Genomic DNA, 144,179 nt, shown 5'->3' with positions numbered 1-144,179 from the left:
TGAGAGCAATGCAGGCCATGCCAAGTCGATCTGGGCCAGAACTGGTGGTGCTGCAGGAGGAAGATCCCATTATCGGTGCAGTCCTTAAATATTGGCGCCAAGGGCGAGGTCCAGGGCCTCAGGAGCGACAATTACTGCCTAAGCTCGGGTTGGTTTTGCTTCGGCAGTGGGACCGGCTGGAGGAACGGGAGGGGTTGCTATATCGAAGGGTCTGTCGTCCCGATGGGGGCGAGGGGGTGTTACAGCTGGTGCTGCCTGCGGTTTTGCAGCCTGAGATGCTGACCCAATTGCATCAGTACCATGGGCATCAAGGCACTGAACGCACCCTGGAGTTGGTGCGACAACGGTGCTACTGGCCAGGGATGTAAGCCAATGTAGCCCATTGGGTACAGCAATGTGAGCGGTGCCAGCAGGCTAAGGGGGCTGCACCAGTTGCTCGAAGTTATATGGCTCATCTACTGGCCTCTCGCCCGAATGAGATAGTGGCCATTGACTTTACAATCTTGGAGCCTTCTCATTCTGGGCAAGAAAATGTGCTGGTAATGACAGATGTCTTTAGTAAATTCACTGTGGCAATCCCTACTCGGGACCAACAGGCAGAAACGGTAGCCCGTGTCTTAGTAGAAGAGTGGTTCTTTAAGTTTGGGGTCCCTGGACGGATTCACTCCGACCAGGGCCGTAACTTCGAATCTCGTCTCATTCAGCAGTTGTGTAGCCTTTACCAGGTGGGCAAATCCCGCACCACTCCGTACCATCCAGCCGGTAATGGCCAGTGCGAGCGATTTAACCAGACCTTGCACAATTTGCTGCGGACATTGCCCACTGGGAGGAAGAGGGACTGGGCCTCTTGTTTGTCTCAGGTGTTATTTTGCTATAACACTACCCCTCATCAAGCCACCGGGGAAGCCCCTTATTACTTGATGTTTGGGCAAGAACCTAGGCTGCCAGTGGATTTCCTGCTTGGTCGGGTGCAGGAGCCAGTGGCTGGTAGAATCCATCACTGGATGGAAGAGCATCAAGCTTGGCTCCAAGTGGCTTTTGAGGGTGCCCGGGAGCGGCTGCAGGCAGCAGCCCAATATCGAAAGGCCAAACATGATCAACGGGTAAGGGAAAAGCCCCTACTGAGGGCCAATTGGTCTACCTGCGAGAACATGGGTTTGTGGGACGACATAAGATCCAAGACCTATGGAGCTCCACGGTATACCAGGTAGTTCGGGCTCCGCAAAATGGCAGGTCGGTGTACACTGTGGCACCAGTACATGACCTGGGGAAGGTCCGTCAAGTGCATCGGACATCCATAAAACCCCGTATTCAAGATAATACGGTACTAACGGAGTCTTATGGGGGTCAGGCTGAGCGGCCACCACCACTGGTGATGGAGGATGAGATTGAGGAAGGGGACTTAGCCTATGTGGTGGTAGAGGGCCCCCAGGCCCAGCAAGGAGGTGCAGAGGGGAGTAGACCCCCTTCAGAGGCAAGGGCTAGTCCGGCTTCGGGATTTGTAGGGTCGGCCAGTAGGTTCTTAGCGAGAGGGAGTAGGGATGGTACGAGCTCACAGGCAGGGCCGGGATTAGTCGGTTTTGAATCACACACTCGATCTGAAAGGGCCCCCAGGCGAACTGGACGGGTCGGGGCAGGTCAGCATTCCAACAGACATCACTTACCACGAACCATAGGCGGTACGGCTAATCAAAATTCCGTGTCTATCGCAGGGCCCAACTCGGTGGTGCCCTGGTTTAGGCCTTGGGATCAGTAGAATGTCCATCGTCGGGACTACGATGATCAATGGGGGGGTGTGTTGTGGTGATGCGCTCCATCATGATAATGATTAGGGGCGGACCGGGTATGCGCGGCAGTGTTTACGTTCGGGAGTGCGACTGAGGAGGACTGTAAACTTATTGATAACGTATCCGTTACGGCAAGCCTGTAATTTGCACCCTATTGAGTGTACTGAGCGGTGTGATTCACCATTTACCGTGATCGATCCTATAATTCGCACCCTATTGAGTGCACTGAGCGGTGTGATTCACTATTTACCGTAATACAGGGGTGGTGTTACAGCAGGCTTGGTGGGAGTAGCTGGGCTTAGTGACGACCGATTGGATTGTCTCTCCCCTTGCCAGAAACTCCTCGACCATTTCTCAGTGACTATTACTGGAACAGCGTATTTGTTGTGATCATCTGACTAATACTTTCTCTTATCTCTCATCCGTCTTGAGACGGCCGGAACAATAGCGCATTTTCGGCCGTAGTGACGCATTCCAAATCTAGCAAATTCAGTGCTGATCTTTGGGCTGGAGTACAGCGGTGAATAACTGGTTTGTCATTTCTACTTGCTCTTTTAGCAGAAACATTGTCATTTAAAGTATTTACGTTTGTAAAATTGTTATTGTCTGTTTTTGAATGTCTTACATGTATTTCTAAATCCGACCTGAGAAGGGTATACTTTTAAAATACTGTAATCATCAGGCGACGCAGTGTTGGAAAGCTATTAATGAGCGTTGGCCAGTGAGTGGTTGCTTTTATTTTTTGTGTAAACAACTGATTCCATCTGTCCACATGTGATAAGGGTTCAACCAAAAGACTATTACGTGGAAAGTGCGTTGTGTGTGTGTGTATGTGTATGGTTGCTTATGTCTCAATTTGTCCTCTCTTCCCTTTATCCAGAGTAGGGGTGCCAGCTCAACGCCCAAGTCCTCTGGTGTGGTGGTGGTGTGCTTATCGCTTGCAGTGTTCACAGAGGGTGATTGGGTGCTGTGTGGTGAGAGCACTAATAGTTGCAGTGTTTACCGGGCAGGCGAACTGAATCCCCAATTCTGAAATGGATAAGTGCTATGGTTGACATATTTATTCTAATGTGTGTTTGTATTATGCCTTTTGGTATTTTTCTTATCTGTATTTAATAAACGATTCGAAACGTTTCCTTGTTGTCTGTTATCTGACCCAGTCACCGCGTATCTGTGTGCTTTGCACTTGATGTACAAGCGGGTCCCCGGCCCATTTCCCGGGGTGGCGTAGTCTATATTGTGCCATAATTGGTATTGTATTGCGCTTAAGAGAGCAAACTGCCACATATACTTTATAGGCGCTTTTCCACTACACAGTACCAGCTCGACTCGACTCGCCTTTGTTTGGTTTTCCACTGTGTAAGAGTTGTACCTGTACCTGCTTCCAGGTACTTTTTTTCGTATCACCTCCGGCGAGGTTCTGAGCGAGCTGAGGCGATCCTAAAAAGTGACGTGAAAACACAGACTGCTGATTGGTCAGAGAATCAGTGTAGTGACGCGTAGAAGATTACGTCACGGCAGTTTCCTGCGGCGTCGCTATGACGACCAGGTACTATTGTGGAGGTACTATCTGCAATGGAAAACGGAGCGAAAAGCGAGTCGAGTCGAGTCGAGTTGAGCTGGTACTGGTAATGGAAAAGCGCCATATGTGCGCGTCGCAGAGCCGCACAAGGCAGCTTCTCGGGAATTACGTCTCGCAACAAAGTAGGCCTACCGTATTGTGTGCAAAGGCAAGCGCCAGTCAATTTAAAATACACGCTTAATGGTCCCATGAAAAACAGTTTATAAAACCCCCGGACGCCTCGGACAGTACGTCAAAAGTGGACATGTCCAGGCAAAAGAGGACGTTTGGTTACCCGAATCTACTCATCCCGTCTGAATAGGGCTTTATAAATATATTTTATAACTAATTCAAATGTAACCATAACCACCATCTGTAATGTAGTCCACTGAAGGCAAGTTTGTAGAGAACCCAAGTGCAGTTTATTTACAAAATGTGATCAAACATAAAAGGCATGGCATGGCATGGCATGGCATGGCAACATAAACGTGGACATGACACTTACCTACATTAGTAACAGGAAACAATACTTGACAAAGACACATGGCAAACATGAGGGCTAAATACACACACGTCTAATGACTAGACAAGGTACATGAATGACATGAAACATGACTGGCATGAAACAAAAACAAAACCAGACATGACATGACACCATCATCGTTTTACACCATCATGCTGATAATGATTCTTTAGTCATTCGTCAATCCTGTAGCCTGAAAAACTGTTGTGAAACCACCCTTACATTATATGAAAAACTGATGTATATTTTAGAGTCATTACAATATGCGTTTTTATTTCCCTAAGGATAGTAAATACACATTTACAATCAAAATTATTTTAATTTAATAACTTTGTATTTTTATTGTATTTATAATTATTTATGTATTATTTTAACATATTATTTTTAATGTAACTTCAAATCTCTTTCAAAATACAAGTGTACATTTCAGTAAAAATCAGTAAATAAAGTTAGAAGATCATTAAAACACCACAATAAAAAGTAGGCTTTTTATATGTGTCCAACATACCTAACACCATATATATGTCAAACACACATGGGTTTCTTATATGTTTGTGAATAATCTTATCTTATTAAAAGAATCAGATAAAGAAAGAAGCCAGTGGAAATAAGAATATTTTTGGAAAACATGCCAACATTACTATATCCATATCTCATCAGATAAGACTGAAGCAGATACTGAGAAGGCAAATTGCTGCTGTAAGTCAACAAGAAAAGAGAGTTATTTGAACGGTATGCATTGAGAAAAGAACAAATGTTATTGTTGAATAAATTGTGATTTAACACATCATTGTAGAACTTTTGAGAAATATATTTACCATGACTCAGTAGGCTGGTGAGTGAGATGCTGGCATTTGATTTAGCTGTAGTGCCAGCTGTGGTGTTAGCTGTAGTGCCAGCTGTGGTGCCAGCTGTGGTACTTACAACATTAGTAGAAATGACATTAGCTAGATTAACCAGAACAGGGGACTCAAGTACACTTGTTGGTGCTCCCAGCACAGTTCCTTCAAAACAAATGGCAAAATGGCAGTATAATCAGCTCAGAGATTATGCATTACAGTTGGGATCAAAAGTCTGAGGCCACAATAAAAAATTTAGCATTTTTTCATATGTATTATACATTTTCCCCACTACATTTTATATTATATAAAAACAATTTAAGTGAAAGTCGAATAGAAACATTTACATATTTCATAATTATTAGCATTCGGTATGTCCACCTTTTGCTTTAATGACAGCAGCACTTATGCTGACATAGATTCCTTAAGCAAAACTTAATGATCCATGCAAAAAAAAAAAACACCAAAAAAAAAACATGTATGTGGGGTTCATAAGGTATGTTAAATTTGTTTATTTGATTCGTGTCCTAGAGCTAAATATGCGATATTTGGTCAATTTTTAATAGATTGTTTTACAAAAATAAGGAAATGTTATTTCTACATTTTTTAAACACAGCTTACATTACCAAAGTTCTACAAAAGGGACATAAAACCCCATTAATGTTAAGTGTCACCCCCCTTTTTTTGAGTAGACATGAAAATGCACATTTCGAACTTAAATGGTTGTAATTAAAGAATGTATAGACGTACAATTGGTCTTGTTTTAAAGAAGACATCCAGATTTTTGTAGAAGTGAAATAAATTAAGAAAGTGAAACAGAAAAAAAGTTATAGAAGTTTGAGTTTATGGAAATGTACAATGTAAAAAAAAAATATTATTCATATTTTTTATAAAATATATATTTTTTATAAAGGGTGACTCTAAAACTGAAAAAAATAAAAAAATAAAATCAAAGTAAAAAATCTGAACAAGTTGTGTTTCAAAATTTAGGTTGATATCTCAAAAAATTAGCTTTCAGTAAGATTTTGTTTGGCACAGTACCAACTAGGTGACAACCAGACTCCATTACTGCCCATATAAGGGCGCCTCCATTTCCATATGTGGTTTGAGTGATCTGAACCATTATTTCCACAATTTTCATACAATTTATGAAGTAGACATTCTATTCAGAAGTAATATGGGAAGTTTGGCAGATTTTGATATGAATTCAACCTCTAAGAAACACATAAAAAGAACACGTATGTGTGCTCTAGCTCGCTGCCACATCACAAATTGGTGAATCTGTTATTTTTTTCTTTATATTTAAAACATTTTCAGACCCTTTTTTCTAAAATAATTGAATGGATGCTATCTTTTGAACTCTTGGCATGAAAACAAACTGAGGTTTCTACCATTCTTTCATGATTTTTCATGTTCATTGCTATTTCAAAATAAAGGTCTGAACACGCCTTAGGAATATGAAAATATTCTTGTTGCAAATTGATAAATTACAGCTCCTCTGTAATTTATTTTGAAAATCAGTCACCAAGAAAGATTGTAAGCTTTCAAATGATATATAGTTTGTCAAGATTAGTTTAGGTTTAGTATAGGATATTACTGTTTTAAATATGTAATGGCTTTGGGCCCACCGGTGGGCCAGTGACACTTTAGAGGTTTTTAAACAGTTAGTAGAAGATTAAACTGAATTCTAAAATGGACAGGGAGCCAATGAAACAAGTCCAGAATTGAAGTAATATGATTCCCTTTTTTAGTACCAGTCAACAGTCTTGCACTATCTACAAGCGTGTTAGGACTGTGGAAAAGAAGCGCACCCAGTAATAAATAACACCCAGATTTTTTCATTTGGCATTGCATATGGCCCAACTTGCTAGCGAGATAGCTTCTGGACTTTAAAGGACCTAAGAAGATTTATTTATCTTTGTGATTATTGAAAATTATTTTTCAATGCCAGATTTTCAGTCTTAGACATTTGGACCCCACTGTATTTGTATTACAGATCTTTTTATTAAAATATATTTCTTTCAGCATTTGCTGCATATCCTATAGCAACTAGTAATGTGTTTGAAATATGGAAAAACTCACCATTTGTTGAACCCTTCAAGATGTCAATGAACATGAGAATTTTGGAATAAGCAATGTTGCTGATGTTGAAATGTGTGCCGTTGCCACTGCTTAGGAAGGATGTGACGTTTACATCAATGGGGATGCTGAAAACACACTGAATCAAGCTTGACTGTATTGAACCCTGGTAAGTGCTTACAGTAAGCTGAAAAAAAAAAGATATTGATTTATACATCAAAATCTGATTATTTAATAAAAAATGTACACAAACAATATGCTCAAAAATATTATCCTTACTAATAAAACATTGCAGTTTGAAAGACAAAACTGCCATTATTATTGCCACAGACAAAGATGACATGACGGTCCTGCAAAAAAAAAAAAAAAAAGAGATGGAGAAAAGGGACATAGCACAAAGCAGACTGCCTCTGTAATGTATAAGCAGGATTAGGTGGTTAGTTTCCATCTAGTCATGACATTTCTGCATATGATACACCAAAAAAAAAAAAGTAGAAGATCTAGAGTAGAAAAAGTAAAAAAAAAAAAACATCATTTGTTTTTTATTTAAATGTATAATAGTTGTTTCATAACTGGGTTGGAAAAAAACAAACAAACAGACAAACGTGTTTTATTCACATGAGAATTTCCCCACCACCTCAGTGTAAACTAGTTCTGTTTCAATAGGTCTAAAGAAGTGACCGGATTACGATCTTATAACTTCCCCTGTTACAAATATAAGATCAAAAGAAGGAAACTTCACACTGTTACAGTTTACACTTTAGTCTAGGTAACTTTTATGACAGAAACATGTTCATGTACTGTATATTTTGTATGTAGAAATTGACAGAGTTCTTTATCAAATTCTTATAAGACAAAATAATTACAGAAATAATTGATTCTAAACCTCAAATAAATGCCACAATCAAGACCTCGAAGCAGATATGAGGGAGAAACACCCAGAAACACCTCATATGTGCCACTCACAAGTATAATTAGGGTCGTTCCTTACCATTAACAGTATTTGCCATTATTTGTTTTGTTAAATATTTTGGTAATATTGTATGTAAACATTTTAATAAGCTACATAAAATTTTTATCAAATTCACACACACACACTCATAAGACAAATGTACCAGACAGACAGTGTAATCACAACACTACTGTTCAAAAGTTTGGGGTCAGTAAGATTTTTAAAAATGTTTTTAAAAGAAGTATCTTCTGCTCACCAAGGCTATATTTGTTTGATAAAAAACAATAAAAAAAAAACTGTAAAATTGTGAAATATTATGACAATTTAAAATGACTGTTTTCTATTTTAATATATTTTAAACTGTAATTTATTCCTGTGATCAAAGCTGAATTTTCAGCATCATTACTCCAGTCTTCAGTGTCACATGATCATTCAGAAATCATTCTAATATGATGATTTGATGCTCAAGAAACATTTTATTATTATCAATGTTGAAAACAGTTGTGTACAATTCTTTTTCAAAATTCTTTGATGAATAGAAAGTTCAAAAGAACAGCATTTATTTAAAATAGAATATTGTCTAACATTATAAATGTCTTTACTGTAACTTTTGATCAGTTTAACTCATCCTTGATGAATAAAAGTATTGATTTATTTGATTTATTTCCCCCAAAAATAAAATTAAAATTCTTACTGACCCCAAACTTTTGAACGGTAGTGTTTAATGTTACAAAAGCTTTAGATTTCAGATAAATGCTGTTCTTTTGAACTTTCGATTCATCATAGCATCATGAAATAAAAATGTAAATAACTGTTTTCAACATTGATAATAATCATAAAGTTTCTTGAGCATCAAATCATCATATTAGAATGATTTCTGAAGGATCATGTGACACTGAAGACTGGAGTAATGATGCTGAAAATTCAGCTTTGATCACAGGAATAAATTACAGTTTAAAATATATTAAAATAGAAAACAGTCATTTTAAATTGTCATAATATTTCACAATATTACTGGGGTTTTTTTTATAGTTTTTTATCAAATAAATGCAGCCTTGGTGAGCAGAAGATACTTCTTTTAAAAACATAAAAAAATCTTACTGACCCCAAACTTTTGAACGGTAGTGTGTATATTTCTTTTTATTGCAGAAAGTGTCAAAAAGCAGTAACAAAGTAGTCCAAATGATGACGTGTAGCATCTGATTTCCGTCACAGACCAGCGCCCTTCTTTCCTGAGGTTCACAACGAACTCACTAAGTCATGGCGTGCCCCCTATTCAGCACGCACGAGCGCTTCCACTTCCATTACACTCTCATCCGTTGACGGCGCATCGGATAAAGGATATGAGAAGCTGCCGCCTCTCGCAGCTCTCTGTTCAGCTCAGGCGGCTGGAGATTTCTGTACTGTAGACAATGGGCCCACTGCACTCCGCACGCCCCTACAAACAAACACTGTTAAAGCACGCAAAGAGTATGTTTCAAACACACAACACCCGGGTAACCGGTCCCTCTTCACTAGGCGGCCCTTCCCCAGTTGTCACTCTATCTCTGTCCAGCGCTCAGGCCTGTCAAGCCAACCCCAAAGAGAATATGTGCACAAAACACAACGCAAGGTTTTTAGGTCCCCCTATGTTAGGCGGCCCAAACCCAAAATTCATTTAAACCCTAGCCACAAGGGCCCAGGCCAGGCAAGCCATCCCCGATGTGTTGAGTTGGGTTATGAACACTATAAAGTGAGGTTACTCGCTCCAATTCGCTCGCAGACCCCCACAATTTCAAGCGGTCATCAAGACTTCAGTGAGAAGCAGCATTCACATCACATGCTTCACACCGAAATACAAAATCTACTAGCAATAGAGTTTATCTCCCCCGCACTGAGTCACCAGGGTTTTACAGCCGCTACTTCCTTGTACCAAAAAAGGATGGCGGCACCAGGCCCATCTTAGACTTGAGACATTTGAACAAAGCCCTCATTTGGGCTTTCACTGACGGCCATTCAGAATGCCAACTACCAAACAAATCCTCGCGCAGGTTCGCCCGGGGGATTATTTTTTACAGTGGATCTGAAAGACGCTTACTTTCACATTCCGATAACGCCCCATCACAGGCCATTCTTGAGATTCGCCTTCGAGGGGCAGGCTTATCAATACACGGTCCTACCGTTCGGTCTGTCCGCACCCCGTACATTTATGAAGTGCATGGACTCATCGCTTTCTCCCCTGAGGCAACAGGGAGTGCGCGTGCTGAATTATCTCGACGACTGGCTCATTCTGGCTCAGTCTCTGCAAATCTTGTTTTGATTGCCTGAAATGATAAGAATGCAAAGAATATATTATACTATTTGTCTATATCCACACACACACACATACACACACGCGCACACACACACACACACACACACACACACACACACACAGAGAGACACAGACACACACACAGACACACACACACACAGAGAGAGAGCATCATGTATTATTATGACTTAAAAATTATATTTGTGTATGACTAGCCTGTACTATTTCTTTACAACAAAACACTTTACAGGTCCATCATCTTTAGTCACAGATTACAACTGTAAAGCCTAGAATATAAAGCTATTCATTTTCCATCCATCCAAACTGGTGACTGGTTAAAGATATGTAAATAGTTTTTTTTATTCGCTTTGGTACTATTTTCACAAGTAAAACCGAGTTCAGACTGCACGATTTACAAAGTAATCGGGTCACTGTTCTTTTCACACTGCGTGACTATCTGGGGTAACATTCAGTTGCTGGTGTGTTCACACTGCACGATGCATCGGCGACAGGAGGTTTCACACTGCATGACTTTCAGGAGGAAGAATCGCCGACAACTTCTGTCTGGTCCGCAAACTACGTTTCGCAACCAAACACACGCGAGAAGTGATAAGGAAATAGCGCAAAATCCCGCGTGCGTAAGACCGCAGTTCTCGAGCGGGACTGAAATTGTTATTAAAAATGATAGCCTGCAAGAAGCTTGCAATCCAAATTGTCTGTGCACTGATTTGCAGCGGAAAGGAGAAAAAGAAAAACATATTATGCATTAGGAAATGGCTGGGAAGACAAGGGGAGCAAGGACTGTGTGTTCTGCAAAGAGAGTTGGGGGTAAATAAATAATTTTGCTGTTGCTGCTGGTCAGGCAAATGTTTGTGCTTTGTTTCTGTTTGATATAATTGTAAATATATCTATTAAAATACTGATATTGTGGCCTATAACTCTTCCCCGAACTCCCCGCTGCTCTGTATCTTGCTCTCTCATTGGCTGTCGGTCATCGCCGATGTAGTTTTCAGTCAGAACACTTTTCACACAGCAGGATTTTAAATCGTCGGCGATTCTCTCAGATCGCGTCTTTGCTCATTCATACTGCGTGATTAGGCTTGTTTGAGATGAGCAAAATCTGCGCAGAATCGATCACCGGTGATCAGCGCGAGATGCATGCCGGTTAGAAATGTGTCCGAGTGCGGTCCGCTTTGCTCTGATGTCATGCTGACGTATGTCAAAAATCTCTCGCGAGCGCAAGGCGCACGTGTCGGATTCTGCAGTCGAGCGCAGTTGCTCTCCACCGACTGCGCTGATCAAAAGCATGATGGGAAACGACTTACTGACGACACAGCTTAATGCTCATTGGTTTAAACAACTGTGATGTATTGTTGTCTTTTAAAATGTTTGATTTTAAAACTCTAATATCATGTTTTATGTGTATAGCCTATGTTATGTATGAATATTCCCAAACTATCTGACAGTGCGATCTCTTTGGGTTATGCAATTAATTTTTTTATAAAAAAAATAAAAACACATATGTCTGTATTAAAGAAAAAAATATTGATAAACATGTATTTGGAATGGAATTAAATAACAAGTGCTTTGTGTGTCTTGTTCATTTTATTTATTTTCATATAGAAGCAACGTACAGAACTTAAATTCCATCCAGTTTATTGGCAACACTGTGCACGAGCGTGAATCCCGTGAATCCCGCGTTATCCATCTTTGATCTCACAGGTGTCAGATCCACTGCGTGAAGAGAGAACTGTCCGGCTTGCCTGAAGAATTTATTTCTCTCCATATACCCAAATCAGTCAACATGGAGAATCACAACAAAACATGTCCCAGTTTTCATGCTACTACAGTAGTGTGCATAACACTTAGCTCAGCAAACAACAGACAAACATAAAATACTGTATCTAGTACAGGTTACAATTACAGTAAATAACAACAACAAACATAAAAAATAATCTAAAAAAAAAAAAAAAAAAAAACTGACAATATTGTACAGAAAATACTACAGTAAACATACTATACATTACCTCTTCGCCTAGCTGGATCTGTCCAGAGAATTTCATCAACACCACAAGCAATATCCTCATTAGCAAGACAACGCGGGAAGAACCGTCTTGAATGTCGAATCCATCCTTGCACAGCTATGGCGTCGACTTGGTCACAGGCGTCCTCCATGGCCTGAATGAGGGGTACCTGAGCCTGGGGCTGCTGAAGATCGTAAACCTTCCACCGCCATGCAGAGAAACTCTTCGATAGGGTTTAGAAACGGAGAGTATGGTGGAAGGTATAGTACTGTCAACTGTGGATGGTGTTGAAACCAGTTCTGGACCAAAGCAGAGCGGTGGAATGACACATTGTCCCAGATGACAGTGTATTGCATCTGGTGCATTTCATTAACTGCTGTGACGATGTGGTGCAATTGGTCCAAAAATATGAGAATGTGAGGTGTGTTGTAAGAGCCCATTTTGGCATGACGGAGGAGAACCCCATGCTGTGAAATGGCAGCGCAATGGGTAATGTTACCCCCACGTTGCCCTGGGACATTGATTATAGCCCTGTGGCCAATGATATTTCTGCCTCTCCTTCTTGCTTTTGTGAGGTTGAACCCTGCCTCATCAATATGAATTCATGCAGGATTTCCTCAGCATCCATCTGCAAAACTCTCTGAAATACGGTGAAAGACAAGATTGTGTAGTTCAGGATAGGTCTAGTATACAGTCAATGTAAAAAAGTCATGTGTGCAGTATGCAACATCACAGTGCTAAAGTGAACAATACAAACCTCCACATACTCATGCCGCAGCCGTTTGACCCTCTCTGAATTCCGCTCAAAAGGCACTCGATAAAGTTGTTTCATTTGAACCTGATGTCTTTTCAGGATGCGTGCCAGTGTTGACTGAGAGACCTGATGGACATTATTGAAAATGGCATGGTCACCGATAATGTTTGCTTGTAGTTCTCTGAGCCTGATAGCATCTTTGGCCAAAACCATGTTTATTATCTCTCTCTCTTGTTCTTGCTTGAATATTACCCTTCCTCCTTGTCGTTCCCGACCCTCAATCCGATGTAGAGAATAATACATGTAACTTACTGTACAATGTCACAGGAAGGGGTATCACAAGTGCTGATATAGTGCATACAATAAGCGGCTGATTACTGTAACTGTAGACAAATCTTCTTTTACCTGTTTTCTTGTCGAAAAGTCCTTATGACAGATGCCACTGTATATCTGCTAAGATTTGGCTGAACTCTCAGTCCAGCCAACCTCACCGTCAATCCGTGGTTCACAACATGGTCCACTATTGTTGCACAAATGTAATTTGATAAGTTTGGTCCTCTTCTTTCTTCACATTCTCCTCCTGCTTCAGGTCTTCCTCAACCTCTGGCTCGGCCTCTGCCTCTGCCTCAGCCTCTGCCTCTCACCCTCACTCTTCTTCTGACTCCTTCCCTCACTCTTCTTCTGACTCCTTCCATTTTGGTTGAAGGCAGGTGAACCTACCTGCTGCATTTTTATAGTGCTTAAACCTGATTGGTGTGTCTACAATTTAGCAATCATGTGTTTGTGCACCTGATGGCTGTGTTTAAAGGAGTCATAATGTAGAAATTTCACTTTTCCACGAGAATCAATGTATGTTATGATTGCATAATGATTGTACACTGGCCGGGAAGCCGATATTTAAAAGTGAAGCGTTTGTTTACCTCAGGGTTTGTAAAAAAGGCCACGTGCACGCGCACGAAAAAACGAGATTTTGATTTCTTCCCCCTCTTGACGTCAAGACGGGGGAGGATATACCAAATATGGACACCGCAAACCTATGCCGCGGGAAGCCCGCCCCTCTCCCCCTCAGATTCAGTTTAGTCGACTCGAGAAAGATGGAGAAACCGAGTGCACACCTGAGATGCTCTGTGGTTGACTGCCACAAACAACATGCAAATGTGTTTTATCTACCAAAAACGGACGAAACTATCAGGGAACAGTGGAGGAAATTCATTTTTAATGACGCTGTCCCAACAACTCTTTCAAGTGGCGTATCGTTAGGTGTGTGCGCTAAACATTTTACACCGGAATCATTTACAAATTTGGGGCAATATCAGGCGAACTTGGCCTCGAAGCTCCGTTTGGGAAAAGGTGCCATCCCAACCATCAGGGACTTGCCAGAAATTGAAAAGGTAAGACTGTGTTTTTATTGCTCTACTGTGGTTAACAAATAGCAGCTAACTGCTAATGCGGCTATTGTATGTAACGTTACCTTCGAGGTAAACACGGGGAATGGACTCTACGAATGCTAGCCACATCTTTCCACTTTGTTTTACACTAGCAGCTACAGTAGTGACGGTACAGGAGTCCATGCTCAGTGGCTAAAACTGTTTAAATGCAAGTATGAAAACAATATACCACTAAACATTATTAGCCAAACTCATGCAAAACATGCAGTTTGAAAATAGCTTTCAGTTAGTGGGGCTTCTGTAAGAATGTATCTGGAAATGGTGTATTTTTTCTACGACCAATCAACGCGCCCCTCATTTGCATTATTATAATGACCGTCCACGACAGCCAAAACATCGCATCAGATCTCGCGAGACAATAATGCCTTTAGAAATAAGGGTCTGAGGGGCTCTGTGTTGATTTTTTTTCCACTTTTCTTTTTTAGAAGTGCCTGAAAGACTATAATAGAGCATTGGGTATCCAAGGTAACACAACATTATGACTCCTTTAACAGATTGGCTCATAGGTGTGGTAATTTGACAGTCAGTGCTTTGGAATTGCAAGGAAGTGACATCATGATAGACTTCTGTGTCTGATGTATACAAATGTGTTTAGTGTTTTGCAAATCACTGTGTGTAATGTTTTGCAAATAGTGTGAAGCTGACAATGTGCCTACAGTTGTGCAAATCTAGCCTTGTGTTTTGCTCCTTGAGTGTAAGGTTTTGCTAATTGTGGGAAAAGTTTAATTTTAGTGTGTAAGCAATCGTAAAAAACTGTAATTTGGATCAAGCCTGTCTTGAGCATTTGGCCATAGATTCTCGTCCACATCACAATGAATGTTATCATTGTTCATGCACCTTGGAAAAAACCTTTTGGCGTGACGAATCCATGCTTGACATTTGTCTACACTGATGTCATCACATGCATCATCCATGGCCTGAAGGAGGGTGGCACGCTCAAGGGGTTGGCAATTATAGACCTTCCACCTCCATGCTGAAAAAAATTCCTCAATAGGGTTGAGGAAAGGAGAGTATGGAGGCAGGTAGAGGGTCATGAATCGGGGATGGGCCTGAAACCATGCTTGAACTATCTCTGCGTGGTGGAACCTGACATTGTCCCACACAATTACATAGGTGACCCCTTCACCTTTACAGGCCGGCTCAATTTCATTGAGAAACTCAATAAGATGTGCAGCATTATAGGAGCCAAGTAATGGCCTACGTCCTACGACACCATCTTCAGAGATAGCTGCGCACATGGAGATGTTTCCTCCACGTTGTCCAGGCACTTGGACAGTGGCCCGTTGGCCGATGATCTTCCATCCACGGCGACGAGTTTTGGCCAGGTTAAAGCCCGCTTCATCAACAAAAATGTACTTGTGATGGTTCACATCAGCGTCAAGCACCATAACCCTTAAATATATTTTGGTTAGTTCTTTTTACAGTGTTGTTCCAATGTTCCATGACGTAAGAGATGCATCAAATAGTAACAGTAATACAATATAGTGCTGTACCTGAAAATACTCAGCCCTTAGTTGTTTCACCCGGTCATTGTTTCTCTCAAAAGGCACCAGGTAAACGTGTTTCATTGATACCTGGTGCCTCTTTAAAGGGATAGGCTAGTTCACTTTAAAATGAAAATTCTGTCATCATTTACTCACCCTCAAGTTGTTTCAAACCTGTATGAATTTCTTTCTTCTGCTGAACACAAAGGAAGATATTTTGAAGAATGTCAGTAACCAAAGAGTTAACTGGAACCATTGACTTCCATATGGAAGATCATCCAACATTACATACATACGCTTCTTTTCCTCAGAACAACCATCAGGGTAAACATTGACTAAGCAAATTTTTTAGCATGATTTTCCTTGTAACCCTGTTCCACATATTTCTGTGCAGACGGTTGTGGTCACTGTGGAGGTTGGTTCGTCTTGCTCCCCGCCTTGAGCCTCTGTTGGTGTGGCGGGTCCCTTTTCGAGCCATGGAGCCGGACCATCATGAAGAGCAGAGACATGGTCATGGCTATTGCATTCTGAACAATGGATAGTCACCCTGCAGTCTTTGGCCCTGTGGTCTAAGGAAACACAGCACTTGTAGCAGATAGAGTTCTCCTTATGAAACCTCTTCCTTTCAGCTAAAGACCTCTGCATTTCAATAGTGAATGGTTCCTTTTATGGAGGGGACATTGTCTTGTCAGGTCAACTGAACTGGTGTTGTAACTTACAGACAAGTTCGATTCAACCTCTGTTTTGCTGGCAAAGATAGAAGGTCTGAATCTTGACTGCTTCATTTGGACTGTTTCAACTTTAAGAGGCGATGTATTAGAAGATTGAAAAGAGAAGCTGGGATCTGTTCTCATTTCAGCATTTTCATTGACAAACTCAACACAGTATGAAAAAGGTGGATAATGAAGTAGATATTCTTTCTTGTATTTTGTTCCCTCAACTATCCATGCTTCCTGAAGACTGTGAGGCAGTTTTTCGACGATAGAGTTTATTCCCTTTGATGTGTCAAGGAATCCAAGACCAGGTAGACTGCCTTCCTCTTTCACTGCTTGCACTTCCAGGAGCAGATCTGCAGATCTTGTCAAATACTTTGAAGCTACAAGTGAGAAGATCACGGCGTGCAAGAAACACTGCAAGATCAGACACCTCACTGGATTGAGGTACTGGTTCGCTTGGTGAGCAGGGGTTTCTCACATGAGAGGGAAAGCTATTCGGCTGTCTTGTATGCTGATACCCCAATTGGTCATGTCTGCTTATTGCATTTACAGCGTTAGGAGTAGACTGGCTGATTCCAGGAATGTCTTTTTCTTTCTTCATACTCTGGTTCTGAGAAAAGTGTGTCCTAATGAATTCTTCTGTGCATTCAGCGGCCAAAGAACTACCCCTTTCAATTTCGTCATTTGAACAAATTGCGGCAGATTCCAACACCCTTGCTGCTGCGAGAGCTGCTTCAGCTTCACCCTCCTCTTTCAGAGCATTCAGCGTTGCTTCAATCCTAGCCTTTTCGATCTCCATATCTATCTGACGCTTTGCAAACTCAGCTCTTGTGCGTGCAGCCTCTGCCTTTGCTTCCGTGCTTCAGCTGCAGCTTGGCTTGCTTTAGATTTATGAGAGCGACGTGTGGATGAAGTGTTGCTGGCTGAAGATCTAGCCTCTGACCTGGTTTCCTGCTTGGAAGCTTGGCTGCGTTTCGACGAGTGCGACATTCTGGTTCTTTGTGTAGATAGAGCGCATGTAGTCCAGTGTTAAGCTCTCAATGTGAAGTCAATCTTTTCACTCTTCTGCCTTCAGCTTATGTTTGCTTTTGCAGCGAGCTAAACAAAGGCTTAGTAAAAGTCGTAGACAGTTGTCAGGGTCAAACTTGCTTTACTGAAGCCCAATTTGTGAAACTGTAACACAAATGAACAATGATATTTTAAAAAATATCTCTTAAATGTTACATTCAGTTCACATAAATCAAAACATTATTTAAGATGCACATAAATCACCCTTACATAACTTAGAAGATAGCTGTGTTAAGAAGAACAATCAAGCATCACAATTATGTGCTTCAGGCTACATTTAACATGTCACATGCAAATTGTTCTCAAACATATGTATATATGTGACCGAATTAAGGTATCAGCTCACTAATAAGACACCAAATTTTCAAGCCTCCTCAATAACAGGCTTTCAAATAAATGAAAAGGACAAGCAGAGACAATACCACAGTCTATAATTTTATTTATCAATTAAACACTAAAAGAGCTGAGCTCAACATTCATGATAAAAAGACACTTTAATAAGTCAGCCCAATGGGCTTCGTTCTAGTCAATTTGCAGGGGGGCCATACGCTGGTCAAGCACACAAAACAAAAACAAACAATAAAATTTCACACAAAAAATAAAATACAAATTGAACAAGGTGGTTTCTTTCCTTGCTAAAAGATTTTGCTGCTCAAACTAAACCAAAACTAGATACAAATCACAAGCACTTCAAACCAACCAAACCAGAAATCAAATAATTTAAACCCACTCAACACCAATCAAATAAACCAAATTAACAGATCTGCATTCAAGCAGTATCAATGTAGAGCAAGAAAAAAACTAATACATACAAACAAAATAAACAAATTAAATAAGTTTGGTAATAATCAAAACCCAATAACAAAAATCATAACAATACAATAAAGAAATGAAGCACACCAAAAGGAACAACAATTTCAATTAAACATTACACACACACACTTACACAAAATACACAATGCATTGATACAACTCACTGTACTTTCACCAGCGAAAACCAGGTGGCGCCAGAAACAAGGCCATGGATGTACAGCGCGTTACAACGTGAGCGTTGTGCAGACGAGGATCTTCAATGCAATCGCGAGAGTTGTAATGGGAATAAAGGCTGAAGACGTTCAATGAAACCACGCGGGCATGGTATAGGTAATAGCGAACTGACGATGCTAGCTCATGTGTTCAATGTAACCACGTAAGCGCGGCACGGGCACGAGCAACTGAAGACATTCCGTGCAATCACCTGCACAAATGCAAATCCCGCGTCCCAAACTGGACACGCTATTTAAGCAGCAGCAAAGCAGCAGCTGGCAACTTCTGCAAGACAAATAAATATTTTTGTTTGGTCTTTTCTCCCTCCCCACTCCTCACATTTAAGTCACACAAATAGGGTAAGGGAAAAATAAAATTACCTTTCCTGTGCACACTCACATGCTCACTAACAATGCCTGGACACACCCGACTAATCTAAAATTATACCAAACAAGCAAATTAATCAAAAAAGTGAATTAAATGAAATCCCCACAAACACCCATATTCTAAATTTATAATTCCCTCCCATCTTTGATCCTTCAATTTAACAGAACATACCTTTCTTGAGGAGTGAAGGAGATACAAGACCTACACCAGCAGGCCACATCAGCATATGGTCATGAAGAAACCAAATCTCACCTGTGTTTATATAGCTACATGATTACCTGACGTACCCACCCACTTTAGGCAATCTGGGCACTATTTTTAAAGGGGCCATGCAACTATCCTTAAAAGGGCAATCCCACTACATATATATCAGAATACATGTAATCATATTTTACCGTTTAGATTAGTCTTTTAAACTTACAGATTGTGCCGTTTCAAGAGCAAAACAAGAAGGATGGACGTGGATGCACCTCTATACTCCAGCGTTCTACTCCGGTGAGCCCCAGTTATGTCGCTCGTTTTTAGCCAAATGTTCTCTGTACATCTCTCTTCAACCTTCGTCATTTCCTACTGAGGAGTCTAAGGTGGCCTTTGTTATAACCCTGCTCTCGGGTCGAGCGTTTGAAACATTCTCCCGGGAGCTCAGAAAAGTCTTTGATCGCGCTGTTTCCGGTAGAGCCGCGGCGCAACTTCTCGCGAAGCTGCGTCAGGGAGATTGTACTGTAACGGACTATTCGATTGAATTTCGCACATTGGCTGCTGAGTGTGGCTGGAATTCGGAGGCTCAATGGGACATGTTTTTATATGGGCTTTCTGAGTCCATAAAAGATGAAATTTACTATTTGGATTTACCCGCGGGGGTGGATAAACTCATAGATCTAGCTATTCAGGTGGATACGAGACTACGGCGACGGGGTCCACGGACACAGCGAGAGTGGTCTGCCAGTGCACAGAGTAAGGTATCTTTTTCTCCTGGTGAAACTATGTCTTTTCCAGATCCTGAACCCATGCAAATGGGCAGGTCCCGTCTATGGCAGCAGGAGAAGCAGAGAAGAAGAGACAGGGGACTATGTCTGTATTGTGGAGCCGCTGGTCACATCGCACTGCAGTGTCCAGTAAAAGCCAGCACCCGCCAGTAGGTAAGAGGTTACTGACGGGTGGAACTACACTGACTAAATCCTCTTTTTCAGCTACTCATCTTCCTGTCAGTTTGAAATTACCTTCTCAGAGTTTTGATTGTGAGGCTCTTGTTGACTCGGGAGCGGAGGGTAATTTTTTAGACATTAACCTGGCTCGTAAGCTCATGATACCGGTGATGACACTCTCTCAACCCATCTCGGTAGTTGCACTTAATGGTCAACTATTACCCTCAGTCACACATTCCACTGCCTCCTTAAGACTCATCACCTCAGGCAATCATTCTGAGGATATTGACTTTCTTTTGATTGACTCTCCTTCTGCTCCTGTGGTTCTGGGACACCCCTGGCTGGTGCTCCATAACCCTCATATAAACTGGCGTATGAATTCTGTTTTCGCTTGGAGTGAATTTTGTCATGCCAATTGTTTGTTGTCTGCGTGTTCTTCTGTGTCTTGTTCTGTGTTTCAGGATGAACACATGGATTTGTCTAACGTGCCTTCGGAGTATCTGGACCTGAAGGGAGTGTTCAGTAAGTCTCGGGCTGCTTCTCTACCTCCGCATCGTCCCTATGACTGTGCTATAGATTTACTGCCAGGTATGTCTCTGCCTAAGGGCAAGTTATATTCACTTTCTGCCCCAGAAAGGGAGGCCATGGAGAAATTTATTTCTGATTCTCTGACAGCTGGGTTCATCCGCCCTTCCTCTTCTCCAGTGGGGGCAGGGTTCTTTTTTGTGTGGAAGAAGGATGGTTATAGACTACCGAGGGCTGAACAACATCACGGTAAAGAATACCTATCCTTTGCCATTGATGTCTTCAGTCTTCGAGCGATTGCAGGGAGCATCCATCTTCACAAAACTGGACTTGCGTAATGCTTATCATTTGGTTTGCATAAGGAAGGGGGATGAATGGAAGACTGCCTTTAACACCCCCAGGGGGCATTTTGAATATTTGGTCATGCCTTTCGGTCTGTCTAACTCCCCTGCGGTTTTCCAGGCACTCGTGAATGACGTGCTGAGAGATATGGTAGATCAGTTCATATATGTCTACCTGGATGACATATTGATATTTTCTTCTTCTCTCCAGGAACACGTTCAGCACGTCAGGCGAGTGCTCTAGGGGCTGTAGTGCTCAAGGCGGAGAAATGCTCGTTCCATGCACAGTCGGTTCCATTTCTGGGTTATATCATCTCCTCCGAGGGGGTGCACATGGATCCCGACAAGGTTAAGGCTGTGGTGGATTGGCCAACTCCAGATTCCCGTAAGGCCCTACAGAGGTTTCTGGGGTTCGCCAATTTTTACCGGCGTTTCATTCGCAATTTCAGCCAACTTGCCGCTCCACTGACTGCCTTGACCTCCACCAAGGTGACGTTCAGGTGGTCTGGTACCCCTTTTCCACCAACAAGAACCAGGTGCTGGTTCGGAACTAGAGCTAGTGCCAGTTCGGAGTTGGTTCGACTGACGAACCTCCAAAGAACCGGTTTGCTTTTCCACAGGCTAAAAGAGCCAACGCAGAGCCAGGTCTTACGTCACAGCTACGTCTCATCTTTCTCAGCAACGTTAGCGCGGCGGCGCCAAACACAAACACATCATCAACAATGGCGCACGTTGCTTTGCTATTGATGTTCATGGCTTTGCGTACCTACATCGGCATCCAAACACGGCGGATCCAACGTGTTCGCGCGGCCCACCATTATTTGTACAGACGGAGATTACAAGCGAGAGTAACGGCATGTACATAACATTTATTTTTAACAATAAGATGCCGACTTTAGCCTTAGATTTATATTTTAGATCGCATCCATCGTGTTTAGCTGCTGTTAGCTCGATTAGCTGCTATTTGAAAATGGCGGTCACAAGTTTCTCTTCAGTCTTGTTGGCCACGGTAACCCCGCCCCCAGCCTCTGACGCAAGCGGTTCTTTCTTGGCTCCGTTCTAGACCCTGCAATGATTTGGTGCTACTTAAGAACCAGTTTTACTGGTTCGGAGCTGGTGCTTTGGCGGTGGAAAAACAAAGAACCGATTTGAAACTAGGCTCTGGCTCCGAACCAGCACCAGCTCTGCCTTGGTGGAAAAGGGGTATGGTGCATTTACCAACCTCAAGAGCTGCTTCGTTTCAGCTCCCATTCTTATCACCCCTGATCCTTCACATCAGTTTGTGGTGGAGGTCGACGCATCAGAGGTGGGGGTAGGAGCGGTTCTCTCCCAGCGTTCACCCACGGATGATAAGATGCACTCTTGCGCGTTTTTTTCTCATCGTTTATCACCTGCTGAGTGTATTTATGACATTGGTACCAGAGAGTTACTGGCAGTCAAGCTAGCGTTGGAGGAATGGCGTCATTGGCTAGAGGGTTCGGGGGTACCTTTTATCATCTGGACCGATCATAAGAACCTCGAATATATCAGATCTGCTAAACAACTCAACTCCAGGCAGGCTCGGTCGGTTTGAGTTTTCTCTTTCATATCGTCCGGGTTCTAAGAACATCAAGCCCGATGCTTTATCTCGTATTTTTGACCGTTCCGATCGCCTGTCCACTCCCGAGTGCATTCTTCCCGAGAGACTCATTGTCTCCACACTCATATGGGAGATCGAGTCGAAGGTCTGCTCGGCCTTAGAAGAGGTAACGCCTCCGCCCGAGTGTCCACCGAGTCGTTTATTCATGCCGGAGGGATTACGGTCCGACGTTATTTGGTGGGGTCATTGCTCCAACGCAGCGTGTCATCCAGGAGTCAGTCGCACCAGTTTTTTGGTCAAGCAACGATTCTGGTGGCCCTCCATGGCTCGCGACGTTCGAAGTTTTGTTTTGGCATGTTTGGTCTGTGCTCGTGGTAAGACTTCCAATCACCCACCGGATGGGTTACTCCAACCACTGTCTGTCCCTTCAAGACCCTGGTCTCACATTGCGCTAGATTTTATCACTGCCCTCCCAGGGCAATACGGTCGTTTTGACCATAGTGGACCGGTTCTCGAAGGCGGCTCATTTCATTCCCTTGCCCAAATTACCGTCTGCCAAGGAGACAGCGGTTGCCGTCATAAATCATGTCTTTCGTTTACATGGCCTCCTGATGGATGTGGTTTCTGACAGGGGTCCCCACTTTATTTCCAAATTTTGGAGACAGTTTTGTCGTTTACTGGGGGCGAGTGTCAGTCTTTCTTCTGGTTTTCATCCTCAGAGCAACGGCCAGACTGAGCGTGCCAACCAAGATTTAGAAAGAGTGTTGCGATGTTTGGTTTCTCAGAATCCTTCCTCCTGGAGCCAGAAACTCTCATGGGTTGAGTACGCACATAACTCATTACCAGTGTCATCCACGGGCCTATCTCCATTTGAGTGTACCGTAGGGTACCAGCCACCTATTTTTCCCAGTCTGGAATCCGAAGTCGCAGTCCCCTCTGCAGAGATAAACTTTTTCCAAAAATTGACAAGGCTTGCACCTTGGAACCTGTTTCAAGGTTTGCGTTCTCGAGCCACCAGGCACTGTTTTGTACGAGTGAACGGGCCGGAGCGCATTGAGGGTTTTCTGTTAGAACGGTGTTGTGTCAGCGGCCCCTGAGTTAATAACTAATGATCTTTGCAACAGAAGTGAATCAACACTAACTTTAGCTGTACAATTTCTTTATTCTAGAGCTGCTGTAAAGCCAAAACAATCTCTTTTACTTTAATTTCCTATTATCACTGTAAAGCTGCTTTGAAACAATATGTATTGTTAAAAGTACTGTATAAATGAAGGTGACTTGACTTGACAAACACCTGTGTCTTGTTTCAGTAATTGGCATGAAGAGACCGTATAAAGCCACCTGGGAATAGAAGCTCAGGAGAAAGGGACTCACTGTCCCTTGGTGTTGAATTGTTTTCATGAAGCTCAGGAGAGCGTGACTTACTAAAAGAAAAGGACTGAGTTACAGGGAGCTCACAAAGCACTGATTTATGTTTTGTTTGGATTATTGTTATGGAATAAAAACCCTGAGTCTCAGTTAAAGCTGACCCTTTCTTCTTCTTTCATTTTATTTGAACGTTGTGACAGCGTGAGCTTGCAGTTCTCAGAGCAGAAACTAAAGCTGCTGGCTGCTCTTCGTATGTGCGATATTCAAGATAGAGACAAAGCTTTTCAATTGAATGCACTGTTATCTCTGGTGGAGCTGTTCAGAGAAGAACAGGTATGTGAGCTTGATCAGGGTTGGAGCTAATCAAGTAGATCTGCATGTAACATTCTGTTGGTGTTAGATAAGTTTTGAGCAGTCAAGCAGCAGGATGGCAGCTTTTCAACAGGTGCTACCTCAGTGTGATAAGCCTGCAGCTTCATCAACTAGATTGTGCTCATCTTTACCAGAGTAGCTCAGAAACCAGCGAATTTGAGTTTGGCTCCGAGACATTCCGAGACATCGTTGACATCTTCTCAGCGTACCCGACCAATCAATGTTCTGGTCTTGCATTAATCGCGACATGAGCCTCCTTGCCACAGACTTCTTTTTGTTTTCCCACTCCACATTGGAGTGTAGGAGACAGTGTAGGAGACTGAACTATGTCTATTCCAAAGTACAACTCAGCCTCCCCTTGCAAAAAAAATAAGTATACTTCAAGTTCATTTATACTTATGTCACGGTTGAGCTGCACACAAAGGCACAAAGATGAAGATGAACGGTTCAAATAGTATTTAATAATATCCATAGCTTAAATCCACATGAAGAACAGTAAGCAAAACAATCAATTGATGAACAACACAGTGATGATGAATCAAATTAGTGACTATGATGACAGACTAGTGGCTAGAAATGGTGCAAAACAGGAAACAAAGTCCAAACAGGGTGAGATCGCGACATAACCCCAAGCGGGAAGGAAGTCGACCGGAAGTTGAAGCCGGCCGCGTGCCACCATCTTGTAGCAGAACTTCACCTGCTGTTAGCATTCCATTGACTCCCATTCATTTTGGCGTCACTTTGACAGCGAATAACTTTACTTCTGAGGCGTTTGAAGACTCCATTTGTCCATTATTTATTTCTAAAGAAACACGACAATGTATAAAATGCTCCATTACCTTGTATCATACGTTACGGCCCCGTAGAAGCAGTTTTTGTAAAAGTAGGCTAACGATTGCGTCATAACCACGCGACTCTCTGTCGCACAGTAGAGAGATTACCGTATGGACAGGAGGAGAAGCTCGCGGGCAATCGGGGGGACGTGAAGGCAAAATGACAAAATAATTAATCAGAATACCTAGCAAAAGTTTCTCCTGCTCCAAGCTCATGGACAGCTCCTACTCACACTCTCCGTCTCTGCAAGTTTCGGAAGGGAATGATTCAGATTTCTCATGCCACAGCCACTAGAAGACAGACGGTTGCTCACGTCACATCTACGTCGTCAAGCTCTGTTTGAGTCTGCGCGTCAGGAACGGAAGTCCTAAAAAATCGCTAAAAATGGGCTTCACTTGTCTCAGTTGAGTTCCAATGAGATGGCTCTGTCCACTTCTTATACTGTCTATGCATAACCCCCCCACAATGTGGAAGGCGCATCCTCGTTTGGAGGATGAGGAGATTGCAAAGGGATGGTGAAGGGGGCTGGCAAAGGGATGGTACAAACAGGTAGGAGGAGGCTCTGGAGGTGGACGAACAACCAGGAGAAGGATGAACAAAAAAGTCCAAGGTGATGATGGAGGTGGAGAGAGCCATTGGATGAACTTGAGTCATGGCAAATTCGTGAATACCGATTTTGGATGTACCACGTGTCCGCCATTTTGAATTTTGTCATAAATTGTCATATCTTTTAAACTATTTGACATATCTTCACAAAATGGAAGGAATGGATCATCAACAGCATGTCCTGAAGGTACATGAGAAATTTGAACAGAGCGCCACCTAGTGTTCCAGAGATATAATGTTTTTTGCAAATGCTTATAACTTTTGAAAACAGTGTTCAAAATTTGATAGATTTGATGTCATTATGTTCCTTGGTTTATGCCATTTCTGACGATATCTCATTTGTCATTTTCCAACAATGTGACTGTCCGCCATATTGAAGCAAATGAAAAACAGTTTTTTCGCTACTCCTCCTTCAAATTTTGCTCAATTGTGTCCAAAATTTGATCAGGTGATCTTTGAACTGATCCGCACAGAAATGACTGAACGGATTTGTGATATTCACTACCGTTCCCGAGATATTCTTCTCCAAATATGACCTAGCCTGTATTTGTAGCCTTATGCTAGTTAGCTTAGCATATCATTTGTTAGCATGCGAACCAGATGCAATTCTTTCTAATGTGGCTCTTCAGCTATCAGGCTAACCATAAGATACATTAGCATTAAGCTAGCTTAGCATGCTAATCTTGTAAACATAATTTTGTGTTCTCATTCTTACACTGAAGCCTCTCCTCTGCAGCTTTGTAATTCAACGTCCTCTGAGTGGTGCAAGCTGCTAAACCACATGCCACGAATCCTGAACCATTCTGGTCGTGTGTTTGAATCCTGTGTGGCACATGCCCAGACCACAAGAGGTACTGTGGCCAGAAGTGGTGCAAAAGTTGTTTTAGTTCCAGACATGGTGTCTATCTGAGAAAGGAACTCAATAAATATAACATGCAGCAAATAATATAAAAATTCTTCATTTTCAGATTCTAGGGGTGCACCGAAAACTCTGGATCCATGGAAATTACTTTTTTTGTTAAAAATAATTACTCGTTTTAAATTATTTTTGCATAATTGTATTATTATTAAACTTTTTAATTAAATTCAATAATTTAATGAATCTGAATTAAAAACAATTAAGCCAATACGATAAAATAACCACACTTTTAATTCAAGTAACACAAAAATTGGACAGAAAATAGGCCTATATTAAAATAATATTAAATGTTCATTCATATCAATATGTTATTCTTCATCCAGTTCTATGTAGCAGAATCAGATTTATTTTTTGACCTATTATCAAAATAAAGAAGTCCTACAAAGCTATTATTATCAGAGCATGTGAGCAGATAGCAGAGAGAGGACCAGTGAACAAGAGGATAGCGTCATTTTACCAGCGTTGCCCAGCACGGCTATACACACCATGTTACAGCTCAGTAGGGCTATTGCAAACAGAAACAAGTCCAGAGAAATTTCATGTCGGCACTTTTTTTAGCGGACTTTGCCTTTCAGGTGAGCATGAACGGTACATGCATTTGGGCCGTGAGCGACTGAGCAGAGCGTGCAACACACAGCGGAACACGCTGCGAACACGGAAAGGAGAGCACAGCGCACACACACAGCTTAACACGCTGCGAACACGGAGTGGAGAGCACAGCGCACACACACATCGGAACACGCTTCGAAGTTGTGCATCTTCGGAAGTGGAGCGGCTCGCAAGAGCGGAGGTCTAACCTGATCGCTGAACCAGAGGGGAGGGCCGGGGAGAGTTCATTCTGAACCAGCTGTTTTTTCATGTATGTTCAATTTATGATGTTTTTACTCTTCCTGCTCTTCACTGCTGTTGCTGCTGCTTCAGGGGCTTGTCCCTGTATCACTGCTTGCAGCTATATTTTTTGTATTGTTTTTGATAGTTTCACTCTCATTTGAATATTGGAGTAAACATCAGGAGGTTTGGAAACTAGACCCTGGCTTAATTTGAATGGAGTTTAGCTTGCTTCTGAATTGTGTTCATACATATGGAAACCCACAAGGAGAGCAGTACAGTGAAATGACATAAACTCAGCTGGATGAACATCCTGGCAGAAGCATACAGCAGCAAGTAGCGTGCATCATGGCTGAAAGGTCTCCAAAAGACACCACACCAGGAAAGATACAAAGTAAAAGTAACAGAACATCTGACACATCCTCTAAAAGTTCCATAATTACTTCAAGATCTTCAAGATCTTCAGTTGGTGTTGCTGCAGCACTTGCTAGAGATAAGGCAGAGACTGCACGAGCACAAACTACTTTTGCAGAGAGAGAAATTGCAATTAAGGTGGACAAAGCCAGACTAGAAGCTAACTTGGAAGACCTGCATCTAGAAAAAGAGGCTGCAGCTGCTAACACAGAAGCAGATATACAGACCCTTTCCAAAAAATTAGAATATCACATGAAATCACACAGTAATTACACAGTGATACCATGGTCATTGAACCAGGTTTTGGTTATTTTGGCAGTGTGGGCAGGTGCAAATCCTGCTGGAAAATGAAGTCAGCATCTCCATAAAGCTTGTCTGCTGAAGGAAGCATGAAGTGCTCTGAAAATGTCCTGGTAGACGGCTGTGTTGAGTGGACAGCACAGTGGACCAACACCAGCCGATGACATGGCTCCCCAAACCAACACAGACTGTGGAAACTTCACACTGGACTTCAAGCATCTTGGATTGTGTGCCTCTCCATTCTTCCTCCAGACTCTGGGACCTTGGTTTCCAAATGAGATGCAAAATTTGCTCTCATCAGAAAAGAGGACTTTGGTCCACTGTGCTTTATTAAATCCAGAGTCAACGCAGCCGTCTACCAGGACATTTTCAGAGCACTTCATGCTTCCTTCATTTTCCAGCAAGATTTGCACCTGCCCACACTGCCAAAATAACCAAAACCTGGTTCAATGACCATGGTATCACTGTGTAATTACTGTGTGATTTCATGTAATATTCAAATTTTTTTGAAATCCTGTTTTCGTGGGTTTTATGAGCTGGAAGCCCAAATTATGTACAAATAAACAACTAAATACTTGAAATCGTTTAAGTTGTGGGCCCTGAATCTATAATCTATGGAAGTTTAACGTTTTGAATGGAATTATGGAAATAAATAAACTTTTCCATGATATTCACATTTTTTGGAAAGGGTCTGTATTAGAAGCAGCAGCAGAGCCATTGCAAAGATTAAAAAGGTAAAAGGTAAAAAAAAAAAAAAAAAAAAGGAAGCTGCAGCAGAGCTTGCGGACACCGGATCAGAAAAAAACAGATCTTCTTTAGACAATGCCAACAAAAAGTTATGGAACTTAAGTCGATTCATCAAACTGTTCTTGAATACCGTGTACAAATGTCGAATACAATTTTCCCATATCGGCCATTTTCATGCTAAACCACGTGCCATGAATCCTAAACCATTCTGGTCGTGGGTTCGAATCTTCGAATTAGAGTCTATCTGAGAAGGAACTCAATAAATAAGATATCAACTAGAAATATACTTGTAATTGTAATGTTTCAATACTACTTGGGACTAAATTGACAAACTTTTTAGTTTATAAAAGTATAGTTTTAGGTATACTTTAAGTGTAAAAGTAGTAAACTATTACTACTAAGGAGTACACAACAAGTTTGCAACTAAGTCATTTACTGCCGCTATACTACAATTCCACTTATAAGTATACTGATAGATTACTAAAATACTTATAGGCTAGCACATTTTTTAGTTTATGAAAGTATACTTTTAAGTATACTCTAAATAAACTAGCTTAGTAGTTTTAAACTGCAACTATACTTGTAATTTTTCTTTAAGTGAACATTACATCATTATCATATTTCACTATTTATGTATTATTTTTGCCCTTTTAGTAGCAGAAACTTATTTCGCCAAGTACAACATGTTCCTGGAACAACATTCCAATCAGATTTGAGGATCACGTTTACAGTTTATGTCAAGTTTAGGCTTACAAACAGGGTTAGGTGCTTCTACATCAGTATTATTCACCTTTCATTTACCTCTAATTTTAGGCATAAGTTATGGTTAGGGTTAGATTTAGGGGTAGGGTTAAGATTACATTTTTGGTCAGGAATGTTGTTCCAGGATCAACAAAACATGTTGACACAGGAACACGTTTAACTTGGCAAAATGGAAGGGGAAAAGGGATGGTGTTGGCGGCCAGGAGACTCAGAGTGGGGGCGTCATCTCAGTTAAATGTAGGCCAAGTGATTAGGAGCCCCAGATACAACCTGGAAGGGAAGAGAAGAGGTGATGATATGGTTGAATGATTGAGAGAGGGTTGAGAAGGGAGGGTTCGAGAGAACGAGCCAAACAGCACCATAAGGGGTGGCCCAATATAAGAAGGTTTTGAGAAGTCAGGCGGGGCCCCGCTCTCAAACCTTAGTTAACTAGTCAACTCCATATATGCAACTATAAGACAGGAAGAGCTAAATAAAATAAAACGACGACATGATTATTAGATCCCACTAAATTACTGAAAGAGTTGTTACCTGTAGCAGAAGAGCCTCTTCTCAATATTAAAAAAAAGAAAAAAAGAGGGGAAAACAGAAAAAAAGATATCTATGAAAAATGTCAATCAGGATTCAGACCCCATCAAAGCACATAAACTGTGCTTGTTAAAATTACAAATTAATTAATAGTTTCTGACTTAGGCTGAACCATACTAGAAAACTCACAGGGGAAAAAAAACAAAACACAACATACATGTTACATAATCCAAGTTAACTTCAGTAAATTATCGTAAGGGTCGTCTGTTTTAGGCCCTCTGCTATTTTCAATATATGCTGCCCCTTGGTAATATTATTAGAAAACATGGAATTAGTTTCCACTATTATGGTGATAATACTAATAGTTCTATATTTAGGCTAATGAATCCCGACCAGATGTTCACCAGCCTCTATAAATTCATATAACAAACCTTGTTTTATTATGGGCACCAGAATATTGGCACTGTTCACAACCTAGTTTAAACATATTTTTCCTAATACGACGTGATTGACATTATTCAGTGGCATGGAGGTTAAATCCATATGCAACCAATGTTGCTTCAGTCCTATAAAAAAACATCTCCTAACAACATCTATACATTACCTGCAGGTTGACTTCCACAACCCCTCTCATGGCACAGTGGACAGTGATGGAGCAATTGAACTTCTTTGATACTATCGGCATCTAGTGGTTTCTACAAGAATTTCAGAAAGGTTCAGACTCGCCATCCATTTAAATGCTCATAACAGGTGTTGTCTGTATATATTTTTTTAATGGTGTTCGTAATTTGGTGCCACTCAGATTGCATATTAGAATCATTAGATTGGATGCTACTAAGTAGAGCTATGATTGTTCCTTAAAATAATAACGAGTCTTCTTTGAATAGAAGCATGACGCTGTGACACAATGCAAATACACTTCTAACAGTTATATAGTGCATCTTAAAACTATACATAAATAATACTTTGCCTGTTTAAAAGTAAAGAGACAACATTGTTCATATAAGTCATAATATCATGTTGAAAAGTTTAAGTTCTTTGTAAAGAAAAGTCAGTCTCAGTTTAACCATTAGCCAAACATTATATTAGCAGTGATCACATAATTTTGTCAGCTCACCCTGGTTCCCTCCATCGGTTTTTTGATTATTGCAGAAAACATTCTGTTTTGTACACATTTTGTAGCCTACATCATAATAAAATATTTACAAATTTACACCACTTTTTGAAGTCTAAATACAATTGCCTAAAGTAATCAGCTAAATAGGTTATAAATTAACTACACGACAGTTGCATTACTTCAGCATCACCACCATCTAGTATTCGACAACTCTTTCAGTCTAGATTTTTAAAAACAATTTCCCTGTAAGTCCGAGTTAAAATAGTTTGCAAGAGCACAATTTTAAACCTCAAATCATTCTAAAAACCCATAGGGAACTTACTGATGGAACCCATGGCAAAATATCCTAAAGCTACACTGCACATTTTTGATGTCTCTCTTCTAACACACATCTTTGAGGTCTTGGAATCTATAGCCTACTAGTGAGATGATGAATTGAATCAGGTGTGTTTGATTGGGGAGACATCTAAAATGATGTCTGGCCTATAGCTTACTGACCTCAACATTGAACAAAAGCGATTCGGGTCTGAAATGGTTAAGCAACAATTAGCTGCAGTTCATCCTCCAAAACGATAGGTGGCGATCACGTACATAAAATGCTGGTTTAAAAAAAAACCTCGCGCGGTGGTTGTGGGTAATATTCATGGCGGAGTTCTGAATCTGCTCTGGAGAGACACACCTTCCACTTTTTCTTTCTATATATTTAAATAGTGGATTTAACTTACATCTTTACCCGTTGTAAAAGCGCACTAGCGTCCATACATTTGAAGTAATGGCTGAAACAGGCTCAGGTGAGCGGCGTTTATAATATTCAGTCAGTCTGATAAACACTGCAGCTGTTCTTGAGCGCTGCCCGGAATGTAAACAGATCTTTTTTTTTACAAACAAATTCTTATTTTTATACTCTTATACATTTAGCGTATTAGGTTACAAATGTATAATTTGTGTTATAATGAGACCTAAACAGATAGTTAACTGCGTCATTGAACTGGCCTAATACTGTTTCTTCATGAGATGCAATGTTAATTATGTTTGTATAAGTTTGTTTATTGTACAGAAATGCTTTTAAACATATTAACGTTATCGTTTTCTGACAGTTAGGCTTTTGAATTTACCTTGTTTTGATAGCTTGCATTACGAAGATCAAATTATTTTTGTCGTAAAGGTTTAAATAGTAGTTTACAGTCATATAACAGCAGTGAATGTTGTCAGTAGGAATTGCACGAGTTGATTCAATCATCTGTCACTTAACTGCATCTGTTTCCTCTCAAGATCAAGCTGGTGACATGAAACATGACAACATTTCATCCCCTGGGATCTCGGATCAAGAGAAAGAGATGGCAACCAATGCTTTTGAGGCTTTTAACGTAAATAACTATAATACAGTTGTCTGAGCGAGTGGTTGTATGCGTGAAAATTAGTTGATGTTATATTGTGATGATGTCTCTTTAGGCTGGAAGCTATGACGAGTCCCTGAAAAACCTTGACAACCTTCAGGAGCTGAACAAAGATGACTACAAGATTACAATGAATAAAGCAATCACTGAGTTTTATAAAAGTGGGCAGACAACAACCAGCACCCTGAAGCAGATGTTAACGACCTTGAAAAATCAGGTATGGTATTACATTAGTTTCTGTTTCATTGTCAAATGTTGCTAAACAAATGTCATACATATGCCCAGCAGTTATTGTCAGGGCTTGACATTCACTTTTTTACTCTGGCTAGTGATTTTCCAAACTTACTAGCCACTCAGCAATTTCACTGGCCACAATTTTGACATTGATACCATGGGGAAAAACTGCCATATAGATATTGTTAATATTATCTAATAGTAATAATAGCTGCTGTCATTTTAAGACCTGATAAACAAATCCATTATACTGTTACTGCGGTGGTTCTGAATCCACTTGACAAGAAAGGAGGAAAGAGCCACATTTGGAAATATTTTCGATTAGGCTAATGTCACGTTGCCATAAGGGGCCGTTCACATAGCGCTTTTTTTTGCGCGTGCAAATTCGTTGTTTCAAATGTAGGCGCGCGGCAAGCGTGCTCATAATAGAAGCGACGCGGCGCGCTTGTAGGTGAAGACAGACCTGAGGAATAGGCTACAAGGACAGCATCTGGCCACGTGCATGCGTGTCCCCCCACAATAGCTTTCAGTTACCAAAGAGTCTTAGAGATCTTCTATGAAAAGCCCAGAAAAATTAAGTGCTCACAGATTGGGTGTGGCCTTTGCCAAAATTGTAAATAATCTTTTTCTGTGTTGTGCCGTTTCATTTTTCCCCTATCAATTTCTACCTTATAGCTGAAAATTAACACAAAAGAAAAACATGAATAATCCTGTCTAAAATTATAAAATGAAGGTTTCTGTTTGTGACCAGTTCAAGGTACGTGCTGCAATTATCATGCCTTGAATCTGTTGATGGTATGTCATATTTGTATGTCTCAAAATGTCCATTTCTATCCACAAAACTTGCCAGAAGTCATGGTTTAAGGGGTTATTTAAAAAACATTTCGTCCGGAGGTGCATGCCCCCGGACCCCCCCGCGCGCGGCTTGGTAACAACCTCCGGCACGTAACAGCACCGCTGCTGGAAAAATTTCTAGGGGAAACACTGAATACGCACAATCCCATGCTGAAATTCAAGCCCTGTATCACCAACTATATTTATCCAGAGCAAAAGAAATGAGTGAGTGAAGGGAGGCGGGTTTGTGTGTCAACTCGCTGTTGGAGAGATGAGAGAGAGAGAGAAAGCGCAGCTGGTATCGTGTATCTACTCTGAGTATTGGGAGCGTTTCAGTATTGATCGAAAAATCTGTATTTTTGACACTACATTGCACTTAGGTTTATATTTCAGATGCCTTTTTAAAAGACTACAATTGAAAAATGTATATATTATATATAAAATTCAGCCCGTCAAAGTGGCTAGCAGGAGTGACTGCGCTAGGATTGCATAATATATTGAAATATCGCAAATGTATATATCGCGATATGCATATCGCAACGGCTTGCAATAACTGGAGTCATGAACAAAAGACAAAGAGAAAATCACTCACTGCTCTTGGCTGAATAACCTTTGTAGCTTTAATAAGAATCATTATATATTTAATTCATACTGTGAAAACTAAGCAGTGTTTTAGTTTTTACATTTGATTATTCAGTTTCTGTTGTTAAATAAACCTAATGTAGGCCTACCTGAAACCCTAAACTCAGTGGTTTACACTGATGTTAAAATAACACTTACTTACAGTAAAACACTGCTGTTCACTTTCAGAAGTTGTAGGGATGTTTTCTTGTCACAAAAAGAATGTAAAACACGTATGTAGGTGTTATAATTTTGAATATATTTTAAAAATAATTTGGGTGGGAATCTCTAGGCACCTCACGATTCGATTCGATTATGATTCAGGGGTCTGCGATGCTAAAACGATTATCAATGCATTTTTTTTGTGTGTGTGACTATTTGGTACTTTTAAGGCAAAGTATTTATAATGACCCATAAAGAATTTACTTCCAATATCTTTTATTAATAAAACAAATGCTGATTTGGCAAGTCTTTACTAAGGTTACATTTGCCAGCATGTGTCCCAACATTGCAAAGAACCAACAGGAAAAATAAATGAATACAAACTTCTAACCAACATCCTCCTATTATGTGCAATGAGCAATATAATCCTTCAGACAAAAAAAACCCCAAACATAACAGAATTCACACAGAAAGCACAAACAGCTTTCATACAAAAATATAGAATTATGTACCAGCAGCTCTCATACAAAAATAATGCTATATTACGCATATTCTGAATAATTAGTGACATACAAAGCTGCCCAATAAAAAAAGAGTCTAAGACTTATGACTTGACATTGTTGCTGTATACCAAAAACAGCTTATACAAAAAAAAGTAAATGAACATCTGCAGAGAGCAGTCAAAATGTAACTTTTGTGATTGGCATTGCACTGATACACACTGTGACTGTGGAGGGCAGTACAGTAAACCTATGTATAACAGATATTTTTACAGCATATTGATGTGAAAACTAAACAATAAAGAAAGCAGCTCTCATACAAAAATACAAAATGGGCCACAATGAAGTTATGGCAATTTTCCATACGTTAGCTTTTAACAAAGAGGGTGCTGTTCGGATTTCGCGCTCAGCCATCATGCGTCTCTGTTATGTGCTGCACTTCCGCGCTCCAGAGTTCCACCTTTTACGCTCCAATATTTTTAATATTATTAATTTATTAATTTTTAATATTGAAAACGTTCAATATTATGTTTTTTTAAGAAAAACCATTTTTGACATTTGTGAATCGATTCAGAATCATCCACGTCCGCATCGCGATGCATCTAAGAATCTATTCCCCCCCCCCCACCCCAATAATTTACACACTTTACATTATCGTATCGCATTTTTCTTCAATATCGTGCAGCCCTAGACTGTGTTACACGCCACTGCTGAAATCCACCCACATTTGGCGGTTTGGCGGGTGTTGTTATTATAGTTATTAGTTATTGTTATTAATGATAATTAATCGTTGTTTGCAGATGCATACAGCTGTGGAAGATATTGATGGTTTGGATGATGTCGAGAACAGTATCCTCTACTACAATCAAGCAGTGATCCATTACCACATGCGACAGTATTCAGAAGCTATATCCATTGGGGAGAAGCTCTACCAGTTTCTTGAACCGTTTGGTATGTTTCAGAATGCAAATAAAAACTGTTATGTAACTGCAGAGAGAGTTGAGTGGTACAGCAGTTCTTGCACCAGAAGTATTAGGTATTTTAGCTGGTGCAGTAGTGTGGCATTGCTTGATGGGTCTCTCTGTCCTAGTAGAAAAGTTTGCTCAGGCCGTTTGTTTCCTGTTGGTGGATCTGTACCTGCTCACCTTCCAGCCAGAGAAGGCACTGCACCTGCTGGCTGTGCTGGAGAAACTCACCGTGAAGGAAGGGAACAGCAAAAATGGCAAAGGAGAGGTGAGAGATGTACGCCTCCTTCCAAATAATTTTGAGTTTTTGATAGTTTCTTCCTGTCTCACTAGTTCTTGTTGTTATATTTAAAGCGATAACATCTGTAAGAAAAACTTCAATTTTTCGAATAACATTACTGATAAACCAATGTTGGGTTCTGATGGCACAGGTTGTGCTACAAAATAATCATTATTTGTTGCTTTGACAGGCTTGTATATTTTCTGTCATGCTGTATTTTTGTCCATCATTGTTTTCTTCTTTTTATTTATAAGCTTGAATTCAGGAAGAACTGATATGTTTTAATTATGATCTTTTTGGCATTGTTTACAATGAGAATGCTACTGTATGTAATAGACCAAATGCACTTCCTTTCAAAGTTTTTTTTTTTATACAATTTAAAATATCCATTTTTTATATATTTTATATTTAATATATATATTAAAAAAAAGGAAAATAAAAACAACAGCACTTATTTGAAATAAAGGTAACACTTTACAATAAGTTTCTAAGTTTCTATTTGTTAACATTAGTTAACTATATTAATTAACATGAAATTATGATTTTTTTTTTAAAGCATTTATTAATTTCAATTAATGTTAATTTTAACATTTACTAATACATATTTAAAATCAAAAGTTGTATCTGTTAATATTATTTAATGGACCTTAATGGATAACATGGATAAGCAATAAACAATTGTAATTTTTATTAACTAATTAAAACAAAGATTAATACATATGAATGTATTGCTCATTATCAATTAATCATAGTAAATACATTAAATACTATTAACTAAATGAGAACTTATTGTAAAGTATTACCAAAATAAAAATGTAATATGTCTTTACTGTCACTTTTGATCAATTTAATGTGTCCTTAGTGAATAGAAGTATTAATTTATTTCAAAAATAAATCTTACTGCCCCCTAACTTTTGAACAGTAGTGTGCCGCCTTATATTTATATCTGCCAAAGTGACAGAAAGCATTTTAAATGATCAATGTTTGTAAAATTTACTTGATGGAACTTTGATGGAAGGAATTTTCGCTTAACCAAACCTTTGGCTGTAGCTCACCAGTTCCTGCCCTAGAAAATGAAATATGGGTTAAAAACAGTGGCACTTTGTGAGATGCTAAATTTGTTGATCCAGATTCTGTTGTCTCAACTTAAACTTTTTGGATCACGTGTCATTTCCAGAGCGCCAACAGCATGAATAAGGAATCTGCCGCTCTGAAAGCAGAGTTCACAGCTATGATCGAGGCAGCTAAATCAAAGATGCACCAGGTGAGAGCAGATGAATAATGAATGTTACAGCACTCCGATTAAACATAACCTGAAATAATAAAGGTTTGCAATAGAGTTGCACTGTTAATTATTTCTAAACTAATATATAAAACAATATATGCTGATCAGCTTGCAACATTGTCTAAAAATCAAGCTGTTTTGGAAATGTTTGTGTGTGTGCAGTATAAAGTACGAGCCTATATTCAGATGAAGTCACTGAAGGCCTGCAAACGGGAAATCAAATCTGTAATGAACACATCTGGAAATGTAAGGATTCACAGTCAACAGATTCACACAATACGTGCATACTGTAAATGTTGATCAGGTACACCTGCACATGTTTCGTAATGCACTTGTAATGTAACTTTTGTTGATTGTCTGTATTTACACATTCCTCCCTCAGTCTGCGCCCTCACTCTTCTTGAAGAGTAATTTTGAGTATTTGAGGGGAAATTATCGTAAAGCTGTGAAACTCCTCAACAGTTCAAATATTGCAGAGCATCCAGGACCCTTAAAAACAGGTACATGACTTCTGTAATGCGCACCATAGTTAAAAACCACCCATATGTGCTTTAAAAAGAAAAAAACCGGATCCCATTCCATTCTCTTCCATTTAATCTGAGACGTGTACACCATAATCATTTAAATCTGTTTATTCCAAGAAGTGGTGTCAGACATGTAAAATACACTTTAGAAATTTCAGTAAATGTTCCAGTCAAAAGTTTTCTCTTCTGCAATGGTTTGGCTCAGATTTGTCCTTTTTTTTCCCTCCCCATTGAAGGTGAATGTGTGAGGTGTATGTTCTGGAATAATCTTGGTTGTATCCATTTTGCCATGGGGAAGCACAACCTGGGTCTGTTTTACTTTAAAAAAGCACTTCAAGAAAATGACAATACATGCGCCCAGCTTGGTGATGGTGGTAATGGGCAGGGTAAGAGAAATGAAAACCTTCTACATGCCCGATCATAATAGATATAAATAATAGGAAAAAAAATATGTGTTGCCTTGTTAAATTAACTTTGTTTTATTATTATTTTTCCACAGCAGCTAAGATGTTCACGGGCATCCCCATGTGTGCTCTGTTAGCTAATAAGCGCTATGAGTTGCTGTATAACTGTGGGATTCAGTTACTTCATATCGGGCGACCGTTGGCAGCGTTTGAGTGTCTGATGGAGGCGGTGCAGGTGTATCACTCCAGCCCTCGACTCTGGCTCAGGCTCGCAGAGTGTTGCATCACGGCTAATAAAGGGGTACTGACATTAACACACACGGTTTTAAAATGTAAAATGAAAGAACCCCTTGCTTTTCAAAATGTGGTGGGAATATGTGTATACTTAAACTACCATTCAGAAGTTTGGGGTTGGTAAGATTGACAGAGGTGTAAAGAGTACCTGAAAACAATACCCAAGTAAAAGTACAGATACCTTACAGTGGAAATGATTCGGTTACAAGTTAGGAGTCACCAATTCCAATACCACTTTTGAGTAAAAGTATGTTAACCGTATTTGGGTATTTTACTCACACTGAATGTAGGCTCAAAGATGCACTAGGCCTCAACAACTAAGAGACATGCCAGTGAAAAACAAAACAAAAAACAGTTGATTTGTGAGGAGAGCAATCATGCTTATTTTCTAAAATTGAAATACAACTGAACACCTCAAAATTGCAATTAATCAAGGTCGACACAACAGCCTCTTAAACGTCTGCAAACACTCAAGTGTCAGTTAAGCTCAAGTGCTCAGAAATGGCAGAAGTAAACCAAAATCCTTCAATAAGGTCTCTTCAATATAACGGATAAATAAAAGAATGTTTAGTCAAATGAAATAGTCAAAGCCTACTTTCACTGGACATGCTGGTGTCAGCCTCATCACCGGCTGCAGTCATGTCCTCATCTCATAGGAAACACCTGCGATTCAGCAACTTCCTTCTAATGCAGTCATATTCATGTAAAGTAGCCTTGTTGACAAGTTTGGGCAAAACTCACAATATATAATACCTTTAATGCCCTGTAGATGGCGATATCACGTCTTTTGTAGCAGAAAAAGTGCCATGCAAAATGTGACTAGTAATTGCATTACTCATCACAAATGTAATGTATTAAAATGTATTAAAGTAAAGATTACATAAACTTATTAAATTTTTTTATTGTAATTATCTTTGAGACTTAAAGTACAAAGTAGCCAAAAAAGATACTTGAATACAGGAACTTTAGTTAGTCAAATAAATGCTATAAAAGAATCCTGAGGAAGAAAAAATGTATGGATCTCGGTTTTCACAAATAATATTAAGCAACACAATTATTTTGTGAAGTAATTGCTGCTGAAAATACAGTTTTGCCATCACAGGAAAAAAATTATTTGTAAATATAGTAGAAATCTGTTATTTCAAATGGTAAAAAAAAACTATTTCAAAATGTGCCTTTTTCATTGTATTTCCGATCAGATAAATGCAACTTTGTGAGCTTAATCTCTCAAAAACATTTGAATGAAAATTTTTTTACCAACCCCAAACTTTTGAACAGTACTGTACATTTGGTTTGCCTCGTTTAAAGGCCTGTACACACCCAAATACTTGAATGACACCAAAGTATAATTTATTTGCAAACAATATTTTCCACACTAAATTGCAGTTTAAGTTTTTTATAGACGGTAATGTATTTTTTTTCCAGTTAACATTTTTTGCACACTGAAAACAGGTGTGGTCTCTAAAACTAGTGTGGTCTCCTAGGTCACTGGCATGACCAAGGCTGCGCAAAAGCATTGTAATCTAAGTAGATTGCAGAACCATTACCCACAATGGTCTCTAAGATCAACTTAGATCATGAGGCTTTTGAGAAACGCAGCCCAAGTCTATAATTTAATTTTAAGTAAGAAACGCTTTGGTTAATGAGTAGAGGATTTTGAGAATCATTTGAGGTTTTATAACATCCATGCCATTTTTAAGTTGTTACTTTGATAAATAAACTTTTTGTTGTTTCCTTCAGAGCACGGAGCAGGAAACAAAAGGTTTACCCAGTAAAAAGGGGATTGTCCAGGCTGTTGTTGGGCAGGGCTACCATCGCAAGATTGTTCTAGCATCACAGTCCACACAAAACACCATCTACAGGTGAGGAAGATTGACTTAACTTAATGGGCCATGACATGTTCTAGTTATTAATGGTGTTAGAAAAGTAGCTGTGTGAGATTGTGTACCTGATTTGAGGGGTGTAACTAGATTTCAAATTGGCTGTAATGTCAGAGTCTCTCCAGAAGATGTCATCCTTTTGCACATCTTCACAGAAGTAGCATTCAAAGATATCAAGTGAAGTGTCACACCTTTTAGGTTTCCGTCTTATTAAAAAGTCTTCCTGATGCACTTCCATGCTAAAATGTATTTGCAAACCTGTGTTTGTGTGCAGTGAAGGCCAGTCAGCTGCAATCCCAGTGGCCAGTATGGAGTTTGCAGCAATCTGTCTGCGTAACGCTTTGCTCCTTCTACCTGAGCACCAGCAGCACGACAGCAAACCAGACAACAGCTCCAAGAGTTGCAGTCAGCCGGGCAGCACAGAAAGCGGCAGCGAGACCAGCGATGCCTGCAGGTACATGTACATGCATGCATGCAAACCCAATGCTGGCAAAAAAAACAGATCCCAGACTAGATTGAATACAGTTGAAGATTGGATTTGCTGAACACATTTCAGAACTTGTCAGATACCCTCTTCTCACCCTTTGATGATAGAGATGATCTGGTGACTTGGATTTTTTCTTTGACTGACAGTGGGAAGACCCAAGAGGGAGACAAGTTCATTCCTGCTGCTCCCTCATCACCCTTGAGAAAGCAGGAGGTGGAGAATCTAAGGTGAGGTTACAGGAGACTTTTCTGGAATTAATTTCTCACTTCATATAAAAAGAGCCTGAAGATGATTTGAAAGACTGGTTTAACACAATTGATTTGACGAATATTGTTAGCCAGTGCAAAAGAGATTTTCTTGCTCTGTTTTCCAGTACAAATATCTTAAATTCCTAAATCAAGAAGCATTTACTTAAGCAAAATTACATCAGATATATTAAGTCTTATGTTAAATCAAAATTAAGAGAGTTTATGCTTCTAAGTAAACATGAACATTGGCTGATTTCTTTTCTTGTTTTAAGCTTAAAGCACTTCATTTTGATAAATTTTTCAGAAAACAATACTTAATATCTTATGTAATTTTGTTTCTCTGGTAAATGTTTCTTCATTTATGAATGTTAAAGGTACATTATGTACGATTTTCGCATTAAAATATCCAAAAACCTTTAGAACAATTAGGTTTTGTTGAATTGTGTACTTATATTATCCCATATGTTCCCAACAATGTTTAAATCCAGTGAAATCCACAATTTTAACCAGTGACCTCTGACCTGGCCCATGCCATTGCTTTGCCTGTCCCTACCCTCAGCTGTCTATAGAAACACAGTGCGCTTCCTGACAAAATGCAGAAAGTAGTAGTTGTTGCGTCAAAGCCGACGATCTCTGGTAGCTTCTAGCAAGCCACAGTTGTTTGTTTTGCACATTTGTGATGGACCACAATTGTTCATTATCGTTTGCTGCTGGTTCTGTCCCCAAAGATAAACCATATATAGCGGAAACGGTTGTGGAGGTGAACACGACAACTCCCATGACTCCACTCTCTGTCACTGCGTCATCAAACTAAGTCTTTTTTGATTGTTTTGAATTAGCGACCTCTAGCGGTGAAACTTGTACTGGAAAACAAGACAGAAATACAGAGTAAGAATACACAAAGACGTCTTCCTCTAGGGCACTTGCCAGCACAGAAAGCCATCGTTGGGCTGAATTTAAATCTCTCAATGTTTTTGTCATATTTACACACATTGTGCATCATTAGAAACATGTTCAGTATTTATTATATATAAACATTTGTTTGTGAATGTTTCAAGCAATAGTATCCTACATTTTTGCCACATTACCTCAACGTGTTGCATGTTTAATTCTGTTAGTTGGTTTCTGAAGGCCTTAAAAAGTCTTAATTTGCCCTTACACAAATGAAGGCCTTATAAAAAGGCCTTAAATGAGAACAGAAAGGTCTTAAATTCATAAAGTCATGGCATTACATTTTGCTTGGATTGCACAAAAAAAAGGTTCTTCTGTATTTCCCTGTTTTCCAAAACAGATATATAAACATCTTTAAATGAAGATGCATTTACTTGAGATGCAAATGTAAAATAAAATCTTTAAAAATTAAACAAAAGTATGTGAGTTCATGCTTAAAAGATGAACAAAAATGATGATGATAAATTCACTTTGAATTAAGGTGATTTTTCTGAGCCTATTGGTAGATATATTTTTTTCTTGTTTTAATCAAACTTACTTCATTCTGATTTCATATTTTATGTCATTTTGTATCTCCAGTAAATACATCCTGATAAGACACCAAAAGTTCAAGCTTTTTTTGTGAAATAAATTAAAAAGTAATGGATATCTGTTGGAAGTTGTATTCTCAAACTCTGTTGCAAATACAACTCATTGTGTTTCTCCCTAGACATTTACATTTAGACGACATATTGACGTATTGAGTTCCCTTTTATTCCTTAAATTTTCTTTACTTAGTCTTAAAAAGGTGTTTCAAAAAGCCTTACATTTTCCTTGATATAACCTGCAGAAACCCTTATAAACGGTTATATTTTACATCCAATTTTGAGTAACAACATCTTAACTTGCGACATGTAAATTATGTGCCTAGAAAAATCTTTAAAACACAAAACAAAATGACAGCTGACGATTCTTCCGGTTCAAGATCATTGTGGGATACATTATTCCAGGCAGATTTTATTCAGAAACGGTAGTATGCTATTTCAAACATGGCTAACATTAGCTCCCCTCATTTTGAATTGTCTAAAACCAAACGTTACATATTAATTAATTGTTTTATTGTTGTCTTCCATAGTGTTTTCATAATGGTTTAGAATTCTTTCGTTCACAAATGACATAAAATGCAACAGTTGCTAGTTACATTAGTAATTGCAGTAAAGCCAGTTAACCTCCATTATTTTAACCAACTCTGTTAGAATCTCTGGCAGCAAGCTTTGCTTCAGGCAGCGTACCTTTTATACTTATAATTGTGAATACCCCTCCCCCGGCTAGCCCACAATACACCTCTCTTATTTTACACCCCCACTTCACAGTTCACTCTCGCATTACTCTGTCTTTTTGCCTCGGGAATTGATTAGATCCTCAACCCCACCTCCATCCCACACTCTCCCCTTCCCCCTCATCTTTGATCCAGCGGGACAGTCTGCTCCAGAGGGCTGTCCGGACGTGGTTCGCTGTGAAGGGAAGGGGTGTGATGTGTGGATTGTGTTGACCCTGCACTGACACCCTGATACACTGACACTTTTATGAGCCCGAGCACCATTTACTCAAAGGGCTCTTCCTGGAATCCTGCTGGCTATTGTGTCACAGGCAGCCACTCAGTGCTTTGAGCATTTCTGTTTCCCCCTGTCAGCGAAGCTTGCCATTTAGGAAGCTAAGCAAAGATTATATTTAAATACTTTTTCATTTAAAGTAAGTTTTAACAGTAGTTCATGTGTGTCCACAATTTTGTGGCCTGTTCACATTAAAGGAGAACTCCGGTCAATTTTAACATTGAGCTCATTTTTTTGTACATTTGGAGTGCTGTCAATACAGAGAACAACGACAAAAATCGGTGTTGCCTACACCGAGTTATTCTATTTTTAAAATTTGCACCCTATTGACTTCAATGGGGCAAGTAGTAAGCCTGCTTTTTAGCCTCTTAACATCCTTTAAGTGTCATTACAAGTGCACAGAAAATGTGAGTGATTCCTTCCGAGTGAACACGAGTGGATCTGACTGCAGTAGATGTTAGAGATATTAATAAAAATGAAGTTAATTCAGCCAGCGCTCATACCTTTGTTTACATCCTGTTTTCGGTGGAAGGCCATAGTAATCGATTGTCGAGTTCACGCGCATAGGTTTAGTACCTATGATCACGCGAGTGAACTCGACAATCGATTACTATGGCCTTCCACCGAAAACAGGATGTAAACAAAGGTATGAGCGCTGGCTGAATTAACTTCATTTTTATTAATATCTCTAACATCTACTGCAGTCAGATCCACTCGTGTTCACTCGGAAGGAATCACTCACATTTTCTGTGCACTTGTAATGACACTTAAAGGATGTTAAGAGGCTAAAAAGCAGGCTTACTACTTGCCCCATTGAAGTCAATAGGGTGCAAATTTTAAAAATAGAATAACTCGGTGTAGGCAACACCGATTTTTGTCGTTGTTCTCTGTATTGACAGCACTCCAAATGTACAAAAAAATGAGCTCAATGTTAAAATTGACCGGAGTTCTCCTTTAAGACTGAATTTGAAAAAGGTAAATGAATTGCAAACAAAAGGACTTTTATGGAAAATAAAACTCTTCTATTAGGAAAATGGCCTAAAACTCACCAGGCAGTAAAGATTTCTCTCACTTTAATTCAAAAGTTGATATAAATTTGACCTGTTTTAATGCACAGTTAATGTAAGTCATAATAGGACAGCTGTTAAAATGTGATACATTAGTGCTGGATATAGTTAGGATGGACTTTAGTGGAGCGCCTGGTACTAAAGAAATATATTTCCAACTGTAAACAATTGCATTCCTGTCATTGTATGCATTTTTAGTCCCTACTGTTTGGAATGCATTGTTTTAATGCAAATTATTTTGTTTACAGCAAATATTGATCATTAGCTATGTTTGCATTCAATGAAATAGTAGTAATAATTGCATTGATGGCTCAATCAGATTGAAAAGCCTTCATGTAAACACTGCAATTGATCCGATTTAACTCAATCCAAATTAAATGTGATGGTGATCCTCAAATGCTAAGTCTCTAAGTCTTACCCCCGGTTTCACAGACAAGGCTTAAGCCTATAGTGCCAGACTAAAATGCATGTTTGAGCTGATTTAACCATAAGTAACTTGCACGGACATATATTAAAATGTGTTTTGTCTCAAGATAAACACCAGTAATGTTTTTTCTAAGGCACATTTATGAAAGTTACTTAAATGTTCTAATTGAACAAAGGCCTAATCCTGGCTTAATATAATCCCTGTCTGTGAAACCAGGTCTCAAATTTAATAAATAAAGAAAAAATGAAAAAATTCAATAAAGTCTCAAATTTAGTTTTATCAAATATTTGATCAAATAACAAAATCTTAATGATCAGTTATATATCTTTTCTGGTCGTTATTGGTCTTTTGGGTACACAATAAGATGTGTTTGGTAATTAAATGTAAACTCACAGAAGACACAAAGACTGCATTGCATTGTTGAAAAAAAGAGAAAAAGTCACATTTTATTATTAGATTCAGAAATGTAAAACATTTTTTAATAAAATGTTACTGTGACGGCCCGAGTGGTGGCCGCGTTTACAGCAAATATATTTAACGTGAAATTGAAACTACCAGCGTGTCGGAAATGCACTAAACAAATAAATCACTTAATCTTTCAATTAAACACAAATCCAAATGTGAGCGCTTGTTGCATGTTTCACATTGATTTGCGTTAATTGCGTGATATATTTTGCTTTGGAATTTAAGTCACAGTATGTTTTGGATGATAAAACAAAATGCAAGATATTCTGGAAAATGCGTTAAGTAGAGCTGCACGATTTATCGTTTAAAGCGATCTCGATTCAAACACCCATGCAATCTCATTCCTAAATGATGATTCTTTTGAAAGTAACTTGATGCTTCAAATAAAAATTTTATCAATTACATAGTTTCACCAGTAGGTGGCAACAAGGGACTGTTAAAAAATTAATCAGTCGTTGAATCATTAATTCATGAGATTCATTCAAAAGACGCTGATCCATCCAGTAATGAAACAAGTTGACGTCTTTGAGTAAGTCTTGAATCATTCATTCAAATAAAATTTTTTCTTCCAAAAATAATTCAAAATCATTCAATATTTTTTAAAGACTGCAGCAATTGTCATTTTGTCAGAACCTCTATTATATAGCATGCTATTGTTTAGTTATCTTTTCAGAATAGTGAGAGAATCGTGATCTCTATTTTAAACAAAAAAAAAATTGTGATTCTTCATTTATCCAAAATCATGCAGCTTAGCATTAAAGGAGAACTCCGGTCAATTTTAACATTGAGCTCATTTTTTTGTACATTTGGAGTGCTGTCAATACAGAGAACAACGACAAAAATCGGTGTTGCCTACACCGAGTTATTCTATTTTTAAAATTTGCACCCTATTGACTTCAATGGGGCAAGTAGTAAGCCTGCTTTTTAGCCTCTTAACATCCTTTAAGTGTCATTACAAGTGCACAGAAAATGTGAGTGATTCCTTCCGAGTGAACACGGGTGGATCTGACTGCAGTAGATGTTAGAGATATTAATAAAAATGAAGTTAATTCAGCCAGCGCTCATACCTTTGTTTACATCCTGTTTTCGGTGGAAGGCCATAGTAGTCGATTGTGGAGTTCACGCGCGTGATCATAGGTACTAAACCTATGCGCATGAACTCGACAATCGATTACTATGGCCTTCCACCGAAAACAGGATGTAAACAAAGGTATGAGCGCTGGCTGAATTAACTTCATTTTTATTAATATCTCTTAACATCTACTGCAGTCAGATCCACCCGTGTTCACTCGGAAGGAATCACTCACATTTTCTGTGCACTTGTAATGACACTTAAAGGATGTTAAGAGGCTAAAAAGCAGGCTTACTACTTGCCCCATTGAAGTCAATAGGGTGCAAATTTTAAAAATAGAATAACTCGGTGTAGGCAACACCGATTTTTGTCGTTGTTCTCTGTATTGACAGCACTCCAAATGTACAAAAAAATGAGCTCAATGTTAAAATTGACCGGAGTTCTCCTTTAAGTACTCTTGTATGTTACAGATGCACAAGTTATTTTCAGATTGTATGTTTTTTTTGTTTTCTGTATGGACATATAGTATAGTATAGTATTTTATTTTAAGTTTTAAAGTCTTAAATTTGATTAAAACAAATCTGCAAATAAACTGACTACCTGAATGTGTTTTACTCACCTCATCACTAAATGATTTGGACCCTGTTTACACTATTTGTGAGATGACACATTGGTTGGTTAGTGTTGTTGTTGTTGTTGTTTTCTTCATCTGCTTACTTCTCTTTGGCCTGTCTCTCTTCACAGGTGCTCAATTCTAGCCTGCAGTGCATATGTGGCTCTTGCTCTTGGGGACAACTTAATGGCTCTTAACCATGCAGAAAAGCTCTTGCATCAGACGAAGCTGTCAGGATCGCTCAAGTGAGTGTGTCTCTCTTCTTCTGGCTGATTTACATCTTTTATGGGTCCTGCACTCACAGCATTCAGCAAATATTTACCCTCCTAAAATGGCCAGTCCTGAGTAATGGGATGTTTGTTGTGTGGTACAACCAGTTTTTTATTTTATTTTATGTTTTTACTCGTAAAAAAAACCCTTCAACTTCATCTAAATTAAAATGAGATGTTTCCACGGCAACTAGATGACATTTTTAATTTGTTTGATTTATTTGATTTCAAGTGACGATTTTTTTTATGGTTTTATTTTTAGAGTGCTTTTACGCTAGCACTTTTGGTGTGCACCCGGGTTCAATTGACGTCAGAGTTCGGTTCATTTTTGATGATGTGAACTCTGTTTTCCAAACCTAAGTTTGCTAAAAATGGTGGTCTGGAGTACAATTCATGTGAAATTGCACTAAAACTCTAGCCTGGCTCCGCCCTCCTGCATACCTCCGCTCAATTTTATTTCCCTTCAGTACTACGTCTGGGATTGTGGTGGGATTTGGTTTTCTCCGGCCAAATTTTTGGCGGCCCAATCAGCGAACAGAGGGAGTGGCTGAGAACGATGACGTTGATGTCGTGCGTTAGTTTGAGTTGTAGGGTTACGTCACGACCAAAGGTTAGCGATTGGTTATGGCAGATCCAGAGTGACTCTGGGCAGATCCAATAGTTTTAAACTTCAACAGAGTACCCACCTACAAGGAAGTTAACACTTGTCAATGGAGAGAGGCCAGACTCTCTGTACAAATGAAATGTACGAGAGTCTGGTAGAACCAGGCTACTAAAACTCTGAAATGAACCACTGTTTATAACATATGATTCGAAACAAAACCAAAGGCTCAAAAACCAAAATCTAAAAGTGAGGTGAGCAACGTTATGCATTTTGTCGCCTTCTCCTGCGTCATCATTACCAAGCAACCAGAGTAAACAGCTGCTGCTTTGATGATGCAAACGCACCATGGTTTGAACCCAAATAATATTATTTATCACAATCCAGCAGGGGCAAGGGGAGGGGGGAGCAATCAAACTCTGCTCTGGACCTGACATTTGAAGTGTGAATGTACCCTTAGTTAACTATATTAACCCTGCTCTTTTGCAGACCCTTTTTCCCTTATTTTTGTCCCCCTAAATTGACGTGCTGTTTTGTAAATGTCCTGGAATGTCCAGATTATGATATCGTTATCCGGTCTGGTTTGGTTTATTCCAGCTAGATTTCTCAGACACAAATGAAGCTAAGTGGCGAATCAGCGCTCGCAATGTAAAGCAGTCAGTTTAGCATTAGTCTGTCTTGAGAAGTGGCTTTAAATTATGTATTTAGCTAATCAATAATACATTTTTAATGAGTTGTGTGGTGCGTGTATTCTCAGGTTCCTGGGTCACCTATATGCTGCTGAAGCCCTGATCTCTCTGGACAGAATCTCTGACGCCATTGCACATCTCAATCCAGAGAACGTTACCGACGTTTCGTTAGGTGTGTCATCCACCGAACAAGACCAAGGTATGAAAATACGCACATAATCAAGGCAAGGCAGGGCAAGTTTATTTATATAGCACATTTCATACACAATGGCAATTCAAGTGCTTTACATAGAATAAATTAAAATAATAAAAAGAAATAAGAATAATTAAAACAGTTTAGAAAAATAAAATAAAATACAGTACAGTACAAACAGTCGGACGAACAGTGGCACAGTGCTCATTCATTAAATGCACAGCTAAACAGAAGTGTTTTGAGTCTGGATTTGAAAGTGACTACTGTAGGAGCACATCTGATCTCTTCTGGAAGCTGGTTCCAGCTGCGGCTGGCATAATAGCTAAAAGCAGATTCGCCATGCTTAGAGTGAACCCTTGGTATTTCTAGCTGATATGATCCTAATGATCTGAGTGATCTGTTGGGTTTATATTCAGTGAGCATATCTGCAATATATTGTGGTCCTAGGCCATTGAATGATTTATATACCAGTAATAATACTTTAAAATCAATCCTAAACCTAACTGGGAGCCAGTGTAAAGACCCCTGAGGACTGGTGTGATATGTTCATATTTTCTGGTTCTGCTCAGAATCCTGGCGGCAGCTTTCTGTATGAGCTGCAACTGTCTTATGGCCTTTTTGGGAAGGCCAGTGAGGAGTCCATTACAATAATCCACCCTGCTGGTGATGAAAGCATGAACAAGTTTCTCTAGGTCTTGTCTGGAAACAAAGCATCTAATTCTTGCAAATTTTTCAGATGATAGTATGCTGATTTAGTTATTGTTTTGACATGACTACTGCAACTAAGGTCTGACTCTAGTGACACCAAGATTCCTGACTTGATTTTTAGTTGTTTGACCCCTAGAGTGAAGGTATGCGTTCACCTTGAGAACTTCATCTTTGTTTCCAAACGCAATGACTTCAGTTTTGTCTTTGTTTAACTGAAGAAAGTTTTGGCACATCCAACTGTTGACTTCATCAATGCATTGGCACAGGGAGTCAATGGGGCTGTAATCGTTAGGCGATAGGGCCAAGTAGAGCTGTGTGTCATCTGCATAGCTGTGGTAGATCTGTGTATCGTCTGCATAGCTGTGGTTGGTTCTTTTTCATTATTTGGCTCATTGGGAGCATATACAGGTTGAACAGGAGTGGCGCAAGAATTGAGCCTTGAGGGACTCCGCATGTCATGGATGTCCACTCAGACTTATGGTCTCCTATACTCACATAATAACCTCTTCCTCCTAAGTATGACCTGAACCATTTTAGGACTATCCCAGAAAGCCCCACCCAGTTTTCCAGCCTGTTAAGAAGTATGTTATGATCGACAGTGTCAAATGCAGCACTGAGGTCGAGTAGTACCAGCACTGATAATTTGCCTGTATCAGTATTTAAGCGAATATCGTTTATTATTTTTATGAGCTTCTCTGTGCTGTAGTGCGGTCGGAAACCAGATTGAAAATTGTCAAAGTATCCATTCGAGCATAAGAATTTGTTCAGCTGATTGAAAACAACTTTTTCAATGATCTTGCCTATGAAAGGAAGATTTGAGATCGGTCTATAGTTGTTTAATATGTTCTTATCCAGATTGCTCTTTTTCAGGAGGGGTTTGACAACTGCAGTTTTCAGGGAGTTTGGAAAACTCCCAGAGAGAAGTGAGGCATTTACCACTTCTAGAAGATCTGCTTCTAAACTGTTTAACACACTTTTGAAAAAAGATGTGGGAAGTGTGTCAAGAGCGCAGGTTGATGTTTTAAGGTGCTGTACGGTTTCTTCCAAAATTTTGCCATCAATTTCTTTGAAATCAGACAAAGTTACTACTTTCTCAGGTGGTCTGATCTGTCTGACCCCAGAGCAACTCAAGGATGTGCTGATCACCTTTCTGATATTATTGATTTTCTCAGAGAAGTAAGAAGCAAACTCACTGCACTTGCTGTCTGAGAGCATTTCACTGGGAATCTGGCTTGGGGGGTTTGTCAGTGAGAGCTACAGTAGCAAAAAGAGTGCGTGTGTTGTTTAAATTGCTGTTTATAATATCTGAGAAGAAAGTCTGTCTAGCTTTGCTTAGTTCCATATTGAAAGCGTGAAGGCTGTCTTTGTAGATGTTATAATGGACTACAAGTTTTGTCTTCCGCCACATGCGCTCTGCTTTTCTACATTGTCTTCTCATATTTTGCACTGCTGTTGAGTTTTTCCAAGGTGCTTTTTGTCTGCCACTCTTCTTCCTGACTTTCACAGGAGCAATATCATCAATTACACTTTTAACTTTTGAGTTTCAAAGAATCAGGAAGTCAACAGAGTCAGCAGAGATGCTTGGTGTTAAAGGACAAGTTCGGTATTTTACACTTAAAGCCCTGTTTACAGATCGTTTCTGATGAAATAGACACATGCTGCTGTCCCGAGAATTTTAGGTTTCTTTCGCTTTCCCCCCGACCTCCAGAATGGCTGCATATGTGCACTGGAACAATCCTTCCTAAAACGCATTAAACTTTCGTTTACAAAGACTGATATGGTAACACAAATATCGCTGCAAAAGATGCTTTCCAACAGGTTTTATCGTAGTTAAGGAGAGCGAAAGAAACCTAAAATTCTCGGGATAGCAGCATGTGTCCAAATTTTTATCTTAACCGATCTGTAAACAGGGCTTTAAGTGTAAAATACCGAACTTGTCCTTTAAGGATATAGCCTTCATAAATAGTACACAAGTGTTCTCATTTAAGCATCTCTTCTTGACAGACACAGATCTAGCTTCAATGGCAGGAGAGATCAATATATCAAAGAAAATACAGAAATGATCAGACAGTGCTACATCCTTAATAACAATCAATGAAATGTTTAGACCCTTACTGATAAGTAAATCTATTCTATTGATTGTGTGTGGGTCCATGTTCATGCTGAGTCAGATCAAAAGTTTTTAAAACAGTTTTGATTTCTTTTGCCATATTGGTTTCTGCATTATCTATGTGAATGTTAAAATCTCCAGCAATGGCAAAACAGTCAAACTCTGAGGTAATTGTTGATAACAGTTCTGTAAAGTCCTCAGCAAAGGCTGGAGAGTATTTTGGAGGCCTGTAAATAATAATAAGTAAAATACGTACAGCACCTTTTAACACAATACCCAGATATTCGAAAGACGGGTAATTTCCAAATGATATTTGCTTACATTGATAGATATCTTTAAAAAGAGCAGCTAGACCCCCACCTCTCTTAACAGCTCTGCAGACACTCATAAAAGTAAAGTTAGGAGGGGCTGCTTCATTGAGGATTGTTGCACTGCAGCTGTCTTCTAGCCAGGTTTCATTTAGAAGCATAAAATCCAGGTTGTTTGCGGTTATTAAGTCGTTGACTAGAAGTGATTTATTTTTAAGTGAGCGAATGTTTAAAAGTGCTAACTTAACAGTCTTACTTTTTGTCTCCACAGCAATCTTAGTTTGACGTGTAATAGGCACCAGATTAGTTGGGTTTGCTGTACGGCTATTGAAGGCCTTAGACTTTCTATCTTGTAATAGAACAGCAATAGAGAAAGATACAGTCACACTGGGTTCCCGCTTGTTCTGTAAACATTTGAGAAAGTTACTGTTATCATTGCGGGGATCCAACATATCACTGAGAGCTGGTATCAGTTGTTTTTGGTTCACCTCAAGCAGATGGAGGAGTGTGTGGGCCCGGGCGTTGTGGCAGAGGCCAAAGAGCTCTCACAGGAGGGGGAGGGCGAGCTGGGCCCGCAGGCTTTGGTGGTTGCGGTGCCTGCCGTTTTTTGGTTGATACCTGGGGGCTTGCAGCAAAAGAGTGGGATAGTTTGGTTCCAGCATACACCAGTTCTTCCATTTTCTGTGAGAAACACAGAAGGGTGAGATGCTGGAGAGAGGGATAAAGTGTCTGGTGAGAGGGGCTGTTGTGCCGTTCAGATTGAGTGGATTGGCACACACTGCAGAAGGATGATTGAGGGAGAAGTAGATATTGTCCTTTAGCACTCTTGAACCAAGTTTGTTTGGCTGGTGGCCATCCTGATGAAACAGTTGTCTCTGACTCCAGAAAAGATTGAAGTTGTCAATGAAGTTCACTCCTTTCACATTGCAGGTTTTTTGCAGCCATGTATTTAGCCCAAGCAACCGTGAAAACCTGTTTGTTCCTCTTGCTGGGAGTGGTCCACTGATGAATGTTTGAACTTTCAGTCTTTTAAGTGTTTCAAAAAGTTCATTGAAATCCTTCTTAAGGAGTTCTGACTGCTCTTTATGAATATCATTCTTCCCCACATGAATGATGAGTAGATTTGCAGTCTTATGTTTCATCAGAATGTTCTGTAGTTCCCTGTTTATATCAGAAGTTGTTGCTTGTGGAAGGCAGCACGTAGTTGTATCCCTGCTGCTAATGTTTCTGATTATGGAGTCCCCCACTATCAGAGTCCTGGGCCCGGCTGCGCTCTGAGCTGAGTGCCGCTGTCTGCTCGACCTTGAGCGCCAGTTAGCATCAGTGTTAGCTACCGGCTGATTCAGTCTGTGTTCGATCACATTCATCACGTTTGGGGATTCCTCATTTACATTCATTAGTACTTCAAATCTGTTCTCAATATGTATAGGCAGTGGTAGGAGAGTGTTTGCAATCCTTGTCAGAGCTGTGTCTGGGGTAGAGGATGTTACTGCGGCAATATGTGAGGCTCGTGACAATCTGATGTCTCGAGTGCCTTTGGGTCTCGCTCCCTGTTTGTGCCATCGATTTGTAAGTCGATCGGCTTGTTTCTCTACCTGTCGAGGAGCACTAGTTTCATGGGACTCACTGGCTATATGCTGAGGGTGTCCATGACGAAGCTCTGTTGTGTGTTCCGTCTGGTTTGGTGGTCCCGTAAGTAACTTTGTTTCAAGAACTGCAATCCTTTGTAAAAGTCTGTGGCAGTTAGTGCAGCAAGTAGATTCTTGAACCAGAAGAGGCATTTTCTCTCTTATCCTTATGAATGTAGGCAGTTGTGTTTTCCTTTCCCCGGAATGTAAATTGGCCGGGTAAAATAATTCTGCGTTTTTGTAGTAATCCAAACTTTGTCGTTTGAGCACTGTGCTGTTTGCTGAAGTTAAAATTAGGTGATAAAAGGAGATAAAATATAAAAATATAGAAGATAAAATATAAAAGCGATAGAGCAAAGAGCAGAGCAGTAAGCAAGAGCGTCCGAACAGTAGCTGAGCAGGAAGTCATATGACATGCGTCATATGAATCAAAACATACAAATGTCAAAGGATGTGATGTGTGGTTACTGACATGTTACCTGTGTTGTTAATGACAGGTTCTGATAAAGGAGATCTGGAGCCTGTGGAGTCCTGTAAGTGTTTTTTTATTTTTATTATTATTAATTCATACCTCTTGTATGATAAATATTTTTTTAATTTCTGAATTAAAAATAATTCTGATATTTTTTGGGAGGGTATAAATTAAAAAGTATCTGTGTTCTATAGCTGTCCTGGTAGTTTGGTAGTAGATCTTTATAATTCTAAAAAAGAAAAAAATATTTATTCCTATTTTTGGTAAGTCAGTGAAACACATTTGTACAAACATTATAAATATTTGATAAAACATTTCACCATGAAAAGTATAGGCCTATTTAAAGACATTTTGAAGCTAAACGATAAAATGTGTACACTCATAATGTATTCAAGGTGCAATATATTGTTACCGTTTTTCAAAAACAGAAATATTAGAAATCTAAACTTTGTAATCTAAGAATTTAAACTAGATTTTTAAAAAATAATTCAGTTACACTTTATTTTAAGGTGTCCTTGTTACAGTGTACCTATGCATTTAAGTGCAGAGTAATACTATTAATTGACAACATGTACTTACTATATAATTAGTGTTTGATTTAGGGTTAGTTGCATGTAATTATGCATAATTTCCTGTTATTACTACAGTAAGTACATGCAAAAGGGACATTAAAATAGTGTTACCAATAAATAACTACTTTTCACACAAGCAGAGAAAAATTACCATTTAACCATATACTATAATTTTAATTATTATTATTAAGTTATGTTTTATAAATATGATTAAAAAAAAACATTTTAATCCGAATAACATGCACTGATTAATAGTCCTCAATTATACCCGAGATCATTAAGACAATGTATAGTCTGGTTTATTATGTATGCATTTATTTATTTTTGGTGTTCTGCAGCAGGGAAACAGACGCCTTTATGTTACCCCAGCTCAGTAAGTTCTGCCCGGGCCACAATGCTCTTCAACCTGGGCAGTGCGTATTGCTTGAGAAGCGAGTACGAGAAAGCTCGCAAGTGCCTCCATCAGGTAAACATTCATCTCATGTGAAGCACTCAAATTTATGTGTAGTTTACTTTACCACTGAATATTTATATTATTATATATCTGGACACTACATACATACAGTTTAAACACTCAGTTTCTGATTCCCGGTTATATAGGCTGCTTCAATGGTGAACACTAAGGAGATTCCTCCGGAAGCCATTTTACTGGGCGTCTACTTAGAACTGCAGAACGGTGAGTCACGCGCACAGATTTTAATCACACAGTTCCTGCTGAGAAATGTCTCTATATTTCCAGAGGGTGGCTGGTCACCTTTCCTCTGCTGGAATCATGTCATGTTTTTTTTTATTAATGGTTTAAAACTGTGATTGTTGCTTCCACAGGAAACACACAGCTGGCCCTACAGATCATCAAACGGAACCAGCTCCTCCCCTCCGTCATGCCCATCTCCTCCCCTGACCTCCGTAAGAAACCACTTCCCTTCCAGTCATCACAGCCAGTACAGCCCATACAGACCCCCTCCTCCTTTACACAAGTACAGCGCAAGTGATACCACTGACACAAACCCCCAAAAACATGCACAAACACGTCTCCTTTTTTTTTTTACCTTTTATTTATGATGCTGCAGCAACAAAGATGGATGATGGAGGAAAAAAACAAGCAAGAGAGTTGTAGACTGGTTGTCTGTTGCAGTCGGTTAGAAATATGTACGTGTTTTGGGGTCTATGAAATTATAAATAAATTTTATTTACACTTGTTAGTGGTGTGACATTAATGGGGTCAGTGACGAACTGCCATATATGAAATTATACAGATTATGAGTAAATTATTTCTGGAAAATCTGCATGGAGCCCTTATATTGCGATAATCGAGATCACGTGGATGTTAAAAATCGATGGACCAAAGGTCACAAGATGTAATTAGCATAAAATCATGGACACTTGTCTGACATCAGTCATGGCAAAAAAAAAACAAAAAAAAACGGTCCTTTAAAATGTAGAAGCTTTTAAATATCTCAATTGTATAACTTGATTCCTTCTCTACTGGTGCATAAGACTCAAATAAATGTCCTGATTTCTAAAAGCTCGTCCCTGGCGTGGGTGGACAGATGTCGGCTTTCTTTCATGTGTGGTCTCTCCTTTTTTGCCCTTTTTCCTTAGGGTGGCCCATCACCTTTCTCATGCAGGGTCTTTCTTATGCTAAATCCCTCTGCTGGGACTCACCCCCTCTTTTTCCACCCACATCTCTCCCCATTGTTTCTCTGATCTGACGTCCTGTCAATGATGCTTTGGGCTCGAGAAAGATCTCTTCTTTAAGCCTTTATGGGTTTTTTTCCAGCCAGATGCTAGTGCCAAAACGCAGCTCAATAGATTGTTCCCCAAGAGGCTTTTTCATGTTCGTAAAAACACATTTTGACTATTTTTACTGCATCATGGATAAGAAAACTATGATCTGCAAATGCAGGCAAATTTCAGAGGTCAACTGTTGGTTTCTTATAATAAATACAGCTGAGCAAGTGTTCTTATTTATAGCCATGCTGTTTTATGCATCCTTAAAGGATAAACTGGGATTTGTAGGTGGGTGACCCCTTGGAGCGGCTGAAGATGAATGATATAGATGTGAAGCGTGAATCTGAGCTATGTGTACGGGTGTGGCAACATGTGCTGCCCCAAAAAAAAAAAAAAAAAAAAGACACGTTCCCAACAACAAGAAGTTCCCGAGTTGGGTGAGCCATAAACTTTAAACATAGCGGAGGGTTGAAATATTGCTGCTGTGACTTGTATTTATTCGTTTATTCCACAACAGCTACATCGCCTTGTCTTGCTGTTGAAGTAGAGCATATTTACAAATATAAATAATCCTCTGGTGTATTGTATGTTTTTATACACAGCGAAAATAGCCTGTATTTGACCGAAATTCAAGAATCGCCAGCAAACTGACTATAGATAGCGATTGAATGTTTATATGATTGTAAATGAATGGGACGCTAAATCTTATTTTGGCTTTAATAAGATTTTCCCAATAAATATGCAAGAATTAACCTGGTGTCCTCCATTCCTGTTCTTTCCAACAACAAAGCACTTGAATGCGATGAGTTCGTAATCGCAACTTCAGAAACAGGAAGTAGATATGTTCAGATTGCACGTAAAGGAAGCATTAGTGAGCCATTAGTTGCCACGATGTTCACGCGCACAAAACTGTAACAATGTATCTTACAAGGTAACACAATGTAACCTTGCTCTCACTTGAAATGTGTCCCTACATTAAGTCCTTGAATTTGAGGGTATTGGAATTGGAAAGTCCTTGAAAGGTCCTTGAATTTTAAGTTAACCGAGGTGTGGGAACCCTGTGTATATATATATATAACAATCCATGTGCGAATGAAATACTTCAGCTGACAAAAAAAGTTCGGGAACCCCTGCCCTTGGCAAATGCCTGTTGGTTATCCGTGGTCTGTGGCTGACTAGACGGAAGAAGAATTTGCGAACTTAAGCTGTTTATAAGCGGTTTCACTCACTAAAAGCAGCCAGAATGTTTGTGAATGGATCTGAATCAAGCAAATGGACTGATAACAAACTCCAAAAACTTTGAATTAAACATTCCAGCCCAATTGAACCCCTTATCGTTATTTACACCCGGAACGGTCCCATCTGCCAGACGACAAACATTTTCCTGCAGGCTCAAGCTGACCTTCTGGGCTGCCCCGTTCTGACCTTTGACCTGTTGGTATGCAGGGACGCCCATTTCTCAAACAGCATTGGTGGCCTTAAGAGGCTTTTGTTAAGTAATTTAGACAAAACAAAGACTCCTTGTGATAGTACTCTTTAAACAAGATGACAAATATTTCACAGAGTGATTTAAAGTGCAGTTACCATTACCTTGTCTTTAAAGGCTATCAGAGAAAATATCTTTTTTCCGTAGTCTCTTTCATTTAAGGTAAACGAATGAAAGCTCAGATATGGGCTCAAATACCTCCCTTCCAGTCGTCAAATGTCGTATACAGCATCCTGGGGTTGCTTGCATCAATCAGGAGCAAGAGGGGTGTTCCTTTGCTGTCAGCGAAATGCTCCACCGTCATTCAGAACAAAGAAAGCTCTTCAGACTGCACATTTCTAGACTACGTTGAAAAAGGTTTATTTGATTCGTCACTATATTTACAATAACAGTAAATCTACAGGAATGGAATCAGTTTATTGCTTTGTTCCAAAACCTGTCTCCCTTTTGACACCCATTTTTAAGGCCCGGGTATACTTTATTTTCCACGTTCAAAGGCTGCAACCTTCGAAGGACTCGGACTTCAAAGGCCGCAAAGCTCAGACTGAGCGATGTTAAATAGCCTATGGAGGAGTGTTATTGTCGCCTAGCAACTGTGACCGCTGCCGTTGACGAGCGGCGGTAACGTTTGTACTGGACTTTTTTTAAAAGTTATGTTCAACTTCCTTCCCAACAAAACGGGGTTCGCAACCTGTCTAAATATGTTAACCTTGTTTAATTTATGTACACAAAGAGTTTAAACTATATAAAATCATATCTTGATTTGACTTGAGTAAACATTTGAACCGCTTTATATATATAAATAGGATAGAGCCTTTGAATTGGGACACAGCAAAAGTATACTCTGGCTGCGAGTGCGGAATAGTGGATTTCGTTTAAGCGCTCAGGTGCAGCTTGTATTTGTTGCCCATCCGTATTTGTTTGAACCGCGAGAGGCATCAACTCTCACCTAAGCTTACGCTTCGCCTACGACGTCATGCGTTTGGTCAGAGGTCACTCTTCCACTGGAACTAGACTCTCGTACGGCGGTTACCGGAAGCCAGTTTATAATTTATAAAGTGGATAATATGGATATTTTTCTTCAGAAGGCTTTATTAACCTCCTGGAGCCATATGGATTACTTTTATGATGGATTTTTGGGCTTCAAAATCTAAAGTACTATTCACTCCCATTATAAAGCTAGGAAGAACCAAGATATTTTTTAAATGACTCTGATTGTGTTTGGCTGAAATAAAGTCATATACACTTAGGATGGCTTGAGGGTGAGTAAATTATGGGATAATTTACATTGTTTGGTGAACTATCCCTTTAAGTGCACATCCAAAGGGCACTTTACTATCCCTTAAGGTCTCAGGAGAGTAATTGTAAATGGCGGAGATGCATCGCAACTGACACTGTAGGTCACATGCTTTTCCCCAGTGCTGATTGCCTACACAACACACTGAAATAAATACTAAACCCTAACCTTAACTATAGTAAACGATTGGTAGAACATCTAGACAGATTGCATTTCTCTTTGTTGTGATCAGATCCATTCATAATTGAGTCAATGAAATCTGACCTTTTATTGACAGGAAACTGCTTAAGTTGACCAATGAAAGCAGTTGTAGGGCAGGGTTTGTGCTAAAATATCACCCATATGTCACATGACAATGCCAACCTGTGGATGTATCGGGCCTGTCCAAACACCCACACTTACGGTTTTTGCACTTTAATTGTATTTCTGGAGTTTTTCCAAAGTGTTTAAGTGGGTGTGAAGACGATTTTTGTTTACTTAAATGCCTCTCACCACTGCACATTTTGTATGTCTCCATCTAACACACCTGATTCAACTCAGCTCATTAACACGTGAGTAAGTAAGACTTTAATGTGTCTGATAAGGGAGACTTCAAAAATGTGTAATGGTGGGGGTTCCCCAGGACAGGTTTGAGAAGTACTGCTTTACTCAATGGGACACACTTTTTTTTTCACAATTTTCAAACGTTTTACACTACATATAATCTCTGTACCAATAAAATGTGCCTCACTTTCCATTTTACAAACAAATTATCCCCCAGTTTCACAGAAAGGCTTAAGCCTAGTCCCTGACCAAAATACATGTTTGAGCTGTTTTAACTGAAAACAACTCGCACTGACGCATCTTAAAATATGTCAGTGCCATGGTTTTGTCGCAAGATGCACACCAGTAAATTAATGTTTTGTTTTTTCAAAGACATGTTTATGAAAGCTACTTTAGGCTGGTGTTATTGTACGATCCTCCACTCCAGTAAGGGTGGAAAGACAGTGGGTTGCTGCAAGTGTAAATCACAAACCAAGGCTCTCTGACTCTTCCATTCAGATAGGGGTACCCCGAACTTAGTCATTTTTTCTCTGTGTATTTCTCTTCTGTAAAACACTGTTTTAAAAGGCGCTATATAAATAAAGCTTTACTTACTTAAATGCCCTAATTGAACTAAGGCTTAAGCCTGGCTTAATCTAAGCCCTGTCTGTGAAACCAGCCTAAATGTAACATCTAATTAAACTTACAATGAAAAGTTTTCATAGACATGATGCAAAATCAGGCCCTGTAAGTGAATGTGGATCTTTGGGGGTTAAGCTTATCCTGTCATTCATCAAAGTGGATTTAGTGTGCACGTTTAGTTTTGCGCACGCACTTCCTGTTGCATGCATGTACGCATGCAGTTGAATCAACTGTCTAAGGAGACATACAAAGTATGCAGTTTTAAGGCCCTTATATTCTTAAAGTGAATTTGGAAAACGAACAGGTGTGATGTCATTTTTAACAAAATCTGGCCAAAATGAAGTTTATTTTGGTGGTTTGAAACCTCTCACCAATGTGAAAATGAAATTCTGTTTGCTAGTAACAAATCAACATGATCTTTTTAACAGTATAACAGATACTTACAATGCATATAAATATAATTGTCACTCTGTATCACCCAATAAAATGTCTTAGTAAGGTGACATTTAAATGCTTAGTTTTCCAATCAAAGCGCTGTAGTTTTTATTGTGGGCAATGAAATAAGATGTAAACATAATAACTTATCTAAATTAGCATGGCTTTCATAAAGTAGGGTTTATGGGATTTAAAAAGCAGAGTTTAATGTTCATTAGCTTTGTTGTTCTTCCACTTTAATAAAAACCACAAATACAGGATCCAAAGTAGTACAACTTTATTCGTAAACAACCAAACATTTATAATAATGATAAAAAAAACAAAAAAAAAACTGCATAGGAAATGTTTAAAGTCCACAAAGACAAAAGATCAAGACTGCAGACCACTAAATATTTCATATAGTCTCATCAGCCTTATTAAGCGTAATAAATGACTGTTCTGTTGCTTTGGTTGAGAGGGTGACCGATGGTGGGATGGCGAGTTATGAAACAGAAAGAGAAAGAGATGGAGAGAGTGGTGGGCCTCTTAGAGGGCTCCTAAGCCAATTTCATCCAGGACAACTGACCTGGAATCAGCATTTGCTACTTTGATTCTACCCTAATCGTTGTATTTTAAAAGGCAAAACTGATTCCAGGTGAGAGCTTTGGGGCAGAATCTCCATACACCTCTTTGCTTAGCCTGTCTCACAGCCAAGCCTCTTAAAAGCACTGTGACTTAAGGGAGTTTAGAAGGTATTGATGTACATATCAAATTTCAGTGCCGGGAACACAGGGTCTAAATGTCTTCTGAGACAGACTGTTGCCCTCAAAGTTCTTGAAAACTAATTTTCCAAGCCTTAAGGCATTTCTGATCATCTCAAGGCAATGAATTTTGTAGCAGCCTTTGAATGCAAACACATTTAATCATAGTATATCCATCCATCATGGGGTTATATAGTTATAAAATCAAGATAGGACTGTGTAAAGAACACAAAATCGAGACATGCTGGTATTAAGGTTATGAATTGTTCACCCCCTCATTGACTGTTAACTGTGACATGGTTGAAAAGGATCCCATGGAATTCAATAACAGCATTTTTACCATCAAAACAACATACAAAAATCTCATGAGGTACTAACAAAGGATTCACTATCAAACTGTAAGAAACAAATATTGAATTTTTAATCAAATCTCTACAAAGCTACCTGAGTTGTTTTAATGTGTATACACATCTCTCTTTTTTCCATAAGATAATACAATCATAAAAGGGTCTATGACCACACAATTCTGAACTTACATTTTCTGTTTTTCCCCAGTAAGGAAGAAGTCATAAGCTGGAATCCACCAGAAATGGTGACAAAACCCGTACAATTAGAGACCAGAGGTCAAAAAAAAAAAAAAAAAAAAAAAAACCCTGCAATGATCTGAAATTCAAAGACACCGACTGAGTTTGATAACAGCGACTCATGTCCATTGAGGCAGAAAGTATGTAGGTGACAAACGGTATCAGTCCTACAAAAGTGAATTGTATCTCCAAGTAGAACTTACACTTTCAATAGTATCCTAATCACTGCTAAAGGGGTTTTAAATAGTGGCTTCCATCATCACAACCCACAAACCGGCTGCCTGATTCCTTCGCCAAATATAACGCTACCACCACACAGATGGAGAGCAGTTTATCGGTAACTGTGGGAGCTGGATTCAAACATTTCCCATCTTTGGTCCTGTAGGGCACCTGCTCAAAAACTCGTGTTACACACAAAAGCCAACATCCAGGGACGTGTTCTGCGAGCGGTTCGCCTCTATGTTAAGATATTGACAGTGTGTTGAAATACAAGAATGATCGATGCCAAACATATTCATCTTTGGGCAAAAAAATCGATTTATAAATACATCCACACACTAAGGTTTCATTTGAACGAGGTCTTTGGCAGTTTTCCAGTTCTGATGCTAAAGCTAAGAAGCTGTGGTAAGGCATCTGAATGGAGCTCAATGAGGTACCTTACTCTGTAAAGCTATCTAGAAATAGTACAATCATATAGTCAACCATTCACCACGTCCAAACAAATGATATTCACGTCATTTTTTTTTCTTTTCTTTTTTTCTCGGTACATTATAAAAGTGGCCATGTTTTCTTCCTCCCTCCCCTTGTTTTCCAACATCCACCTGTCTTCAAGGACCTTTACAGCATGCAAAAAAAAGTCCCCTCTTAAAGAGAGCAGGGATTCAGGGAGAAAACTTTGCAGCTAAATACTAATCAGATCAAATGTGATAATACTGTAAGACAGGGAAGATCTGTGTTGGTGGAAGCAGCAAATCTTTCATTCGTTATTGCATAAGCTTCTTACATCCATCAAATGGGTTTCCGTTACCCACGCTGGTCCTTTTATTCCTTTATTATGGTCTAATGTGCAGATGTCCATCAATTTTCATAAATCTAACTGACTGCTTTCCACTCTTACCATGTGTAAAAAGCAACATTACCATAAAATTCACATCTCTCGTTTAAGCTGCAACATAAATATGCCTGATGATCCACAATTTGAATGAGGTAATATACATAAAGAAAAGACCAGTAAAGAAAGATCCACTTTATAAATGAAAAGCAAACGCTTAATGCAATCGTGACTTTAAGAATCATTTTTGGCACTTGCCTATTTCCTATAGTCACCCTTTGGCAAAGACATTCGATTTCGATTTATCTAGCATCACGAAAGGCACAGGCAACTACATGCAAGCACGTTAATACTTATGACAGGACACAAGATAACGGCAACCTACAGGAAAACACTGGGGCAAAACATCATGACCACTTTCCAATAGGTCGTCCAGCTCTCCCACAATTTCTGATTTTAAATGTTACCTCAAGTGTAAAACGGAAAGCATCATGCAAATTAACCCCAAAGGTTCTGTAAGTGGACCTGCCATGCATGTACGGTACCACACACACTCTTACAGTTCACCCACTTCAAAATATCCAACACACGCACATGATGCCCACGAGAACAGAAACATACAAATTAACAAGGAAACACTCTGAATTTAGTGGTTAATGATTCTCATTGCCTCTTTGCATAACTTCATTTAACTTGCAATAACTGAGGTCTGACAACATTGGAGAGAGATACTTTCCTGTCGTCATAAACTTTCATAAGAAGTTCAGGCAGACTATAATGGGAGAGCCATGTGCTTTTGTTCTGCTGTATACCAGTGCTAAATATTTATATATTATTTTTCTTTCCTCCTAATGCTTTGCTTCCTCTTTTTTTCCTTTTAATCAATTGAACACAGAAGCAAACAACACTTTAAAGTGGTTACCCACAAGTCCTACTATCCGATTTCAAACTGGGTTCAATTGATTCTAAGTGTTTTCAAATGATGTTACACTGACAAAGTGAATGGTCTCCTTGGAGATCTTTCTTTAAACTGGCACAGGAAGCACTGTAGGCCATGCTGTAATCAATAGAACAACAAAAACCAACTTGTGATCTAATGCAGCAGTTTGTAATGAGACTCAAAATACATCCAACATTGAAAAAACACTAAAAAGTTTCCCCAAGTATGAGAGGAACTGGATTATATCCTTGTTAGCCAGTTATGTCAATCATGGGCCTCTATTTGAACAAATTTTACCTTGCCTAAATTGTTCATATGAAGAGACAAAAAAATATATATTAATAATAGAAACACAAAGATAAGGGCTAGGCCATTTTTACACTTAGATATTCCATTTAGTGTCTACATTCTTTCAATTTGTCCCACCCCAAAAATAAAATAGATCTGAAAATATTCTTTAAAGAACATCCTCCATTTCATTTTTTTTTTTTTTATCATAACACATTTAAAATAATCATGGGTATCTATTCTTCTGCAGTTGCATTTCTCTTGTTGCAAACTCTTGATTACATCATGAGGGTCCTATTAAATTACTAAATTCAGATAATTTTGTTTAAGTTTAGCAGTCTCTTTCATTAGTTATACAAAATAAATGTTTGGTAACTGCTTGCATAATTTTCAAATGGAAAAGACCGTAAAGTGAGGTAAATGTGTAATGAGGCTCATGGACCCAGAGGTATAATACGGTAAATGAGGTAAGAGGTTTAGATGAGGTACAAGATAAAGATGAAGTCTGATTTAAAAATGTACACGAAAATTCACAAAAAGAAAACATAGCAGTAGATATATCAAAAAGTTATCCTTATGTTTCTGCCAAAACATGCAGCTCTGTTTTTGTCCATCGCTATGAGAAACATTCAGGGATATAACTTGCGTTCTTTGCACAGTAACAATCAGCAAAAAAATTGTGCGAACTGTGCAAATATCCAAACATTGCTTCATTTTAGTTTTTTTTGTGTTTTTTTTCCCTCACATTTTACAAAAAAAAAAAAAAAAAAAAAAAACACTGAGGTAGACGTTTCTTTATAAAACTTCACGGACTAGGTCTCTGCACAAACGTGAGTACATTCATACATAAGCTAGATGAGGTAGGTGGGATGCAGAGAGAAAATATTTCAAGAATGCAAGAAATTCCCTGAGAAAAAAAAAAGAAACAGGATTTGAAGACACAAACCAAGAGCAAAACTCTCTCAAGCTTGCAGCAGTCAAAACTGTGTGCTGTAACGGCAAGCATTTGGTGTTAAACAATCACTGAGAATCGTACAAAACTATCCACAACTGTTGTCACCTTGCAAAGACTCTCCAACTGCATTTGCTCATGATAGATGTGCAAAATCTCCTTTTCCATTTGTCCAAAGCTACAGTTTCGTATTTCAAACAATGAAAGGTCAGAACACGAGGATTCGGTTGTTTCCAAAGTCCACAGCCACAATCATTCCATCAGGGGTAACCGCTATACCAGAGGGGCGATCCATTTGGCCGAAGCCGCTCCCTTGAGTCCCAAACTTGCATAAAAAGTTGCCATTGGGTTCGAACACCTGAATGCGATGGTTGCGGGAGTCAGCCACGATAATACGATCCTCCTGGTCCACGGCTACGCCTTGTGGGCGCAAGAACTGGCCATTTCCGGTTCCCTCGGACCCAAGGAAGCGTGCTGACTGGCAATCGGGCCTGATGACAAGCAGCCGATGATTGTTGAAGTCGGTCACGACGAGGTGGCCTTCCTGATTAAAAGCTACACCGCGAGGTGAGTCAAAATGTTTCCAGAGGGCACCTTCGAATCCGTATTTGTTAAGGAAAGTCCCGTCAGGCCCAAAAAGTTGCACGCGGTGGTTGCGTGTATCCGAAACCAGGATCTTCCCCTCAGAGTTGACGGCAACATCCCATGGGTAGTTGAATTGCCCATTTTTGGTTCCCTTCTCGCCAAATTTGACAAGAAAATGGCCATCGAATGTGAAAATCTGGATGCGGTGATTGTCCTTATCTGCTACAATGATTCTCCTCTGGCTGTCACAGGCGACCCCAGCCGGGCGGTCAAACTGGCCTGGTCGTGAGCCCAAAGTGCCAAACCTGTGGTGGAACGTGCCACAAGGCTTGAAGATCTGCACACGGTTGTTGCTTCGGTCAGCGACCACCACGTAGCCCTCCTTATCTACGCAGATGCCCCAAGGCCGACACAGTTGCCCATCCCCATCGCCCTCTCCTCCGAAGGTTGCAATGGGCAAGCCAACACCGCCGTAACTGCGACCGGACTTGACCATCACTTTGAATGGACTTCCCTCAATGTGCTGATTGCATACAAGCACCGAGAGCAAATGCTCACCCTCGCTCTTGGGCAGATAGCTGACTGTGTACGTTCCATCTTGGTGATCAGAAACATCTGCGCTGGACAGATTACCATCCGGACTCATAAGCACAACTGAGACGCTGTCACCACCGGACAACCGAGGTTCACCATCATGATCATACCCTACGACAGTAAAGGAAGCTAGCTTTCCTTGCAGTGCTCTCTTGAGGCCTTCACCGTGAGCTTTGGAAGCTGTGGCAAAGGCTCCACTGCTGATGAGACCCATGGACTTGATGGCAATCAGAAGAGCCTGGTCTGGAGGGGTGAACATGATGCGATCGTCTTCTTGGGGCTGTAGGAAGCAGCGGAGGGATTTAAGCTCCTGAAGCTGATTTAACATGTGCTCGCGTACTAGCAGGACATCTATGCTACGGCCTTCTTCTAAAACCTGCGTCACTGTGGCGATAGTACTGTCCAGCTTGGTGAGATTCTGGTGTAGTTTCTCAACCTGCAGGTAAAGGGATTTTGCCTTCACCTGGCGGATCTTCTCCACCTGTGCAGGAAACAAATTTGGTTGCTGATGCTTCAAAAAGTATTTCAAAGCAGAGTCAGGACTATACTTTATACTTAAATATGAAGACAGACGTTCAAAAGGTAGTTGTTATTCACCTTCCAGAGCAGCTCACACTCGCGTTCTTCCAGAGCTTTCTTATGACGTAGAGTGATCGTTTTCACTTCTGACTGCACAACCTTAGCCTTCAGCTCCACCTGTTCAGCAATGGCTTGGGCTTTCTCGATGCTCAGCTGAAAGAAATGAAAAGAAAGGGATTAGATGCATGCACCCTTATGGGGACATTGGAATTCACTGAAAAAACAGGAGTTATTCCATTCATGAGAAAAATATTAAGTACTAATATATTATATATAATAATATAATATATATGATACTAATATATAAAATGTATTAAGACTGCACACAAAATAGCTGATTGTACAATATCACTGCTTCTATAAATAGCTTGAGGACCACAGACTGTAACTAACTTTTCGGGAAGGGCAAAGTTACAAATTTGCAATAATTTAACAGTAGCAAGAGAATCCAAAAACCTGATGATTCATGGATTCATTCAATTTCTTCAGGTAATTAGCTGTTAGTTGATTACATCTTTAGAATGTCGATCTTCAACAGTCTTCGACAAAAAGCACACAAGAGACTAAGGAGCTATGAAGAAAGACCTATGCTGGACGATGGTGAACCTTAATGTCTAAATCAGGTGTTCTCAACTCTGACCCCCTTTCCTGCAGAGTTTAGCTCCAACTTGGATTAAACTCACCTGCCTGTACCTTTCTAGTAAGACCTTGATTAGCTTGTTCATGTGTGTTTCATTAGGGTTGGAGCAAAACTCTGCAGGAAAGTAGATATTAAGGGGCTGGTCTAAATCAATGAATGAATTAATCCATCAACGTATTTGAACGGCATTTCAGAAGTTTGGGTTTTTTAGGTTGTCATGGTTTACAAACTGCAACATTTGAATTTGGATCTTGACAACTGAAGTCATTTCACTTCTAGTGCATAGTTTTAGGAGCCAATAGCTCCCAAGTCATTTCTTTATTCTGCAATTTAATTATTTACCACCTAAAAGAACAACATGAAAATAGATATAAAAGGAATCAAAATGACAAACTCTCCTCCACCAAACAAAACATCTAAACTGCCTACCATTCTAACATATCAGAATATTAATTTAAATCCAAATCTGATACAGCTTTCAGGGATTCCACTTTAATCTAAGCAAGCTGGGCACGTTTTCTGCGGTCCGAGTGCGATTGTTCCCGGTGCCAGCCGCAGCGTTGGTCTCCTTTCACACTCACTTGATTCCATCGAACCCTGGCGCATGTGTTCAATCTTACGTCATCACAAACGTGCATGGCAGATGATTGAAAACAGAACGCAGGTGAATGTACTGTTTTTTTTTTTTTTATTATTAATTTGTGAACGACACAGCGTTCACTGTATGTGCATCACATGAAGGCTTGCAAATGGTCTCTTGAAGCAGTGTCATTTCAAAGATTATGGATGACTGATCATACAAAATCCAATCTATACCCGCGTTTCCACCGCATGAACTTTCCCCAGGAACTAGGAACTTTGGGGTGGTACTCGGTGTGTTTACAAAGCAGGAACCAGGGTCTAAATAGTAGTACTTTTTCAAAGTTCAGGAACTTTCAGGGGTGGGACTTGGGTGCTGAACATGCTGAATTGGTGAGTTCATGCCGCATTTTGATTGGTTGACTCCACGCAGCATTTTATTCAACCACCATCTGTTGCGGTGCATGCAATAACAGTCGTCTGCTATTCGAATCAACAATGGAGTTTAAAAAATACGACAGATGGACCGACGACGAGGTTCAGGCTTTATTAAGCTTAAATTCAGAGGATGAAATCCAGTGGGAACTGTAAAGTCGCACACAGTCCTACATCACCGGACTATTTGCCTAATCTTCACGGTACTTTAGACCGCGGTGGTAATGCGGCTAGCAACAGGTCTGGGGAAAAAAAAAGTTCCTGGTAAAAAAGTTCCTGGGACAAATTGTTCTGGGTAATTTCGGTGGAAACGCGGCTTATGATGATACCTGAAATTCACACACATTGAGGAAATACCAAAGGACACTTTGGTCACATGATCTGGGTCAAGAGGGTTAAGAGGGTTTATCTATTAAGGAGAGACACCCCAGGTGAATAGGAAAAATAAAAATAATAATAATAATAATAATATTATTATTATTATTATTACTTAATTGATATCAGCATGAAACTTCCCCATTTGATTACCGACATTAAGACAAATATCTTTTGTATTACAAGTTTTTAGAATATGTATGTTTACATATGCAAATTATGTATTATCTCATTAAATATGCACTAATTTACATTTCCAGAAGAGAAATCTGAACATTGGATAAAGCCAGATTCAAAATTCTTGTTTAGTTTTGTTGACAGAGTCAAAGGTTTTTACAGAGGGGATTTTGGATCTCTCTTTTTATCACAAAAAAACTGTCAAATGCCATAAAAAAAATAATAATAAAAAAATAATAATACTCCTCCCCATTTTTAGGTATAAAATGTTGTAATCAGATTCTGATTGATATATGAGCAAACCCTTCTGTAAAAACCTTAGGAATATAGATAGGAATACAACTGGAAAGTTTGGTGTATGTAGTGCTGCTGAAGTGGAGATTTCTGGCTCAGAGTATGAAAAAAAAAAAATGTTTTTGAGAAAACGGCCTTTAAAAGATTTGTATTGTAAAAATTCATACTTTTTTAGTGGAAACAACTATTTACAGACACAATCTCTTATCAAAACATTAGCAACAACAATACAAACCACCCAAACCCCATCAAAACTTATAACAGCATTTATGGCCTTCAACTGACCAGAACCCCAGTAAAAAACAGTAAACCCAAGGAAACACACACAAACGGTTAAATGCCCCATTGTACTTTCAAGATTGGTTGCTGATAAAAAAGGAAATGACCATATTTGGAGCCAACAACATTGTATAGGAGAGAGAGAGAGCTTTCCAACGGTATTTGTGATGACAGGGTGCAGACAGCGATCGCGGAGCAGCATGTTAATTTAAAACGCCAACTTTTGTTGAATTTAGGAGAAATCTACAGACGCAAATAGACAAAAGTGTAGTAAAATAAAGACGGTGGGAAAGATTTTAATTTACTGTGGAGCAGAAGACCAGATTACCTAATCTGACCCAAACCAAAAGGTTCAAAGAGGGTCCGGGGGTCTAATACATACAGCGAAAACATAACAGCTTTAAATTCAAATCAATTTCAGGCTTTCTGGACACAAATGTAACAATGCTGCTTATAATAATAATAATAATAGTCCTTGCACTGAAATCTTTGTCTGGCATTATACCTCTTTTGTGTTGCAAAAATATTCTGCAGCGTTATGCATTATATTATCTGATATAAAAACATAAATATTGTATATTTTTATAAATATTTGATAAATTGTTACTTTTTGTCAGCAAATTCTTTTTTATTAATTTTTTTTTTAGCGGTACCATTTCTTCCCCAAGTATCTTCCCCAACACTGGTTAAAAACAAATTCTTAAGAATATAGTTCTTGAAGGCTGGAAATGTATTTTTTTTTTATATATATACTGTGCACTGTTCAGAGTTTATCCCCCATTCCATATTTGCAATTGTCCTCCAAGATATCCCGATTCTAAGATTGAGCTGTCAAATCGCAGAATGCAAACCAATCAAGGGTCAGATACGGAATGGGGGCAAAGGAATAAGCAGCTGCAAAATAACAGGCTAAAATCCAGCAAATGAGATTATGCAGCGCTAAGGAAGACTAAGCTGTCAGGGGTCGGTTATGGAGCGGGCCCTTCATGGGCAGCGTGCTCCCAGAATAGAGATTACGACCCTTGGGCTGAAGCCATTGTTAAACTCTGCATGCGCTTTCAAACCTATAAACGTTTAGAGGCTTCCTATTTAACACCATCCAGTAACAGGATTAGAGGCACACTAGAACAAGTAGCCAATCAAGCGCATGAAAACACAGGTCAGGCTCTTTCAGCTGATGCTATAAGGCTGAGCCTGATAAAGCTTTAGGAGAGGTTTAGGTAATTGTAAACGCATGGGCTATCTTCAGAATGGAATACTAGCTTACTACTTTCCAAATATACTTCTAGGGGTGGACAATATGACAATACAATCCTTGATCTTATCACGATTCTTTTTCACGTTGGTTTTTAAGACTTTTTTGCAAGTCACTGAGCAGGTAAACTGATTTCCCCATTTTAAAAATTTTGCCTTACAAAATGTAACAAAAAAAAAAAAAACAAAAAAAGAGCGACAGACCATTTAGGTCAAAGAAGGGGTGGGCGATACAACCAAAATTGTATTATTTTAACTTACGAAATAAGACAAATGAAATGAACAGTGCATTCATATTTGCATCTACAGTTGGTGTATTTACTGTAAGAAAGACATTTTAAAATGTAAAAATAAAACATTACATCGACGTCACTGTACGAATTAAATATACACTGATTCTTATTAAAGCTTATTAAAAGTTAAGTCATGAGCAGTGAGTGATTTTCTCTTTTGAGTTGTTTGAATAACATTGACATGGACAGCAGCAGGTTTATTAGGCTGCTTTCCCTTTAAGACCAAATGCATGGATTCAATATACTGACACACATCCGAACAGTTTACATTCACTGAAGATATGACCGGGTTTATGTAAACCTTGTGTGTATCTGATAGTTTAAGTGCAATAAAATGTGAAAAGAAATTAGTTCAGTACTCACTCGGTTTGACAGGCTTTTATTGCGCTTCAGGTGTACGCACTCAGAAAGCTTATGTCAGAACAGCGTGCGAATAAAAAGTTGAACAGGCAAGGCTTTATAACTCAAAGTTATAAAAATAAATATAGAAGTATTATTCGAGATGGCGAAGAACTGCAAGCGTAACCCTACCGCTGCGTTGCTAAACGTGATGTGAATATTCGCCATGTTGTACAGTATGTTGGGATGTGGGCACCAGAACTGCAAATGATAGGTCGTAGTGTCTTGCTACAGAGCACATCCTCTCTTAAAAGGCAGATCATGGAAACATTTTATTCACTCACGATTCTGAAATCATAACACACCCTATACTACTTGCATGTACTACGCACTAATTCCAAAATAAAATGGTAATGCAACCGAATGCAATATCCCGCGATAAACGCTTAAACCTTTACTATGCTACATTGTCACAATCCATATTAAAGCGATCATTCACCCAAAAATGTAATTTCTTTAATTTATTCAATCTCATGCCATTTAACCCTTAAAGACTGAGACAGCTGCCTGCGGCTAAAAATAACTATTGTTTTTAAATGTTTAATAACTTTTGAACCACAAATCCAATTTGTATGCTTTAAAAAGGATTTCTGGCTTTTCAGTTGAATCACATTTGTCTCGGTCTCTCGGTTGGATCGAATCAGAGGCTCCGTAGTGAATGTGATTATGTCATCAAATTTTGATCAGCATTGATACGTCAAAGAAACCCATGCAGTTTTTTTTTTTCTCTCTCGGCCAAACAGGAACGATTATTGATGCTTAGTCCCACCCCTGTGCCCAATTGGTTGAACAGTCATCTACTCAACCAATAAACATAGGTTTTAGTCTTTTGAACCACCAATTAGCATGTTTCTTTGGAAATTTGAACTAACGCAAAGTGAAAGTATTTGTGTGCGTATTTGCATGCATGAAAAAAAAAAAAAGATTTGCATGAGAGCACTCTGACATAGCATAACTTTGGCAAAACACAAACCAAAAACAAGTATAAAGCAGCGGTAAACATCGGATAAGGCATTGAAATTTATGTTTTCAAATGAGTCGCTACACAATTTCCAGATGGAATCGATTTCAACGGAGATAACTGCCAGAGCCAAGAGATCAGTTATTTTTGTAATTAGCCTACTTGGAAAGCTTGTGAAATTCATTTGCACTATTTGTATGTTGCACAATTTCCACAATTGTTTTTACTACTTTCTGCACTATTTGTGTTTGTGTTCAGACTGAATGTGTGTGTGTGTGTGTGTGTGTGTGTGTGCACATATATATTTTTGAGTGAACTCTTATGCATGCAACATGTGATTGGCAACCAGTTATCACTGAAATCAAGAAAATGTATTTTGCATTTTGAAATTACATTGTGTCAAAATGTACTGCATTAATGATGTAATATCAGCTGGACACAGGACATGGGGAATATTTCCCAACTGCCCGTCCACAACTTAAAGGACCCAAAGTAAAGCTGTGGTCACACTAAGGCTTTAAACATTCTCTGCAGCGTATTTTTTATAAACATGAATTCAACATATGGTAATACACTCAAAATGTAAAAAAAAAAAAACTATTCTTCTGCAAACAAATCGTTCTTTTAATTCAGCCAAGAGGTCACGCCGTGACGTATCGATCTGCTACCGGTCGCACGTGTTCACGTGATGTGAATTTGCAGCTCAAAATTCACCAAACTTGAATTTTGGAACGCAGCAAAATGCTAAACTTTTTGCATGAGCTTGCGTTTCCGATCTGACACATTCGCATTCGTTTGAATGGAAGTCAATGAAACGAAAAGTGTACTGTGACCGCCCCTAGTGATATTTTGTATGAACTAGATAAAGGGGAAAAAAAAGTCAAGTATGGGTAAACTGTCGGGGGAAGTATTCAAATGTAAATGGCACGTTTGAAAAGCATAAACTGCCATTGGAATTCATTCTCTTTAGTGCCTTTAACTGAAACCCATCTCTTCTGCCTTTCACTTTCAAATTCAACTTTAGGTTTCCTTGCCAACCGACTCCATGTCCCTGGAGAAGGATGGGTTTGAACAGTCCTAATGGGTGCCGTTCTCTCCCCCACCCGCAGCGCTACTTTTGAGAGAAATGGAAACATTTCCTCTGTGTGCGACTAATGATCCGCCCTGCAAGGGCCATCAGGGTGTGAATAGAGGCAGTGACCGAGCACTGGGCCAGTGTCCCTCCCTCCCGCTCTTCTATTCTCTTCATTCAGGCCGTGTGGGGGTGACGCGCACAGTGATGCTAATAGAAAGTCAGCTTGATTCTACAGCCTCTTTTTAAAAATAGGGAAGGACCCTACACTCACGGTCATGTAGTTGCAAGTGTGTTTATGTGTGCATCCAAAAATCACACCGTGACAATTAAACAATGACCACTACCACTGGAAATAATTAACATCGAATGGAATATTAGAGACTAAATACCACTTTAATAAAATAAAAATGGACAAAACATTTACAATAATACATTTACTGTTGACATCTATAGGGAAGTTGCACAAGAAGCTTTTAAAGCAGAATTAATAACAGGCATTACTTTTAAAGCACTTAAATGAAATTAATTTAAAAATTAAATGTTTATTGGTCAGTAAATTTAACAAAATATTTTAAGGTATTGGTCCAACTTTTCTAGATAGATGAATTATATGATTTACTCTTGTGATAAAGCTATATTTTCAGCATCATTACTCCAGTCTTCAGTGTCACATGATCCTTTAGAAATCATTCTAATATAGCCTAGTGATTTGGGGCTCAAGAAACATTTCTTATTCTTATCATCAATATTGAAAGCATTTGTGCTGCTTAAATATTTTTGTGAGAACCACAATCAGGATTTTTTTTTTATGAATGTCAAGTAAAAAATAAATGCTGTTCTTTTGCGGAAAAATAAATTGTAACAATGCAAAATACTTTACTGCCACTTTTAATCAATTTAATGATTTCGTGAATAAAAATGTTACCTTCTTACAAAAAAATATATATATCTTACTGACCCCACATTTTAATGTAAATTGTACCAAAGACAACAGCTCAACATGACACTGAAGAAATGACAATGACAGCGGACTGTAAAGGCAACACACTAAACAACACGCAATAAATTCTATTTGTCAATCTATTTATTGCCCTTATTTATTACTTTTGGTAATCAGAGTAAAGAAAATGAAGCGAGTGGAAGTCTTGTTGCACCTGGTAAAAAGACACTGAGGTTCAAGTAAAACAGCAGGAATGATAAGCAGAGGAAGAAAATACCCAGCAGGTTTGTGCTGATGTCCGTTTATTAGAGACTGTTGGTCCACTGACCTGTATGGCCTGTCTGCCCTGCTGTGCGTCTGCGAGCAGCTGGATTGTCAGTGCTCTGGAGTCCTGCAGTGCTTCCTGAAGGTAGGTGAAACTGTGACCTGCGTGTCTGCCCAAGCTGCACTCCCTACAGATCGGCACAGAGCAGCTGTCGCAGAAAAAACGCAGCACCTGTGAAAGGAAACAATACAAATGGTGTGAAATTAACGGATTTGCAGCACAATTTATTGAGTGTTCGACTGCAGTACACTGCATGTGAATGAATTTCTTTGAAGACTCAAGCGATGATGATGACGACAATAATCCTTTAATGTGTTTTTTGGCAGGAGACTGACTGGATACAAACATCCTGACGTTTATGAATCTTGTTTTAAGAAAATCTTTCATTTACATATTACATATAAACTTTATAACCTGTATGTTGATGAAAACGTAATGCGACGCACTTACTGCCGTTCTAATGACAAAACACTTAAGTCCAAAATTCGCAGATCAAAAACCTCAACTTCATTTCAGCTTGATTTTGGTCAAAATGTTAATATGACACACCAAGTGTCTCACATCAACTTTGATTATGCGGTGTTTAATATTTTTTTTTTTTTTTTTTCATTTCCTGAAAAATAACATTTTTAGAGATGCAAGGTTTCTGCCTAACAGCAACAACATTTAAATATTTTTCCATATTATAATACTACTTTTAAGGATGCTGGAATTTTTCTAATTACTAAAATGGGAATTTAAAAAAAAAAAAAAAAAATGCTTGCTCGGAAGACTTCATTTGAATCCAAAACGGTCAGCAATGGATTCCGCAGGCAAGACTGACATGCAGTGTGATCCAAATTGTAAATGTGTTCCTCTAGGTTTTATAGTACAAATAAAATAAATGTAAAAGTTAATTCAACAAGTGTGAAAAGTAAGCAGGCAGATTGTGAGATGTCATCAGTATATGTGCAAGCAAAGGCCATGCTTACACTAAAACCACTCTATAATATAGAGCTCATAAACAGTTACATTGGTCAACTGCCAAGACTATAAATGTTTATATGTAATAGGGAGATGTGTTTATCACGTATATGGTTATAGAAGCACACTCAAACCAGCACATTTAACTCGAGAGCAAAAAAAAAAAAGAAAAAAAAATATATTTTAATAAACTTGCGTTCATTACCATGCATTAAATGTATTTTATATCTACTAGGGATGAGTCACAATCGTCCAACAACCAAGTCAATTACTGGTAACTAGTTTACCTAGAGTTCTTTTTAGATAAAAAAAAAAAAAAAAGGAGTATATATATATTTTAATCTAAAATTAGCCTGTTGACATGCTGTGCTTTAGCTGTTTACATTGTGTTTTGTCAAGGTTTTGCCATCTAATCATTCAGACAGCTAGTCAATAAATAGGTTTCATATAAAATATGTATATTCTCGCAAAATGCTACTTCCATTCATGCATAGTTACAATAACCAAGACTACTTTAATTCTGCCACAAACTGAACATTTTATTTAAACAGAAAGAATGCCATGACACGCAACAAAGAATCTGAAGTCTCAAATAACTTGACAAAGTAAAAGATCTCCCCCAAACAGGAACTCAGCCCTGCTCTGGGTTTCCTGTGTTCCGACAGCCTGCTGATGGATTGCTTGAAGTCTATTGTTCTGTCAATCCTCTGATCCATTTGGGAGTCACTTCATTGTTGTTTTAAGATATTTGACACATTAAATAAACAAGACTTTCAATCAAAAGACAAACCTTCTAATTACCTTTAGGAAAATAAATTAATAAAAATAATCTCAAATCCTAATAAAAAATTATAATCTCAAATCCAAATAAAAAAAAATTATCTAAAAAATGTAATATAGTATGTTTAAGATAATGCATTGGATAATCAATTCAGGATAATTTTCCTGAGATTAACAACTAAAAGCCAAAACCGTGTAATTGACCTGAACTCCATCTCACCCAAACAAATTCTTCACCTTCCTTAGAGTCAAGCTCAATGTCAGGTACAGTATTCCTTTTCAAACCCCACTAGACCGCCGTCCTGCAACCCAATGACTTTACCAAAGACCAGATCAAACGCTAATTATATCTCACTTGGCTATACGGCTGCAGCAGCTGCATGTAAATCTAGAGTCGTGATTCCACTCGAGTTACCTGCTCGTAAAAAGCGTGTCCCCTCTCTGTGGACCAGATGCTACAACTGCACTAGTGCGCACAGAGGGCACATGGAAGCACTTTTTGGGAAGAGGCTTTTCGGAGTGACTGGAATTAGCAGGAAGCAACAGAGAGGTGGTGGGAGGAAACCTTCCACCCAGGATTCCCATGTTCCGATGTCTTTTCTCACAGGCACAATGTGTAGCATAACTATATTAGCAGCAGCTGATGGATCCAGCGACTTTGCATTAAGGCCCCAATATAGTCACGGGGAAGATCTTTTTTGTTTTCCTCTCTGCTTGAAGTAGCATTTATATGAATATATAAATATGTGAGATGCATGCTTTCCTCTCAATTACACAATACTCACAGCGGTGAGAAAACCGTTAAGAAAGCATCTGATCATAGTGGCACTCCAGGTAAGTCAAGACATGTCACATTTATTTATATAGAACAATATACTATTTTAAATCAAGCAGGTTTATAGTATTAAACATGTTATAGTATTAAACATGAAAAAAACTAAAAAAACAATTCTACTACTATTTCTACTAAACAGCAGCTCTCCAGGTGTGTTCATATTTTACTTGCGTCTGACCTCGACGGACTGAATAAAAAGAAAATAACCCGAGAAGATTTCCATGTCAAAGAATGTGGAGCCGCAGAGCACACCTACCCTATTACGCAATCGGCACCGACCAAATGGTAGTTTGAAAGTTTACTTTGGAAAGCAGTTTCGAACTCCAAAAAATGACTCCAAACAAACTCTGTTTTGGCCTGATTTTGTTCAAAATAACTTCACACCAACTGTTAAGTCCAAAGTATAAAATTTAAACAGTTTTAATGGCGACCATATTTACTTATTTGCATCTTTAAAGGGAAATTGTTGTCCCCGGTGATGTGGAAAACAGCACGAGGGAATGGGATTTTCAATGGCTATGTGGCTGATGCATTTTTTCCTCTAGTGTTCTAAATCCACTGTAAAACACGGCTTCAAGGGGCTTACTGTTTTTATAAAACGGTTACTCCACAAAAATATTAATTTGAATATTAATTTTATTCATAAAATAAAACACCAGCAACAAGAAATATAACGTTGTAACACATTTATTCCCCCACCAAGCAATGTAGTTCCAAAGAGGTTGCTAAGCAACATGCAGCAACAAAGAATCACAAACAGTAGTTGCGCAGTAATACTAATGTAATGCGGTCAGTAATTTACAACGGCTTCGAACGCGGCTCAACGAATCAGAATCAAGGACCGGAACTATCTGTGTTATAAATACAGATGAACAACTCTCCTGTTGGTGGCTTCTTTACACTAAAACTGTTACTGTAAGGACTGGTATATGAATCTTTGACAAAGTACTCATGCTTCTTTTCCTGCCTATGCACTGACATCTATTATCTTCTATACTGGACTCAACTTTATCTTCCCCACCCCCATTGACTCTCTCTCAGGATTGGGGCCTCTTGTTGTGCCTGTGGCAACCACCAGTTTTCCTTTAAAACAGGTGTGGAAAGATAGAGTTTCCCTTCTCTGAGGTAAAACAAAAGAGCAAGTTAATTCCTCAGAAACAGAGAAGTGTCCTACTGAATGTAGGCTCTGATGAAGCTCCAATTTTGGTGAGCTTCATACATAATACATATATAATATATGAATTGTCTTTTTTTCTCCCTCAATAACTACTGGTTTTGTTGAGGAACATAAAGAATCAGGATCCTCTGACATCGTAAATAAATCAAAGTTTGACAACAAGGTGTGGGGGGGTAATCTCAACACAAAGATTATGTTGGATATTGGGTGGGCCTTCAGGTCAAAAAGGTTCACCACCAAATCTCCAGTTTTGACATTCTAATCCTTAGATATGGCTTAGGTCCCTCCTTAAATGTAATTTGTCTCCATTTTATTGCACACGAAGACAAAAATCACAAGTCAGAATCTCTTATGTAATACAACAGTCGCAATGTTGTAAGAAAGTATCTGCTGAATAGTGTTAATTTCGTTAAAAACCATGATGAAAAATGTTTTTCAATGGCCTTTTTTTTCTATGACTAAGATCATAAGAGGAGAATGATGAGACTACACTAACGTCACTAAATAATAACTGTGACTATCAATATGCAATATCGTTGACAAAAAAGACAAGCCTTAAAATGTAGTTAAAAAATAAAAACTTTACCAAAAACTCGTAGTTTTGCTGTATAGGCCTCAACTACGAGCTTTCATTCATTCTTTTTCTGCATGGTGTTTTACTTAATCTTTGCGATCTGGCAACCATGAACCTGGCAACCTAAAATACTCAAGACATTTAGGCCTGGTTTCACAGACAGGGTTTAGACTAAGCCAGGATTAGACCTTAGTTTAATTAGGACATTTAAGTAGATTTTATAAACGTGCCTTAGAAAAAAAAAAGAAAAAAAAAACATTACTGGTCAATTGTAATCATGATGCATGCATTAGAAACTACAAAAGTAAACAGTTGCAAAATGCATAAAGATCCCTATGAAGAAAATAAATGTATCTGAACAGATTCGCAATGCCTTGACCACATTGGAGCACACATGTGGGTTCACTTTAGCTTTATGGCATAACAGAACATGCCTGATCTGATTTTTTTTTTTTTTGTAAGTGATTGCCACGTTACTGCAGTATAATAAAAGACATTTATTGAGGTGTATCTTAATACTTTATGCATCAAAAAATAAAAATACTATGTAGCAGATCATGGTCCAAGTATCATAATATTGGATTGTGAATCTTAGTGATTTACACCTTCATCATGACCGAGCAACGTTCTTCGGTTGCAAAAAAAATGTTTGCAAGAAACTAAACCCAACTTTCCTTTGTTCTGGACCATGACAAAGTCCAGCTGAGGAAGAGGGATTACCCATGACGGACCTGTTTGACAGAACTACCATCATATCAAAAGCTAAAAAAAAAAAAAAAAGAAAAAAAAAACCCAGATGCATATGCTGTAAGAATGACAATATAACTTTCAAGATCAACAATTTTATAAAAATGCATTTTCAAATTATAACCACAATGTTTCCCATCTAAATATTTTTAGTTCAATTATATACACCAGCATTAAATTAGAATGACAGGCAATGGTAGGTTTAAAGTCAAGGCTAAAGGGCAAAACTTTGTTTAAAGACCACAGAGGACCACTCTAATTCAAGCACTATGAAGTAACCGTCAGGCAAACTTAAACTGCCCTCTGCTTTCCAATCTTTTTTTCTGGGAAGTCACACATCCCCTTTGAGGTTCTCTCTTTTCCCAAAACACACATGGACAAAATTTTCTCTCTCTCTACACACACAGAACCACATGGCCCTCCACCCTTCCACCCGCTGTGGGAGGTGTCTGCCCATTTAAATGACCTTACTGGCTGCTCATGAGGGGCAAAAACAAAATCAGCTGGGCCTCTGGCACATTGGATTCCGGAGTGCGCGTGTGAAGTGTTTTAGTGAAGCGTGAATGAGTTTGTACAGACATGCCGTGCAGGTGGCTGAGGCTTGGTCTGGTTTTACTAAATGAAGAGTTGTATTTCCTTTGCACTTTTAGTTGCCCATAAGAGAGGCTGGCACAACAATATATACCATTAGCATTGGCTGCGTCAACAGTTGAGCTTTGCTAACACGCAACCTCACATATAAACTAAATAATGAAAGCGCTGTATCAGGAATAGTGGACATGCTATAATGGCACTGGAATTGGATTACATCAATGAGATTATACTTTGAGTGACAAGCCTCAATCCTTCGTTGATGCTGGCCTTTCCACTTGTTTAAGTTTTAAGAGTGAAAGCATTAAACTGAAAATAACTTACTTGCCAGCAGCTGATCTCCAAAACAAAACTGATTTGAACAGCGGGTCTCATAAAAATAAAATAAAAATCTGCATTCAAACGTAGTCTGTATAAAAGGTGTATTGTGTTTGAACTGCTTTTGAGGATGGCTCAGGTTCATGATGCTGTCTGTTCCTGTCATGATTGTCAGCTCAATGACAAAACTGTTAAGTCGCACACATCCTGCTCCTCTCCAGCCGGTGCCGCTGCCAGATGGACCATGGCCATTTGACACTTATACATCCACATGCAGGCTTGCTATAACATGAACTATTACAGCAAATAGCCTAAGGTCTCCTTTACTCACTCTGTCACTACAGATTCTGTGGTTTAGTTTCGGTCATCAGTGTTCAGCTGCTATGGAAATCAACATCAACAACAATAACAACAACAACAACTCCGGCTGAGAACACTGCTCACTACACACACACTCATATCATAGACCTAAACGTGATGTCCGGAAGCTAGCTGGTTAAAGTACTCCTGTAGTCAATAACTTTGTCCCTTAAAACTCATCTTTGATCACCAAAATGACATATTTAAATGTTTTTCCTGTGAATTTTTTCATGCCTTAAAATAGCTTGAATGTAACACTTACTCTTGCTTCATTTCGTATGGGGATACATGAATATGCAAATGAGCTCCGCCTCCACTCACACCAGCTCAGAGATCCACTCGGTCAACTTTACAGTAGTAAACGCTGCACAATGGCAAATGGAAATACTGGTTTAATTCAGCCATATATGTTTGAACCAGAAACTGATTCAGAAGAAGAAGAGTGAATTGTACTCGCTCGTCTTCAAGTCGATGTGTCATAATGGTAATGCCTATTATGTATTGCTTTCTACAATGTCGGACACATAACAGTAATTAATATGAGCCTTTTGCTTGTTGCTATTGTGTTGCTAATAATACACACACACCATGTTCCTGTTCGCCATCTCAGAGTCAGACAGCTGCCTTCTAAAAATCATCAGAAACACATTGAACAACTCAGAAAGTCAGTGGAGAAAGGCATATAGTTCATTATAACATAATAATATACATAATCCACCTGCTATATTGCTAAATGTACCTGATTTTTCATATTTTCATAACCTGTCATCTCTTGAGACTCCCCTGCTTCACAGCATAGTAATGATGATATGCTAAAGCCCGCCCGCACGTTGACCTGACTGGTTACAAGGTAGTTTGTGACGTAAGAAACTTCAGCAATTTCAAGCAGCGTTTTTGAGACAGACTGTCTTTGGTTCACTGCTGTTTTAAGGTGAAAACACTCAGCAATTAGCCTGGAAATCCAGATCTAAATCTAAAAGATTAATGGTCTGGCGTCGACGAATGAAAATCGGCCAGCTCAAGGGGCGGCACCAAGCATGCATTTGAAAATCTCAATGCACGCAACTGGATAACACTACGACCAATCACAACAATAAACCCCATACGCTTAACGTTAGCTACCAGCGGAGCTAACTGGTAGATTATACTCTTACCGTATCCGGTCGGCAAAACAGCAAAAACGTCCTTCTTGCAAAGGAACGATTCGAGCGCAGTCTTCTGTTCCTGTTTTAGATAAAAAGCCAAGTCTAACTCGTTCATTGTAGCAGCCAAAGCCGTTTCAAACAACTGAGGGTTGTTCCATAAAACAAGATTAGAATACAAGCCAGGCTTATTTTGGTTAGTCAGACTTATGGTCGGTTGATTCGGTTTCATAAAGCAAACTTAAAATAGTTCGAACTCAGTTACTCTGGCAACTTATGCTGGGAAACTAGCCTGGTCCAGGTCAGGCTTAGCCTCAGTTGTTACACAGATCCTCTAACACTGACCAATTCATACACAATATATATTATCCAGGTTTTATTTACTGGCTGAATGTTTTGTGCCCAAGATTTAATTAGATAGTTTTAAAGATTTACATACATTTCTCTCTGGTTTTATTTGGCAGCTGTAGTACATTTTTATGGTTATTAGAAGAACATTAGAACATTACAATCTAAAACAAATTTAAAAAAAGCTTATTAAAACAGATGTTAAAATCACAAAATGTTTAATAATTACAAAAGCACAGACTACATTTCAACTGGTAAGATGAATCTGAGCTTAGTAATTGGCTATATTAGCCTACACTTGATTTACCCCATTACAATAGTCCCTTTACAGTTATTTCTATCATAAAAAATACATTTGTAGGTTTAAAATTCTAAATAAGGCACATCTAATGTCCAACAACAAATGAAGAGTTCAGATGCAAAAGCCTCTAAGTGCCATCTGAAATGTTCTTCTTGAATGATCATTTTTATCAAGCTTGTATATTTAAGTTCAGTAATTTCACTTAAATAGCAATGAAAATGACCTATTAATTGTCATTTAAGTGAAATTACTGAACTTAAATATACGAGCTTGATAAAAATGATCATTCTAGAAGAAAATTTCAGATGGCACTTATGGCGCTTTTCCACTGCATGGTACGGTACGGCTCGGTTCGGTACGGCACGCTTTGGCGCTTTTCCACTGCATGGTACGGTACGGCTCGGTTCGGTACGGCTCACTTATGGCGCATTTCCACTGCATGGTACGGTACGGTACGGCTCGCTTTAAATGGTACCACCTCTGTTGAGGTTCCAAGCGTACCGTACCGATACTAAAATGTGACGTGAAAACACTGAAGATCACTGATTGGTCAGACAGAATCGTCACTACCAGTGTCATTGTATTTGCGACACGAGACCATGCACGAGACAAACCCGCTAGATTTAAATAGCCAGTAGACAACAGCCAACGCTGTAGTTTCTGAGGGCACACACACACATATGTGTGTGTGTGTGTGTGTGTGTGTGTGTGTGTGTGTGTGTGTGTGTGTGTGTGTGTGTGTGTGTGTGTGTGTGTGTGTGTGTATATATATATATATATATATATATATATATATATATATATATTTATTTATTATTAATAAATGAGCAAAACTTGGCCACAAAATATTTAATATTCAATTATTTTAATGATCACAATTAAAGTTTTAATTTTATTAAATTGAACAGCGCAAAATTCAGCATTCAATCAAATATTCAAAAAGACTTAATAATAATGTTATTTCTCTCTATAGGCGCGTTTACTACGAATATGGAGATCGTCAACTTCATCTTTGCCAGACACTGACAGAAAACACTATATAAATAAAAATCAGTGCACGCGTCCCCGGATTTACAAACGCACATCTTGCTTGTTGCACACACATTATGTCGAAATAACGAGATATTATGTTGAAATAACATTATTATTAAGTCTTTTTGAATATTTGATTGAATGCTGAATTTTGGCTTGTTCAATTTAATAAAATTAGGCCTATATATAGCCTATATATAGGCTATACTATTAATAAATGAGCAAAACTTGGCCACAAAATATTTAATATTCAATTAGGCTATTTTAATGATCACAATTAAAGTTTTAATTTTATTAAAACGCGTGCACTGATTTTTATTTATAAAATAGTGTTTTCTGTCTGTGCATGGCAAAGATGAAGTTGACGATCGCCATATTCGTAGTAAACGCGCCTATAGAGAGAAATGCACATAATGGATTGCATAAGAGAGTAGCCTATTTCTTTTTGTTTTGAATTATTTCGTTTAAAGACATTTCAAGCTTTGTGTATTTGAGGATGAGATGCGCTCCAGTTAACGTACAATGCAAGTGCCGCTCGGGCGCCTCAATGGTTGTCTATTTTGCATCTTATTCAATCCAGGCAATTGTTTGATGAAAAAATTATTAAAATTAAGATACAATTTATACAAAACGAAATTCACTTTAAAGAAATGTTTTCTACAAAACAAAACTTAATGAAGTGGTCAAAATTATGTCTGACTCGCTCCATGTCTCTCTACTCGTGCTGTTCACTTTTCATAATCAACAGATGGAAAAAAATAACATAACATTAACTAAATGAGCTTTTTTAATGGCAGTAGGCTAAAACAGTAGGCTACATTAGGCCTAGACTCTATTTGTAAAGATTGCTGCACATTCATTTAATTCTGAATTTTGCACACACAAGTTGAAAGGCATTTGTTCAAATCAAGTTCACGGATAATTGTGCGTGCATTTATTAATCATTATGATACTAAAATCATAAAGTAGGCTATGCTATGTACAAAAAATCAGATGAGCCCAGAATATGAACGCAACGTTTAATTACACGTTAAGAATTTTCCTTCCATATAGTAAACCATTATAAGAACGTTTAATTTAATTTAAAAACATCCACATGCCGAGAATCAAGAGCACCATCCCCTGTGTTGTGCGTTTGAAATGTGGCGCGTTTACGATGATGTCATGGCAGTAGAGGCGGCAACTATAATGATCAGTCCCACCCAGTTTGAAGCGGTACTAACTGCAATGGAAAAGCAACCGAGCTAAAGCGAAACGAACCGTGCCGTACCGAGTCGAGTCGTACCACGCAGTGGAAAAGCGAAGCGAGCCGAACCGTTCCGCGCCGAGTCGAACCGTACCGAGCCGAACCGTGCCGTACCATGCAGTGGAAAAGCGCCATTAGAGGCTTTTGCATCTGAACTCTTCAAATATTGTAGCATTATGTACTTTATGTCTTTCAATTCAAACACATTTAACAATTATACAAATAGTTATTTAGTTAATGTAGGCTAATATGTATTCGTTTATTTTATGGAATATTCTTTAATTTTTAGAGTTGCACATATCTTTTCATAATGTATACTTTTGCTCTTAATTTCACATTATCCTCTCCATAATGTACTGCATAAACTAAATCTAACCAAACATTCTTGCTTTCTACAATTATTGCTTTAAAAGCTGTAATTCTCAGCATTCTAAATAAGCATAAGTCATACATACTTATGTAAGTAGCTTAGGTCCTAAACCCAAAACTATATTTTGTATCTTAATTATATTTGGTTTCTTAAAATTCTTACCTGAATTACTTCTGTTCAATTTTTTTTATTATTTTAAGTATAAAATATATGAGTGTAATGAGCTATAAGTTCACTGCAACTTATCCAACACCCTAAAGAAATTATTATAATTAGAAGATATTTCTGGTGTTATAAAATATCGCACAGCCTATTAATTTTCCAAGCAAAATGTATATATATATATTGGTCAGAATTATTGCGCTCCTATTTGGCGCGCATGCGCGCAGCAGTGCTCATTCAGTGTGAAGTTTAGCAGCAAAATAGAAATATTTGCACGACTTTAAGATTTACAGATGGAGAATATTCCTGTGAAATGTAAGTTTTGCAAACACCATGTCTCAAACGCATAAAACAGCACAAAATATACGCTGTTTGATGGTGGATCGATTTGATCTATGATCGACCTCTAGGGCTGCTTAAGAAACGCGTGCACACGCAGTTATCTAGACTAGATAAACCTGGATCAAATCTGCTCAAATCAGCTCAGATCGAGGGGCATATTTAATGAGCATTATTACTCGACACCAGAGTAACTCGCTGAGCAAATTCAACTTGTGCTCTCGCGAGAACTCTGGATTACCAGGGTACTCAGCAATGGTACTGACTTATGAATGTGCCGTGTATCAGCTGCTTTGACGCGATTATCAGATTAACGTGTGCGTATGGCTCCACGGCCTCCCGAGAGTCTGACCTTGCATAGTGTACGAGTGTATGTCACTAAGATCTGATGTGCTGTTCTGGATCTGATGAGTGGATGTGTTTGCATTGGTGATGTAACTTCTTTAAAAAAGGGAAACATTTTGTGTGCATGAGTACATTGCATTGTTGACTACTATTGTGAAACAGTAAGTATGAACAGTTAAAGTGTTGTGTAATGACAATGTGTGGAGAACTGAAGTGATCAGTGAACAAGATGGATTAAGTTCGCTACTCTGGTCTCGTGTGCTTCATTGCTTAACATTCTCCTATGTGTACAAATATGAAATAGTGAATGAGACCCAATGAGCTGTCTTCAACTGGTGTGCTGCCACTGGTACATGGAAAACATAACATAGGCCAATAAATTCAAAAATCAACTCCAAGTACAGGTTTTCTATTGACATTCATTGCCCTTAATTCTACACACTTCCTAAATATTTATTTTAATTAGCCTTATTAGGTTTGTTTTATTTACTCCTGTATTTTTTGTTACATTTCTTTACTTAAAAACGAATATATTATACATTTATTTTGCCTTTTTTATGACAGGACACAACTGGCTAAACGTTCTCAGATGGACAGCAGTAAGCATTAATAAGCAGTAATTTAAGTTTTGTTGAGGCAAAAGTCATAGTTAATAGTGAGAATTGGACCCGAATCTAAAGTGTATGTATATAATATACACAACTGTATTTGTTCTCCCTGTGGCAGTATGCAGATCATAAAATGAATCAAAGTTGAAGTCCTGTACCCACAAATAATAAAAAGACCTCTAGACCCATCACTATCTCAAAACATAGTCGGCATACCATAACAGCTTCTTTGATGAGCTGCCAGAGGTTTCTTATTGAAAATTATGAAAGTGCTTCCATGTGGCATTGCTGGTATGTATTCTATGGAAATGGGGAGAAGAAACTCCATCTGGACAGCCGTCTAACCCCTCAAAGCTCACGCCGGCACACACAAATCCAAGCAGACCCACTTTCCACATACGCAAGTAGAAATGTCAGAGGTGAAGGGTGAACAGCTGTAATGATGATGTCAGACTTGGAAAGGCCCTTGAATTGCTTGCGTTAGAATGCATCACTGTCCAGTGCCACGCGCTACTGTATTTCAGGATGGCATTTCCAGCGTCTCCATGAATGAAGCAATAAATTCAACGAGCTCACATACCGGCCAATACCATCTCAGGCTCATAAAATTCATCTGCTGCCCAATGGATGGACTGGCCATGACACCAAATGGTCTGTTTGTTGTCTCAACATGACAAATGGCCTGCTACATAACTCTTAATAAAAAATATTGCTGTTTGAGCCTTGAAATAAAACAGCTGAAGTCTAGACGGAGAAGTGGGTCGTCTGGTAAAATTTGCTGCGGACTGTTTTGACTGGTGGAATTACTAAAAGTTTCCACTGTGTGCACTCCCTTTCTCCATCCTGACTGGCTACATCTGTCTTTCTTCCTCTAACAGCATTAAATGTTCAGACATATGTTGCTCTTTCACTGCATCCTGCTTTACAGCTCTGGGCAGAGCCTCTGGCCAGACACTTTTAAAATGCTTTCATGAAGGGCTTGGGGGAGGATGGAACGTAGTAAGCCATGTTAAAACCATGTGTGAAGATCTTTCTCTTAAAGATGCTCTTTATAAAACTGTACGGACTAGAAACGCGAGAGTGTTTTTGACTACAAATGGGAAAATATATAGAGGAAGTCTTATAGATAGCTAGATGTTGTATCAGTGAGGAATCTACTGCATAATCTGCTGACGCACATTCCTTTTAAGTGTTGCCTCAGTAGTAGGAAAACCCACTCTGCAAACTCCTCTTAACCCCTGAAAGACTCTTGCATATGGCTTGCGTCTTGGTTCCAGAGAGTCCAGTTCGTTTTAGGAGTGGACCACCAGATTCTACAGCAAAGCACTGAGATGAGTTCAAATGAAAATGGTAAAAAAAAAAAAAAAAAAACACAAGGTAATGGAGTTCCTGAGACAGGAATTAAACACAACGTGTTCTAGATCAGTGCAATAAAACATTGATGGGTTACATATGGGCCTTTCTGTATCACAGTTAAATTTGGTCATTTTTACAGCTGAGAGAGTCAGTCATAATTTGTGTATAAATTGGCAATTTTTCCATTGCCTTTGTTACTAGTTAAAAAAAATATCTTATTACCATCAATGATAAAAACAATTGTGCTCCTAAAAACATGATATATTTCCTTTATGAATGGAACAGATTTTTTTTTTTATTGAAATAGAAAACTTTAGTTTACACTTTCACTTTACAGAAACTTTACTGTCACTTTCGATTCATTTAATGCATCCTTGCTGAATAAAAGTATTCATTTAAATTCTTTAACTTCTGAACATATCAAAAAAGAAAAAGTTTGAAGAGTGTTGCTCAGCTAAGAGACACGTTAGTTTTACACAACCATACTTTTGATTCTAATATTTTCTCATTGATCAACTTTCAGCACAGGCCAAAAGCAAAGAATGATCACATATGGAAACATGAAAGATGTCCAGCCAATCAACTCATCCTTAGCTCCAGTGACTCAGTGTTGGGAACTAAACTAAAGGCAAAGGAATCTGCATTCATGTCACAAAAATGATGGATAGTTCACATAAGAGGAGCAGGGAAGGGGTTGGTCTCTATGGTACTTCATTGACCCAACTAATCCCACATAGAATCCATTTTGGCTATTTGGGATGACCCCTAACCTAGAGCCTTAAGCGAAAGAAGACAACAAGCTTTCAGATATGCTTTCCCATGCTTACCATGCTTCCACTAACCAAGAGCAGGCAGTCAACATATAGCACAAACTAAGTACTATTCTGAACATCCTATGATTTAAAGCCTCAGTTTTCACCCTGACACTACATTCATTTATGAACAACAATTTGGGACATATACTTGCACATACTGACTTCATCGTAGGCTGGCAGATTATGTATAGTGCTTTTTTCAGTAAGAAGTTTGTTTTTGTGGCATGAATAAAAAAATATATGAAAAAGAATACAGATCCCTCTCTCTTCCCATTTACACTGTTTTTTCCCCCCCACCTAAACACCTAAACTCAAACTCACTGACCGCACTTTGTTCATTCTGGAAGTGAACTTTTGCCTGTATACTAGTAATTCGATTTTAGACGACTTGAATGAGATCCTGTGTTCATAACCTATAAGATGTCCGAGGCTACGTTTTTATGGATGTCAATGAGGAGAAGCTTCAATACACTGAATTCTGTTCACTGACTTTGAAAAAACAGCTGATCACTTTATGAAATGACAGTCTGTCCAGATCTTCAATGCGTTTATCATTAAACATTCACTTTGGAGTGAGCTATATTCGGAAATTACAATGAAATAAATGTTTTATAAGAGAAGTCACAAGAAATTGTTTTTAATACAATTTTATTTTACATGGTAATTTACACCGCAAATAACGATTGACTGTTGTAAACCTGAAAGTCTTTCAATGATTCCGTTTCAGATTTAATACTAATATTTAAATCCAAGCAGCCATTTTGATAATCTGGTTTATTTCTGATTTTTTTGTTCTGGCTAGTTGAAGTTCTGTATGGCCAGTAACTTAATTTAGTGGCCAGATTGGCTGGTGAGTGAAAAACTTATATTATTGGGTCATAATTTTCATGGAAAATTATCAGAATGAAATACAAACATTTAAAAATATGTTCTTACAATCAACATATTTTGTTCATTTTCGCTACTTAAAACATTTTTATCTGATTGAGATGAATGGGACATGCTGACAGCTTTCTCCAGATATATTAGACCTTGTTAAAAGGATAGTTCACCCAAAAATGAAAATGCTGTCATCATTTGAGAGTTTCTTTGTTCTGTTGAACACAAAAGAAGATATTTTGAAGAATGTTGGTAACAAAATGGTTTCTTTCCATTTGTTTGGTTACCAACATTATTCAAAATATCTTCTTTTGCATTCAACAGAACAAAGCAACTCATACAGGTTTAAAACAACATCATGGTGTGTAAATGATGACGGAATTCTCATTTAGTCATTTATGCCTTGAGTGAATGTAAATGGGTGAGACAAAAAAAAAAAAAGACATGAAATGTAGCCTATTGCATCTGGGGCATTAGGCTTGCAGTGTAAATGCATCCTAATAGACCAGTACTTTACGCAACAAAAGGAGTCGATAGTGCAAACTGGACAGTGCATGAATAATGCAAAGGCAATTACTTTCAAACAAAGAGATGGACACCATTAGTCCTTCCATTAATTAAAGAGGCGAACATGAGGATTTTAGATCGGGTTTCAGCATATTCAGCATATGAGCGCAAAATGTTTCACATCTGCAGACTTACGATTCAAAAATATTAAAAAGCCTTCCTATTTCATTGTGTAAATAGGTCTAAGTAAAAGAGCAGATGTCATGATGGCTGAAGGCGCTTTTAAAATGTAAACTCTAAATCGCTTCAGGAGAAGGATGGGGCTGGGTGTTACCCACCAGCCCAGTGCGCTTACACACACTACTGTTTGACCTTTGACCAGGAGGATTTCTTCATCGTAAAACACACACACACACAGAAACAGGAATGTAAAAAGCATCTAATGGCCAGGTCGGTACACTCTAACCAAACCAACCAGACAGAGATGTAGACAATGATTAAGAATCCCACTGGTCTCCCAGGTGGCTTCTGGGAACTGATGTCATAGCATTCCATAGACAGCCTCAGAACAAGAGCTTTAACTCCACTCTCTACAGAAATCATTACTACACACAAACACACACTGCTCTATATTCCTCTTCCATAAACAGCACATATGCATCTAAGAAGCCAACAACATGCCACATAAATCTATAGGCTCTATCTCAATTTTGCATTTAAGTTTATCCTAAGAGAAATTATTGCTGGAAAATATGGCCTTGGCCACCGAGATCACTTCATGCTCAGTAGGCTACGGATAAAACACTGAATTAAGTCATGTTATTAGTCATGAGTTAGGCACTAAATCACAGTTAATTTGATCATAATGTCAGAGGAACATGAATAAGCTATGCTGTTTACGGCTCAGCGAAACCAGAGTCCTGCTGTGTGGATGCGGATATGGAGGCTGAAGGACGGTGTGGTGTGTTTCTGGCTGGTCCAGTGCAGTGCATTGTGGACAATATGTGAGGAAAGCAGGATGAGTGCTCAACACACAGCTGACGTCACCGGGATACAGATATTAACATACTATTAAAAACTCCCAGCACATGGAGAAAATACACGTGATGAATTTATGTAGGCTAATTTTGCAGACAAACAAACCAAAAAAATAAAAGAAAGTTGAAAAATAATCTATGACTTACGAAATATATTCAATGAGAAACATGGCATACTGAATATTAATAATACTTATTTTGTTCATGTTGTCATTTTTTTGTAATTAACTGAAAACAAGGAACTCCTGCACACGATCAGTACTTGCAAATGAGTATCAATTTTTATTAGCAAAGTTTCGGTCTCACGACCTTCATCAGGCATATCAAAAATGCTGGCAGTGGCTAGCAACTTTTTAAAAAAATGAAAAAACGCTGGCGGGGACAGAGTTAATTCGATTTTTAAAAAAAAACATTTATTATGTGTACACGGATATTAATTTGAGACCAATTAGGTCAGAAATTAACATTGCATTAATAAATATAATAACATGTACTAATCATATAAATTAATTTAAATTCATAATGATAATTTTTATTGTAATCTTATGATAATTCGTTTTTTTTAAAATAAAAAAAGTTGCATTAATAAATAATATAACGTGTTAATCATTTAAATTAACCATTTAAATTCATCATGATTATGTATTTATTATTGAAATCTCATGATGATTAGTTTTTTTTAAAGCTGAAATTATATTATCTAAAAAAAAAATGTTTTTATTTAAATAATAAATTTAAATCTAAACTTAAATTTACATTCTACATTTCTGTATACTGTACACAAATCTTTCAGTGGTAAAAAAACAATTCAGCATGAAACATACACATTATATATATATATATATATATATATAAAATACATACATATACACACACACACACTGCATTATACATGCATGCTAAATTATTACTACATGATACATCCCTTCATTGAAAACGCCTGTATTACCTAACAAAACACCTGTGAAAAATTATTTCCAAATTCAAATATGTATGTTTCTCATTGAATTATTGTTGAGAACACCAGGACTCTACTAGCTAAACACTCTGGGTTCTCTAGGCCAATGTGAAGTCCAGTGCAAAGGCCACAGGTAAAAACAGTGAGAATTGATATGCCTGTGTCCTGTGACGTTCATGCAGCACTGGGCAACTATACACTGCTCAAACAGAGACCATGTCCCATATTAAAAAAATCTGGAGGAAAAAAAGTGAGAGCTCTCACATCAATCTAGAAAACATATGGACGCCTGAAGCTATAATATACGCAGCTGCTCTGCATATTGCTTAGGAATCCATACCACTGGTAAGAAATATAAAGTGCTGGGATTTCTAGAAAGCATTATGACAGGGTGATCAAAGTCTGAAAGACTAACTTCCAACATGAAAAGGGCCTGTTATTTAAAACCTTCAAACAGATGCATGGTCAGGAATTCTTGAAATGACAAGGACCTTTTAAAAACAGATATGAAGCCTTTGAACTGATACATAAATGGAGATGATCAGTGTTTGAAGTGATATTCACAAGTGTGTACTTCAATACCGTTAAGACTTGTGGTTTGCATAAATAAAGTTAATCATAAGTAACTTATGACACAACAGCTTTTCACTATCGAGTTAGAAATACACATTTTACGCTTAACACCCAACAACCCTAGATATACATTCGAAACCATTTAGATCAGAAAATAGCTGCATAAATAAATGTAAGCGTAAATGAATCAGTAACGCTTTAAAACAAGGTCTCATGTATAACATTAATGTATTAACATGAACTAACAATGAGCAATGCATTTGTTACAGCATTTATTAATCTCAGTTAACGTTAATACAAATACAGCTGATCATTGTTCATATCAGTTCACAGTGCATTAATGTTAACAAATATATAATAAAAAAATAATTAATATGTACTAATGAAACCTTATCGTGAAGTGTTACCAATTAATCATTGACATTAATAATTTGAAATTATTTAAATTCATAATGATTTTGTTTTTATTATTATTTATTATCTAGCCAAACTACATATTTAAAAAAAGATGAGATTATACTAAAATAAATATCTTTAAATTTAAATGTTTCCAGTATGCAGAAATGAATTGAATTTAAATCAGCTTTAAGATATTATATAAGCAACTTAAAGCTCAATTCATTTCTTCATACAAGATCGAAACACTTGCATTTTTAGTGGTAAAAAAAATAAATTGTATGACCTAATCTCTATTATCTGTCTTCAGAATTCTATCAATAACAATTTTAGCAATAAGCTCCACAAAACATGCTTGTAACCTCCAAAGAGATTTTAGATGACATAACCCCCAGATTAGTGGTCAATCAATATGAGTTTTTTTTTTTTTTAACGGTTCACTTTAAATTATGCCATATGATCCCCTAAATCTTGAATAAATCATTGACCGCAAAGTTGTACATCAATGACAACATTTTAATAGATCTGACTGTAAATATTAAAAGAACCAATATAGCAGATGATTTTATCCAAAGCACTTATGCAGTGAATGTGTGGAAACATCAGTGATGGTTCTTGGTCCAACCCTTGTGAGGTTCGAACCTACAACCGTGCAGTGAGCAGCTCAGATCTTTAACCACAAGACAAAATAATCGGAACGTGCAGTGAATTGTAGATCAAACTCACCGCGTTTTCATGTTGCTGGCAGAACTCCACCCTCTCCTGGAACACATTCAGCATGGAGAAGCTGTTATGGAAGGACTGGGAGATGTTGACTGGGGTGTTGGAGTTGATGGTGCGGTTGGCCAGGTGTAAGCTCTCCATCAGCCCCTCGATGAAGTGGTCTTTGGTGAGTCGGACCCTCTGGTGGGCCCGCACGCAGTTATCGCACAGGTACTCCTGGCAGTCCAGGCAGTGAGAGGTGGCGGGGTTCCCCTCATCACACGAGCTGCACTGAGGGTCCGAGAGGTGCTGGGGTCTCAGAAGACCACCATGATGGACCACCGATGAAGACCGCCCGTTCTTGCCCTGTTCCTCAGCAGAGACCACCACATCCAGGAGGTTGCTGAACAGAAAGTTGGAGGAGGGCAGCGCGTCCACGCCTGATTCCGACAAAGACACTTTTTGGTCGCATGTGGGGCATCTGAGCTTCAGAGGGTCACCGGGGCTCCGGTGGCCCTCCAGGCATTGCCTGCAGAAGGCGTGCAGACAGGGCAGGACGTGCAGTCTCCTGGTGGATGAGGTAGATGAGGAGTTGGAGGTCTGTGAGGAAGAGGAGGAGGTAGATGAATTGGAGGAGATCGGAGCAGAGCAGCCGCACAGCTCCTTGCACAGCGGACATGTTTGCAGGTCGGAGTCTGGGAAAGACGCCATTTGTGCAGAGGACCACAGAATAACTTCACACATAAAGACGCGTTAAGACACACGAAGGCTGCCGAAATGGTTCCCTGATCAATTCAAAGCAAGTAATGCAGATCATAGAGTGTACATGCCGCACTGTGAGCTACATTCAACGACACTTGATATATACATTCCCGTTTGATACATTTAGATTGAATTGGGCGCTCTGGTTTTGTTGCCGCTCGCAGAACAAACTCTATACGCAACTTCTCGAGTGCACTTTAACCATTTGGAAAGCAAGTGTCATTCTGAGGCCTTATAATCCCTCGTTGTGGGGCATTAACATTGTTGCGAAACATGAAATCCGCTGCGAGGTCCCTGCTCCGATCCTCCCCCACCGCCGCATGACGAGGGGCCAAACGCGCTCGATACACTGTCAGTTTTTCTCTTTCCAAACGCAAATATGTCCGTTTTCCATGAACGCGCTTTAGTCTACCATCTGCGCGTCATTATTCTCGTTTCGCGCTTGCGCGAGCCGCAACTGAATAATTCAAAGTATGTCCCATGTAGCTCGTTAGCACGGAGCGCCCCTCAAAATCCTGTTACTGTGATGAGGCTGAAGGTGAAAAAGCCCCTTTAACTTCTCCGAGTCCGCTAACAGTAACAGTTTGGCGAGGGGAATAAAGTAACCATTCAACCTTTGGTTTCCACTCGTTCCCGAGGTTTCAAATGCAAATGCCCATATTCGTCTCGCGTTTGCAGCGCAAAACAAACGCTCTCTCCCCGCGTGCCGCTTCAATACGCATTCATTTTCTTTGGGAATGACGCTCGCGCGTACGACAATTCTACAGCGCGTGACCATCAAGAGAACGCGTCCGTACTAAAAAAGCCCAGCGCACACTTCCGCCTGAGAACACTTTAGAGGGGCGGGGTTTGTGTTGCGAGGGGGCGGGGTTAGGCATGGCATTGACTAATAAAATAGTAGCCTACATATTCAGTGACCAAAAAATAGATTTTTTCTTTTGAATGGCCAGCAGAATACCTGGTGCTCAAAGAGACTAATTATAAGATCTTATTTAGGATTTATCCTGTAGTGTTTTGTTTTGTCTGTTGTTGTTTTTATAGAAGAGATTTCGTTGTTGTTTTTTTTACATGGATCCTTGCGTCTTTTGCTCTAGTTTTATGTATCTGCGCATGCGGAAAAACGCAGACCCTCTTTCAGTTCATTTTTTTGTATTACGTATTTTAAGAAACAACAGAAAGACCAAAGCTTATGTTTCTCTGTGTCAAAATATCTATTGTAGGCTATTCTATTGCAGCCATGTTTGTCATCCCATGCTATGTTCCTGCATGTGTCTTGCTCATGCCTTTAAAAATGTGAATAGGTTCCTTTGCTAAATGTAACTGTTTGACTGATGGTAATTTCAGCTAGTTGTCAAAACAACATTTTCATTTTCATTTAGGTAAATTTGATATAGGCTTCTAAAATACCAAAACCTGATATAAAAATCAATACAATCTTTACATATTATTAAAATGGCAACTACTAAAAATGACAAAATTACTAAATAGTAATTAAAGGCTATGTGAACGTTTATTTCATTTGAATATTTTCCATATTTCGGTTGTTTTTGATAATATTACTGGCATATGTTTTTATTTTAATTTTAATATTAGCCTATCTTTTTTTTGTTTAAATAAAACAAAGATTCATGATTTTTCTGCTCCATTTTGAAGGGAAAATCAATGCTAAATGATATCGAGCATAAAATGTAAAGTTTTATTTTATTTTCCATATTTTAATTGTTTTTTAGCAACATCACTGGCATATATGTTTTTATTATTATTATTATATTATCTTCTCTTTTTGTTTAAATAAAACGATGATTTTTCAGCTAATTATGACGATGACATGGAGCGTAATGATATTTAAAAGGAACACAGTTCTGTTTCGGTGTCGATGAAGGGCTGATTGAGCATTATTGATGGGGCCGTGGGGTTACATAGGACAAAAAGGTTGGTAAACACGTTCTAGGACACGAAGATCCCTTTGTTCTCTCGTTATTTCTCATTAAATCTCCCAGCAACAATCTCTCAACAGTACATGCTAATTTCCCACCCACACCTGAACCTATGAAATCAATCTCAACCTTTTTGTAATCGATGCTATACGCCTCCTGAGGGCCCCTCCTGTAATAGATAGCTACCACATGTAGGACTGGCTTTTGTGTGCATTTATGGGCACTTAGGACGGGGTGCTGGGGTGGCTCTTGTGACAAGGGAGGAAGCTTCTCGGTGGGGCTTAGGCTCCAGATGCAGGCTGCCCAATAAAGCAGTGGGATGCCAGGCTGAAAGACAGGGCTTTGGGAGGGACCTTTTGACCCCATTATTATGGCTGGGATTAGGGGTAGTGGAGGCTGCCCACACTCAGCTACAGCGCTCTGGCCATCCCAAGGACATTCCATTGATCTACATGAGGAAAACGGGGGGTTGGGTGAGGGCAGAGGCTCAGCAAATCCAAGCAAAGCAAGGAAAGGGTCATGTCACATGGTGGAAATGACCACAGGCAATGTGGCCCGGGGTTATGTGTACGTGCGAGGGTGGGTCTGTGTAATGAAGCGCTGATTCCTTCTCAAGACCAGGAAATAGCTAGTCCTATTATCCCTTTGACGCTGATTTCTAAATTATTAACATTATTAAAACGTTGCTGTTCTACTACATGCCTTCTTTTTTTCTGAATTAGTCACTGTTAAAAAAGAAATAAACAATCAATAAGTCATGGCAACTTGGTGTTTTTACATTACTTTAACTCATCAAAATAATTAAAGCAATTTAAGTTGAAACGACTTGTACATCCAAGTTGATTATACATAAAACTAAACTTTTAAAGTTTTTAGATGGAATTATTTTACAGTGTACTTTTTAGCAAGTAAAATGCCTTTTAGTATAATTCTAAAGACATACAGAGCTTTGATCATCAAAGCATTTAAATGTAATCTTGCTAAGACACATTATTGGGAGATTAAGAGTGACAAATGATATTTATATACATTTTATATAAGTAGTCTGCAATACTGTTATAAAGAGCCCAGTGATTTACATTATACAAGCTATCAGAATTTCTTACTTTTTTGCTCATATAAATATCAGAAACTGCATCAAATTGCATATGTTTTACTTCATTTGGGAGTTTTTTTGTCCCATATTCTCCTATATTGGCAATAAAAGCCTGATGTATCAAATATGATACTATGAATGTTGAATGTAGCTCGTGATATATGTACAGTATATATATATATATATAATATATATATATATATATATATATACATGTATCATGTATCAACATGTTATGGATTGTTTTATTATTATTATTAAAGTCCAAATCATCTTTGGTGTCAGAAGTGAATGCTCCTTTGTGACTGTTTTGTGACGTAGCCCTATGTATCTGTATGTGATTGTCCATTTTTGATTGGCTTAATGTGCTTACACCTCGACAATGCAATTGATAGATTCATTATCAGCAGGGGTTTCGTGCAGGTCCGTCTTAATCACGGGATTACATTTATATCCACTTACCTAACAAAGAGTCCTGTCCTGTCGTACCCTGTCGGATCACTGTTGTCCTGACTAATTGATAATTAGTCTCTTGTTTAGCGTGTGAAAGTCTCCAAGATAGCTTTCACTATTGCTTTGAAATACACAGCTGAAAATACATGGCATGTTCGCAGAAAGATATATTATTGCGTATATTTCATTCACACGACTCATCTGCCATATTTATGACCTTTGGGGCAAAGTATTGCTACTGAATACAAAAAGCCTTCAAAAAAGACCCTACAAAACTGGTTAAAATTTTGAAATTAAGATGTTTTTTAAATAAATATCTTATGCTCACCAAGGCTGCATTTATTTGATCAAAAGTAATATTGCTATTTTTTTTTTTAAATATAATTTACTCCTGTGATGATAAAGCTATATTTTCAGCATCATTACTCCAGTCTTCGGTGTCACACGATCCTTCAGAAATCATTCTAATATTCTGATTTGTTATCAATTAGTATTGGTGATCAAGTATTTATAATGGTTATTATTGAAAACAGTTTTGCTGCATAATATTAATGTGGAAACCATGAAACATCTTTAATTTTTTTCTGGATTCTTTAATGAATAGAAAGTTCAAATGAACAGCCTTTATTTGAATTTAAAACTATAAATGTCTTTACTGTTTCTTTTGATCAATTTAATGCATCCTTGCTTAATAAAAGTATGAATTATAAAAATAAATAAAAAATTATGACCCCAAACTTTTGAATGGTAATGTTTAAAACAAAACAAAAAAATCCACAAAAATCCATCAATCTATCCATCAATCAATCCATCCATCCATCCATCCATCCATCCATCCACCCACCCACCCATCCATCCATCCATCCATCCATCCATCCATCCATCCATCCACAATGTGTAATTGGTTGTTTGTTTGCAGCCCTGACAACAACGGTTGATTAGTAGATATTCAAGTATTTTCAAATAGTTTCATTCTTAATGATAATTACAGACTTCAGGCAGTTTTTGATGATTAATGACTAGAATTAGAAGAAAGCAGAAAATCCTCCCTGCCCACAGGGAAGCAAATACTTCTGGCTGGACTGTGATGTGCTTGCTGATAACCTCTGTCTCAATCCTCCACGTGTAAATCTGTCTGAAAGCAGACAGTACAGCGACGCAGACCATGAACACACTCACAGGTGACAGTTGAAAGTGATGATTCACATTCAGTCATGCAGGGATGAGGTCATTCTCTAAAATGTGCGGGTGCCTGCAAGTTCAGCTTTGAGACGCTTTAAATAACATCTACAGTTAAAGGTTTGAAAGAAGTCTCTTACCAAGGCTGTATTTATTTGATGGAAAAAATGTGAAACATTATTACACTTTAAAATAACTTTTATTTTTTTTAGATATAATTTATTTCTCTGATGGCAAAAGCTGAACAGTCTTCAGTGTCACATGATCCTTCAGAAATCATTCTAATATGCTGATTTGGTGCTCAAGAAATATTTGATATTATTATCATCAATGTTGACAACCATTTTTGTGTAAACTCTCATGCACCAAACGTTTGGGGTCAGTATGAAAAAAAAAATGAACAAAGAAAGATTGATACTGAAAAATCCTTAAAAAAATTACGATTATTATTATTATCATTATCCTTATTGTGGTATTCACAAAAACATTAAACAGAAAGGTTGTTTTCAATATTAATAAGAATAAAAATGTGATAAAAATAATATTAGTATTACACACATTCGTATTGACACCTGAATTATTACATTTCATATCTGTTAGAGTGGGAAATTCATGGACTGTCACAATGAACAAAATCTTTAAAAACATTGTAAACCAAATATGTACATAACAATAGTAACCATGAACCATTGTTTGAACTTTGTGGTTATACAGTTGGATATTTATTATACATACAGATGTCACATTATAAAGCTTTAAAATGCAATAGCAGCAAACAATACAGATACACTGCACACTACATCTCAAAACAGACAGTATTACAGCATTTAGGATTGATAATGTACAGACACTACATCTGAAGAGAACACTTTTCCATTTCTGAATACTGTGAATATAGACACTCAGCATTTCGAAAAACAAATCATTTTTCCAAACACTTTATTTGAATTTTGACTGTGCAATTCAGATTGTGGCAGCATTACATATAAGTAAATGAGTTTAGGAATCAGGAACAAAAGGATAAATGAAATAATAAAGACTCAAGCAGTCTCTCATATGGAGCATCAATCAAGCACAACAGTGAAAACCAGAATGTGTGTGTGTATGTATGTATGTATGTATGTATATGTATATATATGTATATAACTCAAAGTTGCATGTTAAAATACAGCAACTGATTGTTTCAAGGCAAAAAAGAGCCTTATCAGTCCATGATGCTTTAAAAGTTTATGACCATGTTTTTTTTCTAAGTGTTATGCTCATTAGTAATGAATATGGTTGGCAGTGAAAATGATCAATAATCAACTTTCTGTGCTAAGTTATAACATAACATCACTGCGGCCCACTGGCTGAAAAGCACAACACCATGTGCAGGTATTTTAGAACCAAAGTGCATTTATAATTACGCCTACACAATAGGCCGTTTCCAAAATCTCAAAATCTTATAGTGACTACATGAGTAATAAAGTCTGAAATACAGTTCAGCGTTCTTCAGCCTTTCCAGTCCCAGGGAATACACAGATCCCCATCCTGCATGACTGAATAGAAGTGAGAGACGCAGAGATGAAGGCCCTGCATCTGAGGGGATCTCTCTTCCATCAGACGCCTGCAGCACGGGATCATCTGACTGCTCGACACGCTGGGCTCTTTAGACAGACTGCGCAGAGACAGATCCTGCAGACAACTCCAAATGAGGTCTTCTTCCTCCGCCTCCAACCTGCATGCACGGGATATTTGACATTTTAATGAAAGACGGTTTTAAACAGTGGCTACATTGCAAAAATAGGTAACACTTTATTTTACACTGTCCCCGTTACATTTTTAACATGTACTTACCATAGTAATAACAGTGTATTATGCATTACTACAAGTAACGGTAACACTTTATTTTACAGTGTTACATATGTTACATGTAGTTACTATAGTAATAACTATAAATTATGCATAATTACATGCAACTAACCCTCAATCCTACCCTAACCCTATAGTAAGTACATGTAGTTAATTATTATTACTCAGTATTTAAATGTCTAATTACACTGTAACAACGACACCTTAAAATAAAGTGTAACCAAACTAACTTAACATTAAACAAACACTAATCCTAAACCTATAGTAACTACAAGTTGTTATTACTCAGTACATAACTGTATAATTACACTGTAACAGGGACCCCTTAAAATAAAGGGTTACATTTTATGGTAACACTTTATTAGTGTCCTTGTTACATAATGTTACATGTGCTTACCATAGTATTAACAGTAAATTATGCATAATTACATGCAAATAACCCTCAACCAAAGCCTAATCCTACCCTATCCCTATAGTAAGTATATGCTGTTAATAACTATTACTCAGTACTTAAATATATAATTACACTTTAAATAAAGTGTAACCAAATAAAGTGTCACCCACTTTATTTTAAGGTGCCATTGTTACAGTGTAATTATATTTTTAAGTACCGAGTAACAGTGTTGAGGGTAATCATTACAAGTAACGCAAGTTACTTTGTTTTCCCATTTATCGACTGACACCTCTCCTGTCCCCATGCTGAGAGAAACTGGGAGTAAGTGCAGTTCGCTGTGTAAACATGGTGGTTACTGTAGACTAAATGTAAGCAGGCATTAACTCATCTCACTTGCACAAAAACAGATTCAGTATTCCTCAAAATGAATAAAAACAGTGAAATGCAAAATCAGAATATTACCCAAACCTGCAATAATTAAATGTTAAATAACACAAATATACTTTATGTATTCAATCTAATTTTATTAACCAATGTCTTTGCTGCTAACCCTCGATTATCCAATTCAACCGTACCAATAAGCAAAAATGACTTTAGATAACATTACAATTGTATTTAATTTGTTTTCCATTTACTTTGCTATTCATTTACTTCTGCGATCCAGAATGACAGCACAGCTGAAAGGTTTGTTTGAGCTGCGCCCTCTACTGTACATTTGCATTCCCTTCAGCCTGAGGCTTATTCATTTCAATTTTGGTGTGAAAGGGCCTTTATATTTGCCAAAAATAGAACCATAAGAAAAAGTAAGACAAAATTAACATAACTTTCCATAAAAAGTATACTTCATATATATATATGAAGAGTTCAGATGCAAAAGCCTCTAAATGCCATCTGAAATTTTCTTCTAGAATGATCATTTTTATCAAGCTCGTATATTTAAGTTCAATAATTTCACTTAAATGGCAATGAAGATTACCTATTAATTATCATTTAAGTGAAATTACTGAACTTAAATATACAAGCTTGATAAAAATGATCATTCTAGAAGAAAATTTCAAATGGCATTTAGAGGCTTTTGGATCTGAACTCTTCATATATATATATATATATATATATATATATATATCTTATGTTAAGTCTCATACTTACCAAGGCCGTACTTATTTGATAAAAAAAACACAATATTGTGAAATATTATAACAATTTTAAATATATTTAAAAATATATTACAAACAGAAAACATTTGTAGCATTATAAATGTCTTTACTGTCAATTTAATGTGTCCTTGAAAGTATTAATTTCTTTTAAACCAAAAAAAAAAATATTGTATTTTTTTTTTTTTTTTTTTTTGAGCAAATGGTGGTGTGAATTTCAAAGACAATAATTCTAGTGACTAAAAACAATCATTATGCTCTCCTAAATTAAGTGCTGCAACAGCTGTTTTATATTTTATTTGAATAAAATATAAAACAGCTGTTGCAACACTTAATTTCTTTATTGAGATGTTTTTCTAAGTGTAACAGGACATATAGTTCAAATAATGTAGTTCAGTTTTATCCATTGGGACTTGGTGTTGGATTGTTAAAAATGTATGAATCAAGAATGTATTAAATGCAGTAATAATAGCGGTTATTATTGTTTCCCCTGCCCTCACATCCCTGGTTACATTAGCAAAATAGAAATATTATAACCTGATACAAGATAATGAAAATGAATCTATAGAATAATTTACTGATGATTCATGCACATTAAAAGGATAGTTCACCCAAAAATGACAATTCTGTCATCATTTACTCACCCTCAAGTTGTTCCAAACCTGTATGAATTTCTTTGTTCTGTTGAACACACAAGAAGATATTTTGAAGAATATGGGTAACCAAACAGTTGATGGACCCCATTGACTTTCATAGTATGAAAAAAAACAAAAGAAAACATGGACATCAATTCAGGTTTGGAACAACTTGAGGGTGTGTAAATGACGACAGAATTTTCATTTTTGGGTGAACTATCCCTTTAACACCAAAAACAAAGTAAATGGTGAATTTTGATGTCATGTTAATGAGCACCGATAGGTCAAGCACTCACTTGTCTTTCCGCTGCAAGCGCCTCCGGGCCTCCTGGGCCTGGCTCTGGAGGAAGTTCTGCAGCTGGAGGGTGTCACACATAGTGGGGATGATGAAGTGGCCCATCTCATGCAGGCAGGGGGTGGAGCGGTCACTATGGCAACAGAACAGAATAGTAAAAACAATGATTGACGGGACATTAAGCAGCACAAAGCCTTCTCAGTGAACAGTGAGGATGTATCAGTCAGAAATACGACAGGAATGAATAGAACAGAGGGAACCGCAGGAATTAAGATGATGCCATTCAGCTACAATCTGTTGTTAACAGTCCAGTATGGTCTCTCTTCTGTTTCATTTTTGTTTATCTTGTCCTTTCAGTGGAATACTATTCTGCACAATACATATTTCATATAGCAATCTATTTAAAGCTACAATAATTAATTTATTGTAATGTTACTTGCTGCACCAAATGCCATTGAGACAAATGCCTCATGAATCTAAAGGCCTTTTCACATCAATAATTATTACTACTATGATAACTATGTAAGCGGCCGCACACACGGACAATACGTTCTGTTGACTCTAAGCACATACTGTAATTATTTTTGCAGTTATTATAAGTCGGGTGGTTTCTGATTAGCTGATGGCACTAGAAAAAAATAGCCGATTAAATAAATAACCGGGAGGACACAAATAAAATATCTACTATAATATTAGTTTTATAATATTATCACACAGCTACTTTAAAGCCTGTCAATTGAGAATTGGCTTTTTGGCCACATAATGTTATGGTAGTTAGATTTTATCCATACAGATTTCATTGGACGTCGGCTATGACATTATTGACTTATTATTATATATTTTTTTAAATATCTTATATTTATATCATTTTTTATTATAATATGCCACCGTTCAAATGTTGTTTTTGCTTGCTTGTTTAAAAAAAGAAAAAGAAATTAATAATTGTATTCAGCCAGGATGCATTAAATTGAGAAGACAGTAAAGACGTAATGTTACAACAGATTTCCATTTTAACACTTACTAAACAAATCTGTTTTAAATAACTGGTGTTCTCTTGAGCTTTCTATTAATCAAAGAATCATGAAAAAAATTTATCACAGTTTCTACAAAAATATTAAGCAGTACAACTGTTTTCAACATAAAAATAATATGAAATGTTTCTTGAGAAACAAATTCTGGAGTAATGGTAGACTGGTGTAATGATGCTGAAATTTTAGCTTTACCATCACAGGAATAAATTAGTTTTAAAATGTAATAATATTTTACAATATTTTATTTATTTTTTACTTTATTTTGATCAAATAAATGCAGCCTTGCTGAGCATAAAGACTTTTTCACAAAAAAAAAAAATTCGTACAAACCCCAAACAGAATTTTTATTTTTTTTTCTGAATGAAAAAAAAGTTGGTTCAGAGGTGGAGAAATATATTTCCTGATCCAACGATCTGATACAATAATTTTTGGTAATTAATTTTGGTGCAGTTGCTGATACAACGCTTTATTTTGATGGTCCCCTTTAAATATTCTGTTGACTACAAGTAACAAGTAATGTCTACTAACTGTCATCAGAGTATAAGAGTATTCGAGTACTAATAGACTGTTTGGGTTAGTAGAATAAGTTGACGTAGGTTGACAAAGTTACTTATAGTCAGTAGAATGTTGGAGGATCATCACAATAAAGAGATTGCAGATATTAAGCAGACAGTCTACTAATACTCTAATGAGAGTTCATTGACATGTAGTTGCAAAGTTACTTATAGCTAGTAAAGTGTCTAAAGGGCACCATCAAAAAAAGTGTTAACAAGTTATTTTCTTTTGAAAAACATGCCCTCATAAAACATGGACAAAACCAGGGACATTTATTATAAAAGTAACTACTTTGATTTCACGTTAACTAAGATTTGTGTGCACGTACGCACTGCTCAAGCCTGCTATCACTGAGGCTCAATCGTGCTTTTAGTGATAAGATCTAGTGCATTTCTGAGCACCCTGCCCCACATAGTTGAAGGTTGTAAACAAAGGAACTACACATGAGCAAATGGCTGGACTGAAAGTATACGAGTATTTACTTTTCCAAGGTCATCGTGAGGCCTTGCAGGCTGCGGGGGTGCAGGTAGAGGCGCTGAGGCAACAGTCTCTTGTGGAAGGTGTTGAGGGTCCTGTAGTGTTCCTCCAGAGGCAGAGCTGGACCCAACCGCTTGATGTGGATCACCTGAATCCCTCCCAGAAGGTGACTGATGCGCTCCTTCAGCCAATCCGACTGCTGGAACAGGCTTCTGTAACTCTGTAATCTTTCAAAGAGCTGAACATACACATGGACAAGCCTCATAGTCAGCATAAATGTCTGCCATGATATTTTAAAGGGTTAGTTCACCCAAAAATAAAGATTCTGTCGTTAATTACTCACCCTCATGTCGTTCCAAACCCGTAAGACTTTCGTTCATCTTCGGAACACAAATGAAGATCTTTTTGATGAAATCTGAGCATTTTGACATTTCAAAAAGTTCATAAAGAGATTGTAAAACTAATCCATATGAATTGAGCTTTAGTCCATGAATCGTTTAGTCCAAGTTTTCTGAAGAGACACGATCGCTTTATTATATGATGAACAAATTGAATTAAGGCTTTTATTCACATTTAAACATTCATCAATTCACACATCAGTTGTGGTAAACGGAAGCTCAAGCATGTTTGCTTGACGTGCAAGAACCAATGAGGTTCATTCTCGTGTTACGCATCAGGTTTGAGCTTCCTCATGAACCAATGAGGTTCATTCTCGTGTTACGCATCAGGTTTGAGCTTCCTCATGAACCAATGAGGTTCATTCTCGTGTTACGCATCAGGTTTGAGCTTCCTCATGAACCAGTGAGGTTCATTCTCGTGTTACGCATCAGGTTTGAGCTTCCTCATGAACCAATGAGGTTCATTCTCGTGTTACGCATCAGGTTTGAGCTTCCTCATGAACCAGTGAGGTTCATTCTCGTGTTACGCATCAGGTTTGATCTTCCTCATGAACCAATGAGGTTCATTCTCGTGTTACGCATCAGGTTTGAGCTTCCTCATGAACCAATGAGGTTCATTCTCGTGTTACGCATCAGGTTTGAGCTTACTCATGAACCAATGAGGTTCATTCTCGTGTTACGCATCAGGTTTGAGCTTCCTCATGAACCAATGAGGTTCATTCTCATGTTACGCATCAGGTTTGATCTTCCTCATGAACCAATGAGGTTCATTCTCGTGTTACGCATCAGGTTTGAGCTTCCTCATGAACCAATGAGGTTCATTCTTGCACGTCAAACAGGTTTGGTTGAGCTTCTGTTTATGTTCGCTGATCAATGTTTAAATGTGAATAAAAAGCTTAAATTCACTCTGTTCATCATAAAAAAAGTGATCGAGTCTCTTCAGAATATTTGGACTAAACCGCTTAATTCATATAGTTTAGTTTTACGATCTCTTTATGAACTTTTTTAAGCATCAAAGTGGTAGTGGCGTAGCTGTCAATGGAGGGACAGAAAGCTCACAGATTTCATCAAAAAGATCTTCATTTGTGTTCCGAAGATGAACGAAAGTTTTATGGGTTTGGAACGACATGAGGTTGAGTAATTAATGACAGAATTTTCATTATGGGGTGAACTATCCCTTTAAGCTTTTTTAAAAGTAAATATTACCCTGACACTGGTTAATAAAAAAGCTGTACCTTTGACCATTGATGGTGGACATCCATTGTTCCTAACATCACATGCCCTGAGGCATTCATCCCTGATTGGTCAGTAAAAACTATTATGTGTCCTGTTTTGGGAAAGAGAGGAAATTGAGTAAACATTTAATCCATCTGATCCCATTTCATGAATTCTATTTCCATGGTTACCTCTCAGGTGGTGCAGAGCCTCAGGGTTTTGCGTGGACAGACGAATCAGACTCTGCAGCTGACAGCATTTGTGTGAAACTCCCCATTTGCGCTGCCACCTACAGGACAGAGAATCACATGATGATTAAACATGGTGAACATACTGACAGCAGGATGTAAGAACACAACACGAGATACTGTGTCCAACAGGTCAACGACTAGTTTTACACATACCTGCATTAGCAGACATACACCACTGTTTAAAAGTATAGGGTTGTTTTTTATGTTTTTAATCTGCATTTAATTTTCAATTTGAAAATGATAGTGAAAATGTCTGTTTTAGTATATTTTAAAATGTAATTTCTTCCTGTGATGGCAAAGCTGAATTTTTAGTCCATTTCTTCCGAGTCCATTTCTTCAGTGTCACAGGATCATTCTAATATGCTTATTTGGTGCTCAAGAAAGATTTTCTTTATTATTATCATAAAAGTTCAAAACAGTTGCGCTGCTCAATATTTTTGTGAAAACCATAATAATTTGTTTTCAGGATTCTTTGATGAATGGAAAGTTTCAAAGAACAGCATTAATTTGAAATAGAAATCTTGTATAGCATTTGATTTTACCATCACTTTTGATCAACTGAATGCATCCTTGCACAATAAAAGGATTAAAAAACACAAATGTTTGATGTTAGTGTATATTTGAGAAGTTTTCCATATCATGATGAATATACCATTAATTATAAGGGTGCAGTTGCTTGGATGATTTTAAAGAAAACAAAATCAAGATAGCTTTAATTTGAGTGTGTGTGTGTCTGTCTTTTTACATTACAGTTTGTAAATAATGTTGTCACTTTTTATTTTATTTTATTTTACTTCATCATCTGAGAATAGCTTTAAGTTTTTAATCTTATAAATTCAAAGTTAATTGACTACTTGCTAGCTAACTCCAAAAAAGAAAAAATCTTTATAAAAACATAAGCAAGCCACACCACCAGACATTATAACCAAAATGTCACTTTAAAGGTTGACTAATGCTATGATTATACTCTTTCCAGGACATGTGATAAATGTTTTAACATTGATTAAACGGTTTTAAGGAGTTCAAGTTCACCATTAAGTGAATAATTACCAATTAGAGGGCTGCCATTCTTGAGCATTAACATTAAACTAAAATATACTTGGTGATTAAAAATTACCAAGCACACTTTACAGACTATAAGAGCACCTTAGTCTGAGTTAGAGCTGACCTGATATCCAACAAACCAAGTTTCTGAATCAGCAGTCTTTTCAATCTTTTCAGCTCCTCACGGCGTGGAAGACTGGCATTCTGTTTCTTTGTGGCCTCCGGCTCATTGTTTCTCAGCCAGAAACTGAAGATAAACACAAAGAAAGAAAGTGAAACAACGTTTCAGCATGAGTTCAATGAAACATTATATACAGTATCCCAGATTCATTAAAGAATATTGACAATGAACTTTGTCTGACATAATAGATCTTTGTTCATGTACTATTCAGGTTTCCAAAAGTGTCCAAAACCCTTTCTTAAAGTTGTCACAAAGCTCAAAGTTCCTCCTCTCAAATGGGTCAGAGAGAAGATTTAGCCAATTCCATTATCACTGCCCCATGCAAACCTAGAGCAAACGATAATTTAGTTCAGGTTTAACCCTGTAAAACTTCACATATAAAATAATAACCAGGAAAATAACATGTTTTGAAATGAAACAGTTAATTGAATCTTATCTTATCTGTTTTTTGTTGAGTGTCATATTTGATACATCAGGATTTTATGGCTTAACACATACTTGAGGTAAAGAAACACCTCAGGCCCAAACTGTGCATAAAATATGGTGCAGTTGCTGATATTTACAAGGCCACAAAGCAAGATGAAATTCTGATAGCTTATGTAAATCGATGAGACCTTCATAACAGGATAGCTACTTACTAATTACACATAATGCAAAAATATGTTAAGTATGATGTTATTTAAATGCTTAGTTTTATGATTGAAGCTCAGTAGTTTTTACTGTGGGAGGCAAAACCACCGCTGGATGGTGCGATTGACCAATCAGAATCAAGTATTCCACAGAGCCGTGTAATAAGTATAGATAATAGAAGTAAACCCAAGTTACTTTAGTCCAGTAAGTGTTCGTCTTGAAATATTAGTAACAATATAAAAGTTACAAATTTCACAGCAGAAAGACACAGAAACCACAACCTGAAAGAGGAAATGTTTTGAATGATACTAAAAGGCCTTTGACTTTCAACTATCAATTAGAAGACAGAAGGCATGTCCTTTGACATGTACTGAGTACAACAAGTTTTGATCATGTGGATGATCCTTTAACCATTGAAAGGATACTATGACAAAGATATCGCTTTCCTTATTCAAACTGATTTTTTTTTCTCCCATGAATATATGATTGACTTGAAGAATAAAAGCTGTATCAAATACTTGGATATTTATAAGAGCAATATCACGCTCATAGTCATGCAAAATGCCTCTATATCTATATCAGACGGAACCTTGAGTCTTGCTTTTGCTTTTGGGGTGTACTAAAATATATTTTCATGCTTGATTGTTCAAAAATCCCATTCTTTTTCACATATTTTACATTATTACAGCACCTCTCTCCCCAGTCTGGCTCGAACACGCCAATTTCGATGAAGCCCCTAGGATTGTGCAGAACGGATTTCATGCAGAGCATGGATTTTACAGGATGTACAGGAGTGGTGTGTTTTGTAATTTTCTTATACATTATAGATACGATCTCATCCACCATTTAATCATAATATTTGTCGGAAAACTAAGATAATACAAACAGTTATCGATCACAAAACCATGGTTAATTTTCCTAAGGAGCGGCGAACCGTCTTACAAAAGCGAGAGCTTACAAAGCAAGAGAAAACAAGCTGTTTTGGAAACGTTGAAAAACAGTGTCTCTTTGACATAGCCTTCTCTAATGCAGCTCAACCAGGCCTCACACCTTTTTTGCTTATTCCGTGGGCGCGGATTATATAAATGAGGAACATTGTGACTTCATAAGATTTGGAAAAATCACGTTGATGTCCAAACGTTCGTTGTACTTCTTGAAAAGGGGATTCTTGGAGTGGACTTTGAGCTTTGTAGTCTTGCAGATCTTTTATACACTCAAACAGCAACATTACACAGTAACTAAAGTTAAAAAAAGTGGAAAGGCATAATAGGACCCCTTTAACAAAAGCTGCAGGAGCACTCGTCTAGCAGTTAGGTGGCCTGACACATTAAACGAACAGTTCATCCAAATATAGCCATGTGGTAGTGCTAAGAGTGAATAAGCAACCTAAACTGACTTAAAAAAGAACGATTAATGTGAATTGGCACGAAGGAAAGGTCTCTCTCTCTCTCTCCCAATACCTCAGTGTGGGCTCCACTCTCTTGGCTTGCTCTAACTCCTGCTCTGGGTCCCTGAAGCCAGTGAAAGTGTAATAAGTCTTGTCCCATTTGATGGGCCTATAGAAAGCTGTTTCAGGCTGTTGTGTTGAGCTCTTCCTGGTCTCAGCCTTGAGCACATCCTGCATGTGTTCAACCGAGAGGCTACAGGACCTCAGGACATCCAGCACTGTGCTCAGAACATCCTTAGACTGCAGGGTGAAACTCACCGACCGGAATCCTGGGAAGTGTAGGGTTCTTCAATTAAAATCATGCATTGGAAACGGAACATTACCATTCACACATTTGGGGTCGGTTTTTAAAGTTTTTGAAAAAAGTCTCTTATGCTTACCAAGGCAGCATATACTTGAATAAAAATACATTGAAAAGAGTAATGTTGTGAAATATTGCTATAATATATTTAAAATGTAATTTATTCCTGTGATGGCAAAGCTGAATTGTTAGCAGCCATTAGGCTGAGTGTCCACCAAAATGATTCTTTTCCCAAGGCCAGCGTATTTTTTCCAATTGTTTCATATTTAAAAACGCCATGCGACGAGGCTCTGAGCTATGGAAGCTTGTTTCTGCGACTTTTAGGGTGTGTTCACACTCGTAGTTTGGTTTGCTTGGTTTGTTTGGTCCGGACCAAAAGAAAGTCAAAACATTCAGTCCTGGTCCGCTTAGCATTCACATTGGCATTTTAACACCGAACCTAAATGCACAGGGATATGTTTACAACCTGATTGGTCTGCTTTTATTGCATATATTTCATGACGGAACTTACTGAACATCCAAAACAATGCTGCGTGCTGGGATAAATGCGCTTGTTGTATGTGCGTAGCCAACGTGTGATGGTATTTTGACCAGCTGAGAACTCATGAAGAGCTTATAAAATGTGTAAAGGAGTCAAAACAGCGTCACACACACAAGCGAAGATCTGTTGCGAGGAGACGTGGTTCTGATGCCCGTACCGAAATGTGATGTGTAACAGCGCGACTATGATGAGAAAAAACAGGTATGCTTGAGCATTTCTTCCTTTTTAGGGTTGTATCTTGTGACGTCATGTCCTGTTTTTGGTTCGTTTACATGTCTTTGATCCATGTTGCGTTCATATTTCACTCAAACCGCACAAGAGTTCATTTGGAACCTTTTGATTGGTGTCTCGGTCCGCTTGTTCAGTGTGCACCAGGGTTCTGATGGCAGCGTTCACACTTATTCAAATGAACCGCACTAACTGAGCAATCACACCTGAGTTTGTTTTAATCAAACCAAATATGCCAAGTGTGAAAAATCCCTTAATCTCAAAATTCAGACTTTTTTTTCTTGCAATTGCGAATTTACATCTAGCAATTCAGATTTTTTTTCTCAGAATTGTGAGTTTATATCTATTAATTCAGACTTTTTTTCTCAGAAGTGGATCTTGCAATTCAGAGAAAAAAGTCAGAATTGCGGGTTATACAACAACAGATCAAAATCATTTAAAACATGGGCCAGAACAAGTACTTTACATTGTGTCGATATTTTTATATTTAGAAATAAACTATCTGCGAATTCAGAAGCTAGTAACACTTTCACAGATCATAGCAACCAAACCACTGTGCCACCGAAGCACTGACCCACTGTGACCCGCAGCTAGGCGTTTTCAGAAGAGCGTCTGCCATTTTCAGCTGGCTAAAAACACTTTGGTGGCTGTGCCTTACTCCAGTCTTTAGTGGCATTCTAATATGCCAATTTAGTGTTTAAGGAACCTTTCTTATTATTATCAATGTTGAAAACTGTTGTGCTTTTTTTGTTGTTGTGTGGAAATATTTTATATATAATATTTTGTAACATTCTGTCACTTTTTATCAATTCATTGTATCTTTGCAGAATAAAAGCATAAACATTTAAAAATATATATATATATATTTATTTTAGACACCAAAAGTTTGAATGACAACTTTGCTTAATACTGTCAAAACTAAAATAGGGAATTAAAGACTTTAGTAAGGAAAACAAACAATTACAATCTGTTCCTCATACAATGTTATCACATGGCTTCAGGAGACTACTTTTGACTGTGAATCAGAGGAGAACTAGTGTTACCTGAGGCTATCAGACTACTGCTGGAGTCTGCTGTTTCTTTTGTGTCCCTGACATAAAAAGTGAGGTTTGTGGGTTTGGGGGATCTCGCTCCAGGCTTTTGAAGATTTTCCAGATAACCATTTAGCCTTTGGAGGGAGTTTTCATTCACTTCCTATAACACAGAAAACAAAAACAAACAAAAAACTCCTTAAAACTGCTCTGCAGAGAAATGAGGGAAAACAATATTTACGGTAACACTTTACAATAAGGTTTCATTAGTTTACATATGAACTATACTTCTACAGTATTTATTAATCTTAGTTAATGCTAATTTCATTTACTAATAGTTTATTAAAATAAAAAGTTGTATTAGTTAACATTAGTTAATGACATTGTGAACCAACATAAACAAACAATGAACAGCTGTATTTTTATGAACTAACTAACAAAGATGAATAAATACTGTAACAAATGTATTGCTCATGGTTAGTTCATGTAAGTTAATACATTAACTAACTAATGTTAACAAATGAAACCCTATTGTAAAGTGTTACCATATTTACATATAACAATCATTATTATCATGCATTTTAAATTAAAATGTTTGTGTATATAATAATATATCATTATTTAAATATTATTACTCTCTCTTTTGGATGCTGGCCAAAGAAATCAGGATGCACAGCGAAGTAAAAGGGCCGCAGGGCATTAATGGCATCCGCTCCTGAGAGACTCCTCCTCTGAATGACATGAGCAGAAACGCACCTACCACCAAGCCTGTAAGAATGAGAATGATATTTGTTGGATGCATGAGGACAGGAATAATAAAACATTGTAACGTTTTTTGTTTAATTTGGATAAAACGTACCTAACATAACGCAGGAAGGTGGTCACATACATCACGTTACTTACTTCTGGCAAGAGAAATCAAGGCACATGAGAAAGGAAAAGCATGACAGACTTTAGCCTCTTCAACAGGTCAAAATCAGAAGAGAAACATTATACTGCATGTCTGCAGAATCAATTAATCATTCCCCCCATGATGTAAAAGAAACAAGTAAAAAGTGTGTCTAAATACAGTGCTGCCTAAACGTTTGTGAACCCCTTGCAGTATCTATGAAAATGTGAATCATTTTAACAAAATAAGAGGGATCATACAAAATGCATGTTATTTTTTATTTTGCACTGTCCTAAATAAGATATTTTACATAAAAGATGTCCAGAAGACAAAAAAATAGCTGAATTGATAAAAATGACCCTGTTCAAAAGTTTACATACCCTTGATTCTTAATACTGTGTGTCGTTACCTGATGATCCACAATTCCCTTTTCCAGCATCTTTTGTATATTTTAACCCTTTCCAGCAGTGACTGTATGATTTTGAGATCCATCTTTGCATACTGAGAACAACTGAGGGACTCAAACTCAACTATTAAAAAAGGTTCAAACCTTCACTGATGCTCCAGAAGGAAACACGATGCATTAAGAGCGCGGGGGTGAAAACTTTTGAACAGGATGAAAATCTTTTGTGTAAATATCTTCTTTTCTTTTTTTCATTTAGTACTGCCCTTCGGAAGCAACAGAAGATACCTACATGTTTCCCAGAAGACAAATTAAGTACAATTTATCTTGATCTTCAAATTCAAAAAGTTTTCACCCCCCGTGCATCGTGTTTCCTTCTGGAGCATCAGCATGTTTGAACCTTTTTTAATAGTTGTGTTTGAGTCCCTCAATTGTCCTCAGTTTGAAAATATGGATTTCAAAAGTCACTGTTGGAAAGGGTTCAAATATGCAAAAGATGCTGGAAAACTGAAGGAATTTATTTTATTCATAAACATACCAAAAATCAAAACTCTATGGGGCCAATTAGACCTATTTGATGTAGGCATCCATGGATTCAACTTCTATTTTATTTATATTTCTTATTCTGAAAGACCAGGTACACAGCACCATAAACACAATGACAGTGCAACTAATTAGTTTAATGCATTATATATTAAGATATATGGATGAACAACAGTAAAGGCTTGACTGAACTTAGCAGAGACGGTTAACTCAGGTCAGGTGCAGATATGTGTGTTCTTGACCTACATACTGTGGGTAGTGTAATCACAGTCCTCTTATTGTGACACAAAAACAAACAACACGACGAGAAATGGTTCCACCCTAAGATAGCATACTATTTATATTTAGAGATTTAATCAGCATTCAATACACTCAAGTCAACACATAAACACTGATCAACACTGTAAACAAGGACAAACACAAACTATGTGCGCTCTTAAAATACACACAACCGTCCAAGACTTAATCAGCCACACAATTCATGTCAGCATGAGATAAAAATGTCCAAAACACCATAAAATTACCTGTGATTATGCAATCTTACATGTTCGCTGTGGTTAAAACTCAGCTTGAACTCTTGTACTCCGTTATGGCCAATCATCCCGACAGGAGTAATCAACTGCCTATCTATGGAGAGCTGCTCACATGAACCAGGCAGAACTAATCGTCAGTCCATCTTTTCCTGTGTATTCAACGAGCAATCAGACAGTCCTGGTGCCATCTATAGGTTATTTTGCGATATTTCTTTTTCTTTCTTAGAATATCAAAAACATTTAACATCAAGTCAATTGAACACATTCAAAATGCAGTAATGTTACTTTTTTTATGTTGCACTGACTGCAGGCTATTTATGGGATTAATATTATTTGGTTTTCTTTTGTTGTATTCTTTGATTTGTACACTCTTAAAAACACTTGGTTGAAAACAACCCAAATTGTTTTCAGCCCAAGGGCTGGGTAAATATGGGACAGAACACATGTTGGGTTAATTTTACCCAGCAAATTGGGTTGTTTATTTATCTATTTGTTTATCTTTTCTTTTTCTTTTCTTTTTTTACGTCATACATGCATTAATGTTTACAGATTAACTTAAATCCTCTAAACTTAAAAAATAAAAAATAAAATACTCCACACAACCATTGGTTTGCCAGATAATTCCTTTATATTTTCATCATGTTTTACAGTATAGCATATTTTATATAGTTTTGAATATATATTGCATACATTTAAGCTTGTTTAACAAATATTAAATGTAAAAATGAAACATTTAAAAGTAATTCAAGTGTAATCGATCAGCCTATCTTATATTGTCCCGTTTCCACCGCAACGGCGCTGGATCTCGTGCCGGCACTTGTATCATGTTTAGCGGGGGAACTTCTAACTTCAGACCGTCGGCCTGCGTTTCACTAGTAGCCGAAATATGCTGTGAATGATTCCATGACCTGTCCATAAACAATCAGTGTACAGTTCTGAGAACATATTTGAACTTTCCAGGCATTTTTATTCTCTATCTTTTTTTTGAATAAAATCATAACATTTTATTCAAGGCATCAGGCATTTCAGATAAAAAAAAAATAAAATAAAAAATAGATGGCGCAGATACAACAAGAGAAGTAATCAGCAGTCAAATTGGACTTGCCGGGAACATGCTGGACTGTAAACCGGAAAGCCAAAGACCATCGTGTGATCCTCCCATTGGTATCATTCATCTTTTCCAAAGACTGGAGAGCTTTATGGTCCGTTTCTAATTTGAACTCCCTTCCCAGTAGGTAATATCTCAAGTAGTCTAGGGCCCATTTAACTGCCAAACATTCTTTCTCTAGTGTAGAATGGCGAACTTCCCTTGGAAAGAGTTTCCGGCTAATGAAAGCCACAGGCCATACCTGATCTATAAGCCTCTGAAAGGTGGCTGGTGCAGGCCAAAGGGTAAAACTCGGAAATGGAATAGCCCCCATGGTGTCCTGAATGCTCGTCAGAATCAATGGTCATCAGGTATTTGGCTTTGCCCAGTCGATCAATTAAAGGATCTATACAGGGTGTAGGATATGAATCAAACTGTGATACAGAGTTCAAGTACTAGAAGTCAATACAAAATCAGATACTCCCATCCTTTTTCTGTACTAGGACCACCGGATGACACCACTCGCTTTTAGAGGGTTCAATAATTCCTAATCTCAGCATAAAGTTCACTTCCTCCTTCAAGGCCTATTGGAGTCTCTCAGGTATTCTGTAACTCAATTGTCTAACAGCTGAATCAAGGCTTTAATATCAAGTCAAGTCACATTTATTTATATAGCGCAGTGGTTCTCAAACTTTTTACGTCAAGTACCACCTCAGAAAATATGTGGCTCTCCAAGTACCACCATAATAACCCATATGAAAATACAGTAGCGTAGTAGGCCTAACTATTCAGCTACAGTTATGCACAGTTTTATTTCTAATAATACTATTTATTATTTCCAGCCACTTTAAACATTGTAAAAACACAGTTTGAATATTAACACTGCACTGTGCTGTTTACATACAGGTAAATAAAAAAACTTAAATAATGATTAAATTAAAATGTATTTTACCTAAAAGTGAAATAAAAACTGTAGCCTACTTAAAGATTATATTATGAAAATGTATTGTACTTAAAAGTTAAATAAAAACTGTACTGTACTTAAAATATTAAGTTAAAAAAAGTACTGTAATTAATACAAAAATTAGCACTGGCTGTGTATTCATATTTAACCTTTTTACACGTCCATTTAAAATATTCTGGCTGACCCCCGTGAGTTTTTCAAGGCGACCATTATTTAGAACCAAGCGTACCGCACAAGTGCTGAAAAGTTAAGCCAAAGCATCTCGATCGGCCACCGGTGGCTGGTCCCAGTATAGGTCATAAAGCCTGCCTGCCCATGAAGTCTAATGGGCGCGATGGAAACTAAACAATCAAATTACACTTAAAATAAATTTTGTTTAAAGATGGTTTCTGTCATTTTAGGTCATTTTTATCACGCTAATTTAAGTTTAAAAGTTGTTTTTTTTAAATAAGTTTGGTCTAAGTTAGTTATTTGATGCTATAAAAACGGAAATGTGACGTCATGATTGACAGCTGTGATTGACAGCTTCTCTAAACAAAGTAGTCACTGAGGCTACTCAGATTGGAGCTTCAACTTTAATATATACATGTCCATAACTTTTCACACAGTCAATTTTGTATTAACCGTTTCTGTGGGATTGAGGGCAGGACCTTGATATTGCGGCTTTACTTCCTGCTCACTACTGCGCAGAAGCAGGTCCCAAATCTGTGCAAGATGTCAGCGCCTTATTAGGACTTTGGCAGCTTCACTTTTCACCAATGGAAGAGGGTTAAGGGGCGTCGTCCATCTTTTTTTTACAGTCTATGTTTAGAACCTATCACTTTATTGTTTCCATGGTTCCATTTCCTTCATTGCTTGTCACGTAACACACCACAGCCACAATAGCGCTTAATGACTGATGATCTGCTTTTGTTTTCTTTTTTATTCAAAATATTCACAAATTTGTTAGCTATAGCATGAAATATCTGATATTCCGATTGTCAAATATGTGCAAGTGGAAGTGTTTTGTTGTTTAAACACCTTTATAACGATCGCATTTGTTGAGCTATATCCGCAATTGAGGGCGCCATGTTAGTTTGTGCCGCAGACGCAGTTCAGAGAATCGGATCTGTTGGATTTACAGAACCCATGCTCAGTCGGGGGGCCAGTTCTCCTCTGGCCATGATATCACATCTTGAGGATATTTAGAGAAGATTTCAGGGGTACATAGAGCTCTCACCTGGGATTGCTGATCTTCAGGCAGATGCTCCAGATTGATATCTCCAGCTACTGGTTGATGCAAGTACTGGTCCTCCCATTGCTCTTCCTCCTTCACCTGGCGAACATCATAACTTGTGCTCTCTGTTCAGGTCGAGATACACACTTATTTAAATGGTTTACATGAAGTACTCGACAAGCACGATCTTGCCCTGGAGAGACCACTTCACACGTGCTGGGGCCTAGCTAGTTCTTGATCTCAAAGGGGCCCTGCCACTTGCTTACCATTCTCCAGCAGCTCTACTTCAACTGCTTACTTTCCTGACTCGGCAGCATCACAAGCACTTTTTCTCCAACCAAAGAAGCCTCTTTCACGCTTTTTGGTGCTTCTGGGCCTCCATCAGGTTGGTTTGGGCCAATGCCCTAATTTTTTCCAGACGTTCCCTCATTTGCAAGACATAAGACACTATGTTAGTAGGCTCACTCTTACCATGGTATCCTTCCCAGACTTCTTTAAGTAATGTCCGAGGCCCCCGGACTTCAGCATTTGTTTTAACGTCTGATTAAATCGTTCGGTGAGTCCATCAGTTTGAGGTTGGTAGGTTGTCGTACGCAAACTCTTGATACCCAGCAACTGGTAGACCTGCTTCAGGATATTGGACATAAAATTGGTCCCTTAGTCAGTGAGAATTTTGCCAGGCAACCCGACTCTGGGAAAGAACTGGACTAAACAAGTTGCGACATATTTGGCTTTGATAGACTTTAAAGGAAATACCTCTGGGTACTTCGTAGCATAATCGGTGATCACCAGTAGAAACCAGTTACCTGCATGGTTCTTTTCCACCAGGCCAACGATATCCATGCCCAGCCTTTCGAACAGTGTACTGATTACAAGAAAGGGGCTGGAGGGGCACTCTTGATGGACGCTTGATAGATACTTTGACAATAAGGGCAGCTTTACAGTACTGGGCAACATCTGCTTCCAGGCCGGGCAAGTAAGTGTATTTTGATTCTTGCTGTGGTTTTCTTTTTCCCTAGGTGGCATGCCCAGGGAACTGGATGGCTCAGGTGAAGGACAACCTCCCAAGCATCCTGTGGGACCACCAGCTGTTTCACCGATCCAAAGGTAGTGTATGCCCTGCTCAAATAAATAACACTAACCCTTGTCATTAGTGAGTCCCCTCTCCTGCATTTTCCTGGTTTGCATTCTCTCGGATTTTTTTTTATTGAGTTTTAATTGAATTATATTGGTAGGCAGCTGAGCATGTGGTGTTAGATTGCATACACTCTCTACGATCAATCTGGAGGCATTATATTCAAGCTTTGCTTGGGGATTTTTTTTTTTTTAGGGAGCATATCTATAAGTCTGCATCATAAAATGGCAGTTGAAAGAATCTGTATTGGTTCCTCTGGGTGCTTTGCCGTAGCTCTTGATACCACCACATTGCACAGTTGCGAGTGCTGGACTAAATCTAGGAGTACTGGTAAATCACGACCGAAAGCTACGGGATACAGAAGATTATCTGCTACCCCTACCTCTAACAGGTAGGTTTGAACTTCTACCCCAATAGGTCTGCAGTGGGCACCAATCTCTCCTTCCCATGAATTCAGCAGATGGGTAATTTATTAGAGGACCTCATTAAAGATGGAGCCACAAATTTCCTGTTTACCAGGGTCTGGTCACTCCCAGTATCAACTAGGGCCTTTAGTTCTTTACCATTTACTGTCAATGTAATTGTCTGTAGCAGTATATTTAGCTTGTTTCCTTTTGCTGCCCCACCACTAAGAACATAGCATAAGTAAGTAAGTTTAGCTGCATTTTGTGGGCAGACTGGTCTTGTGTCGCGCTCTTGTCTGCACTGGAAACAAACGGCCAGACCTGGAGTTCAGGATAGAGCATGTGAAGATACTAAAATTATCATTTAACCCACCTCCTCGACGGTTTTCTCCCCAGGTCTAATCCACTTAACATAGAGTTCCTTAAGTCTTATATACAGTTCTTTTGGACTCTCGGATGGATGGACATCTAAGGAGTGAAACCTCTGTCTATAGGCCTCTCCACTGATATCGTATTTCATGAGGATGGCTGCCTTGAGCTTATTATACTTGATACAATCATCCAAGTCCATATTAACATACGCAGCCCTTGCTTTGCCAGTCAATAATGGAAACAAATGAAAAGCCCAATCAGTCTTGGGCCAGCGACAAGTTGTGGCAATTCGCTCAAAAGTTATTAAAAAGTGCTCTATATATCAGAGTAGTAGGTCATCCTGGTATTTTTCGCCTACTGTTTTATGAATACTATCAATTTGGACATACTATGCTGTAACTACTGAGACAAATCAGACACAAGTATATGTTATAGTTAACAAATAATATTCAAAACTCACTCTGGGATCTGTGGTCCCATCACCCCAACAAGGGCAAGAAGGTCTTAGTTACCATGACTACGATCAGATAAGTTGGATTTATTGCTGTCAAAAATGTGGTCACGTAGTCAAGACAGAGACGATATGGAAGACAGAAACAGCTTTTAATACAGACTTTGCTGCATTCATCATAGACAAACTGATCTATAAATGAACATAACTGTATGAATGATTTACTGTCTTGTGTACTATTATGTATTTGATACTACGTTATGTATTATTATAATACAACCAACGGTCAATGTTACAATGCTCACAAACTGTTTTTCACCTACTAGTAGGGACGTAGGCCTATTCAGATGCAGCATCAGTGTATTTTCAAAAATCTCACCTGTAGCTGTCAAGAGGACTTGCTATAGTTATGAATGTGCTATATTACCGATCAGAATCCTTAATCCCTTACGAAAAATACGTTTATTCAAGTGTGCTATTAGTATACTTCTAAACTAAAAAATATGAAAGTATACTTTCAGTGTACTTTTTATGCACTTAGAAATATACTTTATGTACTTCTCAGAAATATACTTAATTGCACTTTATACTTGACTCATACTGAGAGTAAAGTCTATAAGTATATTTGGCCTATACTTGTACTCAATCTTTTGATCGAGATATAAAGTACTTAAAAGTAAAATTAAGTATTTTAAGTATTTTATTTCAAGTATTTTAGAGTGTAGTTTTGTTTACTCTTTTGATTGAGGAGCCTATTAAATACATAGTACAAATGTATTTATTACATAAATACATTATCAAATAGTTTTACATACTGTCCTATAAACGTACATTTTTTGAAAATATTGATTTACAAAGAAAACATGTATGTTCCTAATTCTGAGTATCTGAATTTGTGTAGGCTAGACAACTGGTAGTGTACATAAAAATGTGCAAATCTACTTTACTCTTTCCCCGCCATTGACTACATTTTCCAGCTATCCAGGTTTTCACTGTTAGACTATTATGGGGCGCTATTTACGCATCTTCTAAATCTCTGAATCAAATGCGAAGAAGCAGAAACAAGTGCTAGAAGATTGCTTACATTTAGTCATTTAGCCAAGCGAGTCATCATGAAGAGGCAAAAACAATGCAAGAAGTGCTCAAAATACAAAGTTCAGACATTGCTTAGAGTAACATAAGCCAAAGGACAATTGAGGATTAAAGGAAAGGTTTTTTTTTTTTTTTTTTTTTTAAGAGGTTAAGTGCTCACGGAAGAGATGAGTTTTCAACTGTATTTGAATGTTGTCAGGGATTCTGCATTCCAGATGAAGGTGGGGAGATCATTCTACCAGCAAGAAACCGTGAATGAGAATGTTCTGGAGAGTGATTTTGTGGCTCTCTGTGATGGTACTAGAGCCATCGCTCATTGACCAATCGTAGACTTCTGGAAGGGATGTAGAGCTCTTAGGAGCGAATGAAAGTAGGAGGAACCTGAGCCTGTGGTAGATCTGTAAGCAAGCGTCAATGCTTTGAACTTGATGCGACTAGCCAGCGGTAGCCAGTGCAGAGAGATGAATAGAGGAGTGACATGCGTTCTGAATAATTTGTAGGGGTTTAATTGCACACGATGGAAGTCCAGCCACAAGAGCATTGCATTACTGATCTTGCTGATGTTGTGCAGTGCAAACCTGCATGATCGAGCTGTCTTTGTAATGTGGTCTGTGAAGGTCAGCTGGTCATCAAATATTACTCCAAGATTTCTGATCGACCTTGATGGGGTGATTGAGGATGAATCTAGCTCAATGGTGATGTAGCTCAATGATGTGCTGTAGAGACGAATTGGCAGGAAAGACGAGAAGCTCAGTCTTTGCCAGGTTGAGCTGCAGGTGATGTTCCTTCATCCATGCAGAGATGTCTGCCAGACAGCTTGAGATACGTGCAGCTACTGTGGGATCATCTGGTTGAAATGAGAGGAAGAGCTGTGTGTCATTAGCATAGCAATGGTAAGAGAAACCATGTGCCTGTATGATGGGTCCCAGTGATGTGGTGTAAATGAAGAAGAGGAGGGGATCAAGAACTGAACCCTGAGGAACCCCTGTGGTCAGTTGATGTGCTTTGGATACCTCGCCTCTCCATGCGACCCTGAAGGACCTACCTGTGAGATAGGATTCAAACCAGTGGAGTGGAGTTCCTGTGATGCCCAGTGATGAGAGGGTGGACAGAAGGATCTAATGATTCACAGTGTCGAAAGCACCAGACAGATCCAGGAGAATGAGAACTGATGATTTGGAAGCAGCTTTCGCAATCCACAGGGCTTCTGTGACTGACAGTAATGCAGTCTCGGTTGAATGCTCTTTCATTTGCTTATGCAAATATAAAATAACGCAATCATCATACATTGAACAGCATACAAGTTCAAAACTGCCAAACGTTACTGGAAACGATGGAGCTTTGGTGGTGTTGATGGACTCGATCTACTCCATCTGTGTTTTGATCATCGTTCTGAATCCCATTCAGACGAAGTCTTTGACAAAAATACGATTTTCTCAGCTTTTTGTTTCAAATGTTGCTTTTTTTATTAATCTTACCCACATTCAAATGTAGATTTAAAAAAAAAAAAAAATGCATGAAGCTAAAATAAAAAAATGGAAAATGGAAAGAGTTAAAGTAGGCCTACAGTTAAAGGTATATTTCAAGTATAAAAAATAATACCTAAATATGAACATAGTATATAGCTGTCACAGGTCCTGGCTGCAGCAGAGAAGAAACAGGTTTCTAAATGCAGCTTTATTAATCACAAACTCAAACTAACAGAATTACTCAAGATACTCAGAATTATAATACACAGAACAACCAAGCTTACAGTGCTGTCGACAAACAATTAGACAGGACTAAACTCAAGCTTAAATACACAGGCAAACAAAAAGGAGGTAATGAGACTACTTAACAAGACACACCTGAACTAAGGACTCTAATCAAATCTGAAACCATAGAAACAAACTGACAGAGGAGAACTGAACCAATCAACAAACTGGGAGATAAAGAATGACACTCAGACATGAACAGGGGCCCGTTCTTTGTACGTCGTTAACGCAGTTAGCTGGGTTTGATTGTTGGCGAGTTGGCATGATCTCGGATTGTTTGGTTCTTCGACGCTCATCCTGGACTTGTTGTCATAGCAACAGGTGCGCAATCTTAAACCTGCTCGGGAGCAGGGGCCCGTTCTTCGTACGTCGCTAACTCAGTTAGCTGGATTTGATTGTTGGCGATTTGGCACGATCTTCAGAACTGCCTTAATTCTACGTGGCATTGATTCAACAAGGTGCTGAAAGCATTCTTTAGAAATGTTGGCCCATATTGATAGGATAGCATCTTGCAGTTGATGGAGATTTGTGGGATGCACATCCAGGGCACGAAGCTCCCGTTCCACCACATCCCAAAGATGCTCTATTGGGTTGAGATCTGGTGACTGTGGGGGCCATTTTAGTACAGTGAACTCATTTTCATGTTCAAGAAACCAATTTGAAATGATTCGAGCTTTGTGACATGGTGCATTATCCTGCTGGAAGTAGCCATCAGAGGATGGGTACATGGTGGTCATAAAGGGATGGTCAGAAACAATGCTCAGGTAGGCCGTGGCATTTAAACGATGCCCAATTGGCACTAAGGGGCCTAAAGTGTGCCAAGAAAACATCCCCCACACCTTTACACCACCACCACCAGCCTGCACAGTGGTAACAAGGCATGATGGATCCATGTTCTCATCCTGTTTACGCCAAATTCTGACTCTACCATCTGAATGTCTCAACAGAAATCGAGACTCATCAGACCAGGCAACATTTTTCCAGTCTTCAACTGTCCAATTTTGGTGAGCTCGTGCAAATTGTAGCCTCTTTTTCCTATTTGTAGTGGAGATGAGTGGTACCCGGTGGGGTCTTCTGCTGTTGTAGCCCATCCGCCTCAAGGTTGTGCGTGTTATGGCTTCACAAATGCTTTGCTGCATACCTCGGATGTAACAAGTGGTTATTTCAGTCAAAGTTGCTCTTCTATCAGCTTGAATCAGTCGGCCCATTCTCCTCTGACCTCTAGCATCAACAAGGCATTTTCGCCCACAGGACTGCCGCATACTGGATGTTTTTCCCTTTTCACACCATTCTTTGTAAACCCTAGAAATGGCTGTGCGTGAAAATCCCAGTAACTGAGCAGATTGTGAAATACTCAGACCGGCCCGTCTGGCACCAACAACCATGCCACGCTCAAAATTGCTTAAATCACCTTTCTTTCCCATTCTGACATTCAGTTTGGAGTTCAGGAGATTGTCTTGACCAGGACCACACCCCTAAATGCATTGAAGCAACTGCCATGTGATTGGTTGATTAGATAATTGCATTAATGAGAAATTGAACAGGTGTTCCTAATAATCCTTTAGGTGAGTGTATATGAAACTTAGGCCTACATACTGTACACTGATAGTTACTGGCAGTGTAATATACTTCAATATTGACTATGTAAAACCATTGTAGTTATTGTCTAAAATATATCAACCATATAATTAACCACATGTTATACATATGATCGGTTAGCAGGGTTGGGTCAGATTGCTTTGAATACAAACAACATGGCAATATTAATAATCAGTTATGCAATTTACCTTTTAGCAACAGCCCAACTTGGAATATCATTTAAGATATTCCGAACAACCGAACAATGGTGTAATGATTCAGTTCGACTCCCAAGACAAGACGATGCTCACCCGACTGGCCAATAGGAACGTGGCCCTGCCCATGACACAATTTTCACAGCGAAAGCAAAATCCTGACACAAGAGCAAGAAATTGCATCGAGAGCAAAGAAAAGCGTTTTGAGAGAAACACACTTTTTTTTAGAGAAAATGTTTTCACACTGATAGCAAAAAATATATATTTGAGAGTTTTTTTCAAAGTATTTTTTCTCAGAAATAATTTTAAAAAATTCAAATTTAAATATTTTTATGTTCTATGAGAAAATACTTTTTTTCAACTTTTTTAGTCTCAAATATTATTAATCTTTGCTATTGGTATGAAAACTTTTTCTCTCAAATATTCTTTTTTCTCTCATGAAATGCTTTTTTGCTATCAGTGTGATAACTTTTCTCTCAAACTTTTTTTTTCTTCTCTCAGATCATTTATTTTCTCGCATGTAATAAAGACACAATTCTAGCTCCATAGTGACAGAGGAAAAAGGTTGGGGCTTTTGAACCAATTGAACCAATCATATTGAAGGTGACATGTTAGTCTTATTTGTTTTCTCGATTCTATACAAACTGTTGTATCCGTGTTATCTGGTGGGATTCTCAATGGAATTTGTCTGAGATCCTCTGGCCTTGCTTCTTGGGAGAGATTCCCTGAGAAAGTTGTGGCAAATTCAAAGCTCTTTTTGGTTCAGGTCTCAAAGTAGTTATTAAGTTATAGCAAATTCGAAGTCCTTGGTTCAGGTCACAAAGAAGTTTTTCAGAGTCGAGGTTCCAGGTCAGAAGAATAAACTTTATTGACAAACAACAAAGTGAGAAGCCAGTTGGTCATCTGAGGTTACAATGGCCAGTGTTCATGTCTTATACTTTTTCTTATCGCTAGGTGTCCAATGGGCACCCTCATATCTATCTCTTCTTCTTTGTCACTCCTTGTGGCCTTGCCACCATTAAAAACATCTCTCCCGAGACATTCTTCTATTGGTGGAACATCTAAAAAAACATGTTTTTCTGCCAGCGTATCCCAGCACCTGCATTTACAGACTTTTTGGGTACTTTTCCATTCTCTTATCCTTGTAACTGGGTACTTTTCCATTATCTTATCCTTGTGACCCATTTTCTGCTTGGCAGTACAGTATTCAGACTTTCACATGAGACGAGGGAAATTCTTCAACAAGAACTGCTCGGGAAGATCTCCTGGCCGTGATTCAAACATTTAAAGGACATTTGCAGATCTGTTTGTCGATTATTCCTGCGCAGGAAGCTAGTTTAGGAAGCTAGTTTAGGAAGTAAGCTAGTTTAGGGGAACAAGTTAGTTAGGTGACTATTATTGAATGGGGACATCGATTTTTTAGACAAGACCCAGGAGACGTCGATTTGTAGATGAGACCCAGATAGACTAAACGTCGACAGTGGACGTTCGGGGAAGTCGATTTGTAGACGAGACCCAGATAGTTAGGTTTAGGGAAAAATCTACCACAGTATACTTGCTACATAAATTATACTTACTTGAACTTACCGGTAACTCCACCCTGTGGTGAAAATCAAGTTAAGTAGGAGAATGCAGAACTTGACGTTGTTGCTAAGATGTTCTTCCCTGTGTATGTAAATTGCTTATATTTTAGATTTGCAAATAGTTTTGAAATGAACGATTGCATCAGTAACATATTAGCCAGCACCCCCGCTTTTGAAAAATACCAAAAAAATGGCATACCCAAACTAAAACAGATACAGTTCATGATCCCTTTGCACTAAAAGCACATATGGTCTCATTTGAAGGCAGACACTTGACCGTTTATTGTAAATTCAGAATGAATTATTGTCATCATGAAATATGTTATAAATAGCTTCAACTTTTTGTAAAGTTATTAGAAATTTATTTTTACGAAATATCTTTATGAAAATAAAATTGAAGTTGCCATTGTTTTAATCTAGAAATGCACAGCTTAAGCCACATGTCTGACCATGTCATATTTCAAATCTGAAGATTAAAATAATTCTAAAACTCTGAATTGAATTAAATGTTTTTCAAGATCATGTCATATGACTATATTTAGAGAAGACTCAAAAATGCTAAATGATGTTTATTGTCATTTTCTAAGCATCCATTCAGTCAATTGTCTATATTGTTTTGTGGTGCAAATCGACCCATTCAGTTTCAGTCTTCACACCTCTCCGGCCTGGTTATGGTTCTAATTATTAGTTTCTTTTGTCTTCATTTTATTTACTGACAACTTAATATTCACACTGTTTTAATCCCTAATTTCTTTGATCAAACTTCTCACTTCACCTTCTTTGAAACTGTATCAAATGCCCTTACTGAAAAAAAAAAAAGAAGAAACATTTCAGTGAGTTTTTCTATTCAAAATTATTCATAAAAATGGTGGCAGGTGCATCTTAGGGCTAGCTAGCATGTTATCTTAGCACATCATCAATACACAACAATTTATAAGATTAAAACCATGTGTTTGCTTAAAACTAACTTTATAACGCAAGTCAAGTTTTTTAAATAACCTTCTGTAATCGGATGTGGCTTCAAAACAGACAGAAAATGTATTATTTTATAGTATTCTGCACAATGATAAAGGCTATGTCAATTAGCAATGCATTATAAATATAATCTAATATGAAAATACCAAACATGGCATGAAGAACATAGATTAACCATACACCATATTTTAAAAGTGTCTATTTGTTATATCGATATCGATCTCTGGAAGCTTTGTTTATATCAGGGAGTTCCTGGAATGTCGTAAATACGAGTGGGAAGCTCAGGATTTTCTTTAATCCCTGATATTTACGAGTTGGGGACGTGTCTGTGAGAAACATGGCAGAATACCACAACACTTATGGGTATTTAGCTGTAATATTGTCAGGCTTTTCTATTTACAGCAAAGTAAGCTAAATGCCTGCACAGAATATGATGGAATTATAATATAACAATGTATTATGTAACAATTAAGATTCAGTGGCTTCATAAACTAATTAAAAACGTTAAAAACAAAGTACACATTATGCACATTTCTTTGTTCTTCATTTTCTAGAAATAGAGTTTAAGAACCTTACTGTATTTTTGTGTAATTAATTAAAAGAAAGTACACCACCATCTTACTCCATATAGAAATTTGACATAAACATATGAGTATGAAACATGAGAATCTATCAATATGTCTTCAAAATGTCTCCAACATTTTCATGACAACCGTACAGGAGATTTTTTTCTAAATGGGAGCGGCTGACGCTCATATTTCAAACAAAAATATCGACTCTGTTTTTCATATTCATAACTCCTGACACATATGAACAACTGTAACTTTGAGCTAATTTAAACAAAGAACACTTTTCAGTGAGTCGGCGTCCTTGTAAAGGTTAACATACATCATTATTGTCAAACAAAAGTGTCAAAAAACAGAACAAGGACAACTTTCAAGATAAACTCGATACATTCAGTTAAAAGGGGAACTTGGGGATGGTAAAAATATAAGCTACTCAGAATAAAAAAACTACTCTCTGGAGGAACAAGTTTGCGCTATGCAATTTGTGTCGAGGAATATTCAGAAGATCTGGAGTTTCTGGGTTCAGATAACTGTTGAAACAAATTTGTGCAATGGCAGAAACAAAATGGAAACTGATCTTTTAGGACTTTAAGGACTGCTCTTCTGAACTTCTGTCCAGCAAAGGCGTAGATAATAGGGTTGAGGCAACAGTGGCTTAAGGCGATAGTTTCCACCCACTGAATGGCAAGGCTCAAATTAGTATGCCAGTCGCAAGAAAGCAAGTAGCCTTTCCTCTGCAGGAACATGAGGAACATGACAATGTTGTATGGAGTCCAGAAGAGGAAATAAACTGCCACCACAGCCAGGATGAGTTTGATGACTTTGTATCTTTTTTGTGATTTTATGCTGAGCAGTGTGGGGATGATCCGGGAATAGCAAAAGCTCATAATAATCAGGGGAATAATCAAGCTCAGGAAGTTCATCTGAAGGTAAGTAAATGACATCCAGGCTGAACCAGGTGGAAAATCGGTTCCACAGGATGTTTTGATGCCTGAATCATTTTTCTCTTTGGCAAAAATAATATTAGGGAGGGATGAAAACAGACTGAGCATCCATACAAATGAGGCCAGAATCAAACCCATTTTTGCAGACCGATTTCTGGAAAAGAGACTGTGGGCATGGACGATGACGACATAGCGATCCAATGTCATTAGGACCATGAAGAAGATGCTGCCATAGAGGCCTATCATGAAGAAACCTGTTATGGTATGACACATGAATTTGCCGAAAATCCACTCATCTATGGCACCGTGAGCCCGAAAAGGGAGTGACACAAGAAAGAGCAGGTCAGATAGGGCTAGGTTGAAGAGGCACACGTCTGTCATATTGGATTTCTGACGGTATCTGATCAGGACCCACACTACCAGGCCGTTTCCGATTAAGCTAACAATGAAAACTATGCTGTACAGGGTGGGAAGGAAAACCTCACTGAAGGCCTTCGCGTTGCCATTGTTGCATGGGCTTCCAGGAATCTCTCCTTCTTGGTCATAGTAGTCAGCATAGCTTTCTGTCACTGTAGCTTGAAGGGCACACAAAGAACACAATGTATAATTGAATTATAATAGTATAATATGCTTATAATATATTCTGAAATCTTAACATTGTTTCAACATTTCTTTAGGTTTGAAGGTTAGACGCAATAAAATGACACCACAAGTAGGAACTTGTAACAGACTTGAATTTTAGTTGGTGTTTTCATGACATCTACTGGTCATAGCATGATCGTGTTCAGCATCATGCGTTGTAAACTGACAGCTTAAAGTCCAACTGAAATCAAAATGGACCCTATTTACTTTGTTAGCGCATATTACTAGTCTTGTGGTGAACAATTAATCCGTGCAAGTTAAAACACGGAAAAAATTTTTTGGGCTTCGTAATCTTTAATCAAAATCTGAAAATGCCCCTCCTCTCTGCATTGGAGGACCTTCCCTGATGACGTATGCTTGACGGCTTGGGTTGAGAAACGCTTAACCACTCCCCTCAAACCGTTAGTCTGCTATGAGCGAGAGATGGAGAGGAGGAGCGCTAGAGTAAAACCCTGCCCTCTGTTCAATATTCCTTTTCACTGGGAAATACGTCACAGCACTGGAGAAAAGTCGTTTGCAACTTCCGGTTCACGCGGACTTTAAAGCTAAAGTTTTTTTTTTTTCAGTTTCAGTTCAGTTTCTTTATTGAGTTTTTTTTTTTTTTCTTATCACAATAAACAATAAAGACGTCTGACAAAAAAAAATATAAATGTACAATATAAATCTTATTGAATTATAAACTAAGAGGCACACCTCCAGCAAATCATCTGAAAAGACATTTTCTATACTGTTCACATGACAAGGGAGAACAAACTAGATTGAAAGAACTCAAAACAATAAAAATAAGCTAAAACAAAATAAATAACATAAAACAAACCAAATAAGAGGGACTTAGCTCATCTGAAGTGTTATTAAACATTTATGCAGTTTTTTTAGCCTGGGCATTCTCAACCTTTATAAGACAGTTTTGGAACAGCAAAAGTTCATTTTTAAGTGCAGACCATGTGGGGGAGGACTTAGCAAATCGACATTTATGTATATAATATTTTGTTGCTATAATTAGATTATTGACCAAAAATTCATCATTTTGTTCTAATTGAAGATATTTCAGATTTGTTATAACCAAGAAAGAAGAGAGTGCTTCTTGTTCTACCCGGGTACAAAATGTTAACAAGAGTTTGCTTAAGGAATTTATTATTACATTTTGTATCTACCAGGTCCACATAATCGATTTTAATTTTGTGTAGTCTTGGTGATGCAATGTTCAAAAAATTATTCTTTATTGCTTGAATAAGGACCTTTTGAATGTTCTGTGTTACTTTGTTGTAATCCACAATTGAGCAGTTAATATTATATTTAGAATAAAATTCCTCCAGTTCAAGAATATTACCATTTTCATCCAATATATAAACAATAGACCATATTTGTTTTTCCCACCAGTCTTTCAGAAACATAGATTTCCTTCTACACAATATAACTCTGTTGTTCCATAATGGAACATTGTGGGGACTGAAGTTATGTTTAAACATCAGTTTCCACTGTAACAAAACCTGTTGATGAAAAGTTGAAAGTTTTATAGGCAATTTAGATATTTCAAAAAGTCACATGTTATTAAAAATGTAATACCTCCCACTTTATCAAAGATATATGCCGGTAAGGAGAACCATCTCTTCGCCGTTCCTCAAAAAAGATTGGAGCCATTTCATTTTCAATATTCCATTCATAATTTCAAAGTCGATTGCCTTTATGCCACCTTCCTCATAATTTTTCAACAGATCCCCTTTTCTAATGTAGTGATGTTTATTTTTCCAAATAAAATTAAAATTGATTCTATTAATTTCTTTAATTAACTTTGGAGAAATAGCAAGGGAGTAGGATGGATATATCAGTCTGGAAATAGATTCAATCTTGGTCAACATCGTTCTTCCAAATAATGTTAAAAATGCTTTGTAGCCAACTGTTTAATGTTTTTCCACATTTATCAATATTATCTTGGATATTCTTTTTTTCACTTGTATCTGATGATTTGGTAATCCAAATACCTAGATATCTAATGTCATTTTTGACTGGTATATTATATAGTGAGGATTCAGAGCAGTTATGAATGCTCATCAGTTCACATTTACTCAGATTCAGATATAAACCGCTCTACTTTTACAGCCACTGGTATTTGTTCCTTATTTTGTAAAAACAGAGTTGTATCGTCAGCGAGCTGACTTATGAGTAACTTGTGGTTGTTTATCTCTAAACCTTTAATATTCGATTTTTTAACCGCAATTGCTAGTAGTTCAGTCACTGCAATGAATAAAAGAGGAGAAATACTACAGCCCTGTCTTATTCCTTGTTCAACCTTAAATCTAGGACATGTACCTTCTGAGAGGGAAACACAGCTATTAATATCTGTATGTAACATAGTGATCATATCAAGAAACTTATTTCCAAAGCCAAAGTGTCTCAGTGTGTTAACAATAAATAAATGTTCCACTGAATCGAATGCTTTATGGAAATCCAAAAAAAAAGATAAAACCATCTTCCTTAATTAAATAATTATAATCAATAAGATCCAGGATCAGGCGGATGTTATTATGGATGGATCTTCCTAAGAAAACCAGATTGTGTTGGGCTGATTAATTTAGATATACCCGTCTTTAATCTTGCTGCCAAAACTGTTGTTAGAACCTTGTAGTCTGTATTCAACAGTGTAATAGGTCTTAAAGGGATAGTTCACTTTGAAATAAATTTTTGATATGTTTTAGCTTACCTCAAGGGCATCCAAGATGTAGGTGTCTTTGTTTCCGCAGTAGTTTCAATTTTGATATTTTTAGGTCAAACCGTTCTTGTCTGTCAGTCATATAATGCAGGTCTGTGGTCACTGTCTCAAAACACAAGCACAGAGTCCAAATTAAAACAATTCCCCATCGTCCAAATGAAACAATTCCCCATCATAAGTACACATTGATGGCCTAAGACACGAAACGAGCGGTTTGTGTGAGAAAACGAACAGTATTTATATAGTTTTTAGCTCTTGAAAACAGCACGCGTCCAAATGGTCTGACGGCGCGGGCGGGTATAGATGTATACATAGATGTCGCCTTGGCTACTGCAGTTCATTGGAACGAAACCGTAGCAAAGCGACATCTAGTGTATATATCTATGCGGGTATAGATGTATACACTAGATCTCGCCTTCGCTACTGCAGTTCATTGGAACGAAACCGTAGCCAAGGCGACATCTATGTATACATCTATACTCGCCCGCGCCGTCAGACCATTTGGACGTGTGCTGTTTTCAAGAGCTAAAAACTATATAAATACTGTTCGTTTTCTCACACAAACCGCTCGTTTCGTGTCTTAGGCCATCAATGTGTACTTATGATGGGGAATTGTTTCATTTGGACGATGGGGAATTGTTTTAATTTGGACTCTGTGCTTGTGTTTTGAGACAGTGACCACAGACCTGCATTAGGCCTATATGACTGACAGACAAGAACGGTTTGACCTAAAAATATCAAAATTGAAACTACTGCGGAAACAAAGACACCTACATCTCGGATGCCCTTGAGGTAAGCTAAAACATATCAAAAATTAATTTCAAAGTGAACTATCCCTTTAAATTGCTTAATATTTTCTTATCTTTTCCAGGTTTTGGAATCAATTTTATTATTCCTTGTTTTTTATTGTTTCCATCAGTTCTTTTTGATTAATACATTCATTTATAGCCTGAAACAATAGGTGTTTTAAGTCTTCCCAAAAGTGTTTATAGAAGTTAGTTGTAATACCGTCTGGTCCTGGCGAACGATCAGATGCCATTTTTTTTTATAGCATAGTCAAATTCTATACAATTCTTAGTTCCTCATCACCTATTGTTATTAGGGGCAGTCATGGCCAGGGGCAGTCATGGCCAGGGGCAGTCATGGCCAGGGGCAGTCATGGCCTAGTGGTTAGGGAGTTGGACTGGTAACCCAAGGTTGCTGGTTCGATTCCAGAACCGGTGGGAAATGACTGAGGTGCCCTTGAGCAAGGCACCTAACCCCTAATTGCTCCCCGGGCGCCACACAAAGGCTGCCCGCTGCTCTGGGTGTGTATCCACGTTTGCAGTGTGTGTTAACTACTCACTACTCTGCTCCTAATGTGTGTGCATTAACTTGGATGGGTTAAATGCAGAGGTCAAATTCCAAGTATGGGTTACCATACTTGGCCATCACGTGTCACTTTCACTTTCACTTTCACTTTCAAACTTCTTTAAAATTTCCATCAATAACAGGAATCAAGTTGTTAATTTTATCAAAAAAAAGATGAGGCATCTTGTACTGAGTAGGAAGATTTATAAAGATTCCTATAAAAATTGAAAACTTCTTTTTCAATGCGTTTGGGTTCTGTACATTCCTCTCCATCAAATGTTAGACTACAAATCGAATTATATCCTTGTCTGCGTTTTTCTAATTTGCACAAGTATGCAGTATTCTTTTCTCCTTCTTCAATCCACCGGGCCCTGGATCTAATATATGCACCTTTAGCTTTATCTATATACATTCTATCCAATTTGGATTGCAAATTACTTATTTTTTCTTTGTCCTCTTCACTCCAATCTGATTTACTATAAAGTGTCATGAGTTCTTTAACCACTGTTGCTTCTTGAGCTCTCTTTTCTTTATTCACTTTTTTACCAAACGTTATTGAATGCTTTCTAATACATAATAAATTTCAGAAATTCCCATTTTAGTATAGATGTGTCTAGTGTATTGTCATTTTTTATATCAAAAATATTTTTTTTAATGGAATGACAAAACTCTGAAGTCAGTTTTCTATACATACATATATATGCACTAACATTTGTATAGCATTTATGTACAAATAAAGAAGTTCCTGTGCAAAACTAAACTTGTAGTTAGGCACTGGTTTGGTATAAAAAAAAGTAATTTTCATGCTGTGCTGGGCCCCACCACCCCTCTCGAATCAATGTAAATGGTACGACCCGCAGTTCAGGTGCTTCTGCTGCGGACCTGCGGTCGGTGAATCAGTTGATGAGACAGGAGCTGGAGTGAGCCGTGATAGGAACTAGGAAGACAGGGTCATGTCTTTCCTTAAGAAAGGAAAATCAGGGGCTCAAAAACGAAAAGAAAAGAAGATTAAAGAGAGAAAGGCAAATGAGGGCAAGCAGTTGCTCACTCAGTTTTTTTAAAAGAAAGGTGAGCTCCAAATGCATCATCGAGCATTGACATTGTTTTAACATAAATATCTACTCCAGGTAGAATAGCATACATTTATGTTCGTACTCTATTTGAATTATATATCATCAATACTTTATAGTATCACAACCTACATAGCGAGTAAACAATGTTTCTGGGTAAATAACGGAGTGAGAAGCAGACGGAGGCGGAGCTGGGAGCTCAACACACTGCCACTCCAGGCAGCTGCGCAGCTTGTCTCCTCTTCTGCAGTTCTCCCCAGAGTCAGAAGTTTATGGAAACACTGTATATTTCCCTCCATTGTCAAAATCTAACACCCGCGAAAACACAGATCGTTAGCGCTATATTTTACCGCAATGTTATGCAAATTAGCTCGCGCACGCTCTTACATTAAGTACAGGATTGTTCTCAGTTTAATGCACATCTTAATGATTGAAAATGACTTATTTTAAAAACGTAATTCAAAGACTGAATGTCTAGTTTGGCGGTTAGTGTACCCTGTGATTCTATAGTCTGCATTTATTTTAAACAGACAAATAATCATCAATTAACTTGTACTTTTGACAATAAAACAAAAATATATTAATCAGAGTGTGGCTTATTTTGTTTAAATTTTAAGTGTTGTTATGATAAAAATGCAATACCCCACCCATTGGTATCACTATGGTATTTGGTACGGGGGCCCAGCAAGATGGTTTGTACCCAGGGCCCAAAATTTGGTGCTACGCCCCTGCCGCCAGGTCCGGTGCAATCCTGCGAAGAAGCTCCACCACCTCCGCTCTTATGTTTTCATTGGCCGTTTCTTTTTTCTCTTTGATGCGCAGGCACCACCGTCTTTTGTATCTGTCATTGTTCAATACCCGACCCCTCATGTCTTTATTTTCTTTAGTCAGTGTCTCTTCTTTTCCAGGTGTTTTATTTTCGTTTTACACTCTTTTAGCTCTTCTGGATTGGACTGCACCGATTTAGCAATAGAAGCTAGCATGGAGCTGTGCTGTTGCAACTGCGTGCCCTCGTTTGTTCTTGCTAACGTTAGCCATATCTGCATCGTCGTGTCCACTCGTCTTCACACAGCTTTCAAATGGGAGACTTTTTTGCGCCGGAGGCTTTCCGCTGTTGTTTTTCTTCATTTTCGTGCTGAGAACTGGACAAATGGCAGTTAATAGTGGATTTGTTTTTTTTAATTAACTCCCAGATAGCACACGACTATTTGATGTGAAACTTACATCTGGAAGACGTATTTTAAAGAGTGTTTGCTCATCTGCAATACGTCTATAGGACGTTTCCTGTCAGATGTCAAATAGACGTTTAGAAGATGTCTTTAAGATGTAATGATTTAGAATGATTTAGAATGTATGTTAAACTGACATCTTATAAACGTCTATTTGACATCTGACAGGAAACGTCCTATAGACGTATTGCAGATGAGCAAACACTCTTTAAAATACGTCTTCCAGATGTAAGTTTCACATCAAATAGTCGTGTGCTATCTGGGCTATAACATCGGGACTTCTCGAGGAGCTCAGTGAGATGCGACTGCACGGACCGCCCTGACGGCTTAAGTTGTCTAGATGTTGAAAAGTTATACCTTTTAATGTTTAAATACATATCATAATCATGCTGTTTCAATTTTTTTAATGGTTAACATTTTAACAAATAATGAATACAATTTTAATATACTGTATACTGTAACAAAAATCACGACAATAATAATAATAATAATAATAAATCTGCCCTAATTCTAAAAACTTATTATGAACTTATTATAAAAATATATTATGTAGCATAATTACATAACTAAAAATACTGTATATGACCTACCAGCCACAGTCCCTCGGTCCTCTGTCATGTTTCTTGGTAATGAACAGCTGAATATGTGAAATTTGTGTGATCCTGCGAAGCTTTAAAGCACAGGAGGTGCTATTTCCTGGACCTCCCCCAGGCGGGACAAAAACTAAACTAGCCTATGAATGGCATTAAAAAAAGATCGCACTGCTGTCTCTCATAAGTCATAACTGAAAAATGAAGCTTTTTTTTTTAACCCCTGATGCAAATACAAACAGTGGGTTTAATTAAAAGTTCTGATGAAATCATTCATATCAAAACCATTTTCTGTATCATTTGCAAATCTAAAATATAAGCAATATACATGCACAGGGAAGAACATCTTAGCAACAGCGTCAAGTTCTGCATTCTCATACTTAACATTATTATTGTCAAGCAAAAGTGTAAAAAAACAGAACAAAGACAACTTTCAAGATAAACTCGATACATAGAGTAAAAAGGGGAAAAATATAAGCTACTCAGAATGAAAACTACTCTCTGGAGGAACAAGTTTGCGCTATGCAATTTGTGTCGAGGAATACTCAGAAGATCTGGAGAAGACCGAGCTTCTGCGTTCAGATACTGTCGAGACAAATTTGTGCAATGGCTGAAACAAAATGGAAACTGATCTTTTAGGACTTTAAGAACTGCATCATTTTTCTCTTTGGCAAAAATAATATTAGGGAGGGATGAAAACAGACTGAGAAACCATACAAATGAGGCCAGAATCGAACCCATTTTTGCAGACCGATTTCTGGAAAAGAGACTGTGGGCATGGGCTGATGATGACAGCCCCTTAATTTGTTCTTTAGGGGCGTTCGCACCGGAAAGTTCTAGGAACTTAGTTCTAGGAACTAGCCACCAGGGTGGTTCCCCGATAACTAATGTTTGTTTTTTTTAATTTTTTTATTGCATTACAGTATAAATCAGTACAATGGAAATAATACAAAACAATGAACATGAACATGTGGGGATACAGAGAAAATGAAAGTAAATAATAACAGTAAATAAAATATTTTTACAATTTATATAAAACTTGTTCTATAATACAGGATGTTTTCGAAGCTTTTTTATTGGAGGGGATTTTTTGTTGTGAAGACAATAATAACTGTAAATCATAAGCAAAAAATGCAAAAAATGCAAGAAATATGGAAGCTGAAATTTGAAGCCAAAATTGTTTAGTATAAGAACAGAAGTAGAATAAGTGTAAAATAGATTCTACCTCCTCTTGGCAAAAAGAGCATAGTGGGGAAATATTACTGTAAAATTTCGAGAACTAATGGTGCCCAGTTCTCTTACGAGAGGTCTCTCGTACTGCGTAAGATATCTTACGCTAGGGGAAAATCCTTTTTCCGCGAGATATTGAAGCCAAAAATTATCCTTAATTTTGTAATAATGCAAAACGCGTTGCGGCAGCATACAGACATAGGCGAGGCAGCTCGAGCGCCTATTGGCTGTTCTGCGGCAACTGCAGCAGCCTTCGAGCGAGGCCTGGCGTGACGCCAGACCCAATGAGGGTGCTTCGCGCCCGCCACATCCTGCCGAAACGGGCGTGGTCTAGGCCTATAAATACCGCTTGCAGGCAGCTATTATCTGATTTTTCATCCTTCAAGCGAAGCACACGCATCGCTGGAGCTGGAGAAGAAGCCGCGCCGTCGAGAGAGAGCACCTTCAGTGGGACGAGTCACTGAAGTCGCTGGCCGCGCCGCCTTCCTTGCCTTCCTGCTGCGCTTTCCGGCGCTTATATCCTTTTATTCTCTGTACTCAGTGTGTGTGTGTGTCGCCGCCGCGACACACATTCTAAAAGAGCAGCGTCTTTTTCAAGATGTCTTCCTGCGGCTCGTGCAGAGCCACACTCAGCGACGGGGACCGCCATGTTATCTGCGTTTCCTGCCTGGGTGAGGAACATGCAGCTCTCGCGCTCGCTGATGGCGGCTGCCCTCACTGCGAGCTTATGCCCATGGCGACTCTGAGGACTCGCCTGGCTTTCTTCACCGAGACTGCTCCCCCGCCCGCCGCGGTGTCGCGCCGTAAGAAGCGCCGTGCCCAGCGGGTCCCGGAACCTTCCCCCAGCCGCCAAAGCTCGCCGGTTTGCCCGCCTGCTTCAGGCGGCGAGCCTCGGCCTCGAGTGGTCTTCGCCCGAGCAGCCCGCTCACAACCGGCTGGATGGCTTTTTCCTGCCTGGGGAGCGCGCTTCGCCTGCGTCCAGACCAGCGCCCTTTCTTCCTGAGCTACACGAAGAAGTCGCTAAGTCCTGGAACGCCCCCTATTCAGCTAGAGTGCGTCCTGCTGTTTCTTTGGCATTCTCTGCAGTAGACGATGCCAAGAACAGGGGATACCTTTCGCTGCCGCCGGTCGAAGAGGCGATAGCGGCCCACTTATGTCCGCCCTCCGCTGGACGGCGCGCTAAGCTGGCCCTGCCCTCTAAAGCTTGCCGCACGACGTCAAGCATGCTCCGCCGCGCTTTCTCCGCCGCCGGGCAAGCCGCGTCAGCGCTGCACACCATGGCCACGTTGCAGATCTTCCAGGCCGATCTCCTCCGTAAGCTGGATGAGAAAGGACCTGACGCGATCTGCGTGCCGGACCTAAGAAGCACCACGGACCTCGCTCTCCGTGCCACTAAGTCCGCAGCACAGGCCATTGGACGGAGTATGGCCTCTCTCACCGTGACCGAGAGACACCTGTGGGTGACGCTCTCAGAAATGGCCGAGTCCGAGCGCACCGCGTTCCTCGACGCCCCGCTTTCTCCCGCTGGCCTCTTTGGATCCTCCGTCAAGGATTTTGCGGAGAGATTCGCTGAGGTACAGAAAGCGTCACAGGCTATGAAGCACTTCCTCCCGAAGCGCTCCAGCTCTGCAGCAGGCCGTGCGAAACCGTCTGCACAGAGCTCACAGCCCCAGCCGCCGTCCACTGCCGCCACTTCGCAGCGGCGCCAGGCCCGGAGCGCGAGACCGCGCTCCCGCTCATCCAGCCGCCACCCCGCCACGCGTGGCCCGCGGCCTAGGATTGTGGTAAAGCCCGAGGCCCCGAAGTCGTCCTAGCACGCCTAGGAAAACGACGGTGTTCGAGTACCGCTGCGGCCGGACTCCCACCAAAGTTATTCGCTCGTCCAGTTCCAGCAAATGTGACTGTTCCAGTGTTTTCTGCAGCCAACAAGCCAGTTCTGTCACCCGCTTGCCTGCACACAAATGCCGTTTTCACGGCTACCCAGATAAATCCCCAAAAGAGTGTATTTTCTGGTGTCCCGGCCACGGCCGATGGTGTCTCATGTGTAGTAAGAATGCCCACTGCCCAGTGCCCATCTCTACACACAAGCACAGCCTGTCACACAGGGCCCGCGCACATAAAATCGACTCAGATCGGTTGCGCTTCAAATGTGGTAAATGTGCCCACTACCCAGTGCCCACAAACACCACGTTATGCATGTCTCACGGTTTCTGTAAAAACGAAACCAGCGTGCATTCGCTTCACTCAAGCGATCAATGCTTTCGGTGTGATAAATGTGCCCGCTGTCCCGCGCCCACATCCACACATAGACATGACAGTTCCTATGGGACTCGCCCAGCCCTCCCCCTCGCGGTTGACTGCCGCAGAGGAGTCGAGCGCGGGCAATCTGCCCGCTGTTATCAGCGCGCCCCATGCCTCAAATGTCACGAGCGCGACGCTTGTGTTACAGCACACCGAAGTCTCTCCATCGCTGAGCGAATGGAGCGCGCTTCGTATTCAACCCCTAGCTATTCATGCAGACGCATGGGCAAAGCTGCCCGGGGTTTCGAAGTGGGTGCTGGACATTATAAAAAGAGGCTATTCGCTACAGTTTCGCCGACGCCCTCGCCGCTATATGGCGCGCGTCGAGACCACGGTAAAAGCAGAAGTAGCACATTTACTTCGAGCCGAGGTGGCGAAACTATTGAACAAAGGGGCTATAGAGCTTCTCTCTCAAGTTCAGAGCGAAGGAGGGCTATACAGCAGATACTTCCTGGTGCCGAAAAAAGACGGGGGTCTCAGACCCATACTAGATCTAAGGCAACTGAACAGAGTGCTTGTGAAGCGACAGTTCAGGATGCTCACGACCAGAAAAATCCTCGCGCAGATTCGCCAAGGAGATTGGTTCGTGTCAATAGATCTGAAAGACGCGTATTTTCAAATACAGATAGCGTCACGTCACAGGCGATATTTGAGATTCGCCTTCGAGGGCCAGGCATATCAGTACACAGTCCTGCCGTTCGGTTTATCCCTGGCACCCCGTACATTTACGAAGTGCATGGATGCGGCGCTCGCACCCCTCAGAATGAGGGGCGTGCGAGTACTGAACTATTTGGACGATTGGCTGATTCTAGCGCAATCTCGCTCAGTGCTCATAGAGCACACGACCATTTTACTCGATCACCTCGAGAATTTGGGTCTCAGTGTCAATTGGGCGAAGAGCTCTCTGTCCCCCAGTCAGACTATATCTTTCCTGGGCACAGAGTTGGACTCGCTGTCCATGATAGCGTGACTATCACCACAGCGTGCGGTAGACATTCAGCGTACAGCGAACTCGTTCCGCTGCGGCACGTCTGTCCCGCTCAAGAAATTTCAGAAGATGCTGGGTCTCATGGCCTCAGCATCATCAGTGCTCCAGCTGGGCCTGCTCCGCATGCGCCCGCTGCAGTTCTGGCTGAAAGCGCGAGTCCCACGCCAAGCGTGGGCATCCGGTCTGCTTCGCCTCAAGGTCAATCAGAAGTGCGTCACAGCTCTGAAACCTTGGAAAGCGGACGACTGGTACCAATCAGGTGTAAGCCTGGGGACTTCCTCGAGAGAGTGGTGTCCACGGACGCATCCACCTCGGGCTGCTCGAGGGCAGACCATTCTTCAGCCAGTGGTCAGAACGGGAGAAGCTCCTGCACATAAACTGCCTCGAAATGCTGGCAGTAGACAACGCGCTGACGCGTTTTTGTCCCCAAATAAAAGGACGCCACGTCCTGGTCCGCTCGGACAACATGTCTGTGGTGTCCTACATAAATCGCCAGGGCGGCCTCAGGTCCAGGAACCTGTACAGGCTAGCAGAACGCCTCCTGGTATGGGCTCAGCGCAACCTGCGCTCGCTGAGAGTAGCGCACGTGCCAGGGCTCCTAAACATAGGACCAGACAGACTGTCCAGGAACAATGTTCCGGCAGGCGAATGGTCTCTACACCCACAGACAGTCCAACTGCTGTGGAAGAAATTCGGCAGAGCGGAAGTAGACCTGTTCGCGTCTCAAGAAAACGCTCACTGTCCGGAATTTTTCTCCAAGAGCAGGGCTGGCTCATGTATGGCCCCGCCGCCCGCTCTATGCTTTTCCCCCCGTCTCTCTCCTGCCTCAGGTGATAGAGCGGATCAGGGAAGAAGGATGCTCAGTACTGCTTGTAGCACCGTTCTGGGAAAACCAACCTTGGTTCCCAGTTGTGATGCAGCTAGCGACCTCCTCTCTCAGGCCCACGGCTCGATCTGGCATCCTCACCCAGAGTTGTGGTCCCTTCATGTCTGGGCCATCAACGGGTACATGTTGAACTCCCTAAGGGAGTATTAAACACGATCACGCAGGCTAGAGCTCCGTCTACGAGACGGCTCTACTCCTCGAAATGGTCAGTGTTTTCGGGCTGGTGCACAGCCCGTGGCGTGTCACCCACAGACTGTGGAGTGACGGAGGTGCTTTCCTTCCTACAAGAGCTGTTGGATAAG

At 38.7% G+C, this 144,179-nt stretch overlaps 4 protein-coding genes and 1 long non-coding RNA gene across 15 annotated transcripts; 1 reads left to right on the top strand and 4 right to left on the bottom strand.

The window, feature by feature from the left end:
- Positions 1-17,871: 17,871 nt before the first annotated feature.
- LOC311276525 lies at positions 17,872-19,284 on the bottom strand. Its single transcript, XR_014625070.1, has 3 exons — positions 19,113-19,284; positions 18,935-18,989; positions 17,872-18,839 (listed from the first exon to the last, which is right to left on the bottom strand). It is a non-coding gene; the product is annotated as an uncharacterized lncRNA (long non-coding RNA).
- Positions 19,285-31,945: 12,661 nt separating this feature from the next.
- cnot10 (CCR4-NOT transcription complex, subunit 10) lies at positions 31,946-56,703 on the top strand. Of its 4 annotated transcripts, none has more exons than XM_084435284.1 (20): positions 31,946-32,117; positions 32,599-32,693; positions 32,779-32,940; positions 35,875-36,025; positions 36,168-36,307; positions 37,497-37,583; positions 37,767-37,850; positions 37,987-38,104; positions 38,365-38,514; positions 38,628-38,833; positions 40,567-40,688; positions 40,981-41,160; positions 41,340-41,420; positions 47,760-47,873; positions 49,256-49,386; positions 54,632-54,667; positions 55,517-55,644; positions 55,779-55,854; positions 56,004-56,084; positions 56,249-56,703. In XM_084435284.1, the coding sequence occupies exons 1-20, from the start codon at positions 32,099-32,101 to the stop codon at positions 56,293-56,295; spliced, it is 2,208 nt and encodes a 735-aa protein (XP_084291410.1). In that variant the 5' UTR covers positions 31,946-32,098; the 3' UTR covers positions 56,296-56,703. The 4 variants fall into 4 exon arrangements, with proteins under 4 accessions (XP_084291410.1, XP_084291409.1, XP_084291408.1 ...); XM_084435283.1 differs by having other exon boundaries at positions 36,165-36,307; XM_084435282.1 differs by having other exon boundaries at positions 56,004-56,308.
- A 6,677-nt stretch (positions 56,704-63,380) lies between these two features.
- Positions 63,381-96,684, bottom strand: trim71 (tripartite motif containing 71, E3 ubiquitin protein ligase). The gene is made up of 4 exons (XM_084435280.1): positions 95,116-96,684; positions 75,634-75,801; positions 67,623-67,757; positions 63,381-67,506 (listed from the first exon to the last, which is right to left on the bottom strand). The coding sequence occupies exons 1-4, from the start codon at positions 95,833-95,835 to the stop codon at positions 66,055-66,057; spliced, it is 2,475 nt and encodes an 824-aa protein (XP_084291406.1). The 5' UTR covers positions 95,836-96,684; the 3' UTR covers positions 63,381-66,054.
- Positions 96,685-101,440: 4,756 nt separating this feature from the next.
- tcaim (T cell activation inhibitor, mitochondrial) lies at positions 101,441-116,711 on the bottom strand. Of its 7 annotated transcripts, none has more exons than XM_084384795.1 (12): positions 116,537-116,674; positions 115,037-115,082; positions 114,813-114,945; positions 114,190-114,340; positions 112,090-112,345; positions 109,943-110,065; positions 108,715-108,812; positions 108,544-108,635; positions 106,916-107,148; positions 104,849-104,980; positions 104,562-104,664; positions 101,441-102,235 (listed from the first exon to the last, which is right to left on the bottom strand). In XM_084384795.1, the coding sequence occupies exons 2-12, from the start codon at positions 115,066-115,068 to the stop codon at positions 102,167-102,169; spliced, it is 1,422 nt and encodes a 473-aa protein (XP_084240921.1). In that variant the 5' UTR covers positions 115,069-115,082; positions 116,537-116,674; the 3' UTR covers positions 101,441-102,166. The 7 variants fall into 7 exon arrangements, 6 of the variants coding, with proteins under 6 accessions (XP_084240921.1, XP_084240917.1, XP_084240916.1 ...); XR_014624964.1 differs by lacking the exon at positions 101,441-102,235 and adding an exon at positions 104,114-104,200 and having other exon boundaries at positions 104,285-104,664; positions 116,537-116,698; XM_084384791.1 differs by lacking the exon at positions 104,562-104,664 and having other exon boundaries at positions 116,557-116,711.
- A 534-nt stretch (positions 116,712-117,245) lies between these two features.
- Positions 117,246-138,541, bottom strand: LOC311306925 (C-C chemokine receptor type 5-like). 2 transcript variants are annotated; one of them, XM_084435558.1, is made up of 3 exons: positions 138,473-138,541; positions 131,367-131,456; positions 117,246-118,038 (listed from the first exon to the last, which is right to left on the bottom strand). In XM_084435558.1, exons 1-3 carry the CDS (start codon positions 138,498-138,500, stop codon positions 117,872-117,874), a joined length of 285 nt encoding a protein of 94 aa, XP_084291684.1. In that variant the 5' UTR covers positions 138,501-138,541; the 3' UTR covers positions 117,246-117,871. The 2 variants fall into 2 exon arrangements, with proteins under 2 accessions (XP_084291684.1, XP_084291683.1); XM_084435557.1 differs by lacking the exon at positions 117,246-118,038 and having other exon boundaries at positions 129,412-131,456.
- Positions 138,542-144,179: the final 5,638 nt, after the last annotated feature.

The sequence above is a fragment of the Rutilus rutilus genome (genome assembly GCF_951802725.1).
Source record: "Rutilus rutilus genome assembly, chromosome: 17".
Classification (NCBI taxonomy): Eukaryota; Metazoa; Chordata; class Actinopteri; order Cypriniformes; family Leuciscidae; genus Rutilus; species Rutilus rutilus.
Note: the sequence above shows the minus strand (reverse complement) of the source record. Positions and strands in the feature narration are given on the sequence as shown.

Coding starts and splice junctions, on each gene's coding strand:
- cnot10 (XM_084435281.1), top strand. Junction 36,026..36,164: donor CCAGTTTCTTGAACCGTTTG/GTATGTTTCAGA, acceptor TCTCTGTCCTAG/TAGAAAAGTTTGCTCAGGCC. Junction 41,421..47,759: donor CAGGAGGTGGAGAATCTAAG/GTGAGGTTACAG, acceptor CTCTCTTCACAG/GTGCTCAATTCTAGCCTGCA.
- trim71 (XM_084435280.1), bottom strand. CDS start 95,835: ATGTGTGAAGTTATTCTGTGGTCCTCTGCACAAATGGCGTCTTTCCCA. Junction 75,802..95,115: donor GCCAGCAACATGAAAACGCG/GTGAGTTTGATC, acceptor TTCCTTTCACAG/GTGCTGCGTTTTTTCTGCGA. Junction 67,758..75,633: donor AGGGCAGACAGGCCATACAG/GTCAGTGGACCA, acceptor CATTTCTTTCAG/CTGAGCATCGAGAAAGCCCA.
- tcaim (XM_084384791.1), bottom strand. CDS start 115,068: ATGTATGTGACCACCTTCCTGCGTTATGTTAG. Junction 104,981..106,915: donor CTCACGATGACCTTGGAAAA/GTAAATACTCGT, acceptor CTGTTGCCATAG/TGACCGCTCCACCCCCTGCC. Junction 102,236..104,848: donor CGCTTGCAGCGGAAAGACAA/GTGAGTGCTTGA, acceptor CCGTGCATGCAG/GTTGGAGGCGGAGGAAGAAG.
- LOC311306925 (XM_084435557.1), bottom strand. CDS start 138,500: ATGACAGAGGACCGAGGGACTGTGGCTG. Junction 131,457..138,472: donor GGACCGAGGGACTGTGGCTG/GTAGGTCATATA, acceptor GTGCCCTTCAAG/CTACAGTGACAGAAAGCTAT.